General features: G+C 42.4%; 3 protein-coding genes across 4 annotated transcripts in view; all 3 read left to right on the top strand.

The window, feature by feature from the left end:
* The window catches only part of DPH6 (diphthamine biosynthesis 6), a 243,222-nt gene extending 213,737 nt beyond the window's left edge, over positions 1 to 29,485 (top strand). The window contains exon 15 of the mRNA XM_035110376.2: positions 19,347 to 29,485. Coding sequence (XP_034966267.1) covers positions 19,347 to 19,465 — 119 coding nt within the window. The 3' untranslated portion in view covers positions 19,466 to 29,485. The remainder of the gene's footprint in view (positions 1 to 19,346) is intronic.
* Positions 29,486 to 58,435: 28,950 nt separating this feature from the next.
* Positions 58,436 to 62,146, top strand: ZNF770 (zinc finger protein 770). The gene is given in 6 exon segments (XM_060283010.1): positions 58,436 to 58,553; positions 60,089 to 60,318; positions 60,320 to 60,359; positions 60,691 to 60,861; positions 61,811 to 61,903; positions 61,906 to 62,146. Coding segments are annotated over 6 exon segments (786 nt in total). The 3' UTR covers positions 62,040 to 62,146.
* Positions 62,147 to 68,930: 6,784 nt separating this feature from the next.
* Positions 68,931 to 129,393, top strand: AQR (aquarius intron-binding spliceosomal factor). Of its 2 annotated transcripts, none has more exons than XM_035110363.2 (35): positions 68,931 to 69,164; positions 71,920 to 71,976; positions 72,646 to 72,686; positions 73,572 to 73,607; positions 76,140 to 76,260; positions 77,815 to 77,955; positions 79,313 to 79,381; positions 79,687 to 79,787; positions 80,254 to 80,330; positions 81,754 to 81,818; positions 83,865 to 83,981; positions 85,408 to 85,521; positions 87,259 to 87,362; positions 88,390 to 88,492; positions 91,353 to 91,473; positions 91,971 to 92,112; positions 92,466 to 92,644; positions 94,285 to 94,452; positions 95,556 to 95,725; positions 100,763 to 101,004; positions 101,886 to 102,026; positions 103,089 to 103,158; positions 104,176 to 104,286; positions 105,753 to 105,862; positions 106,816 to 106,951; positions 108,059 to 108,268; positions 110,209 to 110,346; positions 111,265 to 111,336; positions 111,875 to 112,062; positions 113,168 to 113,339; positions 113,810 to 113,980; positions 115,480 to 115,565; positions 116,285 to 116,459; positions 117,126 to 117,239; positions 123,731 to 129,393. In XM_035110363.2, exons 1-35 carry the CDS (start codon positions 69,054 to 69,056, stop codon positions 123,992 to 123,994), a joined length of 4,437 nt encoding a protein of 1,478 aa, XP_034966254.1. In that variant the 5' UTR covers positions 68,931 to 69,053; the 3' UTR covers positions 123,995 to 129,393. The 2 variants fall into 2 exon arrangements, with proteins under 2 accessions (XP_034966254.1, XP_034966245.1); XM_035110354.2 differs by having other exon boundaries at positions 123,728 to 129,393.
* The last annotated feature ends 14,786 nt before the right edge of the window (positions 129,394 to 144,179 follow it).

The raw sequence follows: 144,179 nt of genomic DNA, 5'->3' as shown, positions 1-144,179 counted from the left end.
CCTTAGAATTTAAGGACATTGCAATTGAATCTAGGTCACTAGGTCAAAAGGTAGAAGGAACATTGGATATAATGAGAAAAAAAAATGTTTGCATGCAGCCCATGCAGTGAAACTGTGTGTTGTGTGAGAGAGGGAGGAGAGAAAAGGCTTGCAATCTAATCACTTTAGTGTATGGGTTATATTCAGCCCATAAACTGCTCATTATTCATACAAGAAGTACCGTATGTGTTTAATGATTAAGACCCCAAGGGTTTAGTTGATAGAATAATCTGCATTTCTAAAGAAAATGTAAGAAGTGGAACTAGAACACTGGCTTTTAGTTTTTTTAAAACAATATCCCCAATTTCCCTATCCATTGGCTGTCTCTGTTGGATATATGTATTGTGCGGTCTTGATCTAATAATGGCTAATTATGCAGTTGTTTATCAGCTCATTTGAAACATTTTGAAATTCAGTCTAGCTCAGCAAATTGCTTCTGCTTGAGGCATTTTCTACATTCTAGAAATTATAATATCCCCAGAAGGCGAAGAATTAATAATAAAAATCCTCTTTTGTAAAAGATTATCATTGCAGCGCAAATGGAGCATATCCTTTCCCTATCCTGGTGCATTTAGTATTCTCATTTTTTTTTCCCTGGAAAGTTTGATAGAAAGGCTATGTAAGGATCATGGTTTTTATTAAGCTGTTAAGAGATACGTTTACTAAACGAGGGCAGCATGTTGCCATTTCTGCAGTAGGTGTTGCCATCTAATGTCTTTCAATATTTCTAACATAGACAAAAATATAGCAGGCAACCTGATCCTGGGATGTGTACACACAAAGGACTTGGCCACTAGACTGTCAGTCGATTCTGTCAGATGCCAGTGTGAAGTGATGTTAAGTTGTGTGAATGCAGCTTTGAAGGTATGAAAACCGTGCACAGAAAATGCAGTCGTGCAAAGAACTACAGCTTAAGTATAGCCAATCATAGGTTTGTGGCAGGGAGATAAATTTCAAGGTGGTGAAGAATGTTAGACTAAGCCTAGACTTAAGAGTTTAACATACCATCTGGAACAGAAAGGAGGAGGCTGTGGCCCTCCAGGTGTTGCTGAACCACAACTCCCATCATCCCTGATCATTGGCTATGCTGGCAAAGGCTGATGGGAGCTAGAGTCAAGCAACATCTAGAATGCCATTGGTTCCCTATCCCTTCTCATTGAGGTGTCCTCATCTTACAATTAGAAGCAAAAAAGGGGAAAGAATTCCCACTACACCTTTGAAAATGAATTTTAAAGAGTGCAAAGAAATGTTTACTTTTCATCCGTGCTTAAACACCCACCCACCCTACTTACCATATTTTGGGGGGGGGGAGTCTCACGAGATAATGAGCCCATGAAGCTTTTTGCGAGGTTGACTCCTGACAAGACAGAAGTACTGTTTGTGGGAGACAAGAGGCGGGCAGGTGTGGAGGGCTCCCTGGTCCTGAATTGGGTAACTGTGTCCCTGAAGGACCAGGTGCGCAGCCTGGGCGTCATTTTGGACTCACAGCTGTCCATGGAGGTGCAGGTCAATTCTGTGTCCAGGGCAGCTGTCTATCAGCTGCATCCGGTATGCAGGCTGAGACCCTACCTGCCGGCGGACTGTCTCGCCAGAGTGGTGCATGCTCTGGTTATCTCCCGCTTGGATTACTGCAATGCACTCTACGTGGGGCTACCTTTGAAGGTGGCCTGGAAACTGCAACTAATCCAGAATGCGGCAGCTAGACTGGTGACTGGGAGCGGCCAACGGGACCACATAACACCGGTCCTGAGAGATCTACACTGGCTCCCATTACGTTTCCGAGCACAATTCAAAGTGTTGGTGTTGACCTTTAAAGCCCTAACGGTTGTATAACTGAAGGAGCGTCTCCACCCCCACCGTTCAGCCCGGACACTGAGATCCAGCGCCGAGGGCCTTCTGGCAGTTCCCTCGTTGCGAGAAGTGAGGTTCCAGGGAACCAGACAGAGGGCCTTCTCGGTAGCAGCACCCGCCCTGTGGAATGCCCTTCCATCAGATGTCAAGGAAATGAGCAGTAATCCTAATTTTAAAAGACATCTGAAGGCAGCCCTGTTTAGGGAAGCTTTTAATATTTAATGCTGTATTGTTTTCATATTCAATTGGGAGCCGCCCAGAGTGGCTGGGGAGACTCAGCCAGATGGCAGGGTATAAATAATATAAAGGTAAAGGTAAAGGGACCCCTGACCATTAGGTCCAGTCGTGACCGACTCTGGGGTTGCGCGCTCATCTCGCATTATTGGCCAAGGGAGCCGGCGTATAGCTTCCAGGTCATGTGGCCAGCATGACAAAGCCGCTTCTGGCAAACCAGAGCAGCACATGGAAACGCTGTTTACCTTCCCATTGTAGCGGTTCCTATTTATCTACTTGCATTTTTACGTGCTTTCGAACTGCTAGGTTGGCAGGAGCTGGGACCAAGCAACGGGAGCTCACCCCGTCACAGGGATTCGAACCGCCGACCTTCTGATCAGCAAGCCCTAGGCTCAGTAGTTTAACCACAGTGCCACCTGGGTCCCCCATAAATAATATATTATTATTATTATTATTATCATCATCATCATCAACAACAACAACAACCAAATTACACACTGATGTCATGCAGCACAGTCCTACATGTGCTTTCTTGAAAATGCAACAGAGCTTTTTCCCAGATAGATTGTAGGCTTGTCTTGAAAGGCCAAGCACTTCTATGTCCTCATCAGCTAGGACAGGTGTATTGCATTCCAAACGATGGAGGTGCATTTCACATCCTAAGGAGCATATAGAGAGGCTGCCCATCTTAGGGTTGCCAGACTCAACAGAGGACAGGACTTCTGTGCCTTTAATTGCCCTGCTCTCTTTTGAGTCTGGAAACCTTAAAGAGAAACCAGCAGACCCTTTGTTTAATTTCCAAGCAAAGGGTCTGCTGGTTTCTCTGTAAGGTTTCCAGACTCAAAAGAGAGCAGGACAATTAAAGGCACAGAAGTCCTGTCCTCTATTGAGTCTGGCAACCCTAGCCCATCTGCAATTGCTGGCTGTGGGCGTGAATAAGATTTGCATGAACTATTTGCCCCAGAGCAGCTTCCCTGTGTTTTAATAAGCCCTGCTCCAAGACAGTTTCCCATTAGATTGTGCCTGTGATTCCCTGACCAATCCTTTATTCTCGTTGACTAGAAGCAGTTTATTGTGCTACAATGTGCGTCGTCTGAAATGCGAACGCCTTTTTTGTTTATAATATATACACAAGGAAGTAATGGATGCAGAAAGATTGAATGCCAAGAGGCAGGCAGTTCATTTGAAAGACACATCTAGAGTGTGCAAGTGAAGTAAAAGCCATTTATAACGTCTTCAGAACTTCAAGCCTGAATTATAGGTTTAGTAATCAGTAGCTACCCGTCCACTCTGTCATTTTTTGGTTAATATATTGCATAGGAGAGACTTATAGCACAAGTTTTATAAGCCTGCAATAAAAATATAACAACTGTTGTATTAAATTATTTAAGTTGTAAACCATTGTAAAAAGGAGGGAAAGTTTTATCGACATGGAGGCAGAAAAAATTATTATGATAGAGTGTAAAATGTATTGTTGCTGATTACTAGAGAGTTTTTGCCCGGTTTAGCATATTGTAAATCTTTACCGTGCCTTCAGAATAAAACACTTTATGAGAGGGGTACCTTTAAATAAAATACTGGTCACTGGTTAAAGATGAAACCACAATAGGATTTATAATTTGCAAACAAATCTCTAGAATTTGACTGGCAAACAGAAACTATCTCAGAGGCCAAGAAGAAGGCAAATACTGAAAGTGTGGGGGATCAATGGATTTTAAACTTCCAGATTTCCCTGGAGAGAAATGGAATATAGGCGAATAAATAACCATGCACTGTATTTCCAAGGGAAAAAGTTTACTGCTTTAATATTTTGCTTTATGGCTCATGCTAGAAGTAGAAAGCAATAACTTGGAATCACGATACAGAGCTATGGATTGTTCGAAAATACAACATTTACCTAAATTAGTTGCTAAAACTTTAAATAACCCATTATAAAGATTGGTTTATCCCACAAAATAAGCAAACTTAGATGTCCATATTATATAGTAAAGTGATTTTCTTTTCTATATTTTTTCCTCTGCCTCCTTTTCTTATACGTACAGTAAAATACCAAAGTGTGTGGGGGGGGTATATTTTACTGTTTACCCTTGTAAATTCTTCAATAATACATACTGTTTCTCTAACACATTTCAGATGTTCAAATTGCACTATTGCACATTATCCCGAGAACCTTTATAACAACCCTGTATGGTGAAGCCAGGACTATTATCCCAGTATTGCATATGTGAGGGTTAGGGAAATGGTTGAGAAGTAGTGAACTTAGAACTTAGACAAGATGCTAATGGCACTTGGGAGTAAGTCCCGTTGAGATCAGAGGGCTTTATTCTCTGTTAAGTGTGCTCAGGATTATAGCATTATGAGAGCCAGTGTGGTGTGTCAGTGTGTCAGGCGGGACACCAAGGTTCAAATTCCTACTCAGCCATGAAGCTAATGGGATGACTAGGGGCCAAACTCTGCCTCGCAGCTTCATCTACCTTACAGGGTTGTTGTGGGCTCAATGCTATACATGGCTGCTTGGTGATAAATTAGTGAAGGTTATTCACAAGTATTCTGGCATGAGTTTGCCGCATTAAACACACTTATAAAGATAGTGAATCCTGTTAAATCCAGTGAGACTTGTTTCTCAGTAAGAATGTTTAGAATTGTGCTGCTGCTGTTGTTTATTTCATTTATGAATTTGCTTCTCAAAGCACTTTCACAAGACAATAAGAGCATATATAAAACAAGTTCATATACAAAAACAATTAAAGATGTGTTGATGAGCTTGTGGTCAGGTAAGCTTTGAACTGGTGAATGTATGTGTAATTTTATTTTTTTATTAATTTACTTAAATAAAAGCATATTTCTGAACTGTCAAACCATAAGAAAATTAATATCATAAGGGCATTAAAACATCACCAATTCATAAAATGCTGAACAAATATGCAGCACTCAATCAAATTATTATGTCACACTCTTGGGGCACTTCCAAACAGGTGTTGATTGTGGGAATGGTGCTACTCATGTAGGCATGTTTTTTGCAGCATCCACATGACATTATTTACATCAAAATGCCAGTCCATACTCCCCCATTTAATCTAGATATCTAATGTTAAAAGAAGAAAATGTTGCCCACAACCTGCTTGCGATATCTGAATGACTCTTTGCTATATTAAGCCGAAATCTGGAATCCCCATGAGTCACTGCTCAATACTTTCTGTAATAATAATAATAATAATAATAATAATAATAATAATTTGTTTTTTGTACCAAGCCCATATGAATGGGTTGCCCCAGCCACTCTGAGTGACTTCCAACAGTATATCAAAACACAAAAAAGAGACCCTTTAGAGACTGTTTAGAAACCAGAGAGAATTATATGGCAGAACCAAGTTTTGGTATTCCGGTCTTATTCTTAATGGGTTGTTGTTGACATCCATATTGTTAGTATTTTGTTGTTGGAAGTTTTGTCCTAGTTTCAAAGAGGATGGGATCCAATATTTTAAGCAAGTAAATTGATTTGCTTAAGTACAAAAGCATGCTGATATAAAATTGGCGTTACTGTGCTCTGGGGAAGTAATCCATCAAGACTTCCACCCCAGTGGAGGGTTTTCCCCACCCCCTTCCATGTACTTGTGTACAGGATCTGTTTCAATTGTTACACACCACCCTCAACCTCTGCCCAGCAGCACTAAGGTTTCAGCGGGTTCCAGACACTTGCCCAGAGTTGTGTTTCCGTTGCAAAATCAAGGAACATAGGAGTCTGCAGTGTCTTAGGAAATATGGTTTATTCACACCTGTTTACAGCTGAAGCCTTAAATGGAGAGGGTGCAGAACATTACCCCTGAATAATGTATCTTGTTGCTCCTGTCATAGCTTCAGCAAGCTTGGGTCGAAAGCAGCAGCCAGCCATGGCCCCCGGTCTCTACTAGCCAGTGCACATGGAGTTCTGCCATTTTTTTGTCCCCATTCCCAGAACACTTGTCAGAAACCCTCTGTATAAACGGACAAGTTTTTTTCTGTGTGACATCACACCCATGTTGCCCTGGCAGCCTCCCTCTTGGTTACCCGGTAGGGTCTTTTGTCTTGTTGGTGACTTTTGCTGTGGGTTAATTAGACAGAGCCATCATCTCCCTCTGCCTCTCTATCTGGCAGAAAAACAAGCTCAGCCTGTCAGCTCACCTTAATTATCAGGGCTCTGCTTAAACCCCAGCACCCAAAAATCTAGAGGAGGAAATCTGGCACCCTGGGATCTGGGGGGATCTCTGTTCCACCATAACACTATCGTAGTAGTTTTAAAACACCTTATTTATTTTAATCTAATTTTTATTAAAAATAACTGTTCTCATTATTGGACCACTAGAATTCATGACGTTACTGGGAGAGATTTTTGAGCCTCCATTAGACCCTGTCCTCTTCACTGACATGTACTTTAATGAAGAGGGTCTAATATTCACTGACAAGTTAGGGCCTATGGCATATATAGTACCAGTGATGACCACAGATTGGTTTAGAGAGTGGGCATCTTGCTTCATTTTACAACTGACACCTCTTATTGGATGTTTTATTTCCCTCTAGCAGTACTGTAAGATTATTAAAACTGGATGCTGTTGCCATGGGTCACAGTAGGGTTCCTCCTCCCTCCCTCCCCCCTTAAACAGGTACAAGAATAAATCACAACAGTGTTTCACAGCTTGGCCTTCTTTTTTATGGGGGTATCTTCCTTGCTGAGATAAAGGTCACCTCTCCATCACTAGCCCTTCATGTTTCTCAAAAGTGATTAGAACGTCACATCAGTTTCCGTTTTCAGCACCCTTCATTTAATAAACCCAATATCAGCTAGAGCCAACTTCTGCTTATAGCCTTCGTTGCAGATGTGGCTTAAGGCTTCAGAAATCAAAGTGCTGTTCTCCATAGTAAACACAAAGTAAACTAGCATGGTGCTGAATCATTACTGATTCATATGCACGTTGTGTGTCATAGATGCCAAAACCTCTGAGAGGTTGCCCTAAGCAAATTGCATTTGTATGGTTGCAAGTTTATTAGCAAAATAAATGTGATGGAGTCACTGCCACTCACTGTCCTACAAAAATGGCTCAAGGAACATTCTGATTTGGATATTACACCACTGTCTTTGACATGACTCACATTTCTTGTGAAGCCGTGCCCATGTTATGCCATCATGCACAGCTGTACTATTATGATCTATAAAATACAGTTCCCTAGCCTACTTTCCAGGGAACATAGTCATTTAAATGTGGGGGGGGTGTTGTTTTGCCCTAGCCTTTGACCTTCCAGGGGCTTCCAGAGCACCTTATATATCACTATAGACAGCCCCTTTCCTCAAGCTTACAATCTAAAAAGACGCAACAGAAAAGGAAAATAGATTGGGAAGAAGAAATAAGCAACAGGTAAGTTATCCTAATAATAAGATTCAAGCAGAGGAAAAGCCAAAAATTGCCAGACTCTCAGTTGCACAGATGGAATGGCCCTGCCTCTCTTCTCTTCTCTCTCTTCTCTTCCATCCTCTTCTGCCTCTCTTCTCTTCTCTCTCTCTTCTTCCATCCTTTGTTTCAGCCTACTGTAATGGCTGCTTCCAGGTGATGATTGAGAGAGGAGCCTGGTTTCTCAGCAAAGCAGATGGTGGCCCTGAGTCCTTCCTCTCCACTCCACCCCACCCCACCACCCAGCCACTGCCTGATGTAATGGAGGAGTCCAGCTTCTCAGGAGAGCTGCAACTATTCTCTTCCCTCTTCTAATCTGGCTATTCATTATCCTGTGGTGCCTTTTCCCCTGTTGCATGTGTGCTCTCTTAAAAGGTGGTCATAATTGCTTGACCAAGCAACCAGGCTTCTTCTTCCAGTTTTTGCCCAGATGGTGGTGGAGCTGTGCAATATGGTGCTTGGTCCACCTGGTGAGGACAATAGACATTGGCTCCTAGCTACCCATCTTTTGTTCACTCCAAAAAGATATTTTTTTTTTGCAGAATATACTTGAATGCAGCATTTCATCATGCCCTTGGTATTGATTATGATGTTTAGGAAGGGTGTGCAAGTGTGTATTTTTTCTCGAGAGTGACTCAAATGAAATTCCACTAGTTTATTTCACATAAGTCACCAGATACAGTAATAACGACTTCTGGTAATTGCCAAACTAGTTGTGGGATTGAACCAGTGACCTGAGAATGGCTTGCTGTGTATCCCGTAACCAATCCCCTAAGCCATCCATTACCCTCTTCCAGGCAGCTGTGATTAAACTGTTCTGAGAAGTCAAAGCTGGATCAATAGAAATGATCTACAATGAATGAATCATATTTAGCATGTTCAGTGTGGTGGTTGGTGCTTTTGTCACTGCATGTGGTTTACAGTCTTGGGGAAGACTTAATCCTACAACTTTATGGCTGCAGTCCTACCTTTAACCTTACTGTAATGTATTGACACAACCATGAACACGAAATGCAAATAACGAGTAAGACCCATTGCTTCTAACATTGTTCTCAGTAGCTTTTCCAACACAATTCTTTATTGTTCTCAACAATAGAGGCTTGAGAGATGTATGCCTTTAGGAATGGTTTAGCTTTAGATCCCAGCTTAGCCTTGAACTCAAGCCCAAACAGGGGTTCATAATGAGTATATTGGTCAGCATTCCATTGTTGTTGTTTTTATCTTCATTCGGCTATTTCCAGCTTTGAAACTATTTGGCATAGAGAGTACGATGATACCCAACAAATGTTGAATTTATTTATTTTTTAAATCATCCTAGGATGTCAGCTCACTTAACAGACACTGTTACAACAGAGTCCATGTGTATCCACTAAAGGACATATTTGCTTCAGTATGTCTCATGACAGCTTCTTAAGGGGGGGGGGAAATATTTAAGTGAATTTAACACTTGTGAAAGGTGCCAGATTGACGGCCCTGGAGAAAAGTCATTGATTTACAGAAGGCACAGGCAGAGCTTTCCAAACACTGCCCTAGCAAAGTTCCCAGCTCTCACCTGAAGGCTTTACTTACCACCTCTCAGATTTTGCAAATCACTGCCAGGTGATCTCAATACTAGCTAGTGCTTTGGGATTGTGTACCACGATAAGCAGTTGTAAATCAGTCAGAGGAAAGAAAAGGCAAAGGGTTGTGTCTCCTCCAAATGTGCCGCTCAAGCTGATACAATTTAGTATATGCAGGTTCACTGGGGGGGGGGGAATCTGCATTGCCAGCATGGCACAACTAATTACAGGCGCAAACCCACAGAAGGAAGCATTAGTGGCAATGTGTACAGGTCAGGTCAACAAAATGTGTGGGAATAGCAGGAGGGAGTATTTCTTTTTCATCTCGTTAATAACTTGGCTCTGGCTCGCTCATATCTATCCATATAATATTTCTCAACTTGTAACACATCAATACCACTCCTCCAAAATTCAGAATTGTAGCTTACATGCCAGTGGCCATATACCCTTGAGAGCCTCAAATATCACTCAGGCCCCATAGAACTAGTGTGTAGGGGAATTTGCATCAGTCATTTGATGAATAATGGATGTGGTGTTTTACTGCTGTTACTTTCTTAGTAATCATAGAGACTGGTCTTCGAAGTATCACTCATGAACACCATTCCACTGAAGTCTGTACTTTGTGTCAGTAAGTGTAATTTTATAGTCAAAGGGTTGGATTCAACTAAGGCTGCAGTGCTGACCCCACTTACCTAGGAGTAAGACCCATTCAGTTCCATGGGATGTTCTTCTGACTAGGGATGGTTAGAATTACACTGTAGGTTACATTCAGAGTAGACTCATTAAAGTCAATGGGAACAGCTAACTCAAATCCATTTATTTCAGTAGGTCTTTTCTGGGTGTGACTCAGACAACATCTCAAAAGCTAAAGCCTAGCCTTTGTTCTCTAATCATCGTTTATACACATCTTTCAGAGGAATTCTAGGTTAATGCAAGATTCATGCCATGAATATGAACTCTTCTCTCCCCTAGACACCCACCCAAGAAAAGCTTCTTAATTTTTCATTCAACTAGCCATATTTGATTGTCCTGAGCATGTGCACGCAAGTCCAAAATAACAGCACATACGGCTCTATCTTAATGGAGTCAGCAGTGCCTTCTTAGTGTTGGCACCCAGGTTTTGCAATTTCTCCCAGGCCCTTTTGCCAGGCCCTATCACTATTGTCTTTCAGGCACTGGCTGCAAACTTTTCCTTTTTAGAAAGACCATATTGGATTTATATTAACTGATTTATTAAGGATAGGAAGCATGATGAGTAGAATCCAAGACATTTGCCCCTTTACCTGAGGTGTGCTGGAAGGGCCCTGTGATGCCTCTTAAAGTGTATGTAATCCATTATGCTCTACACTTGAGGAGGGATTATGTAGTCCACATATGCCTCACACCATTTACAGGGGTTTTTTTTGTCTCCACCACAGTATATGAATCAGCCCTTTTGTCTCAGCAAGTATATCTGAAAGCTCTCTAAGTGAGGAGTGGATATATCAGACCAATCTGTTTCATGTGGATAATTTTGATGAGACTCAAGGCTGATTTTCTGTCCAAAGACACCAAACAACTAAGAAGAGATACTTCTCACAATAATCTTGAGGAGATAGCAACATTCTGTGACATCTGTATCAAAGACCACAGTGGTCCCTCGACTTATGAATGACTCGACTTCCATAGGTTTCGACTTACGAACGGGACAAATGGCTGCACGCTTACGAATTTTTCTACATCCGAACAGAAACCGTTGGCGGTTTTTAATGCGGTTTCCTCGACTTATGAATTTTTTAATGCGGTTTCCTCGATTAATGAATTTTTTCTTCCTATGGGAAGCCGCACTTTGACTTATGAACTTTTTGATCTACGAATGTGCATTCGGAACGTATTGTGATGGTAGAGCTTGGTTTTTTTTCCAGAAACTGCAGTCTGAAAAGAAGGGTTCTTTACTATCATTGTTTCTATGGGTATCCATGGGGGTATCCATAGAAAAGAGAAGGCGGTGGGGTTGTTGTTTCTTCGATTTGGTTTAGTCACCGTCAAGTCTTCATGGAAAGAGAAAGGGGGCTGGTGTGCTCCCACCTCTTTTGTCTTGAATTACAGGGTTTAGTGAGCACAAATCCTATAGAGTCCACAAAGCTCTAATTAACACCTACAGTGAAAAATCTATTGTTAAACTGGTCATTAAGCAAACTTTACTGTGGAAAAAAAACAAGTTAGCATGGTGGCCCGATAAAAGGATGTACTGTGTATGCTGACAGGCCCATAATTGAACCTTCTCTAAAAATAACATAAATGCTTTACAGGTTTTATTTATTTATTTCTTAGGCTCTTTTGGGGGGGGGCGGAATGGTAACCATCTACTTTAAAAGAAAGTCAAGAATTTTTCGTTTCCTCAGCAAATGACTCAGCTCTTAGAAAGCACAATTGCCGTAAATGTTAGTGCTCTCCCTACTCATGACAATACCCTTGGCCTCCAGTCCTTATGGGAGCTTGTTGTTGTTGTTTAGTCGTTTAGTCGTGTCCGACTCTTCGTGACCCCATGGACCATAGCACGCCAGGCACTCCTGTCCTCCACTGCCTCCCGCAGTTTGGTCAAACTCATGTTTGTAGCTTCGAGGACACTGTCCAACCATCTTGTCCTCTGTCGTCCCCTTCTCCTAGTGCCCTCAATCTTTCCCAATATCAGGGTCTTTTCCAGGGAGTCTTCTCGTGAGGTGGCCAAAGTATTGGAGCCTCAGCTTCAGGATCTGTCCTTCCAGGGAGCACTCAGGGCTGATTTCCTTCAGAATGGATAGGTTTGATCTTCTTGCAGTCCATGGGACTCTCAAGAGTCTCCTCCAGCACCATAATTATGGGAGCTAGTATCTGTCATTTACCTTACGGACTTGCATGCCAATTGAGATCCTCTTCTGAGGCCCTTCTCTGGGCGCCCCACTGCCTTGACTCTCTGAGACAGAGATCTGTGGTTTCTACTGTGGTGATTCCCCAGTTATGGAATTCACCTGACACTCAATAATCATTCTGTTCATGAAAGCTTATAAATATAAATTGGCTTTATCGCCTTTACTGTATTTTATCTATATTTATTGCTGCCTTTAACTGGAGGCTTTTTTTTAAAAAAAAGGAAAGGCAGGATTAAAAATATATTTAAAATGAAACAAATATTTATCTTTCTCATTTTTGAGAAGAGTATGGCCTCTCTGGCTTGTGTGAGATCTCTGACCTTACTGGCCTTGCTGCATTTCAATGGAAAGACTGTGACTCCAGTTCTTCTGCATTTTTGCTCCTTTAGTAACTTGGATGAGGCAGAAGAGCCTTGATTTTATTCTGGGACAAAAACCAGGTGTGCAGTTGAACTGCAAGACGCCATTCTGGGTCAGAGGACAGCAAGATAAGTCCTTTGCTGAGGCCTATTAAAGGGCATGAGGTAGTTCTGCTTGCACATCTTAGAGACTGAGGGAGGTCACAGAGGGTACCTTCAATGAAGACTGGCCTGCTGTCCGGACAAAGAAAGAAAAGAACTAAAGTTTACATTCCCCAACTGACTCCCTTGTGCTCAGAAGGTCTGCCTGGAAACCAAATTGTGTCTGGTTTCCAGGAAGAGGAATGCCACTTACATGTGCTAAAGAAGCTACTAGCAGTCAATACTGAAGGGGGGGCATGGTTCACTGGAGTTTCTCAAGTACTTCCAACAGCATGTCTTCTGGCTTCAGATCTATCAAATGGCCAGGGCTGGGAGTAGGACACAGTGTTGTCAGTAGCTGCCAGGACCCATTAATGTTGACCCGTTTGACCCATCTGCCCATCCTCCATTGAGGATCTATGAGGTGGCACTGAGTACATCTGGAAAACCACCCTCCCTTCTCAGTTTCTCACAGTGCCCTAAAGAGCCAATGAAGCATCAGTCTGGGGCATTGTGGGAAATGGAAAACGCTGGACATCTTTCCGGCCATTGCCACCAAGTTCATGACTGACTGGAGAAACGGAATGAGAGGCACCTTGTTAGGTAACCTTTCTTCTTCTTCTTCTTCTTCTTCTTCTTCTTCTTCTTCTTCTTCTTCTTCTTCTTCTTCTTCTTCTATTATTATTATTATCATCATCATCATCATCATCATCATCATCATCATCATCGTATTTATTCTCAAACCTAAGAAAAGCATTCGTTTCCCTTCTCTTTGTTGTAGAGGGCAGGCAGAGCTGTTGAACTCTCTGGCCAGTGGAGTCTATAGCGCTTTGGTCTTCCACTGGAAGAGCCTGGACAGTGTGGCTAACAGGTGTTAACTTCCTCAAAACCCACATAGTGAGTGTCTGTGGGCACAGAGTGTGGCCCTCTTGTGTGAGAGAGAAAGGGAAAGTGATTGGGCTGCCATAAGTGAAAAATTGGGTGAGAACTGTCACTAGGAGCATTGGTTGTTTAATCCGTTGGAATGACCTGCATTTGTTTTTTACCTGGGTATTTGGTAAAATTGGAAATTTACATTTTTGTCCCCATTGTGGTTTTGCTAGTTTGCCTTATGCTTAATTTGTTTCTTGTTGGGCCTGCTTATGTGATTTTTGTAAATTTTGTATATCCTGTTTAGGGCTACAGGGACAGCCTGCTATCTGAAACCACCCTGAGATGCTTGTCTAAAACCCATTCAGTTCCAATAATAATCAATAGATTTAAGAGTGTAAGTCAGGCATCCCCAAACTTCGGCCCTCCAGATGTTTTGGACTACAATTCCTATCATCCCTGACCAATGGTCCTGTTAGCTAGGGATCATGCGAGTTGTAGGCCGAAACATCTGGAGGGCCGTAGTTTGGGGGTGCCTGGTGTAAGTCTTTCCAACGTGACTTGGAAGTAAAATCAAAAATTGAATAGCCCTTTTTGACAGTCAGCTACCCCTCTGAGGGCAACCTGCCAGCATTGGGTGTGGCTAAGGTGTATATGTGTGTCCGCAGGTGCCTGCACCCCACATGCACAATCACCACATGTACAGCAGGTACTCTCAGCAGGCATGCCGGTACACAGCACCCACTCCCTCTCTCTTCTCAGACATGCACATACAGTACATGCAGACACAGGGACACACAGTCAGCATTTCTAGCACCAGGAGCAGAGAGGCTGAACTTGTGCTCTTAAAGAGCAGACAGACGGCTTTGTCTGCAGTCCTAGTACTGCGATGGGAGGATCTCTAAAGAGCAGGCAGAGTGCTTTGTCCTGATCAGATTGGGAGATAAAGCTTCCTGGGGCTGGCGGGCCATTTTCTGCAGGCTGGATCCCACCCACCCCCACCCCCATTTTAGGCTGTAATCCTGTACTGTACAGCCTTATCTAGGAGCAAATCCTATTGCACTCAGTGGGGCTTACTTCTGAATAGGCATGCTTAGGACGCACTGTTAGACCCTTTTATCAGGAAATAATTAACTTGCAAGTAAGCTTATTGGCTTCCAGAGAATTATTCGGGAGTAAAAAGCAATCCACCTTAAGAACAAACTTAAAAGGAAACAAGATTTGTTTTGTTTTTAAAACCATGTTCAGGAACCTGAGTTGCTGCGACAAAACAGTTAATTTGTGCAGAATATATAGGCACACACAGACACACACACACACACACACACACACACACACACACACTTCCTGCTACTGTTATTTTACCACAAAGTCAGTGAGGCTTTTTTAGAGGCCTCGAGCTTCCTCAAGTTTCACGTTTTCATTGCATAGCTGATCATTTAGGGGACAGGCTTGTTCCAGACAGCTTTAATTAAACTGTGCTGCAAAACCAGATATAGATCAATGGAAATGATCCATAACAAGAGGCTAATCATGTATTTAGCAGTGTTCAGTCCAGTTCAATCACCTTCTCCTGTTTCTGTGGCTTTACATTCATGTGGCAAGGGCTGAGTGTTTGCATGTATTTTTTTCTTCTTAATCCATCCCATTAGTGGCCATATGCTTGGGCTTCAAGGGAGACAAGACCTGTCTGCAATCTGCCAGGGATTTAGAGACATCAATAATTTGTGAACAGTCATGTTGGTACTGGTCGAAGGGTTAAGTGCTCAGCACGCCAGGGGCACCTCTATGGGGACTGAAACTCTTAGTCGACTGTTAGGAACCTGATCCCCTGTGAAGCTTTTCTTCAAAGCACATGCTGCATGTCAAATCCATACAGCTGAAGCAATGGAGCTTTATTAGCTCTGGGATTTAAAGACCTGCGCTAAGTGATATAACAGTGTATTTGGTTAAAACACAGAGAGGAAAGGTAGCAAAAGGAGCATGGCAGGGATAAATGGGGGGAAATCTAGTACTCTGGCCTACAATTGTGCTCTTTCTGAAAATGTCCCTCCTCCACTTTCATTTCAGTGGACAGTCCTCTGCTATAGCTGCCAATTTCAGGAGCCTTGTTGCTAATCTAAGGCATAGATTTGGCTTAAAGTTGCACCTAAGCAACAGTTTACTGCACTACAGCCTTTGTAGAATGTTAATAGAGCAATCTGCAGGAAAGCATATTGGCGCTCTCTGCCTGAATTAGCTTATATAAAAGCCATCAGGATGACATTATATGTGTGTATATTTTTTTCCTTTCTAGTGTGGAACACTTAAGTAGCTACTTTGTGATTAGCATGCACTTTAAATCTCAGAATTTCTCCCTCCCCCTCCCCCTTCTCCCTATCCTCATACGTGCTCTAAATAGGTTTTGGTTTCTAAAGGCTGCAGTGGTTTTGCCAAATATTCTGCCAGGAAATAAAATACTTTACTTTTTTGATGTGGTTTTAGTATTGGGCAATTGCTTGATTGAGTGATAAAAATTAAATTTAGTGGAACTCTGTTTCAACACATTTAAGGAAGAGCGAAGGGTAATGGGACCCCTGACCATTAGGTCCAGTCGCGGACGACTCTGGGGTTGCAGCGCTCATCTGCTTTACTAGCCGAGGGAGCCGGCGTACAGCTTCTGGGTCATGTGGCCACAGCATGACTAAGCCGCTTCTGGCAAACCAGAGCAGCGCACAGAAACGCCGTTTACCTTCCCACCTGAGCGGTACCTATTTATCTACTTGCACTTCATGCTTTCGAACTGCTAGCTTGGCAGGAGCAGGGACTGAGCAATGGGAGCTCACCCTGTTGCAGGGATTCAAACCGCCAACCTTCTGATCAACAAGCCCTAGACTCTATGGTTTAACCCTTTTAAGGAAGAGAAATGGATGCAAATAATGCATGGGTTGACTGCTTCAATCCCAGTCCAATCAAAGCCCACTGAAAGCAACGGAAATGCAAAATACAGTGGCAGGCTTATGTGCCAGTGATTTCATTGGGAGAAAGGCAAGGCCTTTGCTAGATTGTGCCTCTCATCCTCTTGACAAGTGTGTGCAAATGTAGCTGGCGTGTAAATTTCCAGTTGCTTCGTTGCAAGAGTGCTTAGCTGACCCTGAATGAGCGCATTGCTGGAAAACGTAAACCAAGTTGTTTTAAACATGGAACATGAAGTCCTTTTGACTTCTGAGGCAACTATTGATCTTGGGTTCAGCTCAGAAGAAGAAGAAGAAGAAGAAGAAGAAGAAGAAGAAGAAGAAGAATGTTCTATGCTCGTAAAGCTGTTAAGTAAAATAATAATAATAATCATTGGCAGCAACAGCAGCAACAACAACAACAACAACAACAACAACAACAACAACAACAACAACAACATATCGCCTCTGAATGGCATGGGTTGTTGACAGCTCTGAAGTCGTAGGGAAAGGATAACATTTTCTGTCTATGTAACTAAGCTTTGTAATGGTATGAAACATTGCATGACTACAATTGCAGTATTGTAGAATCTGACAATGGGAGGCCAGTTAAAAGGCGAATCTAGCATTTTCCCTCCTCCCCAGTGTCCTTCAGATTTGCGCTCTGCTGCACAGAAATAGAAAACATTTTTGGCCACAAAAGTGCTACATGGCTTAGTAACGACCACTTTCATTAAAAGGATGCATTATAACTTGATTACTTTTCTTTTCTTTTTATAATATATTTATGGATTTTATAAAACTGAAAAACATATAAAACACAAAAATACAAAAAAATCACATAAAACACAAAAAGAAAAAAGAAATGATATTTATCATTCATATGTTCGGACATTGTTGACTTCCTCATGTCCCTCCTAACTGTGTTTCATTGTATATCATCCTTAGTAATTTCTATATCATACTTCAACTCATCTTTTTTTTACCTTGACTAACATATTTCACCTCTTATTACTTCCTTAACAAACATTTCAATTCTTATTTAACACTTATATCTAAATCTTACTATACTATGATACCTCTACAAATCCTCCTCTACAACCTCCATGTACTTCCAAATCTTATATTAAGCATTTCCAATAACTTGATTAGTTTTCCATTCTTTTCTTAAATTATCCTCATGTATTATTTGAATGAGCTGGATTTGTGGTAAATCTAATGAGCCTGTGGATCTCAGCATCATGAATGCTTTGATGGTGTTTCCTGCTTGGCAGGGGGTTGGACTGGATGGCCCTTGTGGTCTCTTCCAACTCTATGATTCTATGAAACATTGGAGGAGCAGTCATATTTGCCAGCAAATAAATAAATTTGTTGAAAAACAGTGTTGAATTGAGTTCTTAAAAAAAGTTTATTAAACAAAACAAAAAAGAAGTGATACAATATAACAACCTAGTTAACTGTTCACAAAATGACATTTCAGATTTCTACACATTTAAGAAACATTCATATTAAAGCTGCAGTGCTATGTGCACTTACAATTAATTCCAATGAACATTGGGAGTTACTTCTAAACAGGCACATGTCTGCACTGTAAAAAAAAAAAAATCTAGGAGGAATTTTGGGGGGAACTCGTCTTATTTCTTTGGAGGTGAGTGTTAAAGATAAACCTGCATTATGGTACTGCCTTATTTGCTCCCTCTCCCTTATTAATTAATTGGATGATTAATTAATTGGATACACCACACCTTCATTACTAATCTGCATTCCTTGTATAACTGACAAGAAGAATAAAAATACAAAATTTGTCTCATTCTGCAAACAAACACAGCACATCTGAAAACAACGAAACTGCAGCATAGTGCAGAAGATAAAAACTGCAAACCAAAATCTGCTGAAAAGGGTTTAAGAGCCTAGCAAAATATTTGCCTGCCTCTGAAGTGATAGCACTTGGCCCCTGATGATGATGATGAGGGTACCCAGAGAAGAGCCTTGGAAGAAGATCTCAGTGCGTGACCGGATTGGTATAGGACAGGCATCCCCAAAATGCGGCCCTCCAGATGTTTTGGCCTACAACTCCCATGATCCCTAGCTAACAGGACCAGTGGTCAGGGATGATGGGGATTGTAGTCCAAAACATCTGGAGGGCCGAAGTCTGGGGGTGCCTGGTATAGGAGAACCAGCCTAATAATAAAAGACTTGCACACAAGTATTATCAACATAAACCTAAGCATACAGAAATGCAACATATTTCAAGAAACCAATAATAAACCAATAAATAAGAACAAAAGCACAGTACTAAAAATACACAGTACACAAATAGGAGAATATTCATAAATAAATGCTAGCTAGCATCAAAGCTAGTTGACTGCTTTTGTCTACTGCCAGAGCTCATGTCTCAGTCTCCTGTCCGTGCTTTAAAAAAATCAGATGACAAGAACTATAAAAGAGGATTGTTTACTTCTACATTAATTACATAAGCAGCTTGCATTTGGAACCAAGTTGCAGGTTCCAAGTTGTCTTTATTTTATTATTTATTAAATCACATTACCCTCACAGAGTATTTGTTGGGGAGGAAGGGAAAGGAGAATGTTAGCCGCTTTGAGACTCCTTCAGGTAGTGATAAAGCGGGATATCAAATCAAACTCCTCCTCATCCTCCCCCCCTTCTTCTTCTTCTTCTTCTTCTTCTTCTTCTTCTTCTTCTTCTTCTTCTTCTTCTTCGTGTGGTTGAGGCAGTTTCTATGTACAGCACATTATAGAAAAGAAGTACTGGAAATTATGATATTACCAAGTTCCTGGCTTTTCAACCAACAAACTAGGATGAAACTCTGGGGAAAGCTCTCCTGCATTAAGCCGCGATCTGAACTTCTGCATCAAAATGTCAAAGGAGCAGTGCTGAATCATACCAAAGGGATTTCTTTATTTTAATCAGGTTGTTTTTCGTTCTTTTTAGATAACTACACCTATTTTGCAGCATGTGATTATGTTGTTTTTGAATGCTTAAATGAGTTGAAAGGTATCAATGGATCTGTTGATTTATCTTGCAGGACTCCGAGGACATCTCAAAGAGCAAATGGGCAGGAAAGCACCAGCTCTAATTATGGTACCGGTGGTGGATTTACCCGGTAACAAAATTATTCACATAGTATGTTGGCTCAGCCAGTAGCTAAACACTGAGCATTGGCCTGTTCATTCTACTATAAAAGCAAGAAGACATCACGTGACTGTATTGAAAATGATGGTGGCGCATTAAGAAGCAGGCCTGTCTGTACCTGAAACCTTTGGCAAAAGATACCTTTTCCCCAACTTTTCACCATGGGAATTTTTGAATATCATCTAGTATCTGACAGGGAATTTAAATGTCACATCCATATCTCCACAATCTCTCCTGCCTTGTAGGAGATCTTTGGTATCTTTCCTAACCAGGATCAGATCATACTTCGTTGCTTTAACATAACCTTTATAGAAGACTGCTAAGTTTACGTGGAAAATCCCTTAATTACATTTATACATCCTTTGGTAGTTTTGGGGAAGATTCTCAACATGTTGTCCTTAATTGGTAATTTCCTCATACTGGTGTACCTTCTGTTGATCGGAGTCTTGCTTCAAGGGAATGCGCTATTTATGCTGACACAGCCCTCTTAAGCTTAATGTACTGTACTGTCATAAGTACAGTAAATGGCCCCATATTGCCTAAGATCCAGAGTCCTGTACACACATGAGGATCCCATCATTAGCTCTGAGAGGAAAACAGCTGCCAAAGCTCAAGGGGCTCATTCATGCCCCATAGCAGACTGCAGGAAAACCTAACTGAGTACTCAGAATGGATCCACTGCCAATTTGTTGTAAAAAATGAAGCTTCAGAGAGCGCCTCTTAGTATTCATAGCATGCAAATGCAAATCCATCACCGCAGCTCCAGCATTACTGGTACAGCCTTCCCTAAATAGACATTTCCGGGGAGGGGCATCTGCAGAAGGCCATCATCTCCTGCATTGCAGACAAGATGGGAGAGCTTTACTAGGCAGCAGCAGCAGCTTCAACTCAGCCTGCTGGCATGGTGGCAGATCTCTAGATTGGGATTACCAAATGGAGTCTCTTGACTCGGGGGCTTTTCCTCCTCCGCTGCACCCTTTGCCACATGTGGTGGTAGTGGCAGCACATGTCCAAGCATCAGTTTCTGCATGGGGGGAACATCATTAGCTAGATGTCTGCCATTGAAACTAGACCTTCCAGCAGCATGCCTTCAAACAGGGATTGACTTCTCAAAAGTCACCTGGACAATTCTGGACTGCAGTTGGTGCAAATGGAATTAAACTTGGTGCAGTTACAGAATATGGAAGCTGCTCTGTTCAGTAATTCCATGGAGAAACATTTTGCTAAACCAAGGTCCGTATTTTGCTCCCATTGTCTTAAATGTATTATTACATGGATCTGGCTGCCAGGATCTTCCTGCAGCCATGAGATGAAAGTTTTGCATTGTGCAAATTACTGATTAAATTTATCCAGCTTTGAACTGAGCTTCTGGCTGTGTTTTACAGCGTTTTACAAGCAACCCTTTCATAGAATCATAGAGTTGGAAGAGACCACAGGGGCCATCCAGTCCAACCCCCTGCCAAGCAGGAAATACCATCAAAGCATTCTTGACATAGCCTCTGCTTAAAGACCTCCAAAGAAGGAGACTCCACCACACTCCTTGGCAGCAAATTCCACTGCTGAACAGCTCTTACTGTCAGGAAGTTCTTCCTAATGTTTAGGTGGAATCTTCTTTCTTGTAGTTTGAATCCATTGCTCCATGTCTGCTTCTCTGGAGCAGCAGAAAACAACCTTTCTCCCTCCTCTATATGATATTCTTTTATATATTTGAACATGGCTATCATATCACCCCTTAACCTTCTCTTCTCCAGGCTAAACATACCCAGCTCCCTAAGCCGTTCCTCATAAGGCAGCGTTTTCAGGCCTTTCCTCACTCCCATCACTCCCAGCAGCCAACTGTTGAGGGCTGGATGCCCCTTAGAAACTTTCTTAGCCCAAAGTTATGTGAGTGAATTATACTCACAGGCTTAATTTGCCAGTATCTGCAACAAGCCCACAGCTGAAACTAGGGTTGCCAGACTCATTAGAGGACAGGACTTCTGTGCCTTTAATTGCCCTGCTCCCTTTTGAGTCTGGAAACCTTAAAGAGAAGCTTGGAAATTAAACAAAGGGTCTGCTGGTTTCTCTTTAAGGCACAGAAGTCCTGTCCTCTATTGAGTCTGGCAACCCTAGCTGAAACCCACTTTTCCAATTTTCTCCTAATGTTCAAACCAAATCTACTCTCCTGTAACTTAAGCCCATTCAAGCTAGACTTTGTCCTAGTCTATGTTGCAGAACATTATCTAGGGCAGAATACAACTAAACACTAGCAGTTTTGCCTGAACAGCGGAACTTTGCCTCCCTATTTACTCCCTCTGTGTCCCTGCTCCAGAAGGCTGGAGGGAAACCCAGAACTTACTTAGGGGGCTCAATAGAAGACGAGAGAGGGGGGGAAGTTCTGTTGCACAGCCCAAAGTGCTTGCATTAGTGGAGCTGTTAAGTATTTGAAGACCCACGATGAAAGCATTTTTAGGTAGGATAAGACAGGTCTCAATGGTTCCATTTCGATTATGGAATTACTTGCCCCACAAGGTATGGCTGCCCCCCGATCCCTCACTGTTTTCCATTGTTTACTAAAGACCATTTTATTCTAACAGACTTTTCTGGTATGTGACAGATAACATTTTATGCTTCATTTTGACTGCTGGGTTTGTCTCCTTGATCTATGTGTTTTCTATACTTGTTTTCACAAATTTGTAATATTTTAAGTTGTGAGCCTGCATGGTGCTGCTGCAATGGGATGACAGGACTTCAACATTTTAATAAAATAAATTGTTGTTGTTGTTGTTTAAATTTGTATACCACTATACCTACAGGTCTCAGGGCGGTTCACAAGATAAAATCACAATATAAAAACACAAAATAAATAATCAAAATAAAAGCAAGGGCAACCCAATAAAATCATGCACAGTCCCTTAAGCCTCTTGTATGCCTCGTTTTCTATTCCATAGCCCATCTTCGTTGTCCTCCTCATAATCAGTTCCAATATGCCTGTATCCTCCTGAAAGTGCAGCACTGGGTCCAGTACTCTGAATGAGGTCCTAGTAACACAGAACCAAGTGTGACTATTATTTCACAGGACTGGAAATTTTTTCATGTGATCATATGCTGATGGAAGGGTATCCATTAGCATAATGGAGAGGAAGGCAATTTCCAATTTACCCCTCCCTATAGTGCCCTACATCCCCCCTAAATCTGCTATTGGCATCCCCCAACACTGTGGAACAGATACAGAGGGAATCACACGGGGGAAGGGAAATTGGCAAAAATTGCCTCCGCACTTCCTCTGACAGATTCCAGCCATAATTGGATACTACTCTACGGTTTTATTAATGGATACCTAAATCGCATTAGACTTTTTTGCAGCCTCATCAGATAGCTGACTCATATTCAGCTTGTGATTGATTATAATCCCAATATCCTTTTCATGTGTACTACTGACAAGTCTTTTGGAAAGAGGAAAGCATAGGAGTGCTTAAAAATTGTCCCAGCACAGCCTGAATGAGGTCATATTTCATTTTCTTTCTTTTTTTACTGAACAACACTGTGCTGTCAACCAATGTACTGGCACATTGGTCATAAGCAATATTTATTTTAATCTGTACAACTTTCTCATAACTGGCAAATGACTGGGGTATGTTAGTTAAACTTTTTAACTTTAGCATCTCTCTGTGTGTGTTTATCCCCCCCCCCTTTCTTGTGGCACTGAAATAAGTTTGAAAATGATACAGGTTTTATATTTATCAAGACAGTTTTAATCTCATGTTGGGATCTTCTATTGCTTCAGAAACAAGAGTGAGCAGGCAATAAGTTAACAAACAGAAAATGGGATGAAGGCCAAAGCTTTGAAGGGTGTCAGAGCTGGCTCACAGGTACTCCCAAAAAACACAGAACTGTGATCTGTACTACGTCCACATTTAAAGCAGCATTGGTTAAGGGTGCCGAGAGTTGTTAGGAGACTCCTATTCCCTTCAGAGAGCTGCAGTTCCCAAAATTATCTGAGAAAAGAGATGGATTATTAACTCTTGGTACCTTTAACAAACCACTGCTACACCTGCTGAGAGTCTGACGGCCCTCCTCCTGCCTCTCTCCATCAGGCCTAGGACTGATGGACTACAAAAGGACTGCTGCTGCCCAGCAGAGAGTACTGTTTACATTCTTTTAAACTGCTTTTTAATTGTGTGCTTTTTAAATAACAATAATTGTTTTTAACTTTTTATATGTGTGGAGGGCTGTTTCTGTTTATATTTTGATTGTGTATGTTGTGTTTTTAAATTCTAATTTTATCCTGTGAACCGCCCTGAGAGTGCGGGTATAGGGCGGTATATAAATTTAAATAATAATAATAATAATAATAATAATAATAATAATAATACAGCTACCAGGATTCTTTGGAGGAAGCGATGGCAGAAGAAGAAGAAGAAGAAGAAGAAGAAGAAGAAGAAGAAGAAGAAGAAGAAGAAGAAGAAGAAGAAGAAGAAGAAGAAGAAGAAGAAGAAGAAGAAGAAGAAGAGGAGGAGGAGGAGGAGTAGGAGTAGTTTGGATTTGATATCCCGCTTTATCACTACCCGAAGGAGTCTCAAAGCGGCTAACATTCTCCTTTCTCCACAACAGACACCCTGTGAGGTGGGTGGGGCTGAGAGACTTCAGAGAAGTGTGACTAGCCCAAGGTCACCCAGCAGCTGCATGTGGAGGAGCGGAGACACGAACCCGGTTCCCCAGATTACGAGTTTGCCACTCTTAACCACTACACCACACTGGTTTAAGGTGGTATAATACTGCTTTGAATGTATGCTGCAGATGGGGCCTGATTTTTTTTGCACAAGCCAGCTTCATTTCCATCTTGGGGAGCCCCCTGCAGATGCCGAATGGCGTAACACCGAAAAGAACGGAACAGCAATTGCTATCAAAGAGCTCTAGGGCAGTGTTTCTCAACCTTTTTTGGGCCACGGCACACTTGTTCCGTGAAAAAAATCACGAGGCACACCACCATTAAAAAGGTTAAAAAATTTAACTCTGTGTCGCCCTATATTATAATTATGACTGTAAGAAACACTTGCCAAATATTGCTTTCCGGTGGGTCAGTGTTGTGTATTGGCGGCCGCCAGGCTCGTTTGCACTCAGCTTTGGGAAAGAGGAGGAGAAATATTGCTTTCCGGCGGGTTAGTGCATAGCATTGGCGGCCGCCAGGCACGTGACAATGCAAATCGCCCTTCTCGTCGCCGCACGTCGCGGCACACCAGCCAGCATCTCTCGGCACACTAGTGTGCCGCGGAACAGCGGTTGAGAAACGCTGCTCTAGGGTATCATCATAAAGGAACTGGGAGGAGTTCATGACATAGTTCCTTGCCACAGCAGCTTCAACTCTCCCAAATCTAGGGCATTGCTGATGTGGGAAGAAGCTGCATCATGGGCAACAATGCCCTATGGCCTGGGTGTTACCCCAGTGGTCCAGGAAGAAGTTGTGCTTCTGCATCTCCCACATCACTTGAGTAACATCTCTATGTTAGATTGTGCCCCATGTGTGTACCTGGATAGCTCAGTGGTTTCCCTCACATCCAAGGAGCCTGGAAAGTGTTTCAAGCATATTTCCTCCTCTTACTTGTAATATTGCTTTCATTTTAAGAGAAAGTTATCAACCTACTATTTATTTGTATTACCTGCACAAATGATGCCAGACTTTCAAATATATCAGTATGTGGTCCTCATGAGAAGACTCCCTGGAAAGGACCCTGATGTTGGGAAAGATTGAGCACACAATGAGAAGGGGACGACAGAGGATGAGATGGTTGGACAGTGTTCTCGAAGCTACCAACATGAGTTGGACTAAACTGTGGGAGGCAGTGGAAGACAGGAGTGCCTGGCGTGCTCTAGTCCATGGGGTAACAAAGAGTTGGGCATGACTAAACGACTAAACAACAACAACTGTTTGAGTTTCAACTCTTTTACAACCATTTTTAATGTCCACTTATAATTTTATATTGGGTGCAAAAGAAAACACACTAGTCTAGGCAGGGTTTGGAGGTTGACAATTGAATAAAAGGAAACTTATAAAGGAAACTTTATGTGAAGCCTTCTGGTAACACTGACTTTTTGTCTTTGGAATATTTCACATTTGTTCCCTGTTGTATATCAGCCAAGTTTGCTGAGTTTTTAAATAGGAACAAGGCAATTTGTTCAATATTGATATGCAAGTTTGGTGCTGCTTCACTTAGAGACCCGGGACTTACGCAATAAAATAAAGCATCTTAACACCTTTTAATCTTTTTTTAACTCTGAAATACTTTCATCATAACTACCTGGCCTGCTGGAAGAGAGAAATTTCAAACAGCACCCCTTTCTCTCTCTCCTGGTCTCTTTGTAACCAGATTGTGTGTTCTGACGCGGGAGGAGAAATGGAGTAAAGAGGTTTAATATTTGAAATTTATAAATACTAAAAAAACAAAAAGCTACACCAGATTGACAGTGCAATAGATTTTACCTAGGCAGGTTTTGATCTCAGGAGTGTAAATACGAATGCCACAGTAAGACATTAGTTTTCAGGGCTTAAAAAAATAGATATACAAACAAAAGAATTTTTTTTTCGGTTTCCTTGATTTGTATTAAACCCCCAGGAAAATTTACAATTTATTCATGTTATGACTCACAAGGTACGCCAATGCTGCAAATGCAAGCTTGAGAGAAAGAGCATTTCAATCCAAAAGGGAATCTGTGTTAACAGTATGCAGCCTGGAAATTCTTTCTTTCTTTCTTTCTTTCTTTCTTTCTTTCTCTCTCTCTCTCTCTCTCTCTCTCTCTCTCTCTCTCTCTCTCTCTTTTTCAGTGTATCTAAAGATGAATATCAAGACAATATATTAGTAGTAATAATAACAACCATTACATACAATCAATTTATGTAATAGCTGCAGTGCTATGTATACACACTTACCTGGGAGTAAGCCCCACTAATATAGACTTACTTCTGAGTAGACATGCATCAGCACGTGCTAGAAAGTCTTTAATTACAGAAAAGGAGATTAAACGGAATGATTAAGCAGGACGACAAGAGGAAAACTAGTGGAATATAACTTTCTGCTTCTCTCTTCCTGAAAGCTGTCGAAATGATAGCTTCGGTGCTAGCGAGCCTTTGCAGTACACATGGCTGAGCTGCCATAAAAGCACCAGAGCCGATCTTCCTAGATAGGTTAAAAGATGACACTGTGGTATTTTAAGCAGGGATTATTTGATTCACCCCTCCCCCAGTTTTATAGGGAGGTGAATCAAAATCTGATTTGTTGCACCAGGTATCACTGGTGCATCTTTCTGCCCAGGCTTTGGAATTTGTGCAGGTGTTGGAAGCGGAATGTCTCCTGAGGAAAAAAGAGGTGATCTGAAGCAAGCGGTTCTCCTTCAAGGATGCTCTGTTCAATCCATTGTCTCGCGTTGGTGTGCTATAGTCTATCAAAATACAGTGATTGAATAAAACATTTTATCTCAAATAAATGAATTCACTGATTTAATAAAGATTCTACTGTGTGGTATTATAGTTCCCCAGATGAACACTGAAATTTGAAATGTGCAAGGTTTTCAAGTGTCCAAGTTAAATCATGGCGGCCTCTCTAAAAACAAGATTACTTCTACAAACCCAGTTAAAATAAAAACTGCCCTCCGCTTTTTGATTAGACTCTGGCACTTATTTTTAGGTAACCTGCTTTTACTATTATAACTGTGTCTGGCACTGGAGATTCATATTAATAAGAGTTGACAATTTACTAATTTATGATCTCTTTCCGTGTATTTTAGTGTTTTTGGCAGGCTAGCCGGTGTTGATGTATTAGCTAAGCATTCAAACTACAGTACTGACTTGAGATCTTGAAAGCTTTTTTAAAAAATATATATATAACTTACTTTCATCAGAACACTGAAATTTTTAGACATATTTAAAATTTACAAAAAAAGACTGGATACCTGAGAAATGAATCCTTATGTTACATGCAAATCTCCACCCCCATTTTTTTTGTCGACACACTCCTTCATCTTTTATTCTTGTTTTGGGGTGTCTTTTTCTCAAATGTTGTTTTTCAAGTCATTCTTTCTCCGTTTCTTTGAATTGTGTACAACTGTTTATTGGCAATACCTAGAGCAGGGAATGTGATGCCTTCTCGTTGTTCTTGGCCTGCTCCATAAGCCCTGCTCATTGGTAATGCTGATTAGGGTTGATGGGAATTCTAGACCAAGAACATCTATAGGATGCCACATCAGCATACCCTCCAACATTTCTCTGATGAAAATAGGGACGTCCCATTCCATAATGATAATTTTACTATTTATACCCCACACATCTTGCTGGGTTGCCCCTGCCACTCTAGGCACCTTCCAACATATATAAAAACATATTTAGAATTTTCCTTATATAGGATTGTCTTCAGGTGGCTTGGGCGTTGGATAACTTCATACCTTCCAACATTTCTCCAGTTAAAATAGGGACATCCTAAGGAAAAGTGTCGGGGACGCAGGTGGCGCTGTGGGTTAAACCACAGAGCCTAGGGCTTGCTGATCAGAAGCTCAGCGGTTTGAATCCCTGTAGAAGAAGAGTTTGGACTCGATATCCCGCCTTTCACTCCCCTGAAGGAGTCTCAAAGCAGCTAAGGATCTCCTTTCCCTTCCTCCCCCCACAATAAACACTCTGTGAGGTGGGTGGGGCTGAGAGACTTCAGAGAAGTGTGACTAGAAGGTCACCCAGCAGCTGCATGTGGAGGAGCGAGGACCATAGCTGCCAAGTTATCCCTTATTTTAAGGGATTTTCCCTTATGCTGAATAGGCTTCCTCGCGAGAAAAGGGAAAACTTGGCAGCTATGGCGAGGACGCGAACCCGGTTTACCAGATTACAAGTCCACCACTCTTAACCACTACACCACGCTTGCTGTCATTGTGCTACCAGGCCCATTTAGGGTGTTAGTACTAGGACTTGGGTCCTAGCCACTCACTTTGTACTCAGGGACCCAAGTACTTAAAAGATTCCCAACCTCACTATCGCCTTATGATCACCAGGAGAGACCCCATTGGTGGTGCTGGTGCTGATCAGCTGGCATTGACCCATGGCTTTTAAAAATATATTTGTATTGTTTTTATTGTTCTGCTGTTGTGGCCTTGGACTCTTTGGGGAAGGGGAGGAGGATGCTTTCCCTAATAATTACTGAAATGTGTTTGAAGTTTCACATTTAAAGATAAGTTTTCGCACGGGTTGGGTTATTATTCAATTTGATATCATTGTTTGATATCATGGGCCACCCTGTGCTGTCATTTTGTGCCAACTTCCCCTGAAAGCAGCATGGACCTTCTGACTCCAGGAATACTGCTCCAGAAGAAGGACCTGGTGCTTTTTTTTTGGACTTTCTAGGTGTCACTTTTCGGAAAGCGAGAGAGAGGGAGAGAACTGCTTCTTGGATATATTTACCATGTACAATATGGCACAATAAAAAAATGCTAATATTGAAGTGGGACTTAAATTGCATTTTCACCTTCCTTTATTCCTCTTGAGTTCCTTCTCCATGTCTGATTAACTTGTGTCCTGCTGTTTACACTTCAAGAACGGGGCCTCCAAATCTGCTGTGTATAGTCACTCTTGAGTGGTTGGCAGGTAAGTCGCTGCCATTCCTTTCATTTAACACAATCTCAAGGAATACGTGGGAATATTTACCTTGCAGCCAAATATACTGATCATAATAAATGAAAGTAATCATGGACACCTCAAATGAGTCATTAGAGTGTTTCCTGCCTTTGAAAAGCTGCTTTAATACTGTTGATTGCCTTGCAAGGTAAAAGGCACAGTATAAATTAGCTCATTGATGACAGCATGGAAATCTCCACATGGTGGTCCTTGACAGCCTCTCTGTTCTTGGTGCAGGAATAAAAGATAGTGGCTTTCAGAGCCAGGCATTTAGCACTAGTCTGTTTTCAGGTGTGTGGGGGTAATTATCTACATAATATAACTATTTCAATAGCTAAACCAGTTACCCCTATTGGTGTTTGGTTTCCGCAGTGCAAGACACGACACTCTCTATAGCACAATCCCCAGTGTAGACAAAAAGCTTTCCTGGGGTTGAGATCCTGCCACTCACGTAATTATTTCGAGACAGACAGCTCCATTACTTCAGTGCCTGCACTTCAGAAGAGGAATGGAAACATTAGGAAAAGTTTTTTTCTTTGATGTAGAATATGCTGCCACTTTTTTGTTATTAAAATAGGAGCTAACGTTAAATAAATAAAATCTTGCCTGGAGGCTTCTGAAAACTAATGTTGTGTTTTGACAGTGTTGGGTCCCTCCCCCCCCCCATTCCTGAAAGCATTGTGCGAGTTAACTTAGGACTTCAGGATTTTTGCTTCTTGCTACATATACTAAACTCTCTTCTTTTCATCTTCCCCCTCCCCTTTGCATCCTCTCCCAAGCTCATGCACAAACCCTTGGAACTTTTATTTATCAACTCCATTATTAAATGCTTTCTCTCCCCTCCCTCCTGACGCATATATGTGCAGACTTTTCTTCTCCTAACCAGGGGTACAAACACTCATACCAAGGAAAGAAAGCAACGGCTCCTATCCTTTCTTAGATAAAGGACTCTTGAAAAGATATTGAAAAATGAACTAAGGTTGCAATCGTATACACTAGGAGCAAATCATACACCTGTGGGGAGTGTTAGAAACTCAGATATATAAGCTAGTTGCCAAAATGGAATGCCTAGTTGCCATTTTTGGGCCAGACTGCTCAAGAGTCATATTTTTCAATATGACTCTTTGGTTCCTCAAATTCATTCTGATTGTGCAGATAAAATATAGCGGATAGGATTCTACAGGATGTGTTGCTAGTGTGTGAAAACAGTCAAGATCCAAGGATCCCCAGGCACGTACTTCCAGATGGTGGAGACATCAAGCACCATCCTGGCACCCAGGCATCTTCACTTGGTCACAAGTGGTCAATAGCCAGGTGAAAAATGTGCCTGGCGGATTTCGAACGTAGCCCTCCAAATGTTGTTGGACTTCAACTCCCATCAGCCCTAGCCAGCATGACCAATGGAAAGGCATAATAAAATTGTCATCCCAAAACATCTGATTAGGGATGTTCCTGCTGTACACACTTGGAAGTAAATCCTGTTGCAGGCATAGAATTGTGCTGTACATGAAACAATCAAGAATTACCTTTGGGGGGGGGGCGGGGAGAAACCTACACAAAGAATTTCAATTGTATGTATAATGGATAAGCTGGAACTTTCAGGGTGGGGGACCTTAAAATTATCTCTTAATATGCACTGGGTTGAGATTGGAATTCCCTTTTACAATGGGGTATCTTGGCAAATGATGGGACCCAGGTGGTGCTGTGGGTTAAACCACTGAGCCTAGGGCTTGCTGATCAGAAGGTCAGCGGTTCGAATCCCTGTGACAGGGTGAGCTCCCATTGCTTGGTCCCAGCTCCTGCCCACCTAGCAGTTCGAAAGCACATCAAAATGCAAGTAGATAAATAGGAACCGCTACAGCGGGAAGGTAAACGGCGTTTCCATGTGCTGCTCTGGTTTGCCAGAAGCAGCTTTGTCATGCTGGCCACATGACCTGGAAGCTATACGCCGGCTCCCTCGGCCAATAATGCGAGATGAGCGCGCAACCCCAGAGTCGGTCACGACTGGACCTAATGGTCAGGGGTCCCTTTACCTTTACCTTATCTTGGCAAATGGCAGCCACGGTCCACAATAAGGCAGAAATTGAATTCCAAATATGGTATTCAAGCTAGGGTTGCCATATGCCCCATTAAGCAGTGTCTGGGCAGATATCACTGAAATGTCCAGGAAAATCAGTAGTGTAGATTTTTGTGATTTTCATTAAAAATAGCTCAAAAACTCATTTTTGTTGGTGAGATCAACAATTTTGGACAAAAAAGAAAAGAATAAAGCTCAACAACCATAATTCAAGCTTCCAATTCAACAAGAGTATGCAATCTTGTAGTCTAAAAACCGAAGAGGGGTCAGTTTGAGATAGGCTTGCCATACAGCAGGAAAATTCCTGACAGGTTTCGGGTATAAAAATGACAATCTGATGGAAAAAGGAGTGAAAACAGCTCAAAAAGCTTAAAATGTTAAAATAAAATAAGCTAAACAATTTTGGGGTCTTCCTAAAAAAAAAAAAGCTCAATAACTTTGTGGGTGTCAGGAATGTTACTTTTTGAAATACAGCAACCCTGGTTTGAGAGAGCAGGGCTGGCACAGGCCTAGGGGCAAGAGACAGGAGAAGGAAGCAAGGGAAATATAGCCGAATAAAGCCATACATAAATGAGGCAACGTAGCTTATTCCCTGTGGTGTTCTGGTAAAACATGGGTGGAGGTGGTGAAATAAGCTCCCACTTAGTGGGCCATTCAACCACATTTCATTTTGACTGTTTCAAGTATGTAACAATATGTGCTAATACACATACACAGGACCTCCATGTGTATATATATGAAAACATACATGCATTCAGAATCTGAAGAACCATAAAGTTTAATGCACTGTGAACAGTGCTAAGGCACATTGGCTACAATTCAGCTCCGATCTTCTGTAAGAACCAGGTGGGGGAATGCACATCCTGGTTTTTTCATCTAAATATGTATATTCAGACTGTTCAGTAGGGGCTGCTTCTGCATTGTGGTTCCTATGTGAAGCAGTGACAGTTGAAACCTGCTTCCAATACAGCTCTCCCTTTGCCTTACCGAACACACTTCTTTGCAAGTTTACTGGTTGGTAGCATGTATCCAAATGAGCCTTTGGGATTTTTTCCTTTTGGCCAAGTGTGGTGGTACGGATACATTCCAAATCATCACCAAAACCGAATAGTCCGAATAGCACCATTATTCTTCGTAAATTCTGATTGCATCCCTTTTTAACTGGAAATAATGAACCTGCAACTTAAGCCCAGGGGTGTACTCTGAACGCTTATGCTGCAGCGATTCTGTGGAAATTTGGGTCTGGCTGGTGGGAGATGGTCTGGGAATCCTATGTACAATCCACTGAGCTTGCTAGAGAAAAGACCGGGCATAAATATAAATAAATAAAAAACCCCATGAGTCCAGCTTACCCAAGGGGTGGGGTTCAGCTAAGTATTACTCAGAGTAGACCCACTGAAATTAATGAACGTGGCTAAGTTACATGTTTCCTAGAAGAAGCTCTAGGTGATGTGCACCTGTGAGGCAAGTTAGGCTAGAAGTCAGTGCTGCCCCCAAGGTCACCCAGTGTCATGGCCGAGTGGGGATCTCAACCCTGGTCTCCCAGGCCCTACTCCAACACTGTAACCCAAGGGTCCTCAAACTTTTTAAACCGGGGGCTGGTTCACTATCCCTCAGACACTGTTAGGGACCAGACTATATTTTGAAAAAAAAATATGAATAAATTCCTATGCAACCCAGCGCGGTGTTTCATTGGCAGAGCCGCCGCCACTTGAGGTGCTTCTTCCCATCAGCGCCTCAGTCAATCCCCGTGCACTGAGGTAAATCTGGCGCAGTGAGGCATTTCCGTTGAAAAGAACGCATAAGCCTCACCGTGCTGGGTTTACCTCAGCGGGCGGGGACTGACTGAGTGGGCAGCAATTTATGAGCCTGGCGGGCCGGATCCGGCCCGTGAACCATAGTTTGAGAACTCCTGCTCTAACCATTACGCCACACTGGGTCTCAAACTCTTTGAAATAGTTGGCCTTTATCGAGGTGTCAGACTTGGGAGCAAATAGGAGTTCTGCCTGTGGAGAAGGAGTCCTACACAACTTGACATGTCTGGCTAGGCAGTAGTTCATACTGGGAATTTGACTGAGCTGCCACACTTGATAGCAGAAAGGAATGAAATGCCCCCCCCCATCCCATCCCACCCCCATGGCTTCTTATTTCCCTTTCAGGAGAAAAATCACAAGCCCCGCTCTGAAGACACATAAAGGATGGAAAAGATCAGTCATAGAAATTGATCCTCACGATGTATTCTTTTTACTCAAATAGAGCTACTGAAATTTCCATAGGTTCCTGTGCGTCGTATGCCTCATAATCTTGGCTTTATTTCCAAATCCTGGGTGTTCTGGTCGCTTTCTGAAGCATTCACTGGGCAATGCTGCCTCCAAGTGTTCAAGGTGAAGATGGCCACATTTAACAGTTGCTCGGAAAACTTCGCTGCATGTCAGCATTATCTGCCGATTCGGAATGATTAAAATGCTTGTTTCTGGCACCCGTGTTATTAAAAGTGCACTTTGTTTTTGCCCTAATAATATGCCACTCGTGTGACCTAGAATAAACCCATTTATGATCAGAAAATTTGGATTTTGTGAGGTAATGCAATTCATATTCCATGTAAAAATATCAGCTATGAGTTACTTAATATACTCAGAAAAACAAGAGTTAAAAAACAACATTTACCGTCACAGGCACAACAAAATGAGGAAGACCACCATCTACAACCTAATTATTTTAAAGAATTTCCTTCAATTTTAAGACACTAGCTTAAACTGGATTATGGATTGCATTCTGAAAAAGGAACTAAGTCAGGGCTGGCTAACCTATGAACTTTCAGCTGTTGTTGAACTACAGCTTCCACCATCCCTAACAACTAACCATGATGCTTGGGGCTGATGGGAGTTGGAGACAAGCAAGATCTGAAGGGCCACCGGTTCCCCATTCCTCATCTAGGTCATTCTCTCATCCGTTGTTTCAATGCTTTGATGGTGTTTCGTGCTTGGCAGGGGGTTGGACTGGATGGCCCTTGTGGTCTCTTCCAACTCTATGATTCTATGTTTCCTTCATCCTGTAGCTTCTTTCTGTGTAGTTACATCAGCTGCACTAGCTTTTTCAACATGAGGTCAGATAGTTAGCTATTACTGCCTGTGGTGCTAACTGCATCACTTGGAAGTCTGTCAGTTTTCTGGCTTTTTTATAAAATAAATAAATAACAGATGCAGGGGCCTGATTTTCACTGTGACGGCAAATACATCACACCATGTGGTTTTTCTTACCTGACATAATCCCAAGAAAATGTATGATTTGGCACTGGGAACAATGGAAGGGCTGATAGGGGTTAAACATTATCTGTTCATACCCAGCATTCCAGTGAAAATGCTCCTCCATTTATTTTATTTATTTACTTACTTGCTTGCTTGCTTGTTTGCTTGTTAAATGTGCAGTCCATCTTTCTACCATAAATACATAGCCAACCAACCAATGGGCTATCACGTGATATGTGGTTTGGCTCTACCTTGCATGCTCTCTTTCAAATAAAACAAAAGAAGAGTTTGGTTTTGCTTTTACAAAACCAACAACAGTTTCTTACTTGGTAAGTATTAGAACTGAAACACCCTGCAGAAGTTCTAATCTCTTTTCTTTGCATCTTTGATTTAGTTAGTTTTAGCAAGACTCAGAACACCAGGAAAGGCTTATACATAAAATATAAAGAAATAAGTGCATGTTATACTGAATCTTTTAAAAAGAAATTCCTAGTAGATTGCTTGGGCAATGGGAAGTTGGGAAGTTACCACAATGCTTTATATGGATAAGAACACAGAATTCTTTGACAGCAACTTTTTTCCAAGTTCTCTAAACACTGCTCTGATCTTACTGTTTATGGCGAGAGCGCAACACACCAAACTGCAGTTATGAGAAGTGATGAAGGTGGAAGGAAACTTGGGGCTTAACTTCCAATGTGTGTGATTCTGGTAATTAAATTTAAGGAGAGAACAGATGAGAAAGACACGGACCAACTATTTGAAATCTATCTGAAAGCAATTAAACTGGATGTGCAAAAAGGGTAGACGTTTTAGAGCTGAGGTGGACTGCTTCCGAGGGCTGTTTCTAACTGAGAAATACTTCTACCTGCAATGTTTCTAATGGTCTGAATCGTCATTCAGGCACTGCGTAATGTTGTCTAGTAAGAGAACATTTCTGTCAGCCAGAACACTCTGCTACTGATTTTAAGGTGGTCACTGCTGAACAAAGGAATTTCAATAGGAGGTTCAGAAGTGGAACTGCTGGTTTACAGTTCACCAAGAGGTTTCATTCTTTTCATTTTGGCCTGAATAGAGACAAGGGGACTCAAGGGGACTCACAGGCGGGCATAAAGTTTGAAGTTCCCCTGGATTACATTTGTGTTTGAAATGATGAAAAAACAGCCACAGAACCACCTCTTTTGGATGTGAAAATGGGCAAGTGGTATTCCATGACGTATTCAATAGCCAAGCATGGTAAGAACCATCTGAAGGAAAACACACACACACACTCTCTCTCTCTCTGTGTGTGTGTGTGTGTGTAAACTCTTTTGTGGAAAAGTAGAGAGAGGTGAGTAACAAACGTGTGAACAAGGAAAACTCATTTTTGTACTTTCTGCTCAGAAACCACTGGAGAAATGCTGTTTGTGATCCAGGTTACTGAGGGGTAGCTTGTAAACAAGAGCTTCCCTGTCAGCTCACTCAAGGACAGAAAAGGGAAACCAGGCAGAGAAACAACCTGCCTTCTGGAACAATGAGAGGCCTGGTTTGGCAGCCCCAGGGGCTCTGGGCTCTGATAAGATGTGCTTCCTTCTAAATATTTTAATGAGCTAAGCAGCGGGCATTCCCCGTTGAACACTCTTCATGGCTGTTGCTAAGCAAAACCAGTGTAAACATTGTTTTTTTAAAAAACAAATTAAAGGTACTCAGGTAGCTTTTCAGAAACCACCTCAAGCAAGTGTGCAGCTGAGGTGAAGCCATTCTTCGGCAAACACAGGACCACCTCTTCACCCTGCATCCTTTCTCACCTTCCATCCATGAGGATTTTAAAAACCAACATGGAGGCATCACTATCCAGTCTGCTCCCTTCAGGGCAATCCTACCTTTTTCAAACAAGTCCATCCTGTTTGGGGCCTGATCCACACACGTTCAGCAAAACCCTGTGGTGAAATACTTCTGAGAGACCATCAATTCCAACTGCAGGCAGAAGCTCCAGGTCTGAATGTTTCCTCATAGGAACAAATCTCCATGCACACCGTAAAGGAGCACAGCAGGAAGAGGGCTAAACTGGAATCTTACTCTCCTAAATCTTTGTTTTCTACATGCAAGGACTTACTTTTCTCCATTTGTAGAAATGTTTTTATTGTTCAGAAGTTTTGTAGAAATTTTATTGTGTTGTATTTTATACTGGGTGGAATGCAACGCCATGCTCTTCCAGTTGTTCCGTCTGAGCATTGCTGCTTGCCACATGGAACAATGCCCCCCTCTCCAACCTCCATGTTCTGGAGCTTCTGCAAACTTGCCCCTCCCCATCCTGAGCCCATTTTGCACAGTGCAAGGGGCACATGTTGGAGGAGAGAGGGGCAAAACCTCATGTGCAAGGAGACGTCTTCATGCAGGGCTGCCACTGATGGGGCGGGTTAAGTGAGTCCCACCACTTGTTTTTCAGGCTGGGAAGCAGTTGACATCAAACATTGGTCTCTCCTCCTCTTGCTTCCTCTCCTCCTCTTGCCTCCCCTCCCCCCTTTTTATCCTCATAAAACAACCCTGCAAGGTATGTTGGGCTGAGAGAGCGACTGGCCCAAGGTCACCCAATAGCTGTCATGGCCACCTGGGATTTCCTGGCCTTAGCCTCTTAACACTCTCACCCTACACAACTCTGGCTCTTTAACATGCAGAAGGCATTTTACAATGAAGTGCCTCGCAGCAATCTGAACTGGGTTCAATCCTTTTCTCACAGACACAAATTCTGCAGAGGATGAGCTGAAAGAATACTACTGATGTGTGTCAATGTGGGCTTCAGGACACATGGTTAATAGGTTATGAAGTTCTCCCCTCACCCCCACCCCCACCCCAGTCCGGTCCCCGTTTTTTCTTAAGCCACTTTCACTCTCTGCTAGATTCCCATAGCATTTGGAGTGCAGTTAATCGCTTGCACAGGAAAGGGGCTTTCATAAATCACAGAGGCAAGCAGTCGAGGATTTTTCATGCATTCCTTTCCTATGTAAATGATCTGTAACTTTCTTGTGAATCAGGCCCATCGATTCTCACTCGCACACACGCTGCCCTTCCCCTCCTCCCCACCAACCTCCCTGCACGACTCCCCTCCTTCTCTCCCCACCCCCACTTGCCGGATTCTCAGAATTGCAATCTAAATGGCCCTGAAACATTTGAAGACGATTAAAGTTTAGCTTTGCATATCAGTGACCTACCAGCAATTCCCACTAAAGCTCTGATGTATATACTGCATTTGATCTACAGCTAGATGATTCAGAAAGAAGTGATTCCAGAAGTGCTTTCTTCCCCCACAGAGTACTGGAAAAATGCCCTCTGGAGACATAGCATAATAGCAGCTATTTCCTATGAGCATCCTACAGGCCAGGGACACTCCAGTAAGTTGCCAGCCATTGCCTTTTGGCTTCCTTCCTGTTTTGCACAACACATAAATCACCGGACTGATTTCTTCTGTCTTATTAGCAAGATTTAAGAAGCTTCATAAAATACATTTGGCAGGTTATACCGTTGCTCCTCTTATATCCAGCCACGACACTTTTTTTTTTGTTCTTTAAGAAAAAACATAACCCCTATTTCCTCTGGCAGAAAGCAAAGGTTTATAACAGGATCTTTTTTTCTTTTTTGCAAGTAATAATAATGTTATTTCCTTTGCTTTTTTTTTTAAAAAAAGGGAAGCAATACTGAAGGCAACGGAAACCAGCTTAAAATTTGTGGTGTCTCTAAGGGAGCCAAATCAGGGCAGGGGGAGGGAAGCTGTGTGTTTCATGGAGTTTCTCCGTGCTTGGACATGGTCAATCCTATTAGTGAAATGCTTGTGGTTGAAATAGCATGTGCATGTTGAATCCTGCATGTGAAATAAGAACATGGGAAGGACTTGCTGCATCAGGCTAGCACACCCTCCAATGTTTCTCTCATGAAAATAGGGACACCCTATTATTATTATTATTATTATTATTATTAGACCCCACCCTTCTGACAGGGTTGCCCCAGCCACTCTGGCAGTTTCCAACATATATGAAAACATAATAAAACATTATTATTATTATTAAATACTTCCCTATACAGTGGTACCTCAGTTGTCAAATGTAATCTGTTCCGGAAGACCGTTCGACTTCCGAAACATTCAACAACTGAGGCGCAATGGGGAGTCGGCAAATTCCATTGAGAAAAATGGAGAAACACACCTCGGAAGCCGTTTCGACTTCCGAGGTGTGTTCGAAAACGGAAGCATTCACTTCCGGGTTTTTGACATTCGGGTTCCGAATCGTTCGGCTTCTGAGACGCTCGAAAACCAAGGTTCCACTGTACAGGGCTGCCTTCAGAAGGCTCAGGGGTTGGATAACTCCATACTCTCCAATGTTTCCGTGATGAAAATAGGGACATCCTAAGGAAAAGCGGGACATTCTGGGATCAAATCATAAACCGGGACGGCTTCTGTAAATCCAGGACTGTCCCTGGAAAATAGGGACACTTGGAGGGTCTGGGCTAGTGAGTCATCAAGTCCAGCATCCTGTTATCACAGAGGTCAACCAGGTGCCTATGGAAAGCCCAAAAGCAGACCCAGAGCTCAGCAGCACTCTTCTGCCCTGCAGTTTCCAGCAACTGGTGTTCAAAAACATACTGCCTCTGACCAGACGCGGACTTTGGTCTTTCAGATTTCAGTGGTGCCTTGTGCAAAGCCAACAGTCAGTGCCTCCTTGCCTCTTGCCTTCTATTCTGCTCAATTCACTATGTCATTGTTGTGACGTCCTACGGCACCCCCTAGGTTCGGTGCCCTAGCTGGCTGTGCTGCCTTAAATCCGCCTCTGCTCTGGCACAAAAGGCAGAACATAACCTTCAGGATTTGTCTTTTCCTCCACAAATTGGCCTGTTCCTCTTTTAAGGCCATCCTAGTTGGTGGCCATCAGAGCATCTTGTGGGAGCAAATTCCATAGTGCATTCTATGAAGAATTACTTTCTTTTGTCTTTCCTGAATCAGCTTCATTGGAGACCAATATTATGAGAACGGGAGAAAAACTTTTCTCTATCCACTTTCTTCATGCCATGCATGGTCTGCTATGCCACCTTTTCTCTAAATTGAAAAGCACCCAGGGTGGTATTAAACTAAAGTTAAACTCAGATGAAACAAGGAGAGAATGGGATATTGCCCTTTCTTAGATTTGGGAACAGCTTTTTTTTCAATATTTGGGTGAGATCTTATTTCCTTTTCCTCTGTGGAGGTATTTTATTATTGTTATTATTTAATTGCTTTAAAAACATTTCTAGGCAGGTTTTCATTTAAAAAAAAACCCCAAAGCAGTTTGCTACTGTGGATGAACACAATCCTGGGGAAAATATATAAATACTATAAAGCAAAAATGGTAAGACATATCACTACAATAAAGCTTCACCAAGACAGAAGGCAGTTTAAAATGGTCAGGGGACCACCGGGGTCAAAAGGTATCTTTTTAAATGAACAACAGACACACAACAGGGCCACAGCAGTACCAACCTCTGTTTTGCCACAAGGTGGAATACTGCAAGTCGTACATCCTCTGAAGATCGTAGTGCTCTGACAGGTCTACATTTTTTACCTATTTTAGTCTCCAAGAGAGATTGCTGTGACCAAATATGGGTGCTCAACAGGACGAAACTGGTTTACACTACTGTATTTGATTTAAAATTTACTTTGGGACTGTCTGATGAAAGAACCACAAGGCCCAGTCCTGTTTTGGATGGAATTGTTCCAAACCAGTCATTTATAATGATAAAGGATGAATGGCAAACAGATTGCATTATATTCATTCCAAAGATAAAACCTCAGCACAAATTGATTCTGCATTACTCAGCAGTGTGTCCATTTGAAAACAGATGTAGGTGATGTAGCAATGGAATGTAGCAATGGGAGGGTGAATCCAGACCTGCCTGATGACCTTGTGGATGTGTTGTTGCTGCTGCTGCTGCTGCTGCTGCTGCTGCTGCTGCTGCTGCTGCTAGCATCCATTTGTCTTGATAGACAATGGAGTGTGCCTCTGGGGGTGAAGTCAAACTGCTGCACTAGCAGCACCAAAGTGACTTCCTTGGGGTGCAAGCCTGAGCCGTGTGTATGGAAGTCCTGGGCTTCCCAGTAGACAAGACCACCGCCCCCCTCTCGGCCTCACTGATGTGGTCCAAAGGAAAGCAGACCAAGAGGTTTGCTTGGAAATTAAACAAAGGGTCTGCTGGTTTCTCTTTAAGGTTTCCAGACTCAAAAGAGAGCAGGGCAATTAAAGGCACAGAAGTCCTGTCCTCTATTGAGTCTGGCAACCCTAGACGAGACCACAAAATCAAACATAAAAACAGACAGACAGGAATACCCTCCCCCCACCCATCAAAGGGGGGAGGGAGCACCTAAATCAGCCACTGCCATACTCACTCACAGAGAGAAACTCCTAAGTGAGAACGATTTGAGTGATAGTTTTTCTGCTTTTTGTTGATTTTTGTTCCTAACATAGATCCAATGTTATTGATTTGCATGTTGTGATTTCCCCTCCCCCTTATTTTATATCGTTTAGATCATTTCTTGTACTTTCATAGTATTTATAGTATTTTTGTTTTGTACTAGGAAGTGATTTTTTTAAAAAAAAAGTTTATTTTTTATTGTTGTTGTGAGCCGTTTTGAGCTCAGCTGGGTTGCTGGGAAAGTGACCCACCAAATCAAACCTTTCCCCTGCTCCTCTGTACAGTTTTGGATTCCAGTGAAATGTGGGCCTGTTTATGAGTAGGTGGTGTTCAATACAGGAGAGGCCAAGCCAGCGCAGAAGGGAACTGAGAAAGAAAAGCAAACAGTCTCTCGTGCACTGTGGATTTATGAGGGGACAGTGACCTTTTGTGGACACCATAGGAAGTCCTGGGGGGCACAGTGGCACCTGCAGTATCTTGATCCCTGACCCTGACACCCTGAGCAGTTCCTCAGCCGCTCAGGTAACTTTGAGCCACTTTGAGGCATGACTATCGGGGCTTGTCATACTGCTACTACTACTACTACTAATAGTAGCGGCTTGGGACCCTCGTACCTACGGGACCGCCTCTCCTGGTATGCCCCGCGGAGGACCTTAAGGTCCACAAACAACAATATTCTGGAGATCCCGAGCCATAAGGTGGCTAGATTGGCCTCTACTAGGGCCAGGGCCTTTTCAGTATTGGCACCAACTTGGTGGAACGCTCTTTCACAGGAGACCAGGGCCCTGCGTGATTTGTCATCTTTCCGCAGGGCCTGCAAGACAGAGCTGTTCCGCCTGGCCTTTGGGTTGGACTTAGTCTGACCCCTGTGTTTTCCTCCCTCATGGCTTGGATTTATGGACTACTTAAAATCAGGCTGCATTTTAAACTTAAATTTTAAATTTTAATACTGTATTTTAATCTGTATTTTAATTAATTGCTTTTTATGTTTTATTGTAATTTTATTGGTGTGAGCTGCCCTGAGCCCGGTTTTGACTGGGGAGGGTGGGGTATAAATAAAAATTAATAATAATAATAATAATAATAATAATTTATTATTTATACCCCACCCATCTGGCTGGGTTTCCCCAGCCACTCTGGGCGGCTTCCAACAAAATATTAAAATACAATGGTCTGTTAAACATTAAAAGCTTCCCTAAGGTGCCCATTAGAGGAAGGCAGCAAACAGGTGAGGGATACAGAATAGAGTGCTTGTATTTGTTATAATTCTCAGCTTCGATGCTTCACCTTGCACTCTTGTGAGTTCCTCCCCCCCCACCCCACCCAACCATCTCTGTTTGAGGGGGTATCAACATATAGTTGTCATTGGCCCTTTGGATTTTATTGCTTTGGACATTTTCCAACCCACAAGTTGCCGAAGCTTTCATGTCAGTCATGATTAACCATTCTTCCCCCTCCCGCTTTTCTTTTTTGCTTTCTTGCATGCTAGTAGGTGTAGACAAGGCTCTGCCTGTCAGGATACTGCTGTGTATGATAGGTGAAGAGCCACAGTAGCCTGACAAACAGAATTACCACAGAGTCATTTTCCACTCCTGAAGACTGGATTCCTCCTCTCTCCTCAGGAGATGGAAGGCACTTTGTGATCTTGGGATCAGTTGCTTGATTAAAATGACAGAGCTGGTGTGAGCAGGCGGCATTCTCACCTGATATAAAGAACTTCATATGCCCCTCAGTTATGGGACTCAGCAGCAGTAAGTGTGTTAACCTGGAGCTGCTCCATTTCATATGCTAGTATTTAGAAGAGGAAATTCTCCGGTGTAGTTTACCAATCAAGATAAAATGCTTTTGCCTCTTTATAACTCCATAAGGCATCATTGATACGGAAGACTCAGAAGGCTTGTCCACAACAGAGCAAAATGTGCGTTCTTGCCAGCCTGTCTCCTCGTTATTGAAGGGGCGTCCACAGTATGTATTCCCTATCCTGGTTTTGTCCCATACATTTCTCCCTTCTAATGAGGAGCTTTTCAAACCTAGGAAAGTCTGAATCGGGGGGGAGGGGGGAATTAAAGTGACAATGGAAAGAACCAGGTCAACAATGAGATGTGGGCAATCCCGGGGGTTTATCCAGCAAAGTCTTGCAGAATTCCAGTGGCAGCCAGTGATAGGACAGCTCAAAATAATAATAATAATAATAATAATAATAATAATAATAATAATAATAATAATAATGATAATTACCCCACCCATCTGGCTGGGTTTCCCCAGCCACTCTGAGTGGCTCCCAACTGAATATTAAAAATAGAATCAAACATTAAAAACTTCCCTAAACAGGGCTGTCATCAGATGTCTTCTAAAAGTCATATACTGTACAGTGGTACCTCTACCTACGAATTTAATGCATTAGGAGAAAAAATTCGTAAGTCGAAGCAACCCTATCTAAAAATTCGTAAGTAGAAAAAAATCCTATCTAAACCACATCCAAGATGGCAGACAGAGCGTCGTTCATAAGTAGAAACATTCGTAAGTAGAGTTATTCGTAAGTAGAGGTACCACTGTAGTTGCTTATCTCCCTGACATCTGATTGGAGGGCTTTCCACAGGGCGGGCACCACCACCGAGAAGGCCCTCTGCCTGGTTCCCTATAACCTCACTTCTCGCAGTGAGGGAACTATGGGGGTGGAGACGCTCCTTCAGGTATACCGGGCTGAGGCCATTTAGGGCTTTAAAGGTCAGCATCAACACTTTGAAATGTGCTCAGAAACATACTGGGAGCCAATGTAGGTCTTTCCGGACCGGTGTTATATGGTCTCGACAGCTGCTCCCAGTGGATTCCTTCATCGATACTGAAGACTCAGGGTTCTAACTTGCATCCAACAAAGGCATTGCCCTCTTGGAACATCTTCCACTCAAAAAATGGAACCTTCTGTCTGCAGGGTTTGGAACCTCCCAGAGTAGATTTAGGGGGAAGGGCACAGGAGAAAGAGAGTGAAGGAAACTTCCATTGCACAAACACAAGTCATTCTAGGATCGCAATGACTTTGTTGGATGCCCATATGATCATTGCAACCCATTTTCTCATTAGAGAAGAAGAAGTAGGAAAAAAAGACAAATGGGGTCCTTTTGGGGAGAGCCGCTCAACGAAAGTTCTTGCAGGCTCTACACACACACACACACACACACACACACACACACACACACCACACACCACACACTATTTTTACACCCTGCAGTCTGTCTGTACTGGTTAATATTGTCAAGGGAGTCCTTGCCTGACAGAATATAATTTAGGATCTATTAAATATGATTACTTGGCCTTGAAAATGATAGATATTGAACAGAATTAGAAGATCACTTTACAAAAGAAAGGTTCCTCTTGCAATCTTTCCTGCGGGCATAAAATAAAGCTTGGGGGAAATCCCAATGGAATTGTGGCACTTACGGGTTACATTTATGAATACAGGGATTGATCTTCATATTAAAAAAAAAAAATTGAGGGGAAACCCCCCCCCCCACCAAAAAAGGAGTAGGGTGATATAGCAAGTACCTGGACAGCTCTGAGATGCCTGAGACTTGAGTGGCATGTTTGCCATGTTTCACTTGCTTTAATTATAATGGGGATGGAGGAAAGTGCAATTAATTTAAAAGTGAAACTTCACATTCTGCAATGGGAAATTAATCCCTGATGGCATTCTCAAGTTTTCTCTGTTTCCAACTATATTAGATTCTGAGGTTGATTGTACCTCTGTGAGCCATTTGCCTCTTTCCCAGGTGCCCTAATAGTTGCCGCTTCTATCTATTATGGTCCTTGATTAGTACATAAATAATTTCATCTGGGCAGCCCAGGTGGCAATCACACACCGCTTGCAAAGTTATGCTGCCATGTGCCCTTTGTGGGGAAGGACCCATGCCAGCTTTGCCTTGGAGAGCATGGCTCTCAGCATCTGCTTACACTGAATAAACACCCAAAAACCTTCTTTAATCCATAGATTTTGCTGGGAGGAGGATTCGCTTTCTCATTGGCTGGCTTCAGTGACTAAGTGACTAAGAACAGGATGCAGTACTTGGCACATTGAACTCTGTACAGACATTCTGATTGCAGGTGAAATCTACACATTACTAGGCTCTGGCCACTCCTCCATCCCTCCTCATGAAGGCCAAAAGTCGGTTGTGGGGAATTTATTCTAGAGCTTGGAAAGGTCCTTTTTAAAAACATCTGTAGTTGTAGTCCATCATGTCCAAAAAGGAACTACCGTAATTGTAATTCATGTTCGTCCCTGTCAGGGATGGAGTGACTACTCTTGAGTAACGACCTTCCACATGCTTGTCTTTCAGACGTTTTTATTGGTGCACATTATTTACAGTGTAACAAACTACTGATTCCATGTCTACCCGCTCGAGTCAGATTCCTGCACTGCCCCCCTCCGCGTTCTGGACCAACATAAAAGCCTCTGAACTGAGAAGCGCCTCCCTTTCCTCCTCCTCCTCAATTCCGGGGGGGGGGGGGTCTTCTGTCTGACTCATTCCTGTCCTCTCTGTCCGCCTCCCTCTCTTCCTGCCTATGGAGTCGGGGCTCTTGGATGCTGCCAGAGCTCTGGCCCTCCCTCTCCGTTCCCTGACTCCCTCCATCAGACCCTTCGCTCTCATGACTGCTGGGAGACGGACTGCTTCGGATGACAGGGGGGGTTCTCTATAAGCCCTCCCCCTTACAGTCCCTTTAAAAAATGAACTACAGTCGTACCTCAGCTCCTGAACACCTTGGGAGCGTCTCCACCTCCATCGTTCTGCCTGGACACTGAGGTCCAGTGCCGAGGGACTTCTGGCAGTTCCCTTGCTGCAAGAAGCCAAGTTACAGGGAACCAGGCAGAGGGCCTTCTCGGTAGTGGCACCCGCCCTGTGGAACGCCCTCCCACCAGATGTCAAAGAGAAAAACAACTACAGTACCAGACTTTTAGAGGATATCTGAAGGCAGCCTTGTTTAGGGAAGCTTTTAATGTTTAATAAATTATTGTATTTTAATATTTCTGTTGGAAGTCGCCCAGAGTGGCTGGGGAAACCCAGCCAGATGGGCAGGGTATAAATAATAAATTATTATTATTATTATTATTATTATTATTATTATTATTAATATTATTGGAGTCGAACGTTCCAGCTCCCGAATGATCGAAAACCGGAAGTGAGTGTTCTGGTTGTCGAGCATTCTTTTGGAAGCCAAACATCTGGCAGGGCTTCCATAGCTTCCAATTGTCTGCAGGAGCTTCCTGCAGCCAATCAGAAGCCTCACTTTGGAAGTTGAACATTTAGGAAGTCGAACGGATTTCCGGAACAGATTCTGTTTGACTTCCGAGGTACGACTGTCGTTTGATTTATGTTTGAAGTTCATCCAAATGATGTTTGGCCAAAAAAAATGAAATCCAGCATTCAGAATACTACTAGCTGCTGTGCTGAAGTATGAAATACATACCTAAGACAAAGAAAACATCAATATACACATACAATTGAATGTGAATTGCTGGAATTGTTTCCCTCAGCAATTATGATTTTTAAACTTAAAGGCTCAAAGAGTCTGGAGAGAGAGAGAGAGAGAGAGAGAGAGAGAGAGAGAGAGAGAGTACAACATGGACACTGAAGATGAATAAGAAATCGTTGAAAATTTTACCACAAATAATTCAGCCTGCCCAACAATTGTGATAACTACTTTCAGATGTAGTTCAGAGACGTTTGAACTAATTCAGTGACCTTCTATATGTGGAAGCCCCACACACAGTTGAGGACCCTTCACAGTGATTACAGGAGCCTCCTGCTTCATCTCTTCCCCCCCCCCCCCATTATTTGGAGGGTGAGGACAACAGGGGAGACACCTAGCCCAATGGCCCCCACTCTACACTCTTGAATACTTCTGCAACTTTGTGTATGTGGGACCAAGACACCTCAGAGACTGTCTTCTCTCATATGAAACTTTCTACTCACTTAGATCAGGGGTTACCAAACCTTTTGGGCCCAGATGCAACATGGATTGGGCATTGCTGGAGCTGGACATACATATTTTTTTGCTACTGGTGTGGCTAGTTTATGTTAACACTATTTGGCTTTTGTTGCTGGATTTTTATGACGTTGAAGAAAACTCTGTGTGTGTGTTTTTAAAATGCAAGCATCCAAGTTATCTTATGCGAAAAGGCAGTGCAAAAACATTTAAGATAAGTAAGCCTTCTCAGTAGTGGCGCCCGCCTTGTGAAACGCCTTCCCATTAGATGTCAAAGAGAAAAACAGCTACCAGATTTTTAGAAGACATCTGAAGGCAGCCCTGGTTAGGGATGCTTTTAATGTTTAATCGATTATTTTATTTCATTTTTCTGTTGGAAGCCGCCCAGAGTGGCTGGGGAAACCCAGCCAGATGGGCGGGGTATAAATAATAAATTACCGTGTTTCTCATATTTTAAGGCATCCCTACAAAATAAGGCATGGCAGGATTTTCCTGAGGTGGAAAAATATAAGGCATACCTCGAAAATAAGCCGTACCGGGTGGTGGAAGAAGGTCTGTGGCAAAGAAGGGTTGCTGCTGCCGCGTTAACCCCCGAGACCTGGCTGCAGCCTCAGCGCGCAGCGCGTGCAGCCCCAGTACCCGGCTGCAGCCTCTGCCTGCCGCGCGTGCAGCCCCAGGACCCGGCTGCAGCCTCTGCCTGCCGCGCGCGCAGCCCCAGGACCCGGCTGCAGCCTCTGCCTGCCGCGCGCGCAGCCCCAGGACCCGGCTGCAGCCTCTGCCTGCCGCGCGCGCAGCCCCAGGACCCGGCTGCAGCCTCTGCCTGCCGCGCGCGCAGCCCCAGGACCCGGCTGCAGCCTCTGCCTGCCGCGCGCGCAGCCCCAGGACCCGGCTGCAGCCTCTGCCTGCCGCGCGCGCAGCCCCAGGACCCGGCTGCAGCCTCTGCCTGCCGCGCGCGCAGCCCCAGGACCCGGCTGCAGCCTCTGCCTGCCGCGCGCGAAGACCCGGTGGGAGCAGGTCTGTCGTCTGCACAGATACCGGTACCGGTACTTATTTTTTAATTAAGACATCCCTTGAAAATAAGCCATGCTGTGTTTTTTTCAGGAAAAAATTAATATAAGACATGACTTATAATGTGAGAAACACGGTATTATTATTATTATTATTATTATTATTATTATTATTAACACAATCATTGTCACTCTGTTGTAAAGTTTAAGGGGATCGATTTTACTTGCATTAAAAACTGTCTTTTAGTATCTATATTCCTATTTTTTAATAAACATTTTTATTAGATTTTCCAATTTAAACATCTAATTCATTCTCAAATTATACAAATTATGCAAATATCAATTAAACAATTAACCCAGATCTTCTGCCAAATTATACAAATTTAAAATTGACTTCCCATGCATCAGACTCAGAAAGCTCTGACCTCCTCCTGTCACTGCTTTCTAATCAATAATATCCATGTCTTACCCAATAATCTATTAAAATCTGTTCATCTTCTTTCAGGCCCCTGAGTTTTCTCAGGCAAGAGAATTTGACCAACATATAAGTTTCTGTGTGAATTTGTGCCTATGATTCCTCTGAAAGTTAACGCTGTCTCTTCGCACGCTGGTAGCTTGCCAGATCCGTGCAACAATCCAAAGATCCTTCTCTCTCAGCCAGCAGCAGCCATCTTTAAGCAGTCCCCATAAATCAGATCTTTATGCTCCTCCTATAATAATTCGCTCCAGATCACTTCTTGAGATAGCCTTTTCAGGGGGAGAATTGCCAAGTCAAACCTATAAACACATATCCAATGCTAGTATCTATATTCCCATTGATGCAGTTTCTATATTTTTCCAGGAACTGTTGTTTGGATGAGATGCAGCCCACCTGGATTTTCCTATCCTCCATCCTTGAGGCCTAGGTCAGCCAGGTAACCTGCATTCCTCTGAGCTGATGTCAATTTCAGGAATGTGTGCAGAGAAGATCTGGGCTCCCTACCTGTCTCCCAAAGCCGAGAGTTAGCTAGAAGGGGAGGGGGGGGAGGAATTGGATTCCACACCTGCCTTATTGAAGCTGATGCTCAGCTGGAAAACATGTTCTGTTTCATAGCTGAGTCTTTGAGTATGGGAAAGCCAGCAGGAATCCAGGTTGGTGGTATAATTATGCTCCCCACTGGTTTCCCTGAAAATTTCAGTAGCACTCAGCTGAGCATCAGTTGAAAGAGGGTTGCAGAAATCCAGATTTTGGTGAGAGCAACACACCCCTCTTTCTCCCCAAGCTACCAACCTGCCTTTGGTCTTAACTAAGCTGGAGGCATTATTTCAGTACAGAAGCAGATTTTTTCCACAAAGACAGCATCTTGTCACAGGGACCAACACTCCAATGCTCTTTCATTTGAATGAATCTTGCTTTGGAAAAGCTGATCTGAATATGGAGGAGTGGCGAGATGTTATAGTGAAGACAAAGCCTCTTTTATGATTACAGTCGCATTCCCAGTGCAAATCTGTCATGGGAATCTCCCATGCAGCCGTTGTTTCAGACAGCCTTCCTCTGATATACAAATATATATACTCAAACATAAGAAGCTTTATGGTAATGCAGACTGTGTCTAGCCAAGTTGGCAGCTTTGTAGGATATTTCTAACAGGAAACACAAGACCATGCCATTTAAAAATTAGGTACCATAAACGATACAGATCCTCAGTTTATGTAACCGCTGATATAAAGCTCAGCAAGTCTGATGAATGCTGCAACAGAAACAAGTAAAACTTCCTTGCCTATGTCACGAAGCTCACTAAAATATTTTTATATGCTAATGTTTTATATGAGCAATACAAAAGGGCATTCTGTTCATGCAAGAACCCATTGCACAAGCAACACTAGGTTGAGCGATATAACCACTACTAGAGAAATGGGCCTGTTGAGAAGGCCTCTCCATGTCTTGGCATGCCCAGCAAGAGGGCATTAGAAAAACAAAGGGATATCAGTGTCATGTGCTCCAGAGAAGTCAATGATTTTCCCCACACACATTCTCTGGATAAGAAACCCTGTTTTAGCCTATAGGCTACATCAGATTTTCATTGCTGACCTCAAAAAGTACTTTCCTCAACAACAGCACCTAACCTGAAGTGAAATATGAAGTCATGCAGCCAAGCACATGCGTAATATATATAATATATACTGAAAAACCTGAAGGCTGAGCATCGGCAGGATGAACCCACATCTGTGCAAAGATGGAGTTTCTTCAATATTTGATAGATTTTGAGTGCTCTCATATCAAATACAATCACACAAGTGGAATGAGTGTATAGTAATTGAAGTACAGCATCTCCTTAAAAAAAATACTTCCTTAGACAGTGACCTTCAATGCCAAGACCGAGTTTTACACGAGTGACATAAACCTCTTTCAGTAGGAGCTTGTAATGGAAATGCCAGCGTAACCTTAGCACTTTAGGTATGAAGGGAGTAATTGAATTTTGTAAGAATGTAACTCCTCCATTAAGTCATTAAGTAGATTGCTCCAGTCTGTCTGACACATTTGGTAAGTACTCCACAAGTGGTTAACCATGTCGTGAAAATAAAATCTTTTTTTCGCTGTGATTAGCAGGTTTTATATTGTTTGCCAAGCTGCATAAAATTATTAAAATTTCTTTCAATGTTGTGTCACTTTCTACATGCTTCTCTAAACATGAAGCTAAATTTCTCTTCTAAAATTTGATGGCCATTTACCAAACTTTGAAAGTGGTCCTAATTAAGAATCATAAACATAGTTTTTTAGGTAGGGGCAGGTAACAAAGTAAAACCCAGCCCTTTGTCCTTATGATTTGCTACCACGAAGGACCACATATATTTTTGCTGTTACCTATGTAACCTCAATTGTGTCAATATGACGCTCTTTCTTCTCACCCTGTAAATTTGGGGTCAGGGACCTGTCAAGGGTTGGATGCCAGCCATAGGTAGGGTCACATCCTGTATGGGGCAGGGCAGCCCTTCTTTCGCTCTTTCTCTGCTCCCCTTTTTCCTCCCTCCTCCCCTCTTCTCCTAGGAGAGGGTCAGATCACTGCTGAAATTCAGCCAAGGGCTGGGGTTGTGGCTCACTGTAGATGGACTAGTAGAGAAGAAAACATCTGAAAGTGACATTGGAATAAAGATTCACCATTTGAGCCAAATTCTACAGTGCCTTGATATGGCTAGCTAATGTGCAATGTGCAGATCTATGTGCATATTGAATACACAGGAAACTTTCTGGTGGAAGAGATTGTGAAGCATCACATACATTTTAAATTGGGGCAGCCAGCTTCCAACACTGCAAATAGGATTGCCTGTGCAATTTGCCATCCTTGCTGGGTTAGCTGTGCCCCAGCCCATAAACACATAGATGACCCCAACCCCCTTTTGCTGATGGTTCATCTCATGAGCGAATGGCAAGGACAGGCAGTAGAAGGAAAGCACAAAGCAGGAACCCTTGCTTAGAAAATAGTTCCATTCTCATAAGACATTTGCAGAGTCATCTCTGCAAGAGTTACTCTAATACAGAAGTGCTTGCCCCAAGTGGCCTCTTTAAATGGTCCCTGCCCCCTTGTACCAAGCTAATATTGGTCCATCTCATTCAGCAGTGTTGACACTGACTGACTGTGACTCTCTACTGTTTCAGAGAGGGGACATCCCTAGCCCATCCGGGAGCTACCAGGGTTTGAACCTGAATTCTTCTGCATGCCAAGCAGGTGCTCTGCCACTGACTTACATCCCCTTTAAACAACATGTGGGTTGGGGAGGAGGGATAGCTGTGTCAAAGAAAGCCTGGGGATGACTGCCCCAGAAAACTGAAACTAGGGTTCCCCCCCCCCATTGGAGCTCCTGAACAGTGGGTATAAAGTATACTTTTATTTAGTATTCATCAAGTACTAGGGACAAGTAGTGAGGGACTGCTGTCTCTATCATAAACCAATGTGTGAATTTCCCAGATGCTTGCCTGACCTGAGCACTGCCGGAAACAGAATGCTAGGCTAAATAAACTTTGGACCAATCCAAGAAGGCAGTTTTTGTATTTAGGTTCCAGTCATCTGTCCATATCTAATCCTGCCTTTGAAATTTAGTGAGTTGTTTGGACTGAAAGATGACATCACAAAACACAGAAGCGTTGTGTCACAGGGCAGGGACGGCATAAGGATCAGGCACCCCAAATTTCACAGCAGCACAGGACATAGGACCCCTTCATAGCCAGTAGTAGTTGCAGATCCATAGCCCTCTCGAATAGAAGAGTTTCTCCTCTTTACATACTACTTGAACAACCATGGGAAATGATTAAAGTACTGAAGCAAAGCAAATGAAAACATAGACTTATGCAGATTTCATGCAAATGATACACTTCAGTTAACAGAATGATGAAACCCCTCCTGACAAGTCAACTCAGGTATTGTGGTTATTGGGTATAGATCATACAAACAGTCCCGTATGTATTAAACACTGACAAATTGGTCTCATTATGAAGTAGGACTGGAACTGATGGCATGGACTAATTAAATTGCTAGAGCTAAAAAGTATTATGAGGAAAGAAAGGTAAAAATAGCTTATTTGATTCTCTAGTGCCAAATGTTGCCACAGGAATATTTCATATGGAATGTTCTTCAGCTGCTTATATGCTTTGCATTTTTCTGCCAAACTAATTTTGGGGCCATGAGCCCAGTTAACATAGTGATAACGATCAGTGCACACTTACATAAGTCATACATTCAATAATTTTTTATGATTGATTGGATTCCTATCCTGCCCTTCATCAGGAATTATCTCATGAAGTGTTGCAACAATTTAAAAAAAACAGACCAACAAAATACAACATATAATTAAAATTATCCAGCATAATAAGGTAAAAGGTAAGATAAAGCACCCCTGGACGGTTAAATCCAGTCAAAGGTGACTATGGGGTTGCGGCACTCATCTTGCTTTCAGGCCAAGGGAGCTGGCCTTTGTCCACAGACAGCTTTCTGGGTCATGTGGCCAGCATGACTATACCGCTTCTGGCTCAACGGAACACAGTGATGGAAACCAGAGTGCACAGAAATGCTGTTTACCTTCCCACCTCAGTGGTACTTATTTATCTGCATGCACTGGTGTGCTTTCAAACTGCTACGGTAGGTTGGCAGGAGCTGAGACCGAGCAACGGAAGCTCAGCCTGTCGTGGGGATTTGAACCGCTGACCTTCTGATCAGCAAGCCCAAGAGGCTCCATGGTTAGACCACAGTGCCATCCACATCCCTGATCCAGCATAATACAATCAATCCATTCAACTGTCCCACCCTAGATGCCTATGACTAGGAGGCACCTTAAAAGGCAGTGATAACCACCAACTTGTGTGGCTTCAAAAAAGGATTAGACAAATTCAGGGAGTATAAGCCTATCAGCGGCTGCTCACCATGATAGCTATGATTGGCCTCCATGGTTGGAGGTTGTAGCCGTCGAAATACCAGTTGCTGGGAACCACAGGAGGAGAGAGCGCCATTGTGCTGAGTGCCGTTGCACTCAGAGCCTCGTGTGAGCTTCCCATGGACATCCATTTGGCCACCCCTGATATACTCAGTTGTTGCTATACTTCCCCCCAACACGAGATGCTGATGTGTTATGCTGGACAAATGACTGCTGAAATAGGGGTGTGTTGTTCTGTGCTGAGTAACACAGAACCGTTCATCAGGCAGAATCTGTGCAGAAAATTCTTCAACAAGCAAAAAGTGTGGCCAGGCACCAGGCAGGAATATGAGATTTCCTCTCTTGGGGCAAAGGGCTCCCATTGGACCCCTTCCAGCTCAGTGATTCTAGGGCCACATAGTACTCTCTATTTGTTTTAAGCAGAAAACAATGGATGGAGGAGAAGAGCGATAGAGAAACTTTTCACATTTACTGCCAATGGGAGATTAATTAATACACTCATTACACTTGAAAGCCTGGATGTACCTGGGAACACTGAGATACCCACAGTGCCATCAGTGGTAATTTAAAAATCAATTTCTCTTCTGTAGTAATTAAATGTGTCCATTTAAACAGATATAATTGATAGTGCCTGCAACTAATTTCAAAGCAGGAACCCTTCAGGGATTCTAGCGATTAACGGATACGGCTTCTGCTTTTTCCTTCAATAACGGAACAGACATGGCAACTAAATTGTTGATTGTGGACTGTTAGTTGAACTGTCTGTGACAGATGCCACACATTAAAATGCATCAGGTACTATAGACCTCCTTCTGGAAATAGACTTCCATTAGAGCCAAATGCAACAGACTAAACAGGCTGCCCAGTGCTCCTATCCATCACAGGCAACGTGCTCCTCTTTCAGGCAGTATTTACTGCATTGATATCCTGCCTTTCCTCCAAGGACCTCAAAGCAGTAATCCATTTGGCATTCCTAACCTCCATTTGATCCTAGTGAGTGGGCCATGATTGAGTGGGGATTTGAACCTTGGTCTCCTCTGTCTCAGTGAATACAACTGTGTAACCAAGGTGTGGGGAACCTCCGGCCTGTGGGCTAAATCTGGTCCATGCAGGCTGTTCCCCCAGAAACAAATCCCCACCTGCCCAACCTGGTGCCAGATCTCATCTCAAGCAGTTGTGATTCCTGCATTGCAGCAGGTTGGACTAGAAGACCCTTGGGTCCCTTCCAACTCTACAATTCTATGACTCTATGATCCTTTTGTGGGATTTTAGCTTATGAAGTGAATAAATTATTGACTCTGTCTCTGTTTATTTCAAATGTTTATTTCTCACCTTTCCTATAGAGCACTCAGGGCGACTAATGACCAAAATAAAACCATAAATTAACAATTAAAAACTAAGCCTAGTTTGGCACAGCACAGCACGACCAAGACAAGGGATGAGTAAAGCAGGCATGATCTCCTTGAAGGGCCAATACTTTTATTTAAGACACACATAATTGATATGAAAATAGTTGCATAGTATTTAGGATTCAAATACACAGCACATTGTATAGAGGGTCATAAAGTGAGACAAAGGCAGGGGGCCCCATGGGCGTGTAGCTTGCAAACTGTTATCAAATGCCTGTCCTTCTCTACACGCCCAGTAAAGGAGGAGGGGAGTACAAGCTGGGTTCACAGGACCAGATAAGGGAGAAGGGCGTATGGCAGTTTGGAATACATGTGCTTTTGTAGTTAAGGAAATAAGGTGTTGCCTGTTTGCAACTGTATAAAAGTATTGTAAATCCACAATTCGGTGTGCAGGTTGCGAGCTGATTGCACTGCACCATTTGGTTAGCATATGCTGAGCAAATAAATCTTGTTGTATCCTGCCTGGCATGTTGCCTCTTTGTGTTGGTTCCATTGCTCCTAATACCCGGGTGGGACTTAGGTCCTCCTCTCTGGGAGCCTGCACGCTCATGCTAAGCCATGATTTGGCTTTGTGTGACATGTGAACTGGGTCAGCACCATCAATATATAATAGTGTAGAGATGTCAACTTGGCATTGCTAGCAACCAAAAGGCAAAAAAACTTAAGCATCTTCCTGAGCAGTATTTGTATTTACCCAGCAACTATTTTTTATAGTCTCATATTTGCTCCATACGTTCTCCTACTGACACCTGTTATCTCATAGTGAAGGGGGCGGCAAGGTTTACCTCACCTGGGCTGTTTCACTCCAGCAGAGATCCCTCCGTGGGCAAGATCAGGCACGTGCGTGAGCGCGGCCTCAATTTCCAGTGTCTGCATCTGCACAGACACGATTTCCAGTGTCCGCATCTGTGCAGAAGCGATTTCCGGTGTCTGAGCATGCGCAGACGCAATTTTCAGCACTGCGGAAGCAAGTCCCTGCGCCGTACTGGTTTAGCACAGCATGCGGGGACTCACCGAGTGGGTGGCTTGATTTGGTGGCAGCTTGTGGGCCGGTTAAACAACCCCTGTGGGCCGCTTGTGGCCCATGGGCCTTAGGTTGCCTACCCTTGTCATAGGGGCTTGAATTAATCCCCTAAACCTTGTTGAAAGATATCACCACAATGCATAGGTATGGTTTGTGCAAGAAGTTGGCATGATCACCATCTTTTGATCTAGCTGCCTCCATACTGCATGAAATAATCACTGCATCTTGTAGCATGGCCAAAACTATTTAGGTGCACTGTGCCATTCCACTGCTTCCATCAAACTCTCCATCAGAGGCTTATATCATTTGATCAGAGTGCTTAAATTTTCCCATGGTAAGCGGCATGGTAATTTATCAGTTCACTATTTGGATAGGGATTCTAGCTCTCATTGATTTTCCTCCCTCTAAATCCCTGTGCTTCTGGCAGCGGAATAAGGAAAAAAAAAGGAAAAAAGAAAAGAAAAAGCCAAACAAACAACACTCCCTATATTTAGTGCTCATAAATATTTTTTGGCTGTGTTTCTTGCTAATTTAAATTCTTCTGCAAATAAATTTGGGGTGGCAATGTTGTCGCTTGATGTATGTTCTGCTACCTTGCACTAGCCGTTATTTAGGATCTCTGCAAACAAGAGGATCTGACTTGATTTCCAGCACTGTCAAACTAAAGAATGGTGGATACGCACAGGCAATAAATTCTATGCTTCCCGAACACCTGCTAAGGACAGTCCTCGGGAGATGTGACTTCTGAATTTTTTTGAAGATGATTATCATATGCTTAGGCCTGTAAATTATGCCTGCAAGATTTCCTGTCCCCTTTCTTGCTGTGAATTTTCACACACAAGCTGCAAACAACACACTTGTGCCCTCTTAACAAAGGGCAGAGAATAACTGGGAGTACAGTTGCTATATTTTCAGCTATTTCTTTCTTGCAAGATATTTGAGCAAGCTCTCAAGTGGATAACCTGATTTCATGGGAATCAAACTATGTGTTGCTTCTGATTGATTAATCCTTTGCTGCCGGACAAGATGCTACTCCTCTTAATACTTCCTCTTGCAGATGGTTGGCATCAATAAAGGGTAAGTGATGCCGCACAGGTGAGACATACGCTATGGGTCAGACCGTGCAGTCCTTCTGTAGGAGAATCTTCACTGGATCAGCAAGGTATCTGCTTTTTAAGTAAGAGATTTAAGTTCAAGCCACAGTGTAATAAATAACAGTTGAAAGAGCTAACAGGGTTTCATAATCCACTTGTTAGAGCATATTTGTTCTGTCTTTCACAGCAATTTCAAAAAGGCATCAAAAGTGCACTTGTGTTGAGCTGTCACACATCTTAAGATTGGATTTTCCCCTCCCCCAGAAGGGCTCCTCTTATTTATTTCTTTAAAAGACATTTCAATCATAAGTTTTCAGGCATTGCAAATTATTTCACTGTCCCAACTAGCGGGGTGGGAGGCTTATTTTGGTCAGAACTGAGTATATGCTTCCAGAGTTAACACTAAATACATTACTTCTGGTAAATGAGCCACCATAGTGGCTAGAGCAGGCATCCCCAAACTGCGGCCCTCCAGATGTTTTGGCCTACAACTCCCATGATCCCTAGCTAAGAGGACCAGTGGTCAGGGAAGATGGGAATTGTAGTCCAAAACATCTGGAGGGCCGAAGGTTGGGGGTGCCTGGGCTAGAGGGCAGTGAAAATTATGATTCTTTAGATCAGGGGTCCCCAAACTACGGCCCCCGGGCCGGATGCGGCCCAATCGGCCTTCCAATCCGGCCCGCGACGACCCCCGCCGCCCGCTGCCGCCGCCCGCTCTCACGGCGCGCGGCGCAGCGGCGATCTGAAAAATCGGCAAAAAATCGCCGAAAATCCTTTGTGCGCATGCGTACGGGCCTCTCCCGACCCGGAAGAGGTCATTTCTGGTGCACTTCCGGGTCGGGGGAGGCCCATACGCATGCGCACAAGCGATTTTCGCCGATTTTTTTCCGCCCGTGTGCGTGTGCGCATGCGCACGGGCGCGCACTCCCCCGCCCTCCGGCCCGCTGCGCGCGCACTCCCCTGCAGTCCGGCCCACCGCGCGGTCGGCGCGGCGGGCACCGGCCCGCCGCTCGGTAAGTCTGGGGACCCCTGCTTTAGATTCATCTACCCATGTACTATCTGAAACCCAAGATTGGTTGCCAGATTGTTTATTATTATTATTATTATTATTATTATTATTACCCCGCCAATCTGGCTGGATTTCCCCAGCCACTCAGGGCGGTTCCCAACAGAATTTTAAAAACACAATAAAACATCAAATGTTAAAAACTTCCCTAAACAGGGCTGCCTTCAGATGTCTTCTAAAAGTCAGATAGTTGCTTATTTTCCTGACATCTGATGGGAGGGCGTTCCACAGGGCGTTCCACTACCGAGAAGGCCCTCTGCCTAGTTCCCTGTAAACTCACTTCTCGCTGGGAGGGAACAGCCAGAAGGCCCTCGGAGCTGGACCTCATCTGAGCGATGGGGTGGAGACGCTCTTTCAGGTATACCGGACCGAGGCCATTTAGGGCTTTAAAGGTCAGCACCAACACTTTGAATTGCGCTCAGAAACATACTGGGAGCCAATGTAGGTCTTTCAGGACCGGTGTTATATGGCCTCAGCGGCCGCTCCCACTCACCAATCTAACTGACACATTCTGGATTAATTGTAGTTCTGGATTAGATGTTCCTAGAGTACAACTTCCACAATCCCTGACCATTGTCCCCAGCTTGATGGGAGTCCAAGAACACCTGCATTAAGCTGCCTTTGAAAGCTGATATGGTAGTCAAGTGCGACCAACGCCGTCTGCCTTGGGAGCAAGCTGCACTGAAGCAGGACAGGGAGGACTTTCTCTCTGACGAAATATGCACCAAGCTCCACAAGACTCAGCCTCGCAGTAGGAAGTCCACATGGGCAGGCTTGTACTGCACAAGCACATAATGAAGCAGCGCCCTGGAAGAGACCTTGCTCTGCTTCCCACAGGGCCTCGGACCTTTTGTGCAGAAGTAAAGACTACAGTGGTACCTCGGCAGGGCCGGCCCTAAGGCAAGGCTGGGTGGTCCCGGCAGCCAGGGCGCCGGGGCGCCAGGGGGGGGGCTGCAGTGCTGCAGCGCCGGTGAAAGCCGCTTCGATCACCAGACAGCCGCGCGGTTGGAAACGGGGGGGGGGCACCGGAGGGATAGTTTGCACCACGGTGCCAGGGCGCCAGCTACGCTTAAGATGGCCCTGTACCTTGGTTTACAAACACAATTGGTACCGGAAGTCTGTACTTAACCTGAAGCGTACTTAACCTGAAGCGAACTTTCCCATTGAAAGAAATGGAAAGTGCATTTATCCGTTCCAGACGGGTCCGCGGAGTACTCAACCTGAAGCGTACTTAACCCAAAGTATGAGTGTAATTGGTTCTGGAAGTCCGTACTTAACCTGAAGCGTACTTAACCTGAAGCGAACTTTCCCATTGAAAGAAATGGAAAGTGGATTAATCCGTTCCAGACAGGTCCGTGGAGTTCTTAAACTGAAAATACTCAAACCGAGGCGTACTTAAACTGAGGTATGACTGTATTCTAGTAAGCATGCATGACCCGGGATACAGAGGCTGCTTGCATTTGGCCCCTGGCCCTGGAGATTCTGTCTTTTGCTTCCCCGTGTTATGCGTCTCACTTCAGAGCAGGGCTCCTCTTGGGCTTGTTCCTGGTGCTTCCTTCTCTTTCTAGGAGTGCAGAAGCTTTATGCGTTTCCTTGCTTTTCTGCATGCACACTAATTAATGGCACTGCTGCATGCGCATTCTAGAAATGGACACTTGGATATGTGGGTTTCACAAAGGGAAGAGAGCTGAAGGAGCCATTCATTGCCTTTTCCAGTTTTTGGGACTGGCGGGTTAAAAACACCACATATTTGGTAGCAGGTGCATCTGCTAAGGTGCATGAAACAATTTTGTTATTGTTGTTGTTGTTGTTGTTATTTATTGGACTTGTCAGTAGCTTGTTGCTTAAGAAGGTCTCCCAGCGACTTACATTTAAAAATATAAATATAACTGCATTATACTATAAAGGAAAAAGTCATACAAAACATTAATTAACATTGTTATAATTCAAAGCACCCATAACACTGGTAGCATCTCACAAAACCACAGGTCATTTTATTCATGGGTCCTGCCATAAGCTGTCTTATTTCTGCTCATGTTACAGCAAAGAGCAGGGAGAGGGGGCAGAAAAATGGCATTGTTTTTTCTGTCTTTCCACCCCTGTTGCAGATTAACATGTCACAATTTTAAAGAAAACAAAGCATATATTTAAAACATTTTCTTTGCACTGTTTAGAGAGACCCAGTGGAGTGTTGGTGCTTCCAGCTGAAAGGCTTTATTTTTGCCGAAGATTTTGACAAAATATGAATCGTATAGCTTGATGTACAAAATGCTAAAATTTCACCAGGGTGTAAAAACCAGCCAAATATATGGGGGAAGGCCATATATATGTGTGACATCTGCTACAAACAGTTTGAAACGTCATCCAAACTATCTAGGTGTTATCTTATAGACACTGGCCTGAAGCCATAGGAATGTCATGCTAGTTGCAAAACTTACAGGCAGTTTGTCCATCTGGAGAGACATTGGCTCACCCATAAGGCCCCTTTCAAGTGTAACATTTGTCACAAAAACTTCAAAAAATTTAATCGCACTCCAAAGACATCAACAGCTTCACAGTGAGAACATCTAGGGTGAGGCTGAGCAAGCTGAAAGATCAAAGAGTGCCAAGCAAAAGAGACAAAAGAGACTTGGGTCATAGGATGTTCTCTTTGCCCAAAACATTTTACAGCGAAAGAGAGGGGTGGGCAGCATCTGCGCACCAGATCTGATTATCTGCATGATGCCAGAAGGGGGACGAGCATGCATATGTGTGAGACTTGCAGCGAGATATTTCGTGCGCCATCTAAGCTGAATAGACATCCACACTATTGCACATCCACACTGCCCAAAAGCCATTTAAGTATGTGTTAAATCCTTTTGCCAGTTGACACACCAGAAAATATCAAGAGATGAAACCCAAAGAAGCGAATACTTCTGATTGTTCTCTTTGTCGTCAGGGTTTTAAACCCCAGAACAAACTTCTGGAGCACAAACAGTTTCATGCTCCGAACATTACTCTGGATACTGCACTAGAGAGAGAGTCTTCGGGGCCAAATGCTACAGACAGCATTGGAAAGTGCACAGAAATGTATTGAAACTGTTACCGCATATGGCATCCATTAGGGAGATCAGCACTGCATTTATGCTGTAGCAGTGCTCTGAGTGAGAACAATGTTTGGAAATGGTACAAGTGTGCAGTTTGCACAAATGTGAAGGAAGTGTAAGAACTCACAAGTATCAACAGCTGGTGAGTGGCTTTACCACTGCGAAGCCCACATTAAAAAAACAGCCTTTGAGGAAACTCAAACATGGTGGAGAAAATGTCTCTGAGTTTCTGAAATATACTCGGAGTCGAGAGTGAATTTCATGCTCTTTATTCAGCTCATAGTCATCAAGGAGGAGAAGAGAAGACGAATGGCTCTTTTCCCAAAACCATCTGCTTATATACATTATTTACACAATGGGCCTTGCGTGATTGGCTACTTCAGGGCTACACCTGTGGGCCAATTATATTGTGGATTGACTTCTGCCTGCAGCCTGATTGGCTGCTCCTACAAGCCAATCAGGTAGCAGATTCACTTCTGCCAGCCGCCTGATTGGCTGCTCCCGCAGGCCAATCAGGTTGCGGATTCACTTCCACCTGGAGTTGGATTGGGTAGCTCCCGCTGATTCTGAATCCTATTGTTCTAGGATTCAGCTCAGTACATAACAGTTTCCCTTTTCATTCATTCAAAAAAAAAGGGAGAAATATGGCACTTTAGAAGCCACAATTTGGCTCCATCAAGCAAGCAGAGTTCTGGACCCAGGAAGCTTGGACATTTGCAAGAACAATCCAAAGGAAAAGATATTCGCTCTGGCATTATCCTAGCAAGAGCCTCAAGAAACCCATTATTTAGAAATTAATCAGAAAGGTATGCTGTGAAAGTCCGCCATGGAGGATTCTGTGCATTATAAAGATGACTCACTTTATGGTTGATGAAATGATAGTTTCTTTGATAACCAGAAGCACTTCAATGCACTCTTTTAGCATTCGGGAAAAATATACATAATAGACATAAAGTATGCCAATGCGACAGATGTGGAAAAACCTTTCCCCCTTCTTCCAAGCTTCAAAGACATTATCTCACACAGGATGGAAGCCCTTTGGCTGTACTCGTTACAGAAAGGCAGAAAGACAGTCGGCCCATTTTAAAAGACATCAGCTCACCCATACTGAAAAGAGCATCTGTAGAAGCTGTGCAAATTTGAAAATTTGAATTTCCTTGCCTGGGAGATTGAATTTGAATCTTCAGCTTATTTTCAGACATCCTCCATGGTCCTCTAACTTTTGAGAGTCATAGTCAAACCATGTAACTGAAATCAACTTGGAGATAGAACTTTGTGAATGGACTCTAGTCTGATAGCAAAGATAACTTAATTCTATTTGCGGTATAAAGGGTTGGAAAGGAAGCAAAGTGCTAGTGATGATTTCTCCACCAGTGAAGGATGAAGCAGAAAAGTTAAAGAGGCTTTATAATACCTTTTAAGACATTTAAAGCACCTTTTAAACTTGAAATACGCCATTTAAAGTATGCCAAGCAGAATCATTTTGAATGTTGCTTCTGACAAAATATTCAGAAGAGTCTCTCACTTGAGAAGGCATCACTTTATCCAGAAGAAGAAGAAGAAGAAGAAGAAGAAGAAGAAGAAGAAGAAGAAGAAGAAGAAGAAGAAGAAGAAGAAGAAGAAGAAGAGATTCAGGTATGTCAGAGAGTCAAACGATTCTTGGAAATGTAATTGTTTGTACAAAATTAGTTGCTTATACAATTGTACAGTACATTCTTCAATGATGGGTGTAGCTGTGGCATAAACCAGGAGAGGAGACTGAATTGGCTTGATGGTTAGAGAAAAGTCAAGCTGTTCCATGGCTAGTGACTGGTACATAGGTAGGGACAAACAGATCGCTGGGCTAATTAGCAGCAGTGCTCATTTTGCATCAGGATCCTAAAGAGAACAATTGGATTCCAATGATGTTACTGCTAGCTTGCACAGTTTAGGTTTTCTCTGCATTCAAAATGAAGAAGGGCCTGCAAATCCTCAAACTCTGGTGAAATATCATATTCCAAAGGCTAAACTTGCTACCAGGAGAACACCTGTCATTAGCTCCCATTGATGAAACATCAGCCTATCATTCTGGATTATTAGTGAACCATCAATTTACAAATCATGGTCTTCCAGCATTTGTAGTTATGTTTCCTGCCTATCAATCAATTTATTATTCCTTCGGATTTACAGATTAGTGACAACCTTCCTACTGTTAACATCAAGAGATCATTTCTCGGTAGTGGCACCCACCCTGTGGAATGCCCTCCCACTAGAGGTCAAAGTGAACAATTACCAGACCTTTAGAAGGCATCTCAAGGCAGCCCTGTTAAGGGAAGCTTTTAATGTTTGATGGATTTCTGTATTTTAGAATTTCTGTTTTTTTGGAAGCCGCCCAGAGTGGCTGGGGGAACCCGGCCAGATGGGCGGGGTATAAATAATAAATTATTATTATTATTATTATTCCATCTTGAGTATAACAAAACTCTCAAAAGCATACCCCCAATTTACTTCTATGAGCCAGAGGTGAGTATGTTTTTATGGGTGTCAGAAAAATGCCTAGGTAATCCTGTTGAAAGTGTATTTACATGCATCACATATCTGCCTAATCTCAGATTATTAGTGAAGGTTTATATTTAAAAACAAACAAACTCAAAAATCACATTTTCTTCACTAGAGTTAAATATTTTACTGCTGAATGAAGCTTCAATATTTCCTTTCATAATGAACGTTCCTTTTATTGAGCTGTTTTTTGAACTTTGTGTGTATTTAGTTTCACTTTGAAAACTAAATCCAAGCCTTCGCTGATACCAGCCCAACCATGTTGAAAGATTGTGGTGCAGATACACTAGCGCATCTATCCTGACCTACATGTTACCACTGGATACGAGTCTTCCCCAAGCTCTTCCAATATGCTTTCAAGCTTAGCCAAACCACCCTAGTCCTTCAAAATCTCACCTCAAGTCTTCTCTGTTTATGCAGCTGCCATCTTTAACTGTTCCATGTCAGTCTGTTGACTTGCAACATGCTGGCAGACTAACCTGAGTTGGACATTTTAAATCCAAAATACAGCCCTCAGCCTATTAATCAGGCTTCCTCAAACTCGGCCCTCCAGGTGTTTTAAGACTACAATTCCCATCATCCCTGACCACTGGTCCTGCTAGCTGGGGATCATGGGAGTTGTTGGCCAAAAACATCTGGAGGGCCAAGTTTGAGGAAGCCTATTAATGGATGGCTCCCTCTAGGGATGGGGAACCTGGAGCCCTCAAGATGTTGCTTGGACTATGACCCTATCATCCCTGGGGGGTTGGTGGCTGATGGGAATTGGGAGACCGACAATGTCTGCGGAGCCACACATTTCCCCACCCATGAGGTAAAGAAAGGAGCAGGTGAAGTGCATGTAGAACTTTGCATTTTTATTCCCACAACATGGTAGCAGTCTTGCTCCTCTTGGCATCGTATTGGAGAATTCTCACATGCCAGATAGAGTGCTGGCTTGGTTGGCGGTAGGGTGTTGGCTTCCATGGGCGTACCCAGTGAGGGGCAGGGGGGCAGCTGCCCCCCCCGAAGCAAATTTTTTTTACCGTATTTTACGGACCATAACCTGCACTTTTTCCCTCCGAAAACTGAAGGGGAAAAGTCGCTGCGGGTTATGGAAATCGGGCTGTTTTCGCCCCCTCTACGGCTGCAGCCAGTGACAGGAACGTGGGAGTGGGGAGGAGCAGACTGAGCTGGGGGGGGGCGGATGGACGGGAGCTCCTTCCTTTCTCTCTCTCTCTCCCTCCCTCCCTCCTTCCCTTCTCTCTCTCTCTCTCTCTCTCTCACCCCTTCTTTCTTTCTTTCCTTCCTTCCTTCCCTCTCTCTCCCACCCACCCACCCCTCCTTCCCTCCCTCCCTCCCTTCTCTATCTTCCTCCCCCCCCTCTCTCTTCCCTCTCTTGCCCCCCCCCCCCAGTTTTGATCCTGGGTACGCCCCTGTTGGCTTCCCTTCTATGAATGTAGTTTGGACATTGGGCACATGTGCTGGGAAGTCCTTTGGATGGTGTGAAGAAAAATGGTGCGGGAACCACCTTTGACACCCAGCCCACCGTATAAGCATGGGCTCAAATGATGTAACTGGTTCACCTGAGAATATGGCCTGCAGAGTCCTACTTAGTCCAAGATAAATTGTCCACAAAGTTGACTGTGCATTTTACTTACAGACATAGACGGGAGAACATTTTTCAGAAGTTGTCCTGAATAAATATTTATACACAAACCAGAACAGCACAGAAGGCTCCTTTTAAAGTCCTGAATATTTCAGAAAGCATCTGTTACTAAACTGAGGCATCATGCACAGCCAATCATTACTGTTTAATGAGATAAACAAAGAAAGGAACTTCTGCTATGTAAAAAAAGAAAAAGAAAGAAATACACACCACTACATTTGACAAATCCAATTCATCTGAGGCGGCTGAATCCAAGAAATAGAGCCAACTAGCATAATAGTTTGCTCATGAAAACAAAACATACATATCCAGTCTTTACAATTAAGAAAAAGATCTGCTGGCGTTCTGGTTAGGTAGACAACTTCCACATAACTGGTCTAATTTACCTAAGGACCTTTTGGCTTGCAATGCCAACGTCATAAATGGGAAAGTATACTCAAGTTGGATTGGAAAGACTTGAATTACTGATTTGGTAGTGGCCTTCAATCCTTTAACACAAACATATGCAGCGTTGTGGATGCACTTGTGCATTTCCAACTCACTGGAGCATGACTATTGGCTGGTTTGATGCAACAATAAACAGATTATTTCCCATGGTTCTTGGCAGGACTAGATCCTGGCAGCTTCTGCAAAATTGGGATCAGAGTGGCTATGAAATTCTTCTTACCACTTATTTCCTGCTGGAAAATGAAGGAAAGGGAACCACAAAAGGTATGTCTGGATAACCAGAGCATCTTTAAACCCATTCTGATCAGAGTGGAAGTTACAGAACAGTTTGTAGAGCACATGCTCTAAATGCAAAAGATCCCAGCTTTGCTCCCAGGCATCTTTGGTTAAACAGGGACCAGGGACCTTCCAGATTGTGCTGGCCTCCAACTCCAAGCCAGCATTGGCCGGTGGTCTGGGGCAATGCAGGGGGAGAGGTTGTCCAATGATGGGTACTTCCAGACTGTGGCAATTTTCAGGAGGAATTCAATCACATGGCAGCAAATTCAACATGCATGGTTATAGCTGATTGGGAGGCATTGTGCAACAAACCCACTTCCCCAAAGGACTGGACTTTTTGCAATAAGGCAAGTTATGGGGAAAATGCACTGGCGTTACACTTGCTTTGATGCAATGCCACCAGACCTTCCTGCAAACAGATCAGAGTGAATGCTCAATAAGCGGCTTGTCTGGAAGCATCCAGCCTCTGGAGGGCCACAAGTCCGCTATCTCTGAAAAAGGATCGGACTAGCAGGTGACGAGGAAGACCTCTGCCTGACCAAGCCGAGCCAGTAGCAGGGGGCCAAATAAGGTCGTTTCCTATGTTCCCATCACATTCCAGGCAAGCAGAGAAAGTGTTTACCAATGCCGCAGAAGTTTGTGGAGTCAAGGAATGTCCCAGCCTGAGAAGAGAATACTAGCATACGATTTCTCTTGAACTTTTTTTTATCCACCAGGTGTTTTCTTAGTTCTCTGGTTCTTTGAACCTCAGCCTTAGCGTTGGCATAGGTTTTTTTTCTTAGTGGCACAGTTTCTATCTCTTTGCCAGATCTCAAAGGCCTTCCTTTTCTTGTCAATCATGTGTTCAATCTCACTGTCATTCTCATCAAACCAGTCCTAATGTTTCTTGGTTTGGTATCCAATAGTTTGTTCACAGGCTGCAATAGTGGATGTTTTTAGCTTAGTCCAGTGTTCCTTGATGTTATCAGGGAATTCTGAAAGCAGATGGTCCTTAAGAGTCGTTTGGAAGCAATCCCGCTTAATGGGATCTTGAAGGGCTTGAGTGTTCATATTGCACATTGGTTTCCTTCCTTGAAGCCTGTGTTGAGGTATAATCTTGATAGCCATTGCGGAGCATATTAGTGGGTGATCTGTCCAGCAGTCGTTGGTGCTAGTCATAGCTCTGGTAAGGAGCACATGTCTCAAGGCAAATCTTTAAAAATGTAGTATAAACACTGACAACTGGGAAATACTGGCCTGTGAGCACTCCAGTTGGAGAACAGCCTTTACCAAAGGTGTCATGGGCTTTGAAGACACTCGAACTGAGGACACAAGGGAGAAATGTGCTAAGAGGAAGGCACGCTTGGCAAATCCACACTGTTATCAACTCCCACACAGAAACCAATGTCCCCAACTGTGGAAGAACATGTGGATCAAGAATTGGCCTACACAGTCACTTACAGACTCATTGTTAAAATTGTGTTTACAGAAGACAATCTTACTCAGCTATGAGTGATCGCCAAAGAAGAAGAAGCATACAATTAAGTGCTGCCTAAAGGTGTCATGGTCAATAACAATTATGTAAAGATAATACTGTATTCCAGTTGGGCTCTTTTTGTATATTTTTAATTACATTTTAAATAAATAAATAAATAAATAAAGACTTATATCCCACACAATCCAGTTCCAGGGATAGCAGACATATATGGCCTGGTCCCAAAGATATCCTGCAAGCATTGCCGCAGGTTCATATAATTGGGGGAGGGAACTTCATTACAATATACAAGCACTAATAAATGCTGTGCTGCATGTAAAGTGGGAAATTATATACAGTACAGTAATGACCGAATAAAGCAGGCATCCAGATGTTTTGGCCTACAATTCCCATGATCCCTAGCTAACAGGACCAGTGGTTAGGGAAGATGGGAATTGTAGTCCAAAACATCTGGAGGGCCGAAGTTTGGGGATGCCTGGAATAAAGCAACAAAATAAAATCCGTACTTATATTGCTGTTACATCCAACGCCCAGCAGAGGGGAGCCGAGATCACTTGAAGCCATTGCACGCTTTGGCTCAAAGCTCCTATTGTGATGATCTCCACATTTTGGGGGGTGGGGGGTGGGACTGGGGTTGGTAGAGCGAGGCTCACAGGTAAGTAAGGGCATTGGGAGCTTCCGCCTACTCAGTTCCTATTAGTGAAATACAACGTCAAGCAAGGTTGTCCGGCACAATACCACACAGTTCACACGTTATGAAGATGCGTTTAAGTCACGCAGATGAAGAGAGCTACCTTACAGCGCAGTCTACTGTTTACATTAAGCAGTATAAAAACAAATCATAATATCAAGCGAGCTTTCTCATACCTAACTGTCATGCTTATAATTATTGAGATTTTCTGCCTATACTGTACAGTATTCTTGTGTGTGTCGTGCTAAGTTCAGGGAGAGAACAGGCACAAGCTTACTTTATTGCAGCGTGACTTAAACTATCCAGGAAAGCTATCCTAACAAAGCTGCAATCCTAACCCCACTTCCCTGGGAGTAAGCCCCACTGAATTCACTGGGACTTACTTCTGAGTAGAGAGGGTATGGATTGCGCTGTAACTCTTGTCATAGCAGAAACTTTCACCCTAACTTCACGGTAAAGGTGAGTTATTGTCAGGGAACCGCGCGCAGGATCGCTGCTGTCACTAAATTAAATAAAATAGGGTTTGCTTCCAGATCAGGGTTGCACTCTTCGTTGAAAACAAGCTTCTTCCTCGTTTTTGCCGCGGCCACTTCTCCTCTGAAAGCGGAAATCAAGACACAAAACAAAAGCTCCCGCCCCTCTGTTTGCAGCAAAAATAAAAAAATAAACCTGATAAATCCCCTCCCTTCTCAACTATTCGGTTGCACTTTCAACCTTTCCAAGTGTATAATGCAGATCCTAAACACAGGGCAGTAAACCCCGTTGAGTGTACAGTAATGGGACTTCCTCCTTGCTAAGTGTGCATGGAATGGAACCCTCAAGGAATCACTCGAGAGAGTGGACGTCATGCTAAAATTTCTATCTCTATGTGCCCCAGCGAGGGGAAAGGGAAGAGCCAAGGCGTAGAGGCGAGCGGAATCTGTAAAGGAAGCGGAAGTAGCGTGCGTGGCGGTGGCGGCTTCAGTCCGGGCGGGCGAAACCATACTAGGGGGGGGAGAGAGCGGGCGCGACCAAGCGTGGTTCTCAAGAGAGAGGGAGGAGAGACTGGCCTCGTGGAAGAGGCGTGGAACGGGCTTCTGCGCGGAAGCAACATGGCAGCAGCGCCGGCGATCTCCTCGGCGGGAGCCCAGCAGGAGCCGCCTGCGCCCAAGAAGATCGTGGCTCCCACCGTGTCGCAGATCAACGCGGAGTTCGTGACGCAGGTGAGCCCCCCCCCCCATCTCGGACCCGAAGGAAGATGCTGGGCTCAGGTGGAGAGAGAGGCGGAGGGGGGTGGCACAGACGCTCCTTCTGGGGCTCGTCCCCCTTTGAAGGGGCTCATGAGGGAAAACCCCACCCCCCACTTGGGGGGGGGATCCCTTTATCTATTGATTGCATTTGTATGCCACTTTCTTCTCCCTCCTCCAAGGAGGTTCTTCCCCCGCCTCTCATTTAAAAACCCACACAACAACCTTGGGAGGTAGGCTATGGTGGGAGGTCCAGGCTCGCCCAGTGAGCTTTTCATGCCCAGGAAAGTATTTGAACCCTGGTTTCCTAGGTTTTCGGTCTGTCACTAACCACTAGGCCACCGTTATGATTATAGAGGCACGGCGTCTCTGGGTAATCAGTGGCTAGGGGTGCTGCCCGTTTGGTGGTTTGTTTGATGGCTTTTGAGGTGTTTTCTTCTTGCAAACAACAAATTTCATTTATGAAAAGATTAAACCAGGAAAAGTTTACGGTGCGTTGAAATATACAGGAAGTTAAAACATTAAAATAGATTAGATTTTGCACCGGCATTTCTAAACATCTGGGTTGTTGTGGTTGCTGTTATATTTCGTTATTCCCCGCTTTTTCCCCTGGCAGGGACTCAAGGAGGCTTACAGCTAAAAAGAAGAACGAGAAACCATTAAAAGCAGTTAAAACACTGGTCAAATTAAAACTATGTCCTGTTCGTGGGTTTTCTATAGGCACCTACCCAGTTGATCACAGTGGAAACAGGATGTTGGGTTACATCGGCCTTTTTGGTCTGATATAGCAGCACTCCTTTTATGCTCTCATAGGAACAGTGCTGCTGAATCAGACCAACATTTCATATTCTAATCCAGCACCTGTTTTCTGCAAAAGTCACATAGATGCCTCTAGAAAAGCCTTGATAAAATATGGAATCAATAATATGGTTGGACTAGGTGCACTGCCCCTGAAATGGAGGTTTTCTTGATGATTACACTAAGGCAGGATATCTCAATCATGTTTCCTGCAAGCATCGTGCATCCAAAGGACTTTCTGTCTTCAGTGTCAAAAGTATTGTATTTGTGGGTGTATTGGCCATTAGGTACATATGACTTGTTTTTCCAACACTGAACTGTATTTAATAATATTGTAAAGGAATGCAATGGTTCTAAATACCCACAAACAATTAGCACCATGAAGAAAGTTCATTATTATGATCTGTTGATTGCGGTTGCATATACTTTAGTTGCAGTAAGCCCTTTGACAGGCACCGTCATTTTGCTGACTGATAAAATGAATGGCTGGACCACACAAAGAGGCTCTACTCTCTGTACTCACTGGGGGGAGATCAGGACTGTGCCCCCAAAGCAGCCTATTATGTTGTTGTTGTTTAGTCGTGTCCGACTCTTCGTGACCCCATGGACCATAGCACGCCAGGCACTCCTGTCTTCCACTGCCTCCCGCAGTTTGGTCAAACTCATGTTCGTAGCTTCGAGAACACTGTCCAACCATCTCGTCCTCTGTCGTCCCCTTCTCCTAGTGCCCTCCATCTTTCCCAACATCAGGGTCTTTTCCAGGGAGTCTTCTCATGAGGTGGCCAAAGTATTGGAGCCTCAGCTTCAGGATCTGTCCTTCCAGTGAGCACTCAGGGCTGATTTCCTTAAGAATGGATAGGTTTGATCTTCTTGCAGTCCATGGGACTCTCAAGAGTCTCCTCCAGCACTATAATTCAAAAGCATCAATTCTTCGGCGATCAGCCTTCTTTATGGTCCAGCTCTCACTTCCATACATCACTACTGGGAAAACCATAGCTTTAACTGTACGGACCTTTGTAGGCAAGGTGATGTCTCTGCTTTTTAAGATGTTGTCTAGGTTTGTCATTGCTTTTCTCCCAAGAAGCAGGCGTCTTTTAATTTCATGACTGCTGTCACCATCTGCAGTGATCAAGGAGCCCAAGAAAGTAAAATCTCTCACTGCCTCCATTTCTTCCCCTTCTATTTGCCAGGAGGTGATGGGACCAGTGGCCATGATCTTGGTTTTTTTGATGTTGAGCTTCAGACCATATTTTGCGCTCTCCTCTTTCACCCTCATTAAAAGGTTCTTTAATTCCTCCTCACTTTCTGCCATCAAGGTTGTGTCATCTGCATACCTGAGGTTGTTGATATTTCTTCCGGCAATCTTAATTCCGGTTTGGGATTCATCTAGTCCAGCCTTTCGCATGATGAATTCTGCATATAAGTTAAATAAGCAGGGAGACAATATACAACCTTGTATTATACTTGTAAGATATTTTGCCTTGTAAATCAGGGCTCAAAATAAGAATCTCTGCCAGCCCTCTTTCATTATTATTATTTTTTTAAATAGCTTTCAACAAAGTGGTGTGCATGGCACTTACCCAGAGGAAACAACTTGCTTACTGCAAGCTGGCGCTGTAATGAGTACCGTAGCTAGCTCAGCCTTTACCCACCTGGTGCCTTTGGCGTTGAACTGCAATGTCCATCAACCCCTGCTAGCACTGGCCAAAACATCTAGAGGGCAAAGGCTGAGCAATGTTTGAATATTCAAGTCATTAAACTATTATACATTCTTTATTTATTTTGATAATATAAAACCTTGCATCCTTACCCTTTTGTACACAGAGGGTAAGTTTGGAAATATTCTCATGTTGTCCTATAGAACAGAGGTTTGGTTATAGTAGGCTGTGGCTTCTGATTATATATTTTAATGAAATGACCTTTTATCTTACAGTTGGCAAACAAGTACTGGGCACCACATGTCAAGAAAAGGCTACCTTTTGAGTCAAAGGTAAATGCTTAATACATTGTCAGTTCTATCTTAAATTGGTAGTGCAGTAAATGCTAGAAATTCGTATCTAAAGTAAAATATTTTTACTTTGGGACTCTGGATTACAGAACAGGAAGAATGTTGATTTGATTTCAGCACTTTGTTTAAAACTGCACAAATAAGCCACTCTGACAGCAGCTTTTACATTCTGTTCTATATTTACCACTTATAAAATGGAATATTTGGTCAAACCTCCAACGATTCCTTGAAGTTTCTTTTAAAAACCAGTTTGATTTCCGTACATAGATTATTATTCCTTCCCTGCACAATCTTTGTAATGAAACATGATGCATTATTGTAGTTTTAAAACCATGCTACTGTGTTGATGGTATGAAAGAATTCATCTCTGAAAATGCATCTTACTGGAAAGAGGAGGTAAAGGGGAGCAGTGCCGTCTTAAGCATATCTGGCGCCGTGGTGCGAAGATCCCTCCGCCCCCCCGCCCCATTTCCCAGCGTGGCTGTCTGGCGGGTGGAACACGGCTGCCGCAGGCGCAGCAGCGTGGCGCCCCCCTGGCGGCCTGGCGCATTGCGCCACCCAGCCTTGCCGTAGGGCCGGCCCTGAAGGGGAGCAAGAATTGTGCTGCATATCTTTTTCTTTTTAAAAATCCTCTCTCTTCCTTTGTTGTAGGTTATTGAAGATGTGTATGGAAAAGAAATTGTTAGGTCCAAGTATGTATACTGCATTTTCTCTGTTATCCATATCAGTATCATAAAAGACACCTTTTTGACTTATCAAACAATGAAGTCTCCATAAAATAAGTGTCTGAATTCTGTGTATGTATGTTTTTCTTGTATAAATTGTCTTGCAAGGTCAATTTTTATTATTCCTTAGAAGAAATGCAGGCCACAGGCCAGTGCACCTCACCACTGATTATGGGCACCTGTCTAGAATTTTTATTTATTTAAAAGATTTATAGTCTTTTTCTGCCTTTATGAGTAAAACTTGTTCAAGGTGGCTTATACAACAAGAGAGAGAAATACAGTTTAAAACCATTATATAAGATTTGTAACATTCATATATCCCAGTGCCATCTGGACTGAATGAAAAAGAGAAATGCAGCTGATGGCATTTTCATGTTAACAGTGAAAGCTGGTGCCCATCACAACTTGTAGGGGAGAAGGTAAGGAGGCCACCAGCCATAGACAATGATATTCAGAACCAACTAATTCTGGTTTTGTCCCCATCCTTCTTCCTGTAACACTGAGACTAAGGAGGAGTAAGTTGATAGCCAACTATTTGTAAATGGAGACAGACAGGTGGGGGCTGGTTGAGGCAGACTGATATTGATGGAGCAGAGCTCCATTCATTCTAATAGACCAGCCTCTGCTGGATGTTACATAGCATGGGAGACAACAGAGAACCCAGGAGTGCTTTATATCACAAGTGATGTGGAGCAATCAAAAGTCCATTATCAGCACCATTTGGAATCTGCCATCTAGGTTAGTTTATAACCACCAAAGCATAGTACCCCTTGAGTTCAAATATGCAACATAAGGTAAACTAATTTAGGCAAGAGTTGAATTGTTAATTTTTTCCCCTGTCTGTGATTTCAGATTTGCAATTAGAAAGATCATGCTTCTGGAATTTAGGTAAGTGTTTCTGGAGAAAGAAATGCACTTTAAAATGATAATCTGACCCATTTGGGGTAGTGTCTTATTGGTTTAAAAATCTCATTTGCCGTAAATTTACTAATTGGCTATTAGCAATCCACTATATCCCAGCTTGATCTCCACACCCTCCATCTGCAAGATGGAGATGATAATTTTGTTTGTTTGATATATAGCCCACCTTTTCTCCAGTAAACTAAAGGCATTGCCACAACAACCCTGTAAGGTAGGATAGACCCGAGAGACAGTGACTGGTCGAAGATCACCCCTGAGCTCCATGGTTGAGTGGGGATTTGAACCTGGCTTTCTAGTCCAACACTAACCACTATGCAATGCTGGCTCTATCTCAGAACATATCTTACAGGATCGTTCTAAGGGTTGCTGACATAATTTGTATGAAATGCTTCAAACATTCTAATTTCTGTACAAATAATATTTGTATTTACTATTACTAAGGCAAGGATGAAATACCATAGCTGTTTGGAAAGATAATGTAGCTCATTCCTTCAGTAGGCCATATCCCAGTGTGTCATAAGCTGTATAGTTGAAACTACAGGAAATACAACGTTATGCCAGCTAAAGTATAGGTTTTGTTAGCACTTCCAAACATTTAGTGAAAACTAAGCTTCTTCCTGCTTCTTTTTATTGCTGAAAGCAGTGGTGACACTCTGGGTGTTTTATGCAACTCTCTTGAAACCTTTGTTTTTGCACTGAGCCTGTAATGTATAAACTTAATGGGTTGTGATCCTTGCCTGATTAATGTACCACAAATAAATAATGTACCACAAATAAATAATGTACCACAAATAAATTTTCATAATGGGGCTTGGAGGAGCCTTGGCATGGGCTTGATGTAGAAAGGGTTTGTTGTTTTCGCTAGGGCAGTGGTTCCCAAACTTAAACCCCCCCCCCCCATGGACTACTTGAAAATTGCTGATGGGGTTGGTGGACCACTTAAAGATTTTTTCTTTTTCTTTTTTCATCATAATTTTTATTGGAATTTTCAAATATACCAAAAAACAAAGCAAAAAGAAAAGAAAACATAGACCTTCATACATCCTTGTATACTATTAATCATTATATACAATACAATCTTTACATCAAGTACAACACATACCCCTACCCTCCACCCTACACCATCAGTATTCATTTCATCTCTATTTTCTAAAAGCTCTGCCGAGCTCCGCTTCCTCCTTTCACGTTTGGTTTTCTATCCTCCTATCTCTTCTCTGCTCTTTTTCTTTTATTTCTATATGTTTTCTCCTTTGTCCAGTTCTTCTCTATATCCCTTTTATATTTTAAACAATTGTAGGTATTATGTCAAGCCAGTTAGCGTTATTGTTGGACTACTTGAAAATTGCTGATGGGGTTGGTTTTTCTGCTCGTAGTGGCAAGTGTAATGCAATGGGATACAGGCAGTGTTATTGTTATTGCTTCTTCTATTTATTATACAGTCAAACCTCTGTTTTGGAAAAAATTTGGCTCCCAAACTCCGAAAACCCGGAATAATTGCTCCGGTTTTTAAATGTTTTTTGGAAGCCGAATTTCTGACGTGGCTTCCGCTTGAGTGCAGGAAGCTCTTGCAACTATTCGGAAGCTGCACCTCGGTTGTCGAACATTTTGGAAGCCGAACAGGCTTCTGGAACGGCTTACGTTCGACAATCGAGGTTTGACTGTATTATAATAATTCAATATATTACCGTTTGCATTCCAAAGAATTCAAATTGTAATGCAATAAGATACAATAAGATACAATATGATGCTTTTTAAAACCCCAATATGAATAAAAAAATTAAAAATCAGTATGAATATTTAAGGGGGACATGCTGCAGACCAGCTGAATGACACTTGCAGATCACTGGTGGTCCACAGACCACAGTTTAGGAAACCCTGGGCTAGGGAGAAGCAAGTTATAAGATGCTGCAGGAAGGAGGAGGAGTGCATGGAAGTTATTTGTGGCCACTCTAGGTTGAATATCCTCAACTCCCAAATAGGTTTTTGATTTAGCATATGCTTTTGAAACCAAGTTGTCCTGCTTTTTAGCACATTCGCAAGTGTCCATGCTGTCGATTCAATTTTTTCCACAATTCATGTTTTATTTGGTGCCTTTCTATGTTAGGCTGGTGGCTTTATTTCAAGAGACAGGAGGCATTTGCCTTTGAGTACTAAAGCAAGTGTCCGCTGAAGTGCATGTTGCAAGTAGGAGGGATGCTTATTCTTATTCTCCTTACAAAATCAGCATGAATTAGTGTTCAGACTAATGTAGTGCTTGTACCAAGTACATGTAAAACTTTTTTTTAATGAACAGAGTGTTCCAGAGGGCTAATTCATGTGCCACCCTTGCTCAGATGTAAGTTTTATTGCAGTGACCTGTGTTGGAGGCAACATTGGAAGCTACGTACAAATCATATAGATGACTTTTTTAGTTCTTAAAAAAGATCATTATGTTTCTTGCCCCCCGATGAATGACATATTAGATGGGTGGTAACTCTCTTGTCTTTTCACTTTTCACAGCCAGTACCTTGAAAATTACTTGTGGATGAATTATTCTCCCGAGGTGTCCAGCAAGGCTTATTTGATGTCAATCTGTTGTATGGTGAATGAAAAGTTCAGGGAGAACGTTCCCGCGTGGGAGGTAATAGACTTCAATTATAGCCTGCAGTAACTTTGATCCACAATTTGCAACTTTCACAGTGCCCACTTAAAGTGTCGTCGCATGTCAGAAAGCGCAATACCGGCTGTCACTGTGCCTCGTCTGAAGTCGTCTGCCACAGCCTTTTAAAACAACAGCAGGCTTCTGTTAGAGAATAGCGAGGGACAGTTGAAAGGTTTCACAGTGGAAGCAGGAGAAATGTGAAAAGAATTGTTTCAGTGATTGGAGGTGTTTTCTCTGCGTTGTGACTTGACAAAGTCTGGCACTTAATGGTGAAGTTTTTTATGCTGTCAAAAGATAATGGCAAGAAAAATGTTCATTTCTGTAGGACAGCTTTATTGGAAACTGGAGAACAAGTTCGCTTTGGGGCCATTTTACATTATCAATAGTTTCCAGTCTCCGTGGCTCCATTTTCCAGTAATGCTAAGAGAAATCCTTACACTAAGAGGCATGCCTGTGGTAACGCAAAGAAACGTTCTTTGGGCAGGGGAGGGGAGCATAGTGGGAGCATACAGGCAGAGGAAGGAAGCAGCAATACTACGATTTTAGGAATGGGGTCTTGATTTCCATTTGGAGCCAAAGAAGATGAAGTTGGATAATAGACATTTTCGTTGTGTAAGTAGCAGCCTTGAGAGTTCCAGAGGGGAAATCATGAGTTTTAACTAATTATTTCTCTGTCATATTCCTGATTTTTTTAAATTAAAAAATGCCTCCCTGAAGCTGCATTTCAAGGAAAGCTTCTGTCAGCACATCTTGTTTGGGGCTCAGATTATTTATTATAAGAAGCCTTCGATTTTCTGTACACGGTCTATTTCTTTTTTTACTTTTTGAGTTTTCACTGATAACTCAGTTTCTATCGTGTTGCAGGACACAGGTCTGTTGTGAGTGAATCACTTCTGTTATTTGCTAGTTTGCCCCCCTTGTCATCCTTTGTACATTCAGAAAAAGGATGTTGTGCTTACCCCTCAGTTGAGCAGAGAAGTGTGGGTACTGTATTTGGGTAAAAGGTAAAGGGACCCCTGACCATTAGGTCCAGTTGTGACCAACTCTGGGGTTGTGGCGCTCATCTCGAGTTTACTGGCCGAGGGAGCTGGCGTACAGCTTCCAGGTCATGTGGCCAGCATGACCAAGCCGCTTCTGGAGAACCAGAGCAGCACACGGAAACGCCGTTTACCTTCCCGCTTGGTGCGGTACCTATTTATCTACTTGCACTTTAAGGTGCTTTCGAACTGCTAGGTTGGCAGGAGCTGGGACCGAGCAACAGGAGCTTACCTCGTTGCAGGGTTTCGAACCGCTGACCTTCTGATCAGCAAGCCCTAGGCTCTGTGGTTTAACCCATAGTGCCACCTGCTACGATTCCTACTACATAGCTAGTTCCAGCAGTAAACCAACAAGCAAATGGCCAGTCTGTACCTGCCAACAGCTTTCAGTTGTCATGTCCAGTGAGTGAATTCCCCACTATGCATCCACTCAGCATAGAAATATGAAAAAAAGATGCTCCATGTGAACTCACTGCTGACTTTATGTTCCCCTTAGACATTCAAAAAGAAGCCAGAGCACTTTCCGTTCTTTTTCAAACGTGTGCTGGATGCTTCCTTGGCTGAGAATGACAGTGAATTCTCTCTGCAGGAGCAGACCATACTCCTGCTCTTCCTTGACCACTGCTTCAACAGTCTGGTAAGCTTTATTCTTCAGAGATTTACCATTGTTTTCATTTATGGTGTGTTTGGCAAATATGGCAGTAGTCCTGTCTACTCAGAGCAGCCTCCTCTGTGCCTCTCCACATTCAGTCGTCACAGTTTCCTTCTGAAGGAGCCCTCTTAAGTGGCATTTGTTATGCTGGGATTCCAAAGATCCATTTAGAGGCATTCCCAATGCCTGCTCCTCAACTAGAGATTGTATTTCTCTTAAGGACAAATCAGAGCCTGTGTTTGAGCAGGTTCTGCAGGTGTTCCAAGACCTCTTTCACTGGGCAAATATTCAGTAGCTAAGCCCTAGGACAGGGGCCAGCAACCTTTTTCAGCCATGGGCTGGTCCACCGTCCCTCAGACCATGTGGTGGGCCGGACTATATTTTTTTGGTGGGGAAATGAACAAATTCCTATGCCCCACAAATAACCCAGAGATGCATTTTAAATAAAAGGACACATTCTACTCATGTAAAAACATGCTGATTCCCGGACTGTCCACAGGCCGGATTGAGAAGGCGATTGGGCCACATCCGACCCACGGGCCTTAGGTTGCCTACCCCTGCCCTAGGATTTAGTAGTGGGACTTGCATGGAAGTGTCGTATTGCAGAGTAACTTTTGATCAATGTTCCTGCTAGTCCTGTGCTCTTTCAAGCTACTCCAGCCTCCCTCTTCCCCACCTTCCCCACAAATGTTTTCTTTCTCAGTAGCCTCATTGGGCTACATAGCCGTTGGAACTCTGCATCTTTGTTTGCTCTTAGTATATATGATACGTCAAATGGACGGTTAAGTTTTCCTTTTAGTTAGCATTTGGCTTTATAGAGGTGATATCCAGCCTGGGCCTCTCCAGAGTAGGAGGGTTATGACTCTGAAGCCACTCCATGCACAGAAAATTCTGTAGACCCAGATGATAACCCCTTAACATCAGATCTGCAAAATAAAAAATAAATAAAAAAATTGACCCACCAAACAAAGTACATTAGCAGGGATTTTTCCTGCTTTTGGAGAACTGACAAGCCATGATTCGTGGCTCATGGACTTTGTTTGGTTTGATGGAATACTAGCGATATTGGCTGGCTGCAGATTACTTATTCCCCTTTCCTCATGGAATAGAGCTTTCCTGACTTACCACTACACCCTTCCAAAAGCCATTCTGGAGGGTTTGGGGGGTCCTCCCAGTAAAGCATGGGAGGTGGCATGTTGAGGCTGTAGTGGGAAGGGAATTCCAAAGGTTGGGGACACCCCTTCCTCCTTGTGCAACTAGAAGTGCCTTCCATTTGTGCAACTGTAGTTTTGAATCCAAGCCTCATAACCATACTAATAGCCTGTTCTGTTTCTTGCAACAGGAAGTAGATTTGATCAGAGGGCAAGTCCAGCAGCTTATCTCCCTGCCCATGTGGATGGGGCTGCAGCCTGTAAGTGTTTCATAAAGAATGCAGGGAACCTTTGAAGCATCATGTGGACATGGATGTTCACTGGACCAATTCTGCTGCATTCTAATGAACCATTGCATGACAGCTTCTGCTGTCAGAGATTTATGGCTCTTTTAATCAGCGGTTTTGGAGACTTTTAAAATCTTCTGCCTTTACAATGGGGAAGCATACGTTCTTGTTCAGTTTGGGGTTTTGAAATTACCTTTGGGGCACCCAAATTAGATGGATGGAAATACTAGAGATCTAGCTCATCATACTATTAAGAATTCATTGTCTCACCCATTTAGGCTCGTCTGGCACTCGAATTGAAAAAGACATCAAAGCTTAGGAAATTTTGGAATTTGATCAAGAAGAATGATGAGAAAATGGATGAAAATACTCGGGCACAGTAAGTTTAATAGTATTGCTTTTTAAAAAATCATGTGTGGGGATTGTAATTTGCTGTCTGTGAAGAAAAGCTGTTTTGGCAAGGGCCCATTTGTACCTCATGCTGCCTGGGGAAAGCAGGAGTTGGGCTGCCTAAGACCCCACATCTGCTTGCCACCTGGGTATAGTGGATAGTGGATGTGATACAGTGCAGCTGTACCACAATATGTTCCTGCATATTATGCTGGCATATTTGGTTTATTCATCCAGTACTGACACATTAAATAGACCGACCAGGAACCTTTCCCAAGTAAGCCAGGTTGAAAGACATGCAGGAAGACAATTGCTTACGTGAGAACATAAGATGAGTCTTGCTGGGTCAGAACAGAAGCTTATCTAGGCCAACGTTCTGCTTCCCGCCATGGTCAACCAGATCCATCTAGGAAGTTCATAAGCAGGATGTGGAATCACGTTTTTGTTTTTTTTAGGGCATTTCAAGAAAGAAGATTCCTTTCGCAACTGATCCAGAAATTCATTACTGTATTAAAATCAATACCCATTTCAGGTATGTAATGCAAATTGTAAGTGTATGGGCTTATGCAAGAGACCCTCTTCTCTTTTACCTTTCCCTTTCCCCAAATTTAGGCATCCCAGATGAAAATGTGATTTGCCCTGATTCAGCCTATTGCAGCTTATAGTATCTTGGAGGGAGGGCCTGCAAGTACATTCCTGCCTTGAGCACTAGTTCCAGAATGGAAGCAAAATCACCATGCTATTAAATGCACAGGAGTTCTATTCTGTAGAACACATTATTTGAAAAATTATCCTCGTCACACGACTTTGTTTCTCTGATGCAAAACAAAAGGAGATTTCTCTGAACCCTTTTGTGGGGAGTTTTTGTTCTGGTTGCACTGTGTAGAATTTGCTAGACTGACGTAGTGACTTTACTTTTGAAAAGCAGTCAAACAGATTTGCTAAATATTGAAAGGGAGCTGTGTTTTTTTAAACTATCGGTAGCTTCAGTTCTTCAAATGAATAGGTCACTTGTAAATTCTCAAAAATTATGAGAATTGTAAATTCTCATAAAACTACTTTCAAATTCAGCGTCGCATTGTAAGTCTGAATTAATGGCAAGTCTTATTCATGCATAACTTAAGAGTCTGTGCTTGTCCAACTGCAAATTAGCTCTCTACATTAAACATACTTGGCTTCGCATTAAATATTATCTGGTGGTTATTTTTTAATATCCACCAGGATTTTTCTCCCTGCTGAAAGACCCAACACCTCAAGGATATCTCTCCACTGAGGGTTTTTTTTTAAGAATAGACACACTTGGCCTGAATATCTTCTACTTATACAGGGCATAATACTGTTTCTTTTTTGTGGCCGCTGCTACCTCCTAAGCTTTCGAGTTGGAAGTAAGGTTTGCCTGGCTCCTTCATTATACACCAGGGCTTTCCAAACTTGGGTCCCCAGCTGTTTTTGTACTACAATTTCCATCATCCCTGACCACTGGTCCTGCTAGCTAGGCATGATGGCAGTTGTAGTCCAGAAACAGCTGGAGACACCTTTAGGCACCAGGCAAAAACATTCCTTTTTAGCCAGGCCTTTGGCTGACCAACATCCTATATGCTTTTAAATGTGTTTGTGGGAGGGATGGTTTTTGCTTTCTTCTGTTTTTATTATGTATTTTGTGTTTTTATGTTTTATTTTTATGCTGTGAACCATCCTGAGATCTGCAGATGAAGATACAAATTAAATGAAAAAAGTAAAATAAAAAATAGTTGTGGCAGTCCCTGATGTGCCAGAAGAAGGGGGGAAAGGCATTTTCCTTGCCAAACTGGCCTGCAGTTGAGGCACAAAAATAGACATTGTTTGGGCATCTCTGCCTAGAACCAAGGGTCTTGAAAGCATCAGCAAAATTTGATTTGGATACATTATACATCAGTTCCAGTATTACTTTTTTAATTACCTGTATTTACTTCTAGGTCCTCTCTCAATGGATAAAGTGCATTACTGTGAAAGATTCATTGAGCTCATGATAGATCTAGAGGTATGCCAAATATGGGATAAATATAGTGATCTACTGTAGCATCTAAGCCTCTTGAATAACTAAAATATGTGTTGTGTTAGTCCTAGTGTTAAAGCAGCTGACTGAAGTATGTTTAACTCGCACATAGAGCATAGGAATCAAAACTGAATCAAATATACTGAATCGAATATACTGAATCAAAACTGAACTGAATCAGATCATTGGTCTGTATAGCTCAGGTTTGTCTACACGCTGACTGGAAGCAGCCTTCCTATGGTATCTCTAATGTGAGAAGGTCCTAGCAAGGCTTTCATAATTGTTGTTGTTGTTTTAAATGCCTAGCAGCATTCTCCTGGATTTTCTGAAAATCTCTGTTTTGAATAGTGATCTAGTTCATGCATCGGACAGGAATCATATCACATATGACTGCCTTTGTTTTATTTTAAGATGTGTAAAATTATTTCAGCAGGAGAGACTCTGTAAAAAAGTGTGGCTATGGCAGTCACTCTGGATGCAGTTAGCTACGGAGCTCCACAGCTTTAATCTTCGATAGAAATGTAATATGTTCTCATATTTGTTTGCTCTGCTAAAAACTCTGCGTTTCCAAGGAGGGACATGGTTGGTATCATTGAGCCTATCCACTCTGAACAGGATTCTGGCCCCAGAGAGGAGGGTATGCTAGATATTCAGCTGGGATGCTGCTGGATCGTAGCCAAAATGCCAAGCATCAGAACATTTCATGTAGGTTCATTCTGCGCTAAGGGCATTACAGGAGAGTTAAAGGAGCTCAGATAGTTTCTGAAGCCTGTTGTGCTGATTGGAACTGGCAAACCAGAAATCGGCTATAAAAAGCCATCACATTTGTTCTCCTGTAGCTTGTCCCATCTGAACAGAGTGTCTTTACCTATACTTAAGATCCTTTTTCTTCCCCCAGGGCGTTTCAGGGTTTTGTATTCAGTTACATCTATATTGTGATTGAGGCTAAACTACCGGAGCATTTCAGCGTTTAGCATGACTTTGGCGAAAGCGAGCCATATGCTCCAACCAGTTCATTTTTTCATTGGCAATAAATATGCCCCCCCCCCCCTAATCAGTTCAGGCTTCTCATTGCTGTTAACTGCGCTCTGTCTCTCTAAAACCTTTTGACAGTTATGGCCATATAAGGTATTTTGCATTTCTTATTTCATGTATTTCTGTGGTAAAGGTAAAGGTAAAGGGACTCCTGACCGTTAGGGTCCAGTTGTGAACCACTCTGGGGTTGTGGCGCTCATCTCGAGTTTACTGGCCGAGGGAGCTGGCGTACAGCTTCCAGGTCATGTGGCCAGCATGCCTAAGCCACTTCTGGCGGACCAGAGCAGCGCACAGAAACGCCATTTACCTTCCCGCTGGAGCGGTCCCTATTTATCTACTTGCACTTTGATGTGCTTTAGAACTGCTAGGTTGGCAGGACTAGGGACCGAGCAACTGGAGCTCACCCCATCGTAGTGATTTGAACCACCGACTTTCTGATCTGCAAGCCCTAGGCTCTGTGGTTTAAACCACAGCGCCACCCACGTAGTATGGAGCTGTAAAAGCAGCATGATCTAAATAGCTGTATTGATCCCCAGTTTCTGCTGGAGTTTATGACATCTGTCAAGGAAATATTTTAGGAGGATTTTTAAAGAAAAGAAACATTTTTGTAATGTTTTATTAATGAAGAATTTAGAAATTGTTGTTTACATGAGAAGGAAAGGGCTTAATTGTTCACATGGCTGCTCAGGAGTAAATCCCATTGAGTTCAATGGGACTTCTTTGCATTCTGTGTTTTGGGGTTTTTTTTTGTTACTGACCTTTGTTTAAATTACCGTAGCTAGCCCATTGGGCAAGACCTGTGGGCAACGCACAGATACTACTATCAAAATGGATATTGCAAGGACCTCATGATACCTAATCACTACCACCACCAACTTTTTTTTTAGAAAGCACTGAATTCTAACCAGTCTTCTAGTTACTAACAGCCTCCCAAATGTTGACATATATATGATAGTTTATTTATTATTATTATTATTATTATTATTATTATTATAGGCCCTACTTCCAACACGACGCTGGTTTAACACAATACTTGATGATTCCCACCTCGTTGTGCATTGTTACTTATCTAGCCTAGCGAAAAGAGGCAAGGAGGGTCATCTTTTCTGCCAGGTACGACTTGCTTTGATTTTGCAGAGCACTTCTTTCAGCACCTCAAAATCCTTGCTAGCCAATGCAACACTACATTATTGCCAAAAAATTTTACTGCACCACAGCTGGAAAGTGATGGTTGGTAACCATTGCTTGCTGTTGGCCCCTGCTGTGTTGCTTAATGAGAAGTATGTGATACAGGAAGGCAGCATAGTGCAACTACAGTGGCTAAACATTGCTGACTTTGGGGGGACACACTAGATGGAGAGCAACTATGCCTGAAGCAATTTTGTTAAGCCTGCTTATATTTGGGTTTTTCATGCTAAAGCCAATTTTAAAAGTATGAGTGAGCTGCACCTAGACTAGGGGGAAGTATTGGCACAGGCCTCAATATTACAGTGGTGCCTCGCTAGACGAATTTAATTCGTTCCACGGGTCTTTTCTTATAACGAAAAAATTCGTCTAGCGAATCCCATAGGAATGCATTGAATTTTTTTTTGCCCATGGGAACGCATTAATTGAATTTCAATGCATTCCTATGGGAAACCGCGATTCGCTAGACGAAAACGAATTCGTCTAGCGAGGCAACCTCCGCTAGAAAAAACCTTTCATTAAGCGAAAATTTCGTTAAGCAGGGCATTCGTTAAGCGAGGCACCACTGTACCTCAAACCATGGCCACCTGCCCACACCTGAGATCATAAGAAGCAGGTAGAGATGCAGCTGGATCAGCTGCGCAACCGAGTTCCCCCACTGCCCATCGGCTACGTCACTGAGTTCCTCTTGGGGAATTTGACTGTGCAGCTGATTCCTGCACAAGCTTTGCCAGCTCTATGAGCATTGGGCCGGCAAAGCCCCTCATGCTACGCTTTGCGTGCCTGACAACCAGCCTCCTTTTGAATACTTGGTGAGCACTATGTAAGGGACTTTGGCAGGGGCAACGGGCAACCCACCTGTCCATCTTCTGGCGCTGTAATGTTGTCAGGTCAGGGTTGCCCCGCAGGGGTGGGGACAGATAACAATCTGGCCTGCTGGGCCTCATCTAACACACACAGAAGTGTAATGTCAGAATACATTTAAACAAATGTTTACTGTATGTATGACTAATGTTGGATGTCGGTTCACTGTCATGAGGTGTGTGCACATTCTGGACATGATAATACATCCTTTACTTCCGCTTTGGTAGTGGGAGAGTAATAATGGAAGGGTGAGAGAAGACATGAGGAGCAAGGGTCCCGCTTCTCCTCACTACATTCTCTTACAGCTGGCTTGTAATGGACTGAAAAATGAAATTGCCTTCTCTAAGCAATGAAATGATACAACTTGTTTTGTTTGTTTTGCATTTTGGAAATAAAATGAAATATCCCTCAACTATATGGTATTGGGCCCCATGTGGTGGTTGAAGACCCTGCTTTTCTGTATATCTAATTTGTCATCATTTTGTTTCAGCTTTTAGACATGCTCAAATTCTACACTGGTTTTGAAATTAATGACCAGACTGGAAATGCATTGACAGAGAATGAGATGACTACTATTCACTATGACAGAATTACCTCCCTCCAGGTATTTAACGGCCTCCGGTGTAACTGAAGGCTTTGACATGGGTGTAAGATTGCTTGTCAGAAAAGGGGTGATGACAGACTTGGGGGAAAAACACCTCATTTGTAAGCCTGGAAATAGTGCCAGTTTCATGGGTGGATATGTCTGTTCTTAATATGAATAAAGTACTGTTGGTAAATAAGTGATCATTCGGGAAACTTTGATGTTTGGGGGCATGTCCTTGGTTTAGTAAGTGGATAGTACTGAAAGTCAGCTGCCAGAGCCCTGTGCAGATAGTCAGTCCATCCAGGCAGGGGGGAATTTGAATCATGCTGGCATTCCCCCAACTCCCACAGCGTGGTGTACTGTCCGTCTCCCGATGTTTGCATTAAGCTTCATGTTAACATAGCAGGCAGCCCCTACATACAGATACAGTAGGGTTTGAAATGTTTGGCCCTTCTCTTTTGTAATCTTTGCAGCTTCTGTTAGAATTAAAATACTGCATTTTTCGCTCCATAGGACGCACCTGACCATAGGACGCACCTAGTTTTTAGAGGAGGAAAACAAGAAATTTTTTTTTTGCTTTCTTGAATTGTCCTAGGCATAGCAGCCAACTCCTAGAGGCCTAGGTGCCTTTGCCCCCCCCCCAAATATTTGAGGAAGCTTCTTTTGCGGGGAAAGCTCCATTTTTTTAAGGATCAGCTCAAAGTTTGCAGCTTTTTTGCAAATGGGAAAAGCCCCGTTTTTTGGGGGGGTGTCAGCTGGGGAAAGCTCCATTTTTTAGCATCAGCTCAAAGTTGCTGAGTTTCCTTGCAAAGGGAAAAAATCCTGTTTTTATGGAGTTCAACTCACAGTTCTGCAGCATCTTCTATAGGAAAGGAAAGGGACCCATTTCTACAGTTCCCAGACAGATAATCTAATCAGCCAGTCACATGTCTCCCTCTGCAGACAATTGAGGCAAGGGGCTGGGAGGGGCTGGGAAGGGAGCTAGCTCTCTTATCTCCCTCCCCAATCTCTTGCAATCAGCTGCTCAGCGGTTTCCTTTCAGCTCATTCCCTCTTGTTAGCCTTTAGCTCTTTCTTTCTTTCTTTTTTTTAAAAAAGCACGATCTGCCTTTAGCCCCTGGGCAATTCGGCTCCAGGGACCACGCATTCACTCCATAAGATGCACAGACATTTCCTCGTTACTTTTTAGGAGGAAAAAAGTGTGTCTTATGGAACGAAAAAGAGGTAGCTGCCATGTCTTTTTTTGTTCGGACTGTTCTCTTATCAACCACCCTATCCTAACTAGTATTCAGAAAAAAATAAACATCATTGAGATGTATCCAACAAAGTTGCCCCATTCGTGTGATGACCTCTACCTATATATTGGGACACCTCTCCACTTCCCACATCCCTCTTCCCCCAGTCTGTTCTGGGGATTCCCTCAGCCCTCTAGAGCAGATTTGGGGGCCACACACAGAAAGGAGAGAGAGGGGGGGAAGAAGTCTCGTTGTGCAGGTGGAAGTCCTTGTGCTAATGGGACAGCTTTGTTGGTTACAGCCCATTATATGGAAGTGTGACATAGTTCTCATGTGTGAACTCAGATCCACTAACAATGCCCCCCCCCCAAAAAAAATCTGTTAGTCCTTGCTGTGAGCTAGCCTTATGCTGTTTGTAGGGGTTTGTACTCGGCCTGTTAAATTGCAGAGTGTTGCATAAGTCACGTTGCCGAGTAAAAATAGCATTTGATTTCTCATCCTGGTTCTTGGTTGGATTCTAGAGAGCCGCTTTCGCACATTTCCCAGAACTCTACAATTTTGCCCTCTCAAATGTATCTGCTGTAGACACACGTGACTCCCTCATAAAACTTTTTGGGCCTCTAAGGTAAGTTACATTTTAATTTATTTTATTCTCATCATTTGCTTCTTCTGGGTGTGAATGATTTGGTGCGGGGAGTAGGAAATCCCACAAGTTCACAGTGAGTTGCTGATTGTTTGAGCAACAGTTAAAATTGGAAGCCCCCTTTAATAACAACAACAACAACAACAACAACAACAACATACCACAGCTTGGTTATTCTAGTAAATGTTTTGCCTAAATAAACCCTGAAATGTTTAGGGGTAAATAGAAATTGTGGCCACCTGTAGATAAATTTAAAACTATGATTCAGTTTTACTTTATCCAAATAAAAAGGGGTGGAGGGAGGGAGAGCAAAGGCAGCTTCTCAAAGGCAATGGATCTTAGTAGACAGTGGTACCTCGACTCATGAACGACTTGACAACCGAATTTTTCGACCTACGAATGGGGCTAATGGCTGCGCGCTTATGAATGTCTCGACATCCGAAAGGAAACCGCGTCGGTTTTAGATAGGGATTTTTTTGGCTTACAAATTTTTAGATAGGGTTGCTTCGACTTAACGAATTTTTTCCGTTTCCAATGCATTCCTATGGGAAATCGCGTTTCCAGTGGCGTTTTTCGACTTGCGAATTTTTCGACCTACGAAGAAGGTGCCTTCGAATGGATTAAATTCATAAGTCGAGGCACCACTGTATGTGCAAAGGCTGTCTGTCTGGTTTGCAACCTTAACTCCACTGTTTGGGGGTTTCATATGTCAAAAGAAGTTGTTGAATTTGTCTGATTGTAGGGGTTTTTTGTGTGTTTTTTAAAGAATATGAATGATCTTCTCTGTCAAGAATCATTTCGATGTTAGGTTCCTTGCATAAGAGCAAAGAGTGTTAGCTAAAATGCAGAATGGCCTAGATCAAAATCTTGGTCAGTAGGCCACACAAATAGTTATAGTATTGTACTTTTTTTTTTTTTTTTGGAGGACACTGACAGAAATTCAAAGCAAACAGCTCCATTTATTAAGCTCAGGCGCTATGTGACTTTTGTTTAATTCTTTATTCTTCAGTCCAGAAACACTCCACCAGGTGGCATCGTATCTCTGCTTATTGCCAGCCCTACCTGAAGAGGAAGATACAAGCTATGACAAAGAGTTTCTGCTTGAGTTGCTGGTAAACAGTCTTGTGTCTGTGTTTGCTGGGCCAAGTTGTTTTCCTTGTGTACAATGATATCTGTGATGTTGAATAGGACACCATGATTCTTTATCAAGGCATTAGAGGGCCTTTTTCTTCTGCCTGCAGCTCCTTGTGTTACCTCAAATTCTGCACCAGAGACTCAACCATAATCTGGGCCGGGCTGCAAATCCCTAGGTTGCGCTCCAAACCCTATGCACTGTGTTTTCAATTGTCAAGAGTACATGAATTCATAGTTTATATTAGGATCTGAAAGGAGAAAGGTGACAATTTCTTTTTATCACGGTAGATTTCAAATGTGACTAAAAAGAATTAGTTAGCTGAAATAGGGTTGGGTATAAGCAGTGCTTTTTTCTGGGGGGACGCAGGGGTACGCATACCCCTAAACATTTTGTGAATCTACGTTTGGCCTCATTGAGGGACAGTATTTCAATATGAGTAGGAAAATGAGAGTACCCCTAAACATTTTTAAAGAAAAAAAGCACTGAGTGTAGGCATGCATAGGCCTCCTAGGTTAAGATTTATGCCTAACTTTGCTGTGTTGTGTTCACATTTATTAAAATGTAGTAATTAGGGGGAAAACATAAATGTAGAGCAGGGATATTTTTTTGGGGGGGAACTTAATTCCTATGGACCATTTTTCAATTTTAACTGACCCTGTTCCTTTGATTCCACCCCCTCCCCAGCTTTACCCCTCAAAAATTTCCCATTTATCTGACATTATTAAAGGAGTCATAACCTCATGGTCAAGAGTTGGGCACCTCTACCTCTGTTGGAGTGAATGGGGCTTCAGTTGACACATTAAGGCAGTGTTTCTCGAACTTGGGACTCTCGCTGTTTTTGTACCACAGTTCCCATCATCCCTGACCACTGGCCCTGCTAGCTGGGGATGATGGGAGTTGTAGTCCAAAAACAGTTGGAGACCCAAGTTTGAGAAACACTGCATGAAAGATTTATATTTGCAGCAGAGCATGGATATTTAAGCTATTTAATAAATTCTTCCTTCTAACTGAATGGTCATTAAGATCTTTTTCATATGAAGGGTATTAATTATTATATGATTTTACCCAAGCATCTTAAATATCAGTCCTGTGAGTTTTTAAAAATGTACTTGCTTGGGAAAAATTGTTCAATTCACTTGTGCTGATCACAATTCTTAATTTGTCAACATTATTCCAGCAATGCTTGTGTATTTTCAAGTCTTTGCATTCTGTTTTAGTTGCCCACTCAGCTAGCGCTGCTGAAGTTTAATTTGCAATTACATTTATTTATTCATTCATGTGCCTCTCTCTCAAGAGACTCCCAAACAGATGGAGGCAACATCCTAACATGTCTGGTTTGAACTTTGCATTTTGTGTCACAACGAGGTCACACTGCTAACTATTGTGTGATGCCCTGAAGATTTCCTTGTGTTGGGTGGTGGTTCAAGCTCTCTGCAATGTTGCTAATGCGTCGCTGGACATGTGCCATGTGCTCTGAGGCTCTGTTCAAAACAGTATTCAAAGCTGTGTAGTCTTTCAGCTGACCAGTGGACTGCTGGGGAAGAAATACATTTTAAAATTCTGATTCCTCTTCCCCTCCTCCAAATATGTAATATGCAGCCTAGATAGGCTTTTGTTAATTCTGTGAATGTCCCAAATACATCACAACTTTTTAGACATACATAACTGGGTGCTGGCAGTCACGTATAGCAATGTATCTGGGTTTTTAAAATATATTCCACAAGTTTTAGGACTTGCATTGTAGAATGTGTGTGTAGCCTGGTGTTGCAAATGTTGCATTGCCCAACTGCCTAACCATAATTTGACAACTGAGAATGCGTTGTAGACTTCCGTGCTGCTCACGCAGTCTCCTATCACATAGGCATCACTCTCCTTTCAGTTTCAAATCTCCCTAATCTGGGTTACATGTGTCCTGCCATTAACAACCTAATGCACATATAATGCTAACCATTGTTGGATCCAAAATTAAGAGAAAAGAGGGAATGCCTGCATCAAGGTAAAACAATTCATGAACCTACAGCAGAGAGGGGAAACTTTGTCCCTCCAGATGGTGCTGAACTACGACTTGTATCAGCCCCACAAGCGTGGCCAATGTCCAGGAATGATGGGAGTTGTAGTTCAGCAATATCTGGAGGGCCAAAGGTTCCTCACCCGCCAACAGGGTGTGTTTTTTATGAGTGTGGTGATCGGGCACGATTTTTAATTTTATTTTGTTGCATGTCCTGGCGAAAATGGAAAATAAACAAATAGGAGCGGCTTCAACAAACTTATAAAAATATATTCAGAGCTAAATATTGTCCATGTGGCCACATAATACTAAAACATGATTTGGTGCTGCATGGATGAAGCTGAGCAAACCCAAGCAAAGTGACGGGCTCATATGCTCTCCCCTTGTGCAGCGAGGAGGAGGGCGTCACTGGGGTTCCTAGTTTAAAACAAACTGGTTAGTTTAGCAAGCCTGCTTCATCATCCATGGTTTGAAGTTACAGAGTATGTTTTAAACCATGATCACTGGGTTGACTGTAAAGCTGAGCCAGGATCCTTTAAAAGTGAGACTAAACTCTGATGAAGAGTGTCTTCCTGGTTGCATCAGAGAGGAGGAGATGGGACAGGATTGCGCAAGCCCGATGCTAATTTCGGATTGTCCACATTTGTTCTTGTTTGGCTTATCATGCCATGTGAACCAAACTTGCATGTTCAGCATAAAATAAAAAGGTTAACTTTTTATTTGCAATTTATCTCTTAAACCAGTTGGTGAAAAATAGTCTTTTCAGTCTTTTTATAAATATTTGTAATTTTGATTAGGGCACATGACAAGATGTTTTTGTCTTTTCCAGGTGTCCCGGCATGAATGTCGAATTTCTCAAATTCAACAGCTCAATCAAATGCCTCTGTATCCCACCGAGAAGATTATCTGGGATGAAAATATAGTCCCAACTGAGTACTATTCTGGTGAAGGTATGTTTTCTGGAAAATGCTTAAATTTTAAATATTTCTGGTCTGCCACTGTGCCTAATCATGGATTGGTGCAGTTGACATGATTGCAGTAGTTGTGATGATGCACTCTAAAACCTCCCATGGGGGGGGGCAGCTGTCTTTATACAAATCCAGGATTGTGATGGGGTGCTAAAAAAACTCTCCAGTGGGGGCTGCACAGTGATGGACTAGTGCAAATATTGTATAGAGAGATGGCTTCCCCAAGCTCCCATACTGATGCGGAAGAACAGCATGGGGCTTAACCAACCAGCTCCTGCTAGCTATGTAATTTTTGATTGGGTGGGGCGGTCTGAAAAGGAAAGCTTGTGTAGAGTAGGTTCCCCTCTACACATGTGCCCTTTAATGAGGTGTGGCCCTGCTCCATGTGATTGCAATTGCATAAAGCTAATGGCTGAATAAGTCTGATGTGATAAACAAACAAACCAACCCTTCCTCCTCTCCCCTTTTTCTTTCCTTAGGCTGCCTTGCCCTCCCGAAATTGAATCTACAGTTTCTTACTCTCCATGACTACCTCCTGAGAAATTTCAACCTCTTCCGCCTAGAGTCTACTTATGAAATCAGGCAGGACATTGAGGATAGTGTCAGTAGGATGAAACCATGGTAATGGACGCAACTATAACCTTGAAGTTGTTGGATCAAGAAAAACTTTCTTCTGTGTGATTTATCTACTCCCCCCCCCCGTTTTTTCTGGGGTCATTGGAAAGGTGTTGGGTTTAATAGAGCATTCTCTAGGGTGAGTTATAATCTCAAACAGGGTCTGGACAGATTACTGGTATTTACTAACCGCAAACAATTTCCCTTGGGCTGAACTTCATGGATAGATTGCAGGAAGAGATGCCGTACCTTGGGTTGGTTATTCCCAGCTGTATATATATTTCGAAATGATGTCATTAGCTTTGGTGTGTGTTAGAGGTCTGAATGCAAAAATCTCTTGTTTTGATCTTGCTCTTCAGGCAATCTGAATATGGAGGTGTTGTCTTTGGTGGGTGGGCTCGAATGGCACAGCCCATCGTCTCTTTCACGGTCATAGAGGTGGCAAAGCCCAACATTGGAGAAAGCTGGCCCATGAGAGTCCGAGCAGATGTCACAATTAACTTGAATGTTAGAGACAACATTAAAGATGAATGGGAAGGTATGTATATGTGTGTAGCTACGGCAGTGTGACGTCGCATCCCCGGTTATTTGAGGTTAATGTTAGTGTTTGCATGCTTGTTGTGTTTAAAACACATCTTTTCCCTATTAAGTCTTGCTGCTTAAAGAAAGAACGCTAGTGCTCTCAGTAACTCATAGATTGGAATCATCAGTTCTCCCTGGTTCCACATTTTTGAAAGGGGGGAGAAAGTATTCTTTTATTGGTCTAGCCGCTGTATGACACAAGTGATTAAAGGTTGGTATGGGGATAGCTAATTCCTCTGAGAGATTTTTGGGCGTGAGCCCTATATTCTGACTCAGAAACCTATGACCGCTTTTGTGAGACTGATCTGGAACTGTTGAAACAATATGCAATATTCATTCTGTGTTACCATCCACCACATTTTCCTATATCTCCAAAATGCCAGCCATTTAAAATGGGAATATTACTTAGAGCTGCGGTTCTGTAAATCAATGGGCATCAGTAAATAGTCTGATCCTGCTAAGTCTACTTGGGTAGTAGATATGAAAGGTGAGAAATATTCTGACTTAATTTAAAGGAACATTCCTCTGACGGGGTTTCTGTGTGTTGTCAGGACTTGCATGCCACTACAGTCTTCTCTGTGTTCCCTAGTGATATTATCTCAAGGCAATGCTTTGCTGCTTGGGGGATTATACTTGGATTGACCTTTTTGGCAAGAGGAATAGGAACAACAATTCATGCTCTGGGGGGACACTGACGGCTAGTTCAGAAATTCAGCAACAAACGTGTTTAAAATATGATGGGATTGTATAATCCTTTTGGTTGCATGTCCTGATTCAAAATACAGAGCATGCACTAAAGTAAATTCAGTATTGTGAATTTTTATCTTTTTGAAACATTTGTTTGGAATGGGATCCTGGCTTCAAGCCTCAGATAAGCTTCTTGTGAGTTTTAATAGACGTTCCTACATTCCTAGTGGAGATCTTTGTCTTGGAAAAGGTCTACAAATATATATGAATAAGATAATCACATATTAATGATAGCACAGGGGACAGAGATAAAGCTGCTACTGGCTTGACTATATGCATGTCCTTTGATAACTATTTCTGTACAATCTCCCTTTTGCTTTTCATTGACCTATATTGTTCATTTATTCAAGACATTTATATACCACCTAATTATTTGCATTTCTAACCTATGTACATAAAAGGAATACACAGAAAATGGCACAATAAAACAGTAAAAATGTATCCTAAAACCAAACACTACCTTAAATGGCCTGCTGAAACAAGACAGTATTGATCATATCTCTGAACTTCAGCAAGGAGGGTGGCTGTCTAATCTCAATTGGTAGGGAGTTCCCCAGGCTTGGGCTCACTACACTGAATACACAGCTTCTAATTGTTACAAGCTCTGGATCTGAGCCACGTGGGGGACCAACTAATAATAATAATAATAATTTATTATTTATACCCCGCCCATCTGGCTGGGTTTCCCCAGCCACTCTGGGCGGCTTCCAACAGAAAAAATAAAACACAGTAATCTATTAAACATTAAAAGCCTCCCTGAACTTGATGAAGCTACAGCATAAAATAACCACTACACCTGCAAATGATCAGAACGCACTGACGTTTCTCCCCCCCTCCCCCCCCATTTAGGTCTGCGCAAGCACGATGTTTGCTTTTTAATAACTGTCCGACCCACACAGCTTTATGGTACGAAGTTTGACAGAAGGCAGCCATTCGTTGAGCAGACAGGCCTGGTATATGTGAGAGGATGCGAAATCCAGGGAATGCTGGATGATAAGGGGCGTGTCATTGAAGAAGGTATGTCGATAATATCTAAAAATCCGTCTCCTTCCCTGCAGACCCTCCTGGCTATTAAGATTAGCAGAGGGGGGTAGTTCCAGCTGCATCATAAGTTTGGGAGTAAGGCAATTTGCTGTGGCATATAATTTATTGAGCACCTTCTCCTCAGAGGTGCACTTGCCTTCTTCACTATGAAGCTTTTGGTGAGTGCTGAAGACACACCTCTCTGCCCCTGGCAAAGATGTCTGAGATATCTCTTTACAGAGCCCAGCCTGTTCTTGTGATTTGTAATCGGATTTAACTGCTTTAAAATTTGAATTTTAAATCATTGTAACTGACCAGCTGGTTAAAGGATGGGTAATAAATAAATAAAGAACAACTGAATATATTTAGTTGAAATAGGTAAAGGTAAAGAGGCCCCTGACCATCAGGTCCAGTCGTGTCCGACTCTGGGGTTGCGGCGCTCATCTCGCTCTATAGGCCGAGGGAGCCGGCGTTTGTCCGCAGACAGCTTCCAGGTCATGTGGCCAGCATGACAAAGCTGCTTCTGGCGAACCAGAGCAGCGCACGGAAACGCCGTTTACCTTCCCGCCGGAGCGGTCCCTATTTATTTACTTGCACTTTGCTGTGCTTTTATGAAGGTGAAATCTACATTGCACTTAACGGTAGGCATAATTTCCCCACTAACAGCATGTATGTGATTGCGGCTCTAAGATGGTAACTGTTTCCCTGCCTGTAGCAGCCTGGCTAGGATGGGCAAGCTCAGAAACCCTGAATATGCCAGTTCTAGCCAGGCTGTAGCAGTGCTTATTCTAGAGATGGTAAGAACAGAGCTGGTCGACCTGATCCATTCAGTGACACTGGCTGGTATGTAGAGCTGACCAAATAGTCCCAATGCCAGTCACCTGTTCTTGGCAGAATGGACACCAGATGTGAGCCAGGAAGGGACAGTCTTGTTAGGCAGGGGCAAGGAAAGTTGGAATCAGTTGGAGAGGACTGGTTGTGGTATGAACAGGTTACTCAAAAGTGTTTTTTGTTGTTGTTTGTTGTTTTGCAAGGCATTTTCTGTTTAGTTTATCTTTCAACAACGTTGAACTTTATTTGCTTTTCAATGCAAACAGGGCCAGAACCGAAACCAAGACTGAAAGGTGATTCTAGAACGTTTAGGGTGTTCTTGGATCCCAATCAGTATCAACAGGACATGACCAATACCATCCAAAGTGGAAGAGAAGATGTCTATGAGACATTTAACATAATAATGAGGAGAAAGCCAAAAGAAAACAACTTTAAAGTAAGTCACGGTGCAATTTTCTGTTTAAAAATAAATGTTGAAAATACACAACCAGAACTTTGTGTCAATGTGGGCCATATGCCCATTAAAAAAAAAGTGTGGTCCTCCTCCTCCTCTTTCCACTGTTTAGTAGTTTGTCTTAAATCTTAAACCCATTCATGGTGAAACTTCATGCACCTAAAGACCTAAATTCCCAAATGAATCTACAGTGGTACCTCAGGTTACAGATGCTTCAGATTACAGATGCTTCAAGTTACAGACTCCGCTAACCCAGAAATAGTACCTTGAGTTAAGAACTTTGCTTCAGGATGAGAACAATAATTGCGACGTGGCGGCAGCAGGAGGGCCCATTAGCTAAAGTGGTACCTCAGCTAGCAGTATAGTAGTAAAAGGAATCATGCTGGTATTTGGGGTCCCCCCCCCCTGAGTGAAACAGTTAAAATCTGTAACAAATGCTGAAAAGACTGCTCAGTGTTCTGCTGAAAACAAAAGTTTTGCCTTCAAAGTTTTTAAAAGGTTATTTGCAAGCAAAGGACAGTCAGACAACCAGATAATACAGAAATGATTTGGCAGTGTCTCTTTAATTTCACATTTTTCTCATGTTAAAAGTTAAACCAATTGATGAGGCTCAGCCTGCTTCTTGGGATTGCTCTATCCCGGAGGATAGGTTATCCCTATCTGCTCTATGCCTCCTTGCTCACATAACAGAAAATAAGGTAAGTCATTCTCACTAATGACAAATGTTGGTAGTGTGTCAAGCAGATAGCAGACAGCTTGATTTCTCTGCTGAGCCTGTAGGGAGAAAGATGCAAAAATCTTATGTAGTCTCCTAAATTAAGCAAACATGACAGCTGTAGAAGCACAAACATAAAGCGATAGCTAAATATGACAGTCGGCACTTCGCCATGGTAGGTCTGCCCTCTTGCCTTTTATTGCTTGTGGCCACTACATCAAAGAAATATTAGTATTTTGGAGTTTGTTTCCCTTTATACTAGTCATCTGTTGAATAAATACATTTTTAAAAGACGGAATGTTGCCATTTTTAACCGATCACCTCAAATAACCTTGTGTGTCATAAATACAGCTGCTGCTTCATCGATTGGCAAGATCAGGTATTATGCAAATCCATGCAAAACTCAACTCTTGCTGTCTGATCATGAGGTGATGTCCATCTGCTACGGCACTTAATAGACTTTTATCAGCTGAGCAGATAACCTGTTTTACTGTAGGAGTTGCCATTTGTCCTGAATTGGTGAAGCTAAGATGAATGCCTAGTGCTTTTTAAAAATGGATTGGACTTTCTAGAAAGAAGAAGGAGTCCTTTGCAACTATTGGTGCAATTTTTAGAATCCTGGTTGCTTTGGCTTACCTGTAATCTCCTTTTCTGCCGAGTACCTTTACATGTACTCGGCCAATATTAATTAGTTTATAATTGGCAGCACAGTTGCATTTAGCCCCGGAAAAGATAAGGTGATATATTTGGATCTGTACATGTAAGAGCCTGGAAGCTTTCAAATTTCACCGAGGTCTTTATGAGATAAAGGGCCTCTAAGTCTGAAATGATTTGGAGATCAAGGTTACTGGGAAGGACTTCTGTCCTAAACTCTGGAGAGCTGCTGTCTGCTAGTATACAATACTGAGTTAGATGGACAAGTGACCTGATGTGTTGTAAGACAGCTTCCTATGTTACTAATGCCCAGGACAATTTTTGTGTGTTACTACTTGCAAGGCTGTCATCCAGAGTTGAGCATTTCCCAATGGCCCAGGTCTTTAGGAACAGCCCATCACTGATCCAAAATGTTGGCTGGAGCCCAGACAGATGTGACTGATGCCCAACACTACTGCTAGCAGCTGCCGTTTTTATTCCCCCACAAGACCTCTTTAGCATTCCTTAGGAGTGATATGGCCTCGGGGCTCCAGAAGTATTGTGAGGAAATGGCAGGTGCCAGCAGTAATGCTGGCTGGCTAGACTGACTGCTTTTCTTTTTGCTGTTTTTGCTGCTACCCATGGCTGCCACTGTCACTGCTGTAGCAAAGGTGAAAATATCAACAAAGCTCTGCCAGGACATACATACTAGTCGCATCCATGGTAAAAAGAGAGAGGCCCACCCTGAAGGTGCCAAGTGCCCTGTATGTTGATCAGCAAGAGATCAGGTGGACATTATTTTTTATATCCTGCTCTTTGCTTACACATTAGAACTAGTAAATAGTCCATTAACTTCATATGCCATTCTTCTCTGGTAGGAACTCTATCTTCTTTCCATCTCTGGGCCAGTAACACACCATCATTAAAAGAGTATTCGTTATTTTTCTAGTATTTCATAACATGGTGATAATATCTCAGGCCATGTTTGTATATATTGCTCCACATGGAGCACTGAATGGCCTTGGGGCTGCTTTGACTGCCCTGGTATCTCCACCAATAAAGCCACTGTTTTCTGGTGGTGACTCATTTGATTGCACTGACACATTTTTCCCCCCAGCCATTGCACTCATGTATGTCTCTGCTAGGGACCCAGGCGGCGCTGTGGATTAAATCACAGAGTCTAGTGCTTGCTGATCAGAAGGTCGGCGGTTCGAATCCCTGCAACGGGGTGAGTTCCCGTTGCTTGGTCCCAGCTCCTGCCCACCTAGCAGTTCGAAAGCGCATCAAAGTGCAAGTAGATAAATAGGGACCACTCCGGCGGGAAGGTAAATGGCATTTCCATGTGCTGCTCTGGTTCGCCAGAAGCAGCTTTGTCATGCTGGCCACATGACCCGGAAGCTGTCTGCGGACCCCAGAGTCGCAACCCCAGAGTCGGACATGACTGGACCTGATGGTCAGGGGCACCTTTACCTTTATGTCTCTGCTAGGAAGCAGCTGCTGTATTTTACGAACATCCTGCTCAGACATTACTTCCTTTGCACAGCCGTGCCCTATAGCTGCTCTTTCTGAAGAAGTGTGCATGCACAGGAAAGCTCATACCTATGACAAACTTAGTTGGTCTCTAAGGTGCTACTGGAAGGATTTTTTTTTTTACTTTCTGGAATGGTTTCTCCATGAATCAGATCCTGGTGAAAGTGACAGTGAAGCAGTCTGTTTTGATTAGGATTTGAATTTTGCAACCTTTATTTTATTTTTGTAGATTTTATTTTATTAGTTTTCAATTATATTCCAATAATAACCATTATAACAATGCAAATTTATAATGCAATTATTAATACCAGTAATTCAAATACCAATTAATATAATTAAATTGAAGTGGCCCCCTGTGTGCTAGATTTGATGGCTTTCTGGTTTTCTTTATTTCTGCATTCCAAAATCTTATTAGTTTCAGTTACATTCCAGTCCCTTATACAACAACTGCAATATTGATAACTTATTTGTGTTGACACATTAAATGATTTATAAAACTTAAAATGAGGGACTCAAACATTATCAATGTTCTATCCTGTATGTAGCAATTATTCTGGCTGTGATGTTTCTTCCTGTCCTTGTAAGATGTTATGTCCGATAGTTGCTGTTATCCATCATGCCTTGGTCGGAGCTGATATCCCATTGTTCCAGAAGTTTCTCCATCACTCTGGCATGTGCTTTGCTGTATTGCACCAATAACTTTTAACAACAGCTGCAAAAGTCACTCTGTCCCAGTAAATAAACTCTTGTCACCATTTTCTCCCTCAGCCTGGGAAGAAGAGCTGTCTGTTGAACTACAGATGACTCAATAAGAAACCTTATCAGTTCCTTGGCAGCACACAGACTCCTTTCATCTTTCCAGCTGGATATATATAGCCAATTATCCTTCCAATTAAATTAAATTCCAAGTCCTTTAGCGTTATTCATTTCACTTCATGGATAATAAAGGATGGGGAAGAGTCAGCTCTTAAGTTTCCAGCGTAAACCTTTTGCAAAATAGTTTCCCTCCCTTTTTCTCTTTTTTACACACACAGTTCTGTTGGATGTTATAATCCATGTTTTTAATCCAATTTCTTCCATCCTCACTTGTACAAGTATAATTAAAACTAACAATCAGGAGAGAGTTGCCAAATCATGAATGTAGAGGAAACCAAACTGTTGGCTCCATTACCACCCACTGTCTTTTGCACTGAACAAAGTCTTCTCTGAAATTCAAACCTTAACAACCTTGCAGTTGGTTCTCTTCCACAATTTGTGATCTCAGCTCTTCTAGCACACACCTGTACTTTGGTCCAATTAAGCTCTAATTAACAGGAGAACCTCTGCTTATTAATGGCAGCGTAGGATGCTAAAGTGAGGTTAAGCAAACAACTTACTGCCTCCTCATGGAGCCACTGGAGGACAAGAGGGCATGGCCAGGCATGGGGCTCACCTAGGCTCATTCTCCTAACAATAAACCATAGTTTATTATTTATGTCTGACTCTGTGATTGAGGAGGGGCAGAATTGGTTTAATAGAACTATTTTATGTGGATTAACCTTGAAGTTAAATTGGGGCTTGATCGGTAACGGCACTTAAGCAATCCTAAATAAGTCCCCTCCTATGTCTTATTCCCCTCACCTTGTGTTTTCTCACGGTTTTTTACATTGTTACCTGGCACTTAATGCCCTGAAGAATTCAGCTATCAGTACTGTGCAGGATGAAGAAGATAGAATATAATCCATTTTGTCCACCTCTGTTACAGAATATTCACTCTGCAGTGAATAGCATGTTTGTTGTGATTCCATGTTTACAGCAATGCCCCTTTTCTGGCTAATGTCCCTGCAGATGATATAAAGAACAGCATCATAATTTTATTTTATTTTTTGTCAACTGCACTGAATTTGCTCATTCTAATGGGATAGTTTGGTAGTTAGAGGCTGCCCATAAATACTTCTTGTCTTGCTGAACTAGCTCTTTGTGGGCTGACGTCAGCTGAAAATCTAGTTACTGATTCAGTCAGACCAAACACCTGTCATTGGAAGAGAACTTATTTTCTCTGAAACACACAGAAAGGCTGAAATAGCACATGAAGTTGAGTGCAAATCTGTTTGAAACCAGAGTGCAAAACTGGCTTTAAATCATGTCCTGTTTTATTTTAGGCTGTTCTGGAGACTATAAGGAATTTGATGAACACCGACTGTGTGGTTCCTGATTGGTTACATGACATTATCCTCGGTTATGGAGACCCAAGTAGTGCTCACTATTCAAAAATGCCAAATCAGATCGCCTCCCTGGATTTTAATGATACTTTCCTCTCCATTGATCACTTAAGAGCCAGCTTTCCTGGATACAGCATTAAAGTTACAGTTGAAGACCCTGCAATGCAGATTCCTCCATTCAGGTGAATTAAGAAACACCAGCTCTCAAATACTGCTCATGTTCATTCCAAGTCAGGCCTGCTCCAATCTGATTCTCATTTTCCTATGCATGGGCCCAGGCCTGTCATAGAAAAGCGTGCTAATGGTGGACAGCTTACGTTTCTGTGGGATTTGCATGTGTTGCACTTTTGGGGAACCACACAGAATTTTCCAGAAGGGCTCTTTCACACTGCTAATTCATAAGGTGCCATCTTCTGTTTGACTGAATTCCTGACTTTGGTAGCTTTGCAACAGTGTTACCAAAACTTAGGTCTCTCGCTATTTTTGTACTGCAGTTCCCATCATCCCTGACCACTGATCCTGCTTGCTAGGGATGATGCGAGTTTTAGTCCAAAAACAGCTGGAGACCCAAGTTTGGGAAATGCTGTAAAGCAGTATTTCTTCCGTCTTCCACCTCTCCCCTCATGATTTTAAGAATGCTGTTTAACAGCCATTTCATTCTTTTCATTTTTTAATGTATTGTATGTAGTCTGTGTTCTTATTTTTTGCCTTTGTCTCATGGCTCTAGAAATCTACTTTATTGATATCTTGATGCCTGTCCTGCCACTGCCTGCAGCAACTGCTGTCCTGTATATCAAATGGTCTCTTTATCTTGTCTCTCTCCTAAAAAAAATAACTATTAAATTAAGAAAAGGAAAGCACACACACCATACTGTGTTCTCATGGGTTTCAGTCATCTCAGATTTAATCTTCCCTGCATCATGCTGTCATCTTCATTTTGTTATAAAGGTCAAGGTTTGAGGGTACCGGGGCTAGCTAGTCTGTGGCGGAAAATAGTTCATTGGAAGAACAGTCTCCTGTAAGAAATAATATGAAGCTGAAGAACAATGATTTCCCTCAATAGGATAGCATTTCCAGTCAGAAGTGAAGCAGGAAAGAAACGGAAAGAGTGTGATGAAGAAAAAGCTGATGGCTCAAAAACATTGATTGTTGAGCCCCACGTCATCCCCAACAGAGGACCTTACCCATATAATCAACCCAAACGGTAATATCTGTGTACATCTTTCTAAAGGGATCCGTGTTGAGCTCATTTCCATTACAAAATGTCTGTCAGTGAAACATATAAACATGAAATCACGTTTATAGGGTCTTTCCATGTGTTTCTTTCCATATGTTTCAGGTGTCATTATTTAGTTTAATATATATATATTCAAACAGGAAGAATCATTTTCCTGAGGTAATTGTCAAGTAGGTTATCACAATTTACTGCTTACAGAATATTAAAATGATCTTCAGAGGTGCAAATCATATTTCTACAGCTAAGTCGGTTTTGTGAGTAAAGAGTACATTCTTATCATTGTTGCATTGTTGAGTGAGCAGCTCCTCAACATATTGTTGGTGTATTTTTGTTTTGTATAGAGTCATGCATGTTAAAATGACATTTAGCAATAAATATCTAGTCCTTTCAAGCTCGGTGATAAAATATGACTTATGATGTTGATCAAATTAGCTGTTTTGGTCAATGGCTTTGCAATATCTAAATTACACGTGATGAATTTCAGAACGGTCATGTAATGACTTGGAGTACTGTAGTGTTATCTCAGCCCTAAAGGCAGAAATTGATTTCTCTTGATGTTTGTGAATTCCTTCATCTACCCAAATACAGTGGTGCCTTGCTTAACGAATGCCCTGCTTAACAAAATTTCCGCTTAACGAAACGATTTTTCAAGCGGAGGTTGCCTCGCTAGACGAATGCGTTTTATGAAAAATTCGTCTAGCGAATCGCGGTTTCCCATAGGAATGCATTGAAATTCAATTAATGCGTTCCTACGGGGGGAAAATTTTTTAAAAAATTCAGTGCATTCCTATGGGATTCGCTAGACGAATTTTTCGCTATAAGAAAAGACCCGTGGAACGAATCAATTTCGTCTAGAGAGCACCACTGTAATGTAAAAAGCATATTTTCTTTAAGCAAGTTCAGGTCTCCTTGGCTGAAAAACAGCATGAAGGAAAATATTCATGAAGACTATATTGAATAAATTCATATAACTTCAGTTTATTGTCTCATGCTCTGGATTAACTGAATTTACTTTAATTCAATTTTCAGCAATACAATTCACTTTACCCATACACAGATTGAAGCTATACGCGCAGGAATGCAACCTGGATTGACAATGGTAATGATGCCTATTATTACATGTTTCCTCTTTCATTAACAAATTATGTTTTTTAATATTGGCTAATCTCTGAAGTACATGCACTTCTTATTTCTTCTGCCCACTGTGTAAAATTAAATGGTGCCAAAAGCTTGGTGTGTTCCTTAACATTGAGTAGATTTGTATTTTTCACTAGACACTCAAAGTGGGGAAGGAGAGGGAGGAAATGGACTTTTCCTCATAAAAAAAATAAAGCTTTACCAGCTGACCAAAACATTTCCTTTGACTGGAGATTTTTGTTCCTTGTGGCGGAGCCAATATGAGTTTCAGTAATCAAAGTAGTAGCTTTATTAGATCAAAAGCATTTTTAATGGCTTTTATGGGTTTTTCTATGGGATTTTCCCTTTTTGGAGATTCAGGTTCACAACAGAGCCATTAAATCAGAAGTTGGGGACCTCCAGCCTACTGGCCAATTTTTTCCTGGCAGGCTGTTTTCCCTAAGCCATGCCCTGTCATATTATGCCAGCTTTGGGGCAGGTAAAAACAAATGTAGAATTGGTCTTAAAAGTGTACTCCTGATTGTTTTTGGCTATTGGGTACACTAGGGAGTTCTCAGTTGGGAACTCCCTGGTACTGCCAATGCCTGCTGAAAGCAGGACTTGCATGGCCCAGCCAACTGTCCAGATGGCCCATTGGGGATGCTCAGGATCCAGCCAGTGGGTCGTATGCTGTTTGCCACCCCTGCATTAAACTCTTTAAATGTGTCTTCAGCATGATAATGTATACAGCCCATGCCCAGATGGCCAGGATCTACTTAATTATCATCCAGGTCCTTGGGATTCTCTTGCCAATTATTTCTTCTCGCCTTCATGTGCATTCACATGTATGTATGTATGTTTGTATTTACCTTACTATGGGTAAGGATATTTTATTTCTAATTTTTATTTTTTTAAAAAACAACTTACAGCTCTGTTCTTGCCTGATATATACTTTCTCAGCAGTTTGTCCCCCAATGAGCAATTCCTTTTGTTTTTGTAGGTGGTGGGGCCTCCTGGCACAGGCAAAACTGACGTGGCAGTGCAGATAATCTCTAATCTCTATCACAACTTCCCTGAACAGAGGACCCTGATCGTTACACATTCCAATCAGGTAAATGAACGTTGTGCCCTGTTATTCCTATGACTGTTTCTCACTTCAGTTTCAGAACATGAAATGCAGCTTGCAGGCAGTCCTTTAAAGAAAGAAAGAGTTTTATCTAACTAAAAAAAAAAGGTAAAGGACCCCTGGGCGGTTAAGTCCGGTCAAAGGCGACTATGGGGTTGCGGCACTCATCTTGCTTTCAGGCCAAGGGGGCTGGCATTTGTCCACAGACAGCTTTCCGAGTCATGTGGCCACCATGACTAAACCGCTTCTGGCCCAACAGAACACTGTGACAGAAACCAGAGCGCACAGAAACACCATTTGCCTTCCTGAAGCAGCGGTGCCTATTTATCAACTTGCACTTTGACGTGCTTTCGAACTGCTAGGTTGGCAGGAGCTGGGACCGAGCAACGGGAGCTCACCCCGTCGCGGGGATTCGGACCGCCAACCTTCTGTTCGGCAAACCCAAGAGGCTCAGTGGTTTAGACCACAGCACCACCCTGCATTTACCTTTTTATCTGGCTATCCTGATGTGCTACTGTGGAATGGGAGGCTTTAGGCTCTGGTGAAGCTGAGCAGAGTCTCAGCAAGCTTCGTGCGGTACTGCATTTTAGACTCAAGATTTTAACCTTAAGACAGCATCTCCATGCCACATAGAGATGCTGCCATCATGTTGTATGGTGTCTTCAAATGTATTCTGCATCATTGACTTGAGGGAAACACACCATGGGCCCAGTTTGCATATCACTAAGCCTTTGTTTCTTTGTTTGTTTGTTTTTAAAAAGCAAAACATGAGTCAACCACAAACAAAACATGAGTCAACCACAAGTTGTCCGACCCCTGTGGTAAGGTGGTCAAAACAAACTGTGATAAAGAAAGTGTGCTGGTTTTACATTTAATCATTAAAACAAACCAAGGTTTGTAAGCCAACAACAAACCATGGCTTCAGCTCATGGTTTGTTGGCAGTAAATGAACCATAGTTAAGCCACTGAGCAGGGTTCATACATAATGCCAAACCATGGTTTAATAGACCGTTTCATTTTAGATGATACATAATAATTATCAGTAAATCACATATAAAATAAATAGCTAAATTATGTATCTGAGTAGACTTGCTGAAATAAATAAATAAAACAGCAGGTGTCTAAAAACAATATAGTGAGGGCACTGGCCTAATGTCAATAGGCATTAGACTAGATAGGAACCTTGCTTTTTTCTAGAAGGGCTTTTATCAGCAGGTTTAAATCTTATACATAGGTGTATGCTTGGCCCAGGTTGGATTGAAAGAGGGATTAGTTCCTTTGGAAGCAAAAGGCAAGCTTTCCTTATGGTCCCCAGTGCAAATACCCTCTTCATATTTGATTCGTTTCAATTTCTACCAAAATAGGAATGGTTTTTCTAACATCCAGGGTTTCCCCGTAATAGCGTCTGGATTCCTAAAATCTACTTTCCTGTTGCTCTTGTCAATCTCCAGGCCTTGAACCAGCTGTTTGAGAAAATCATGGCTCTCGACATTGATGAGCGCCACCTCCTGCGTCTTGGTCATGGGGAGGAAGCACTGGAGACAGAGAAAGATTTCAGCAGGTTAGCTGATAGCTCATAAGAAGCAGAACCATGTAAAATGTATGCACATAAGGAAGAAGGGCAGAGAAGACCTGCTAATCGTTTGTTTTTATGGTGGTGGTTTTCTGTTGGGTGGCTTGATTTCTCTGAACAGCTTACGGGTACTTTATTTCTGAGTCCTGCAACCTGTTTGAAAGCTCCAGGAGTAATGGAAGCAGACTGTTTCCCTTGGATATATAAGAAGGGAAGAAGAAACTTTTTCACACAGTGCTTAGTTAAACTACAGAATTTACTACCCCAAGAATGAGTGATGGTAATTGACTTGCATAGCTTTAAAAGATTAGACAAATTTATGGTGGAATTTCAGTGGCTACCAGTCACAATAGCTATATTGCCTCCACCATCAGAGGCAATGTGCTTCTAGAATACCAGTTGTTGGTGATCACAACAAGCAGGAATATGCTGTTGTACTCAAGTAGCTGGGGTAGCTCTGTTGGAAGAGCATGAGACTCTTAATCTCAGAGTCGTGAGTCTGAGCCCCATGTTAGGCAGAAAGATTCCTGCATTGCAGGGGGTTGGTCTAGATGACCCTCATGGTACTTTCCAACCCTACAGTTCTGGGATTCTAGGATTCATGTCCCCTTGTGGGCTTCCCATTGGCATCTGGTTAGCCACTATGAGAACAGGATGCTGACTTGATGGGCCTTTGGCTCTTCTTGTGTTCTTAAACTGCAATGCAACTTTGAAAACTATGAAGGAACTCCCTTGTTCAGAAGAGACTTGCCATTCAGTTTGGAAGGTGGTGGTTTGGGAAACAAAAGTTCAAAACTTCCTCAGGTGCTTAACACGAATTACATAATTCTTTGTGTGTTTGTGATCCATGCAGCTTTTTCACAGTCCAGAATCAAATGGGTAGTCAGCAAAACTGAATCAACCATGTACCTCATTCTTCACTGTATTAATCTGATTTGCAGGTATGGAAGAGTAAATTATGTTCTAGCACGGAGACTGGAGCTTCTGCGGGAAGTTGGCCGATTACAGGAGAGCTTGGGGGTCCCTGGTGATGTTTCCTATACTTGTGAAACAGCTGGCCACTTCTTCTTATATCAAGTAAGAAATTAAGTAAAGATCAGGCGTGAACATAGCATTCTAGGGAACTTAGGTGGGGAATTGGGATGAATTTCTCAGAACTTGGACTGAAGAACCAGTTGTTTCACTCTCAAATGCAAGTGGAAGCTAAGCTATAATTAAGCTGTTACTTCTTTTTGTTCCTATTGTTTCCACCCTGTGTGCAATGAGTTATAATTAGAAAGGCCAAGGTTCTTGCTTTGTGTGACTTTTGGCAAGGAGTTTGAACTGGTGTACCCTCTCTGCCTTGATTATATATTATATAAGCAGTAACCCACCTTGAATGTTGAGAGATGCATTCTAAAAAAAAGAAAAGAAAATACTTTTTATTATTTGCAGGGAATCTCGGTGAGATGTTTCATATTTCCTAATGAAAAAAGTTATTTCAGTATATTTGAATATATGTTACAATATGGACTTACAATGGTAACTTAAAATGTGGATGTTGTGTGTAAAATGTTGTGTTCATAGACTAGGGTCCAGGGATGCACAAGTGGAAAGTACTTTCACATGCCCATAGTGGGTTTGCTGATTTCTGCCTTCCAGCTACATCTCCTTGGATACCTTGAGTCCCACTCTGGAGAGGGGAGACTTTAGAGCAGGGGTCCCCAGACTTACCAGGCTTCAGGCCGGTGCCCGCCGGGGGGCGGGGGAGTGCGCGCCCGTGCGCATGCGCGCCCGTACGCACACGGTCGGGAAAAAATCGCCGAAAATCGCTTGTGCGCATGCGTATGGGCCTCCCCTGACCCGGAAGTGCACCGGAAATGACTTCTTCTGGGTCGGGAGAGGCCCATACGCATGCGCACAAAGGATTTTCGGTGATTTTTTTTCGATTTTGAAGATCGCCGCCGCGCGCCGTAAGAGCGGGCAGCGGGCGGCGGGGGTCGTCGCGGGCCGGATTGGGAGGCCAATTGGGCCGCATCCGGCCCGGGAGCCGTAGTCTGGGGACCCCTGCTTTAGAGGCTCCAGTAGAGTATGGAGAAAAAGGCCTAGTGGTCTCCTAGTGTTCTGTGCAATACGCTTTGGATTCTGGCCGTAGTAAATATGAGATTGCAAAATAGCAATGTTAATGTGATCACTTTTTTCCAGGTAATGTCTCGTTGGGAAGAGTATATGAGCAAAGTGAAAGTTAAAGGCAGCAAACCTTCAGATGTTGCTGATATCTGCAGCTTCTTTCCTTTCCATCAGTATTTTGCAAATGCCCCTCAGCCAATTTTTAAAGGCAGATCTTACAATGAAGATATGGAAATCGCCGAAGGATGTTTTAGACATATTAAAAAGATATTCACTCAGCTCGAGGTAAGGCTGCTGCTTTTTATGTTATAGAGAGGGAAAGAAAGTTCTGATAATGAAATAAGTAGCACTTCACATACTATACACACTATGTACAGTGGTACCTCGACTAACGAATAACCCTACTTATGAAAAATTCTACTTACGAACGATACAAATTGGGGCCTGACCTGATTACATTTTTTTTTTACATCCGAAGGCCGGATTGGGCCCCCGCCGCTGCCACTAGCGGCCTCCCGCTGCCTCGGGCGCTCGGCCCACGGCCGGATCGGGGCCCCCCTCTGCTAGCGGCTTCCTGCCGCCTCGGAGTCCTCGGCCCATGGCCGGATCGGGCCCCGCCCGCCTCTGCTAGCAGCCTCCCGCCGCCTCAGGGCGCTCGCCCCACGGCCGGATCGGGCCCCACCGCCTCCGCTAGCGGCCTCCTGCCGCCTTGGGCGCTCGGCCCATGGCCGGATTGGGGCCCGCCTCCACTGCTAGCGGCCTCCTGTCGCCTCCGGTGCTCAGCCCGCGGCCGGATCAGGCCCCGCCGCCGCCACTAGCCGGCCTCCCACCAGATCGCCACCTCCCCCACTTGGCCTATGGCCGGATCAGGCCGCCACCCGCCCGCACTCCCTGCACTGAAAGGTAATGTTTGCATGCCTTTAAAGTCTTTAAAGTCTCCTTTAAAGGGTCTTTTTCCTAGGCTCCGGAACGAATTAATCCATTCCCAATGCATTCTATGGGAAACATTGTTTCGACTTACGAATGTTTCTACTTACGAATGTGCATTCAGAACAGATTAAATTCGTAAGTAGAGGTTCCACTGTATACTGAATTTTCATAAGGTCCTGTAAATTGAAACTTGTCAAACAGTAAATAATGGAAATTTGGAAACTTTATTGGGGTTGCAATTCTTTGAAGAGAAATGGTTGTACAAAAGATCCAGTTGCATTTGTGTGTGCTAAAATTCTATTACTATAAAGTATCCTATCAGGAGGGTTTTAACACCTGAAATGATAAGAAAGATTTATTTTTAAAAATGTAAGTCATTGGAGATATAGCAGTTTTAAAGCTATATCTATTTTTTACTTTAATGAGATTGTCCTAAAAAATAGAGACTATTTGAAAAATAGGGTTGAACAAAGGGAAGATAGAGCCTAAAATAGTATTCTAGGAAATACTAAAAACCATATGCAAAATTAGAATCAACAATTGGTGGGGTGCTTGCTTCTAAAAGCAAATATCTTTTTTCATTAAATGATTATGCTATTCAGTTAAGTGAATGAAATTAGAAATATATATACAAAGTAGGTAGAGTTTAATAAGAGGCTATAACTTTTCTAAGATCCTTTTGAAGATGTAGATTAGTAAGCATATGTCAAGCAATATTTAAATCCATTTATGATGAAATGATACTGGAACATCCTGCATGTTTGTGTATTTTGTCTAATGTTATTATTTTCATAGGCATTCAGAAAAGCCTGTCCTGGTGGTATTGTGAATATGATGCTTGTTTTTAAAGTATCACAAAATTAATAATAAAACCTGAGGGGGGGGGAGAGAAAATTGATCTGCTCCTCCTTGTGCTTAGAGGTGTTTTTCTGTCGATCAGGGATCAATAGATCATTGCTGATTAGGGATTCTCCTAATTTTCCCAAATGTGCCAATTTTGAAAATCTGCATAAAGACAAATATACAGTAAGACAGATTGGTTGTTTATCCCCATCTGTGGAACCCTGCATTGATATTAAAGTGGGGAAGAACTTTATGCTCAAACATCTGTCTCTGGCATTCAAATGAATGGGAAAATATGTGTGTGTGAGTTCCATCGGCGCTTCAGAGCACCCAGAGACCCCTGGATTGCAGCTGTTTTGTTTGGTAGCAAGTTGAAAGTCACACAGTTTTATTGTAAGCGTGAGTATTCTGCATTGTTTCACGGAACTGTGGCTGTCGCCTATTTTCTGTAGGAATTCAGAGCTTTTGAACTGCTCCGCAGTGGACTGGACAGATCCAAATACCTACTTGTGAAGGAAGCAAAGATCATTGCCATGACCTGCACGCATGCTGCTTTGAAACGCCATGACTTGGTTGAGTTGGGTTTCAAGGTAACGCCACTGCGGACAAAATGCTAAGGCTTCCCTGTATTATATGTGTGTCATCTGCTGCTGTTAGAGGGTTATAAAGGCAGCAGATAGGATAAGGAATGCCTTGCAAATTGGCAAAAAGGGTGGATGCTGGATTCAATTGGCCACAGCTTTATTTAGTTACTTAGCTATGTCATACACATAGGAGCAGTGTGGCAGAAGATCAATACTATTCTACCCTGATATGGACTGAGGAACTGGTTTGCCTGTCCAGCCTCTTTTGTCCCTTTGGTACCATGGCTCAAGCCTCAGCCACATGACTGTCGTGAAGCCCTGTACTACACCATATGGATAGGTAAAGAGCTGGTCGTAGACCCAGAAGCCACCCAGATCTCCTGGATGACTCACATCTGCACCTTCCTGGAGGGAAACTAATTACCAGAGCAGCCCAACTCTGAAATGTTCTCTTGTGCCAAGATACCTTCTAATAGTCTCCAATCTGTGAGCCTGCTCCTCTTCCCTACCTACTTTCTTTCAGGATCTGTTAGTAGGTACCACATACATTGTGAAGTCTAATTGCAGGCATACCAAGCCAAGAACATACATGTCAAAGACATAGAAAACTCATTCAAATGTTAGTTGCATTCAGCATCCTGTCAGGTTTGAGCTTGGTGTAGCTTCACTATATCCTGATTAGACACATTCATTTCTTTCAGGTAGCTCTGAAAGAGAGAGAGAGAGAGAGAGAGAGAGAATTCCACTCCTCAGAAAGTCAAATTATACAAGTTTTACTATAAGCAAAAGACATTATGCACATACTATATTATTTAATGAATTACCAGATGCTGTGTCCACATCAGTAAGCAAATGGCTTCCGATATGAACTAATCATTCCCACATTAAAACAAAAACTTAACATGTTTCTCTTTAACCTCCTAGTATGATAACATCTTAATGGAAGAGTCTGCTCAGATACTGGAGATTGAAACTTTTATACCACTCCTCTTGCAGGTAAGAACACTAGCAGCACTTCAGTTTATGACCATTATTTCAATGTAATTATTTTACTATTTGTACTTCAGATTGTATTGGTTAATAACATCATTATTTTTGCCATGCGTAAAAAAAGAAACATTCCAATTGACACTTTTGTTATGAACACTGGAAAGCCTTACGAATAAGGAACAATAGCAGGAACCTAACAATGTAGCTGGGCACATCTGGATTTAAAATAAGATTTATTGTCAAGAATTTGCCTTATGTCGGCATGATTTGCACAGGGAAGAATACCACATTACTTGCTTCTTAACACACAGTGGCCATAGAAGAAAAGACTGCAAGTGACAGTGTTGTAGTACAGAAGAATCTATTCTTCCTAACAGGTGTTTTTTGCACCTCTTAATTTATGAATACAGAATAAAGATGAAGCTATACATTTTTCTAGCTTTGAAAGTAATGTTCACAACAGTACAGTAAACGTAGAGCTCAAAAATAGTGGTCACTAATAGTTCTAGCATTTCAACCCTAGCATCTTGCTTGTTTTTGATAGAATCCCCAAGATGGATTCAGTCGACTGAAGCGGTGGATTATGATTGGGGACCATCATCAGTTGCCACCAGTCATTAAAAACATGGCTTTTCAAAAATATTCGAACATGGAGCAGTCTCTTTTTACGCGCTTTGTCCGTGTGGGAGTGCCAACTGTTGACTTGGACGCTCAAGGAAGAGCAAGAGCAAGGTAAGGCAACAGGAAAATAAAGATTATAGGAGGTCTTATATGAAGGGAAACTATCCATACAGATATTGAAGCCTGCCTTGAAGGCTATGTATGCCTAATGATTACTATAACTAGTTTTTCTTAGAGGTGGACTTTTCTCTCTTGTCATTTTCATAACCGTAGCCACTCTACCTTTTTGTAATGCTAAGGTTATTGAACGAACTGAAGAGGGCAAATAAGCCTTTTCAGATCATGCATTACTTCTCTAGGCTGTAATGATGGAGGAGGAGCATGCTGTGAATTGTGCTCAGTGACTAACTCAGGTGATACACAGTGGTATCAGTAAATGCAACCTGAAGTGAACATTGTTTGTAGGTGAATAATGACTATCAGTTCTCTTCTTTAAAGCCCCCTGAAACATTGAAAGGAATTTTGTATTGGTATCCAGTGCACTCAACCCATTATTGCAAATATTTATGCTTGTGCAATGGAGCATTCTCTCACCCTGCAACCTTCCCGGTTTAGAGAGTCGGGTGAGTCTTTGGGGGAGGGGGGCATGGGGGAGGATAGAGTGAAAGTTCTGTTGGGCAAGCATAAATCCTTGCACTCACACAGGGGCCAGATTTTGACCATTGGGCAGGGTCACCCACCTATCAATCCCATGATGTCACAAATGAAACTGAGGGATTTGGTGCTTTGAAGTCCCAAAGTCAGGACTTCAAAGTACAAGCAGGCAGCAAGATGGTGCTAAAAGCAAGCCGCCCCCCCCCCGTTTCAGTTGTTTCACTGCAAACCCCTATAAGTGCTTTGAAACCTGCGTTGCATCTCATTCTGCTTATTGGTACAATTCGTAGTGCTTGCGATTACCTATAGCGATTGAAATATTTCAGATCATACAGCAGTCTGATTGTTCTAAATGTGTTCTCATTTTATTGTGATCCTCATTTTGCAGAACTGTTCTCCTTCCTTGCTCCTCACTGTGGTCCAATAAACATGTTTTATAATAATGCATTTGCTTTTCATGCATGAAATTAATTTTAAAGGCAACATGGAGAAATAGTAAAGGAATATATTTACTCATGTTGACAATTGACAATAATTGTCTTCAACTATATTTCCCATAAAGCTTATGCAATCTCTACAATTGGCGTTACAAGAACCTGGGTAACTTGCCACATGTGCAGCTCTTGCCAGAATTCAGAACAGCAAATGCTGGTTTCCTGTATGACTTCCAGCTCATAAATGTAGAAGATTTCCATGGCGTAGGAGAATCTGAACCCAATCCTTACTTCTATCAGGTAAGGGGAAAACAATTCATAATACTTTTGGTACTCACATCAGGGTGTGTACTTACTATGAAAACAGAATGCAAGTTTTAGTTTTGTAATATTAAGTTAAATTGCAAGCACTGGGCAATAGATATCTCCTCTCCATCACTACCACCCCAGTGTACAGAAAATATATCTCTTATGGGTTGTGGGTGATGGAGACCAGTTGAAGTTCATGCCACTTGGCTGGAAGTGGGAATGTTCCTTTCTGAGAGGTATCTGTAAATATGTGTGCATATACACCATAGTGTCTTTAAAAAATTGTCACTGTACAGATGCCAACAGCATTTAAATTTCCTTTTTTCGCTCTTAGGAAGTCATATCAAGGAAATGTCTTTAATAGGCAGGAGTCATGTTCTCCCAAGTTGTGGTTTTGCTCCATCCTAGCTGCATGAATATTATTTGACCAAGTGCATAAAACAAGTTCCTCTCCTTTGCAGAATCTTGGCGAGGCAGAATATGTTGTTGCACTGTTCATGTACATGTGCCTGCTAGGATACCCTGCAGAGAAGATAAGCATCTTGACAACCTATAATGGCCAGAAACACCTCATTCGGGATATTATTAATCAGCGTTGTGGAAATAACCCAATGATTGGAAGACCAAACAAGGTAACATTCCAGATACTATTCACTTGCATCGTCCTTCCTTCCTTCCTTCCATATATTTATAAACAAAGCTACTAGTCAGATTTTAAGTTTGTTCACTGGTTGAGCTGATTGCTGCTTGTGGATTGGATGCCACTGTGTCATTTGTTGTTTTTCCTGTCTAATGTTGAGCCTAAAAAGCAAATTAGGCACAGAGATTCTAGCTGGTGAATTGCAGGAGATAATATAGCAAATTATAATTAGATGTCAGATTTATATGCAAATAGATTTTTGAGTCATTAGTTCACAAAAGGCATAGCTTTGTATCTTGAGGAGAATATTTTAATTATTCAAGACTTGTTCAAAAGCAAAAATAAGCCCTGAAATAGAGCACAAGATGTTATAATGGCTAATTACATTGCATAGGCTTTTGCCAAGGCTTGCCCCATAGCGGTATTTATAAGCAACATCAATTAAGATTAGGAAAATTGTAACCATTAGTAGCTACATTTCAGGAATCACATTACTATGCAAGAACATGATATACGGCACCTCTTAAATTTTGCACAGATGTTTTTTGATGAAAACATTAAATTTTAAATAAGCGAAGTATGCATTTTCTTTGCATTCTGAAAACAGTGTCGTTAAGGCACACACCTCTGGTTTTAGAGCATATTTCATCATTTTTATTGCATAAATGGCCTTTGGTGCATATATTCCAGGAATAAAACAGTACCAGGTACTGCGATTGTCACCAACTAAAAGCTCCAGTTTTGCAGGCGTAGTTTTGGAAACATTGGATCTAACAGTGATGACAGTGTTCTCAAGCAACCCTTTGATCCCCAGGAAGGCCATCGATAGACTGTAGGATACTGTGGACCAACCTCTGCACATGCTTTCTGGTAATATGTTGTGGTTCGAGAATCCACAGGGACCACAGCCTCCTTGATTCCCAGACATTCCCCCGCACACTTGTTTATTCATCAATCTTTTACATCCCATTTTCTCATTAATATGCGGATTTTAAAAATAAATAAACAAAATTTGTATTGAAGTACATACTTAAATATGTATTTTGTCCCAGTGTACACATTTCTTGAGGAATCTATCCTAAAATAGACATTTTTGAAAAATTCAGAAAAGTAAGAAATCCAAAGGGTAATTACATTCTAATTTGTATCTTAGTCTTGGAGGTGTAAGTCAAGTCAGTTTGTTTAAAAACGCAGACGAACAAAACTTTCCCCCATCCCTAACTCAGAAGCTCTATTTGTGCATTCACAGTCATCTGGATTTCTCAGATTTTGTCTGGGAGTTTCCATTACGAAGAAGGGTGTTTCCCCTGTTGCCCTATTCCTGTTTGCAGTGGAGTAATTTTCCACCATCTTTTCAGAAAGAAACCTTTCAGCTTAGCACCAAAAGGCCAGCTTGCTTTCACTAGCTATACTTCATAGTTAATTTTCCAAATGCTCTTTGGAAATCTCAGTGAGATGCCAGTGAATTAACACTCTCCGCGTTTTTGCTAGGTGACAACTGTGGACCGGTTTCAAGGACAGCAAAATGATTATATCATCCTTTCACTTGTGCGAACTAAAGCAGTTGGCCACTTGAGGTAAGTAATAACGCATCTTCGCAAAGGGCAGAATCTAAGTAGTGTTGTGTAGTAGTCATAAAGTTGGCTCAGGCAGAGCTCAATAGATCCTTGCTTATCTCTCACCCAATCATTACTCAGAATGTATTTTCCTGCATTTAGAATCCTCCGAACTGCACCCACTACATTTGTGAGTTTTGTTAATAAGCCCACCTTGTGATAAATTTAATTGGGTATCATTGGTGCTAAACCACAACTGGAATTAACCCTTGCCAGGATGACTGATCAACCTACGCCTTAGTGAGATGTGGATTACGATAATCCCCATAATTATTCCTGTGGTATTTGAACATGCATACGGATACGCAAATAATAATTGGAGTTGTTGATATTGTATCAAAAAAGTGAGGTCATTGTGATCAATGGCATCTCCAGAGCTTCGTAGGAGAAAGCGTGCAGTGGTGGGGAGGCAAACCATTAAGTACCTTTAACAGTTGAAGAGGAAATAAAATGTTTTGCAGATTTTCCTATGTCAGATCAAACTGCAGCCTAATGGTGCCGAAAATATTATCCCCATGACCTCAGGTGTATCACTCCTTTTGGAAAAGGCTCAGGAGTAGAGCACAAGCCATGCATGCAGGAGATCCTAGCTTTAATTCTCAGCATTCAGGTAGATCTGCAAAGTTTGCAGCAATTGCCATTGATTCTAACAGTGTCAATTTCCTTCTTATTTCTTGAAGGGATGTTCGGCGTTTGGTGGTTGCTATGTCAAGAGCAAGACTTGGGCTTTATATTTTTGCCCGAGTATCGCTATTCCAGAACTGTTTTGAGCTGACTCCAGCTTTCAGCCAGCTCACTGCTCGTCCTCTTCAACTGCATATAATCCCTATGGAGTATTTTCCAGCAGTCCGGCAGGTATGGAGAGCTGTCTTGAATTACATAAATACAGTCTGATTGAAACATTGGGTTGTATCCAAGCAGAGTTACACTCGCACAACACGACTTCCCCTTCTTCTGCTCCCACCATGCGCCCACAAAATCTCCAATCCTTTGGAGCAGTTTTTGAGCATGCACCGGTGGCGGGAGGGGGAGGAGAAAAACATGAATTTTCATTGCACAAGTAGAAGTCTGGTTGTCTGAACAGCACAGTGGGTTGCATGGTACCCAAGGAGTATAGCTCAGTGGTAGAGCATGTGCTTTACATGCAGACCACGCTTCATTGTTCAGCTATCTTCATCTTTTGAATGTGTTTGAATACCTGTTCTTAACTTCTTCAAGAGTTTTAATAGTTAGTTTTATATTTTTGTGAACTGCTTAGAGGTTTTTTCTTACAGTTAAGTGGTATATATATATATTTATTAAGTAAGGTAGGACTAGGAATGCCTGTTGCCTAAACTCCTAGGGCTCCTATGAGCTAGATGGACCAGTGGTCTTCCTCAGTACAAAGGAGCTTTGCCTTTTCCTTCCTAAGGCATAACCTGTATTGGTAGGATTTTGAATATTTTATCTCATTACAAAAGTGCTCTTATGTTCATTTTTTTGCTTTAAATATCTCAATAGTACTTTTTTCTCCTCCTCTAGAATGGAGAACACCCATCTCACCAAGTCCATGTTATAAAGAATATGCCTCAGATGGCCAACTTCGTGTACAACATGTATATGCACATGATACAGAATACACGCCAGCACAGACAGGTAAATATTACTGAAAGATGAGAAAACGTACTTTTTAACATTGGGAATTTTTTGAGTGAACACACTCTTAATAAATCTTTGATAACAAGTAAATTAGTAAACGTCTGACCCAGGCACCCCCAAACTTTGGCCCTCCAGATGTTTTTGACTACAATTCCCATCTTCCCTAACCACTGGTCCTGTTAGCTAGGGATCATGGGAGTTGTAGGCCAAAACATCTGGAGGGCCGCAGTTTGGGGGTGCCTGGTCTGACATCTTCCTTTGAACTTGCAAAAGCAGTGTTTCTGAAATCTGTCATACGATTGGTTTCATACCTTCAGCATTAATTTGAGTCTTCATGAAGCATAACAATTTCAAACCTATTTTTATAAAACATGTTGATGAGGCCCTACCACTGCCTTGATGTCCTCGTGTTTAGCAAAAAAAAAAAAGCATTAAAGAATCTGGCTGATTCTTTTGATACAAATCTGGATAGGGTTTGGGGGGGGGCCTTAAAATATTCTCTTGGGAGAAAAATAAACCATTTGATGCCATTGATCATCCTGTGACATGAAAAACACCTTTTGCATATTGGCTCTGCTAGAACAGGCTTGTTGATATGAACAGGAGCTGCACTGACTACATTCTCTGAAGAACAGTCTGCATGCTCAGTTTATACTCAAACACTTACAGGCTATAGTGCAATGACTGGATAAGTCCATAACTCATGCAGACTTGCAGCAAATGCTCTGGTATGTATTCTCTGTAGCACTATTGAGATGTTATTTTTACCATCACATTAGTCCATACTTACAAAAAAGAATCGAATAACCGTTATCATGCATGGATACCAGCTGCATCGCAGAAGGAGTCTCGGTTTGTATCCGGCAGCATGAAATATATATTTTTCCAGGGACAAAGGAATCCCTTATTTGAGAGATTCAGCTTTCCTTAATCCCTATAATTAGTCTCCCCAAAATAGCATTTTGGCCACATATTAAGAGATCCAGATATAGTCATTTCAAAGTTTGAGTGCCGTTCTTGAAATCTCTCCATGACATGGCTGTCAGAAACATGAGTTAATAGCAGATGCAATTTCAGTTTAATGGTGTGCAGAAATGCTAGTGTGAAAGAGCTCATTGGAACAACGAAATGGAATCATGGAGGAAGGTGGGTGGAATTCTCTGCTATCTTTCCAGAGTTGACTGGTGTGACCCCCTCTTTTTCAGTAGAAGAGAAGGAGGAGCAAGTTGGGAGGTCTTTGTTTTATTTTATTTATTTAAAATATTTCTAGGCTGCCTTTCTGGGATATATGCATGAGATGGTTTAAAACAATAAAATATACATATTAGGGTTTTTTAAATACAGTGGTGCCTCACTTTACGAATGCCTCGCACAACGAAAAACTCGCTAGACGAAAGAGTTTTGCGTTGCGCGAGGCATTCGTAAGACAACAAAATTTTCTATGACCGCCGCTTCGTCTTACGAAGCGCGGCCATAGAAAGCAGCAAAGGAAGATCAGCTGTCAGCGAGGGAAGCTGACAGCTAATCTTCCTTTGCCAGGGGGGGCGGAGCCGATATGCGGGGGTGCAGCGGCTGCCCCTGCCTGTCTTCCCCGAGCCAAGGGGAAGACAGGCGGGGGCAAGCAGCGCCCGCTTCGATTCGGCTCCGTCCCCCACCGCCGCCTCTCGCCTGCCTCCCCCGACACAGAGCGCAACTTCGGAGGCATCCAAAGTTGCATTCTGTGTCGCGAGAGGCGGCGGCGGGAGAAGGCCTTCCCCCGCTGCCGCCTCTCGCCCTGCACCCCAGACACGTGTCGCGGGAAGCTGGCGAGAGGCGGCGGCGGCGGGAGAAGGTCTTCCCCTGCCGCCGCCTCTCGCCGCGCACAGCCGGCACGAAGCGCAACTTTGGAGACCTCTGAAGTTGCGCTCCGTGTTGGGGGAGGCAGGCAAGGCGGTGGCTGGGAGAAGAGAGCTTCTCCCCCAGCCGCCTTGCACACAGCCGACATCGGACGGGGCTTCGGAGACCTTCTCCGAAGCCCCGTCGCATGCCTCCGCCAGTCTCCCAGAGCCTATAGGAACGCATTGATTAAGTTTCAGTGCATTCCTATGGGAAACTGGGACTCGCTAGACGAAAAATTCGTTACACGAATTGACCCGTGGAAGGAATTAATTTCGTCTAGCGAGGCATCACTGTATAAATTAAGTTCCATTGTTATTTCCTAGATACATGCAACACATATACCACAATCCAGACAAACAACAATAACAGTGTTTTAATACTAGAATTCTACTGCATATGTCTGTTCTTAGTTGGCCAGAGCAATTCTAACTCAAATTCATACCAGGGTCAGGGGATGAGACCGTGGCGATCAGCCTACAGAATGAGTGCCACATCCACTGCCATGCTGTTTCATTGTGGCACCATTTTTCTTTTGACTACTATGAAAAGAAATTAGTTGTACCAACTCCAGAGCTAGCAGTTGTGGACATTTTTGTGAGGGTTTTGGGAAAATGAGCAGACTTTGGACGTGGGATATCCACACATGCACCTTCCTCCTCCCCTTCTGCCAGCAGAACAATCTCAGGCTCCGTAGGTCAACAAACCCAACAAACATTGACATTTTCTTCCCAGTGCTAGTAGAGCCTGTTCAAATGTTATTTTTCCTTGTACCTTGAGCAGCAACTCAGGGATGGATCAGCCACTGTGTTTTTCCCAACTGTCCTTTGTTCCCTGTATTGTCCTTAGAATGTAACATCTGAAGCAAGAGTCTCAAATGGAATTTCTTGGTTTGAATGCTACTTCCTACATACAATGAAAGGAGGTGGCAGGAATTGTGAACTCCAGGACCTTCCACCGGTCTTGGGGAGGGTGAACATCTCTGGAGTCTCACAGTGGTCTTGCATTCTCTTCACAAAAGTACCATAAGTAAAATAAAATAACATCATTCTTACACCATTCTCATCCCCCACACAAAGTCATTGATTTGTAGAGTTGGAAGGTACCCCAAGTGTCATCTAGTAGTCCACACCTCTCAACTAAAACATCCATGACAGATGGCCAGCCACCCAACCTCTGCTAAAAATCTACCAAGTAAGGAGAGTCCACAACCTCACAAGGGAGTCCGTTCCACCGTTGAACAACTCTTACTGTCCGAAAGTTATTCCTGATGTTTAGTCAGAATCTCCTTTCTTGTAAATTGAAGCCACTGGTTCAGGACCTACCCTCTAGAGCAGGAGAAAACAAGCATGCTGCCTCCTCCATGTGACAGCTCTTCAGATATTTGAATGTGGCTATCATATTTCCTCTCAGTCTCCTCTTTACCTGGCCAAACATTCCCAATTTCCTTATAAGATTTGATTTCCATTGCCCTCTGCACACATTCCAGCTTGTCAATATCCTTCTTCATTGTAGTACCCAGAAATGAACACAGTACTGTACTATGGGCATGGTTTGACCAAGGCAAAATAGAGCAGGAATATTAATAAAAACACTATACTTCTGTTGATACAGCCTAGAATAACATTCACTTGTTTTTGTTTTTTGCTGCTGCATCACACTATTGACTCATGTTAAGCTTGTGATCTACTAAGACCCCTGGATCCTGTGCAGCCGGTTCTTTCTGTCTAAATGTAGAACCTTACATTTGTCCCTATTGAAATTCATTTTGTTAGTTTTGACCTAGTTCTCAAATCTGTTAAACTAATAATAATAATAATAATAGATTATTATTATTTATACCCCGCCCATATGGCTGGGTTTCCCCAGCCAGTCTGGGCGGCTTCCAACCGAATATTAAAAACAATGCAGCATCAAACATTAAAAACTTCCCTAAACAGGGCCGCCTTCAGTTGTCTTTTAAAAGTAAAATAGTTGCTTATTGCCTTGACATCTGCTAGGAGGGCCTTCCACAGAGCAGGTGCCACTACCAAGAAGGCCCTCTGCCTGGTTCCCTGTAACCTCACTTCTCGCAATGAGGGAACCGCCAGAAGGCCCTCGGTGCTGGATCTCAGTGTCCGGGCTGAATGATGGGGGTGGAGACGCTCCTTCAGGTATATATATTGAATCCCGATTCTGTCTACTGCGGCATTAGCTACCCATCCCAGTTTGGCGTCATCTGAAAATCTGATGATTTCTTCATCAAAGTAATATATTAAAATGCTGAACAGCAATAGGCCCAGGACAGAACTTTGCAGCACCCCACTTGTCACTTCTTTCTAGTATGATGAGAAACCATTAGTGAATATGCTTTTGGTTTAGTCAGTCAACCAGCTACAAATCCATCTAACAGTTTCTTTTCCAGCCCACATTTTACCAGCTTCTTTGCAAGAATATCATGGGGGACTTTGTCAAAAGCCTTAAGGAAATCAAGAAATACTATGTCCACAGCATTTCCCTTATCCACCAAGCTTGTAACTCAATCAAAATAGAAATAAGTCTGACTGTATGTACTCGAGTATAAGCCTACTTTTTCAGCACAAAAAATGTGCTGAAAAAGCCGCCCTCAGCTTTTTTCGGCTTATTTCTCCCCCAACCCCGCCGCCGACAGCTGGGAAAGGCATAGGACGGTATTTATTTTTATTTTTGAAATTTACCAGTAGCTGCTGCATTTCCCACCCTCGGCTTATACTCGGGTCAATAAATTTTCCCAGTTTTTGAGGTAAAATTAGGTGCCTCGGCTTATATTCGGGTCAGCTTATACTCGAGTATATACGGTAGTTTTTTTAGAAACCCATGCTGAGTCTTCGCAATCACAGCATCCTTCCTTTCTAAGTGCTCACAAACCAACCATTTAAGTATCCATTCTAAGACCGGTCAGTAGTTACCTAGGTGTTCTTTCTTCCCCCCCTTTTTTAAAAAAGAAAAAACCGTGTTTCTCCTAAAATAAGACGTGCCTCTAAAATAAGCCATGGCACGATCTTTTAAAGCCAAAAAAAAATAAGACATCCCCCAAAAATAAGACGTGTTGGGGGTACCGGTACCTACCCGACCCTGACGTTCGCGGGACCCTCCTGGGCAGGAGGAAATAGCCGCCTCAACCTTGCTGTGAGGCCGTAGCAGGAGACCCGGGAACTCCCCTGCGGAAGAATCGAGCACGCGCGCAAAAAACAAGTAAGCGGCGGCTTATCCTTCTGGCCCCGATGCCGTCCGATGCCACGAGGAGCTGCAAGAAAGGAGCCTCAAATGAAAAGGGGAGCGTGAGCGCTCCAACGCAGCCATTGCTGGAGTTAGCCCCCAGGCGTCTCCAACCGAGAAGAAGCTCCGCAGAAAGCCCCCTAGGAGGTCAGAGAAAAGGCAGCTTCGTTGCTGAAGCCGCACACACCGCACACACCGCCGCTCTCCAGCTGATCGGCGGGGAAGCGCCCGCCCAGGCGATGTAGGGGCGGACTCCAAGCACAGCTTCCTGAGCGCTCACGGCTTCTCGAGCACTGGCGGGGTGGCCGTGCAGGCAGGGGACTCCCAGCAGCTCGGAGCTGCTGCTGAAGAGAGCGCACACGCCGCACAAAAACAGCACCCCACGTTTTTGTGCGGCGTGTGCGCTCTCTTCAGCAGCAGCTCCGAGCTGCTGGGAGTCCCCTGCCTGCGCGGCCACCCCGCCAGTGCTCGAGAAGCCGTGAGCACTCGCGGCACCGTGCTCTTGCTCCACGGATGCCTGTAAAAAAAAACGCTGCAAAAACAAAACAAATGGAAGAGAGGTGAAGGTAAGGGCTGGTGGAGGAAGGAGAGAGAGCTAAAAGGGGAGAGGGAATCGTCCAGTGACGCGGTCGACCAATGATCCGAATGATTCAGGTGCCGGGGCAAAGCCCCAGCCGCGCCGCGCCGCACTGTGTGAAGCCCAGGGACCCGGCAGCGCGCGGCGCGCGAAGCTGCAGGACCTGGCAGCAGCCTCAGCCGTGCCGCGTGAATCCCTGGGACCCAGCAGCAGGCTCAGCGGGCGGCGCAAGAAAGCCCCGTACTTAATAATGCTGTACCATGCTTACCGGTAATAAAAAAAGAGACATCCCCCGAAAATAAGCCGTGATGTGTTTTTTTAGAGGAAAAATAAATATAAGACGTGTCTTATTTTAGGAGAAACACGGAAGATGGGGAAAACGTTTTCCCGCCTCCAGACTACAAGGACATCACCTGTTCTCCAAGAATTCTTAAATATTCTTTTAATAAGTAGATTCCTTTATAAGACTTCTGTGAATCACCTCATTTGTAGCTAGCCTTTTTGAAATTGCATCTCTCACTTGTAGAATCTCACGTCAAAGAATTATTTTATTACATATCTTATAACCAATGACAGTACACTATTAAGTAAATTAATTGTAATTACAGTCAGCAAGCAGTACACATGGAATTCCTGAGCAGCAACACCTGTATTCACATGCTAGTACATTATTGAATTGTATTGAAGTCTTCTGATGTAGGACGCCTAGGTTGTCCTGAATTGCATTCAAACATGGGTCTGTTCATAAAACAAAAAGCAGGCATTTTCATAATGAATTGTTTAATTTTCTTACTAGCAGAACTTGCTGCCTCCTCCAACACTTGTTGAAGAAATCGAAACACTTCAATCTCAGGAAAGTGAAGAAGTTCAGAGCAAAGATCTTGAAATGGAAAAAGAAACTGAAATCAAACCCACACCAATGGAAACTGCAGAAGAGAAAGTTGTTAATGAGAAACAAAAGGTAGCAGAGGAAATTGAGGAGGAGCATCGGAAAATGCCTGAGCATCCTGGAAGAGACAGTGATAGTGAAGACAGTGAAACAGAAGATGGAACAGAGAAATGAACTTTTCTTTTTCAAGCGGGCACACAGAGATGACCAGTCATATGTATATTTACGAAACATGTTAGTCAGTAAAACAAGCAACTGTTAACCAAGAGTAAATTCTGACTAACATATCGTTAGCAAAGGAGTGTTTTTACTTGTATTGTGTATTTAGTAAAGTGGAGTTTTTTTAATTAATCCTTTGTGTAACTCCCCCTTTTTTGATACTATAAAGTTCAATTCAGAGAGATTTCCAGTCAGGTATTTTCTCTAATCAAATACAATGTAGATAGCTAGGGTGAGCATAGACCACAATATTTGGTCCTTATCCTGATTTGATGCTTTGGAAAAGAGAACACTCAGAGATTGTACAATTTAGCTCAGGGTTGCCCCATTTTTCTGCTAGTAAGGGTGAATTTTATTTGGAAAAGATTGCAGTCTTTTACTGTATTTGCATCTGAAGTGGTACACCCCAGGAAGTTTTATCACATGATCTGTTTATAACCGATGACATATTAATTGTGTCATTAGCTTGAGGGAGGGATAACAATATAAGAACATAAACCTTTCTGGATCAGGCTCTTGGCCAATCCAGTCCAGCATATTGTTTTCACAGGGGCCAGCCATAAGCTCATAGTTATATGCTTTATTGACTCAGAGCTATTTAAAAATATATATTTGCAGTTTTTTATTGGATTTTCTAGTTAAAAGGTTATAGTTCTGCTACATCAAAAGAAAACCAAACAAAATGAATAAATCCAAAATCTAATAATTACATTTGCCTTGCGAGGTTCATGACTCTGGTGAAAACATGGTGTCTTGCAACACTTTGGTTTGTTGCTATCGGGAGTAAGGGTAGAATAAATTTGAAAAAAAGCAAATATGCCTTTGATTTTGATTTCACAGGCAAAATGTTAAATAGATCAGTAAAATCCTACCAGAGTAGGTGTTCTAGAATCATTTTCAATTGAACATCCTTCTTTAATTTTCCAGATTTACAACTGAGAGAAATCATCTTGGCAGATCATTTTACATTTATAAATCCTCTGGACAAGCAGTATGTTCCAAAGTTAACTATCATCCAAATTTCACGTTCTTTGCTGCCAATGTTGTATATTTGCTTGTAAAGTTGCCAATAGGATTGCTTCACAAAAAGATCTAGATCATTAAAATAGCATTCAATCTTCAAGCTATATTAGATATATTCCATTAGCCTTGCCTCTGGTGCTGCAGTTTATCCGCATACAAAAATAAGAAGCATAATATTTTTTTCCTCACAGCATCAGATATAGGATAGCAGACATCCCCAAACTTCGGCCCTCCAGATATTTTGGACTACAATCCCCATCATCCCTGGCCACTGGTCCTGTTAGCTGGGGATCATGGGAGTTGTAGGCCAAAACATCTGGAGGGCCGCAGTTTGGGGATGCCTGGGATAGAGATATCTTCATCTAATGAGAATCAATTTGTTCTCAGTCTTTCTTGCACAGACATTGCACAGAATCTACACTTGTTAATTTAGAAACTTATTCATTTGCATTCTTGAATTGCCTTTCCAGAAGAAAATAAAATTGCTTTGGAAATATGTGGTTCCATAAGTTCCACTATGCATAAAAATAAACTGCAGCTTTTTAACCTGTCACTAATGGTGCACAGCTTAGAGACACTGTGATACAGTTTCATAAACTAACATTCATATGTTTAATCAGGGATGAATGGTACAAGGCCTTCAGGCAACATGTGACCAGCTCAGCTAAGGATCGTCTGCTTTCTAACCTATTTTCTAAAAATATTCTAGTATCTAACAACTTATTTCTGCTTGGTTTTTTTAATAAATCCCAACACTGGCAGGAACAGCTGCTGGTAGTTTGTATGTATTTAATGAAGCAACTTGAGATATTTTTGCTCATACTTTAACCTGGTGCCGGGATGAGAGTCTCAATAACAAGAGTACATGGCCCAAATGAGTGCAATAAGCAACTGGTGATATTTTGCAGATTCCTTTGGCAATTGGTGCCTCTTATAGTGTGGGGGCCAGCTCTTAGACATGCTTTGGGGACACTGAGCTGTGTGAAGGTGTCTGCACTGGCATTTGTCAAGCTGGTAAAGTGGGCACAACTTGTGAGGGATATGGGGGAAAGTGCCCAAAGACACTGCTTGGAAACAGGAAATTTTATTAAGTGTTTTATAGGCACATCATCAATACAGAATATCCAAAGATGGATCCTAAAATTGAAAACTGGCCTGGTCATCAATGTTCTATCAACCATGGTATTCTGATTATGGGGAACTATGCACCATCCAGGTGGGAAACTGATAATAAAAGTCTTGGCACATCAATCTTTACTGGAGATAAATGTGACAGGGCCCATTTATCAGCTATAAATTCCTGAATTACCAAGCAGCCGCGTTGGAACAGTCCTGTTATGCGTCGCAAGGCGCTTCAGCATCCTGCTGCTTAAATTTGACATCTCTGTTGTCAGGAGAGCTATTTTTAGATTGATAGTCTGGGGACATGGAATGTTTACTAATTACTGTACAGGGAAAGGAATGGACTGTGGGGAGGGAGTGCTCCTTTTTAGCATTTCTAAGAGTGTTCTGGTGGCAGGGCAAAATGTTTAAAAGGGACTTTCTTAAAGTGAAGCATTAACAGGAACAGATATCCTAACTGAAGGTGCCTTGTTGGTATGAGAGGTTAAGAAATCTTAAATAAAGCAAATATACCCAAGGACTGGTTCACTACATCGGTGATATATGTATTTTATTTTGGCCAAGTTTCCATTGTGAACAAGGAAGAAAGCCAAAGAGTGTACAGATGGCCACATCCTTGCTTCTTGGTGGATAAGAAGCAAATGTACTAGTTTTCACCCCAGAGGTGTCCCTTTTACTGCTGCTTTACTTTCTTCCATGTCAGTGAATGGCTGCTGTTTAAGAATGAAATGCTACCCTGAGGCTGTGCCTCATAGAGGTGATGCAACTTGCTGGATCTCTTGAAAGGCTTCCTTAAAACATGCACACTGCTCAGCATAATGCTAGATGTTTTGCTAGTCCACAATAGTGCTGACCTAAGTAATTGGCTTTTTGAGCTCCCTTTACTCCAGTTCTGAACATGCTTGGGTCTTGCGGGTTGCATTTAACTAGCTCCTGCTCAGAAGAGACCTGCTGAAATTAATGAACCTATGTTAGTCGTGTCCATTAACTTTAATGGGCCCACTCTGAGTAGGCCTAATGTTGACTGTCATGCTATATATTTTACTTTTCTATTTTAATAATAACAGTATGTGAACAGCAGCCTCCATCATCCCTAGCCAGCATGGGCAATGGTCAAGGATTCTGGAATTTGTAGTCCAACATGTGGGAGACCCAAGGCTGGGGAAGAATAACTTCTCCACTGTCCCATTGCAAGATAGAACGTCAATGGAGTGTGTCCTCTTCACATATATGGTGTATATAATACCAGTGGAGAGTGCCCAGTGCTGTCTGGGAATTTTTAGACACCAATAAAGTATTGTGATTTTTAAATGGATAGTGTAATTTTTGGGTTTGGACTCATCACTCCAAAAATCAGGTGAAGTCACAGCAAAGTCACACTTCGGTCCACCATCTTGATTCAAACTGGCACCTGGCTTCCAGTTGGCGACAAAGTCTGCCACCCCGACCTCAGGAACCCTCATGCTGAGTTTGACAATGATATCTGGAGAGGTGACCAAACCTATGCCCCAAAATGGGGAAAGTCATGCCAAAATGATTTTTTTTAGACTGCCATCTTGACACAAAATGGTGGAGAGTGTCCAAACATTGATGAAGGCTGCTGCCCCAACCTCACGAACCCTCATGCTGAGTTTGGCAATGCTATCTTGAGTGGGGTCCAAACACACAGAAGGCAGACAGACTATTTTCTAAAATATAAAATAGATAGATGGGTATGCATCCTTATGTGCACCACATATTAGCACCGGAGAGGTATTCTTAATAAGTATTTCTGGAGTGTCACAAGCAGTTTTTATCTGGGAATGTAATTAGCAGGTAGGCATTAGCATTACTAATAACTGAATTTGCATGGGGGGGGGGAATCTGTTAAGTGCTATGCATGCATGGGATAGATTGTAATTGTTTTGCCTGTTAGCCATGTTTTGCCAAAATTAATTCCTGTCAATATGGTGTATACCTCTATCTTTACCCCCATTGTTTTCATCATTCTAATGGCAGAAAGCTTAACTGAATTCTGCACAACCTTCAGCTAGAGCAGCAGCCTTCGTCTTTTGGTCCTGTTGCAGCCTGAAAATCAAGGGATTGGAAAAATGGTTTAATGACTGTTCACTCTCCCCTGACCCTTTAAAGAGAAGTCAAATTGTCACAGTGGGAGAACTTGCCCTTTTAACTGCTGCCATGTTGCATTATAACCTGAAAAAGTACAGCCAGGTTGACAATAATCTCTGCTGTTGCTATCTTTTTCTTTTTCTTTTTGTGGGACTCCTAACTGTAATATTCATCTTTGATAACTAATCACTGAACTATATTCAGTTATAGATACTAATGGACCTAAACAGATTAATTTGGGGGATATTCTGGTCTTCCCTGTTGTATCTCCACCTTAACTTTTAATATTTTTAGTAATGCGTATACTATGCCTTCATCTCGTCTCAATTATAAGTGCAGGTCAAATTTCATTGGTGAGCCATTTGTCCTAAATTACTCCCTACTCCTACAACATTCACCCACTGGCATCCTGTCAGCCTAAACTATGCAATAAAAGGAGGCGTTGACAACAGCTGCTCCTTCTGACTCATCTCTCTCCCAGCCTTACTATAAAGAATGTTACTATAATTCTTTAGAAGCGAGTAAGTTTGCTGATGTAGACTTATTAGTAAGAAAACTCGAGGAACAGTGGGTGGCTTCTTATGGGCATGCAAATGTGCTTACCCCCCACCCCCATTGCGTATGCCTACGTGTTTTAAAGAAGGTCTCATTTTGCTAGAGCTGATGCTGAAGCCTCTTGCACGCACAGTTTGGAATATATCCAGTTGTTACCTTAATACAGGCATCCCCAAACTTCGGCCCTCCAGATGTTTTGGACTACAATTCCCATCATCCCTGACCACTGGTCCTGTTACCTAGGGATTGTGGGAGTTGTAGGCCAAAACATCTGGAGGGCCGCAGTTTGGGGATGCCTGCCTTAATACCTGTTCCAATGGCACAACAGGTTATTTATCGGGGGGCAGATGATGAGGTTGGCATTGTTGAAGATTCATTCCCCATGTCTGCTGTCATGGGATTGTTGTCTATCACATGATGGTATATGTTTTCATTCCACAGAGTGGGAAGTGACGAAGACAGGATGTTTGTGTTACTGTGTTTCCTGAAGTGGGACTAATGTCATTTGTTCTTTCTCTTTGCTGTCTGATGCTAGAGAGAGAGGGAGCCATGTTGCAGTGCTCCGAGTGTATTATATGTAAATAAACGTAGATTGGCCAAAATGCTGAGTTGCTGAGGTCTGTTATGCAACTGCGCAAACTCTGCAGATCCCTAAGTGTGCTAATGCTTCCTGGCATTAGTCGCTGTGATGTTCGGGCTGGAGAAAGCTTTTAAAGCTCCCAACAATCGACCAACGAGGAGGGAGAGGACATCCCAGTCGGGCATGTGTCTCTGCCAGGGTCCCACTCGTGAGTAGGCGATCCTAACAGGCATGACATCAGGCCCAGCCAGCATGCTTTTAGATGACCTATTGAATCCATTCGCTTCTAAGAGAATGAGAAATCCAATTTTGTGGTCCCTTCAAATAGCTAACCAATGACACCCTCAAGATCCACCCCCTGATCCTTAGCAGCATCTCTGTCTTGCAGCTCCAGGGATGCGATTTTTGTTATTGCCTCCCTCATGCCTTCTCTTTGGTACAATTGGCTACCTGTTTCCTTTCAGGTTGGTCCTTAAAAAAACCAACAGTTCTTGCAGTTTGCTTTTAATTAGGAGTTAATGGTTCTGTTAATGTATGTTGTTTTTAATGGCTGTGAGTTAGGGCTTTATATTTTATAATTGCATTGCTGGCTTGAGATCAAATGGTTATACATAACTTTCTATTTTAGTACCTTAAAATGACATTATTTAATATTTGTACACCACTTTGGAATTTTGTGTGCTTTATAAGGTGGCTAAGAAGTTTCCAAAAGTAAATAAATCACATATTACCAAACTACACATTTAACATAACATGTAGCCCACTAATATACCAGTTTTTAAGCATTTTGTGAATACAAAACTATAGTAAAGTCTATTGAGAAGAAAAGCAGCAAATCTTCGTTTAATCCATCACTTAGACTCTGATAAGGCATATAGCTTCTTTTAAGAGTTATGGGAGCATCTATTGAATTTCCTGTTTCTACATGTATTTTATATATTTGTGCATTTATTCCATTTCCGGTGTTTCTTACCCACCCTTCACTCTCAGGTACCAGTATGGGTTAGATAAACTAAAATACAATCACAAAATAATGAATCATCAAAAACCCAAAAAATAATGATAAAAGCATAACACAGATACAGCTAATAATACATTTACTGGGGGGACAACCACAACATACTTGCTTCACTTCCAAAGGCCAGGGTAAACAGGTGCAATTTAAGTAGCTAATGGAAGATGTAAAGTGTTGTGGTTGGTGCACCTCTATGGGGATGGAGTTGCACAGTTTTGGAACCACAAAAGAGATGGCCCTGTCAAAAGCCTCTGAAGGTGACGGCGCTAACAGTAAGGCATCATCTGCAGATCTCAATACATGAACTGGTGCATATGGAAAGCAGCAACACGCCTCCAGATATTAGAGGCAATTAGGGCTTTATAGACTAACAATTTGGTAGAAACCTCAGAACAAGTGCAGTAAGAGTACTTGCAGTCATATTGTAGCAAGGGGTCAAACCCTATTAAAAAAAACTCCTCTAAGTCTTTGGCCAATGAGACTCAGGAGCCGGGAGAAGATATAGAGTCCAGCCAATATTTTATTACTTAGGAAGCAATAGGTTACAGTCGGATCGTTCCGCAAGAATTGTAATCCCCCAGCTAGGGGGTCTAGGGGGGTTATTTAGAAGTTTCTACACAAAGCCCTTTAATTTCATCCAATCATATGTATAGAAGTATTTCACATTACCCCATCCTAATTGTTGGATACATTTCAGGTTAGTAAGCATCAGGTTAGTAAGCATCAGCTGTTTATGCTGACTAGGCTTTGATTCCCGCCGTGTCTGTTATGGCCTTCATACAGGAATACATTGTGTTACACAGAGCTATTGTGCTTTGTAAACCTGTGTGTTTAGCTACGTGTGTTCTGTGATAAAAAATGTTAGCTTCTTCTCTTCCCATGGGAAAGGCCTTTTGCATTCTCAGCAGTTTCAAAGCTTTAGCATTCTTAACAGTTTTGTAGCTTTTTCTTAAAGCAATATAACATTTTCTTAAAGTGATATACAGTGGTACCTCGGGTTACAGAAACTTCAGGTTACAGACTCCGCTAACCCAGAAATAGTACCTCGGGTTAAGAACTTTGCTTCAGGATGAGAACAGAAATCGTGCAGCAGTGGTGCGGTGGCAGCAGCAGGAGGCCCCATTAGCTAAAGTGGTACGTCAGGTTAAGAACAGTTTCGGGTTAAGAACGGACCTCTGGAACGAATTCAGTTCTTAACCCGAGGTACCCCTATACTATCAATTTTTGTGGCCCTTGGGGTCCTCCCTCAATATCAGACATTATCCTGGCTTCCATATTCTGCACCTCTAAATAGTCTAATCCAGAGGTTAACAAAGCATGGGGTAAGTGTCCAAAACAGCTCTGAACAGGAGGCAACACAGTGGTGAACCAGTCATAGCTGGAAATTAGGTACTCTACTAAGGCCACATGGGGTCTTTCCAGTTAAGTGCAGCCCCATCCAGAACAGGCTGCCTCATCACATAGCAGACTTAGGAACTTGAAACACACAGGCAGTTCATTTCTAGCCCCAGGCATAAGTCTAGAACCTCATCTTCCTCCTAATTCAGATAGTATGGGGGCGACAGATAGTATATGTCTCCACAAGAAGCACAGAAGATGTAGACAAGCCACCCACATTTTAAACAGGACACTATCATTGCCATGTCAACATATTACGGTTAAAGTACTATGAAATTTAGAATTTGGAACCCCTTTGCTATTCAAATGGATTGTGATGTGCTCACTAGAATAAGGAGCACCTGGGAATTCTAGTGGGTGTGATAATCTGGGGAAATTTTCTTATTAATTGTATTTTGCTTTGCACTCTTGTTTTTAATAATAATAATAATAATAATAATAATAATAATAATAATAATAATTTATACCCCGCCCATCTGGCCGAGTTCCCCCAGCCACTCTGGGCGGCTTCCAATAAAATATTAAAATACAGAAATCCATCAAACATTAAAAGCTTCCCTAAACAGGGCTGCCTTGAGATGCCTTCTAAAGGTCTGGTAATTGTTGTTCTCTTTGACCTCTGGTGGGAGGGCATTCCACAGGGTGGGTGCCACTACCGAGAAGGCCCTCTGCCTCTGTTTATGCTCTGGAGCTACTTTACACAAACTCACCCTCCCAGTTTAGTATTTAAGGATACATTATTTCATCCAGGAGTGAAACAGAGTCATAGCTGCCAAGTTTTCCCTTTTCTCATGAGGAAGCCTATTCAGCATAAGGGAATTTCCCTTAAAAAAAGGGAGAACTTGGCAGCTATGAACAGAGTCAGGCACTTCATATGTTCAAAGTCTTGGTCTTTGCCATTCCCAATATGCACCTGACACAGGATATGTAACGAGTGGCGGACCAGAGTCTGTAAATTTCTGAGATGGAATTTGGTGGAAGCATCTCATGTGCGATAAAAGAGTTAATTAGCAGAAATGAATTCTTAATTTGGGGTCCCTACTGAGGCACAAATTGAGGATATATGAACACACTGCCAGATGTGAGGGTGCAATTTGCCTTTCAGAAACATTCTATTCTATTCTCTGTTCACACCACAATCCTTTTTAGGAGTGCTTTGGAAAAATATTTCCACACCTTTCACTTGCATGCCTTTATAAAGAACTTATGGAGTCAAGACTTTGTCAATGACATTGCAGCAAAACCTTCCTGGAACTCAGCCATGCTGACAAACACAAGCTGCGTTCTAGGATCTTTAAAGAGAAAGCACTAGAATAGCATTATACAGTACTTTTTCATTCCAGCTTCTCTGTGGTAGAACGAGAGCAGGTTTAAAACACTAAACTGGAATGTTACTGCCAAGGCGTGAATGCATTTTCTGACTGAAATGTGCAGTTATGCAACCTTCTTATGCTATTCTGTAATAGAAGGATAGTGAAGCTGCAAGTTTGAGCTTGCCCTGACTGCTGACAAATCTGTTGTCGGTATGGTTGCACTCCCTCTTGACTTTCTTCCCAGTGTAGGTGACCTCTGGCAGTTTAACAACTTCCTGGAAAGATACTGCAAATAAGCATAGAGTAAAGCAGTTTTTAACTTTCAGCTGCTGAAGGCTGTTCAAAGAGGGGGAAAGTCAATGTTAAACAGAAAATATCTTTTAGGAGGTGGAGTTCTCTCTCCCCTCTTGCAATAGAATATTATTTTAGCTATCACATTATTTTTCCCTCTCTGTTCTTTGATACTAATATCATCACCATCATCATCATCATCATTAGCAGCAGCAGCAGCAGCGTAGAAACACTAGGAATCGGAGAATGAAGTGGGTTTTAAAAAATGAAACAAGGAATTCATACTCCGTTTCATAATGTATAACATCCCAATCCTGATTATTAGCACCATACAATAGCCCAACAGCGCAATCCTATGCATAATTTCTCATAAGTGTATCCTATCCAACAGTTCTTACTCAAGTAAGTATGCAAAGGATTGCAGTGAATCAAATCACCGAGGGCCTGATTTGTACACGATTGATATAAATGATGTGGCCTGTTCCTGCATATATGTTTGTGAGCCTAAATTTCATTTTCCTTTCACTTTTGTAGAGGTATTATATATAGGGTTGCCAGACTCAATAGAGGACAGGACTTCTGTGCCTTTAATTGCCCTGCTCTCGTTTGAGTCTGGAAACCTTAAAGAGAAACCAGCAGACCCTGTGCTTAGAAATTAAACAAAGGGTCTGCTGGTTTCTCTTTAAGGTTTCCAGGCTCAAAAGAGAGCAGGGCAATTAAAGGCACAGAAGTCCTGTCCTTTATTGAGTCTGGCAACCCTAATTATATATACTCTATGGCATTGTGTGTGTGTGTGTGTGTGTGTGTGTGTGTGTTTACAAAGCTCTATTTTTTACAACCATTTCCCCTGAAAAAACTGAGCAAAACGGGGGGGGAGAGAGAGAGAGTTGTTGTTCTTAAAATTGCACCTGACCCAAAACTACGAGAAGACTGCAGAGAGGAAGAGAGAAATAAAAACCTAACTCAATTCTTGGTTCAAATTTTAGCCTTTTACCCAGGATCAGCCAAATGGTTAGAAATATTTCAGAAAACAAGGATATTTAACTGAGGCCTAAGGCAAGTGAGCGAGATAGGGCCTATGGCCTGCTTCAGTCTAGTCTGAGGGGAGGCCTCTTGTTTCTTCAGGGCAATGGCAGCAGCCTCTGTATTGACTCCAAATGACGACCTGTGTTTGATTTAGCAACACTTTGAGCCCGTTACAAATACTAATGTCCCCCTGCACCAGCTTAATAAGCTTTACTGTGGAGGATAGGCCACCCAATCTCCATTGTCCCTGCAGCCTTTCGCATTTATAGCCACAAACTTTTGAATTGGCAGATCCAAGAGAAATCTGTGGCTCTGTGAGGGGTAAATGACAGGGCCCAAAATCCTCTGAGGGAAGGGACGCCCTTCATAGCTGTAGCCTGTACACAGCCTGCCACGTGTTTTCTTTGAGGGCAGGAATTCTCTACAGAATCAGCTTCTTTGCGTGTTTACCTGAGGTAAATAATAATAATAATAAACAAATAAAGCAAAAGCTGTGTGCCTGTTACACACGGGCTCGTTACAAAAGCGCCTGACTTTAACACAAGCTTTGGACAGGTAAGGTGGAGGATGCCTTGACAGGTATGCTTTGTGAGAGACTCCTTGGTTGCCGGCAAGAAGTGAATTAAATGAAGGCCTGTCTTTGAGGTAATGGGATTTGAAGAGAAGGGAGATGGCGACACAAAATAATTGACTCGGGGATGAGAGCTGTTTGCAAAAATAGGATAGAAACTTAAATATAAGCAATTAACCAGGATGGCACAGAGACTCTTTATTATTCAGTGTACTTGCTCTTTACATTGTTAAGCACAGGAGTCCAGTAGTACTTTGTTTTCCTCTGGAACATCTTGATATCTCAACATACAGAGGCTCCTTCATGAGAGAAATAACAGGCCCTGCTTCTGTAACATACAAGCAAATAGTGCAAGTATCGGGGAATTAAGCCTTTAAACAGAGGAGGGGAGGGAAGTATTCCTCTTCTTTTCTTTTTTTATTAAATTTTTATTCCATTTTCTTTTTCAATTACAAACATCACATATCCATAACATTCATATTACATTCCCTCTTCCCACCACTCCTAGGCTTTCCCCAACTTCCACGTATGATTTATTTCCCCCCTATTACACACTGCTGTCTCTAAAATGTATACTATATTATTTCTTTATTTTCTACATATTTTTTGTTGCTAAAGGTGTGTTTATTTAAATCCTGCCATCAAGTCAATGGTCTTCCTTTGTTTCTGCAAGTATACAGTGTTTAAGTACACAATTGGTTCCGGAGGTCTCTACTTAACCTGAAGCGAACTTTCCCATTGAAAGTAATGGAAAGTGGATTAATCCGTTCCAGGCGGGTCTGCAGAGTACTTAAACTGAAAGTACTCAAACCAAAGCGTACTTAAACCGAGGTATGACTGTACTACCGTATAAAATTCAGGCATGTCAAACCTGCGGCCCTCCACATGTTTTGGACTACAATTCCCATCTTCCCCAACCACTGGTCCTGCTAGCTAGGGATCATGGGAGTTGTAGGCCAAAACATCTGGAGGGCCGCAGGTTTGACATGCCTGGTATAAATGGTTCCCATTCTCTTTCAAAATCACTGTTGTCGGGAAGTACTGTATTCCTTTTCTTCCTTTGCTTTTGCTTCTCATGTGAATATGATGGGGACTGAATTTGGGATTTGTCATGTGTTCAATTCAGCTGCAGCTACTAACTTCTAGAGCATGAAAATGACGGCAAGGGAGAATGAGATGGATATGGGGTGCTGCTGAGAAATAAGAGCAAGCTAACAAGACCCAAATGTGCTAAGAATGGAGAAAAGAGATGTGTATTTTTACATGAATATGGGAGACAAGCTCAAATAACTAAGAACAATGCTTGTGTGTGTGTGTGTGTGTACGTGTACCCAGGGGCATAGGAAAGGTGAACGGGGGGTCGCCCCAGATGCCATCATGGAAAGGGGGGGGCAAATTATCAAGGAACAATTACTGTCCCACTAGGGCGGTTCATTAAAAACTTCTTTTTAAAAAATGCCTGCTCCAAAGGTCTTATCTTACTACACTAGGGATTATCTAGCTACATATGAAATTTCATGCATATCAGTTAATATCTTGACCCTCCTCCACGAAAATAGCTGTTTACTTGGCTGTTTTCCTATGTCGTAAAGGCTGAAATTTCTACAAAGCATGTGCCTTTGCTAGACTCTTTTCAGGCACCTGCTAAAAGCATTCTTCTTTAGGCAAGCATACCTAGATGCTTAGGAAGTTGAAGTAATTTTAATCTTAATATTTTAGTTTTGTATGTTTTAAAGTAGAATTGTTAATATTTCTTGATTTTACTGCTGTGGTGTTTTTTTGGTTTTGGTAAACCACTTTGCAGGGTTTTTTTTTAATTATTAAATAAATAAACAATAAATATAAATAAAATAACACAAGCCAAAACACAATCCATCCTGTAGATTTAAGTATCTGTCCATAGTCGCCTACTTGTTATCAGAGGCTCAGAATCCACATTCCTTTGTAAGAAAATATGAAATAACATAAAACCATTTTTGCAGGCAAAAACAAACAAGCCATTGTGTGTGGGGGGGGGGGGCGGGCGGCGGTGTTTGTGTGACAAGATATTTTCCACACCGGGTACCACCTGATCTTCCTACGCTTCTGTCTGTACCTAATTCTTACATAGTTGCCAGCATTTCCCCAGACATTTCCACAACATTTCTTACAACTAGAAATGCTTGAAAACTAATGAATCTTATATTTCTTTTTGCTGCCACAGTATATGACCTCATTTTGCTTAGCATAGCCTTGCTGGTCAAATCAGGTGACTTGCATGAGGAGAAACAAACATATTTGTAAAAGACTTCTGGTATTTTGCTTGTGGGTGTTGCCTTAGCTTGCTTGTTAATACTACTACTACTACTACTACTACTAATAATAATTTTTTATTTATACCCTGCCCATCTCCCTGGGTTTCCCCAGCCACTCTGGGCGGCTTCCAACAGAAAAATAAAATATTACTTCTATTTTAGTAACTGCTTGGAAAAATAAGGCCGATCTTCAAAAGCCATTATTATCAACAATTCCATACAATGTAAAGGTAAGTTTGGGGTGATTATTATTATTATTATTATTATTATTATTATTATTATTATTATTATTATTAAACTTAACAGCTAAGCAGGATACTTTATTTTATTACTGGACCATTTAAATTTACCTGCTGGTTATCTTTTTTTCCTATTTTAATAACTGAATCACATTTTCCTTACTAAGTACATATTGCAATCATCACCAGCAGTGGTAGTAATTGTTTCTTTTTTGAGACAGTGTCATCTGTGCTGAATCAGATATTCTCAGAGCAAAGAAGTGAGTTGGTAGTGGGATTCATTAGGAAGAACACAGATCTTTAGATAATAAAAAAGTTGTTGAGAGCCCACTACAGTTTATGCCTTCTTGCAACAAATGTATTTTAAAATATGTTTGATCTTAAAAGGTAAAGGGACCCCTGACCATTGGGTCCAGTTGCAGACAACTGTGGGGTTGCGGTGGTCATCTCGCTTTACTGGCCGAGGGAACCGGCATACAGCTTCTGGGTCATGTGGCCAGTGTATTTCATAGAAATAAGTCTGCCTGTGTGTGTACCTTCTGGCCTCTATTCCCCCCCCCCCCGACCTTTCATATCTCCATAAGAGACAATCAGGTTAACATACTCAGACTTTCCAGAATGTATCTTTCATTGAAGTAAATACATTCTTACGAATATATCCTTGGATTTCTGGCTTAAGTTCATGATGATAAAGCTGCCTAAAGATTTCATTCATGTATATTATTCTTTAAAATAATTGTATCTAAACCTGGCCTTTTCATCCAGATTGGAATCTTCAAGTTAATTAATAATCTTGACACCACATCCACATTCACTGAGGTCTCAAATGAGGTGTACAGTGCAACATCTGTTGTAACACCATGGAATCTGTTTCCATAGATTTGGCTTGATGATATGGATGAGGTGCTTGCAACAGTGTGGCCAACCATTTGTTTCCTCAACCCTTGACTCTCTTATTAAAGTATGCCAAGGAGGTATGACCAGATGGATCTAGGGCAGGGGTCCCCAAACTTACCCAGCTTTGGATCATGCGGCGGGCCGGAGGGCGGGGGAGCACGCGGAAGCGCGCATACACATGTGCACACATTATTTCTGGCGTACTTCCGGGTCAGAAAGGCACTGAAAATAGCTTGTCCGAGTGCGCACGGGCCTCCTCCAACCCGGATGTGCACCAGAAATGATGTATGCACATGCGCACAAGCTATTTCCGCCACTTTTCCGACCCGGAAAAGTACCGCGTCGCTCCTGTAAGAGCGAGCGGCGGCAGCGGGTGGTGGGGGTCATCGCGGGCTGAATAAAAGGGGCCTTTGGGCCGTATCCGGTTCCTGGGCCGTAGTATGGGGACCCCTGATCTAGGGTGTGGTCAACACATCCTTCCAGTAGGGTGTGGTCCTGGCCACATTGAAAGTGGCAGTAACCCAACCATGCCTGAAAATACAAGCACACCTGAACCTATTAGTTTGTGACAAGTACCACAAAGTCACAAATACCCCCTTTTAAGGAAGGTGATTGAGAAGGTTTCAGTGCAGCAATTGCAAGTGCTCTTGACCTATTTCAGTTTGGGTTCCGGCCTGCATGTGGTACTAAATAAGCCTTGATTGCCCTGATGAAAAAACAGTGTGGATTATCAATTAACTTCCAGGTCCGATTCAAAGATAGCCAAACATTGGATATAATGTTCCATAGTTGCAAAAGTTAATGTTGTTCCTGGACTGAAGTAACACTTTTTGGCTTCTGTTATTAGATATCTGAGCTGGCATCAAGAAGAGTTTGTTAAATTGACTCCTTCTAAAAAAGTAACTCTAGGAAAAGGTACAGTTATATATGCTTGCTTTCGAAATGCTTTCATAATTATGGGTCTTACTATGCAGTAATCATTTCTAAATGTGGTCTTATGTATAATCACAAATGTACTAAGAAAATATAAATTTATGCACCACAATACTGAAGTATCATGATACCAGGGTTGCCATATATCCAGAAGTAAAAATCTGGACAGTGATTGCCTGCTCAACCCCCAGCCGTCTGCCAAGCCTGAGCAATTTGTGCCAGACCAAGAGCCACCCAAAACAGAGCCAGAGCCTGGGTTGCCTGCGCCAGGGTCCAAGACAGAGGCAGAGCCTAGGTTGCCAACACCCAAGCCCGAGCCTGAACCTGAGCTGCCAGCGCACACACAAAAAGTAACCCCCCCCAAACAAGGACATTTGCTTTAAATTGTAAAAAAAAAAAAAACCCAGATGGGTATGTAGGCCCCCCCCCAAGAGTACATGTTTGGGATTTCCTAGACGTATGGCAACCCTGCATGATACCAGACCCCCAAAGGCATAACCAATGGAATAATAACACAGCTATCTATAGAAGCCCATTTTAAACCGGAAGCCCACCCACACTGCATTTGAAACTTGTAGGAGGCAAGTTGTGTTGAGCTGTGGAGTAGAATGCTTTTATTTTCATCCCTTGGAAAGAGCTTGTATATGATTTCTTAGACAAGTTGCATTATGCCTAATATTATTGAAATGCAATCTTGTATTTTGAAAATAAAAGTAAAAATAAATATGAGGAGCAGTCTTTGTTCTCCTTTAACCAGCTAATAAACAGCATAAAAGTGGTTTAAGGTACTATTGTCTATTGGTGATGTATGCCCTCCTAATGTGAGTGTGTGTGTGTGTGTGTGTATGTATATGTGTGTATATATATATATATATATATATATATATATATATATATATATATATATACACCCTATTTTATAATATCCTAGCTTTATTAAAGTAGATGACTGTCTACATGCCAATTTCCATTCTGTCCGTATAAAAAAACTATATATTTACACAGGCAGTTTTCATGTTTTGATAATTGGATTTTATTTGAAACACATTCCTTTATAGTTCCATGTATTTTTGTAGGGATGCTGAAATATTAAAGGAAATTTAATCTGTAATCTGACAGTCTAGTAAATAAAATGCCTTTGTATCAAAACTTTCTGAATTAACTCAACTAATTATATTACTAGGGTGAAGATGGATTGTCTCTGTATCGTCTGGGGAATAGTTTGGTTAATCATACTGTACTTTATTGGATGGCCCATAAGCATATTCTTAGGAGGACTGTATGGATTTATAGTTCCTTTAACTACTTTGATAGGTCTAGATGACGTCGGTGAAGTTTTGCTGAAAGGGGTAAATATAGGGAAAGTGTGTGCTACTAATGTACGCAGTGGGAAACCTCTCTGTTAACAACGAGACTACCATAATTACCCAGCATGTATTGTTGTCCAGTGATGAGGTTTTATATGAATATCTGATTTTCCTCAGTAAAGTATAAAGTTCCCAAACTGTAGTTGAAACTGCAAATCCTATGTATGTTACATTTGTCTGTAATGCACTGCAACTGGAGAGATCTGAATCAGAACCTCAGTTTCTCAAACTCTGAATGTTCAGAAACTTGGATGTAAACAGCTCGTAAATATCTAATCAGAAAGAGAGAGAGTTATGAGATTTGTATTTCTCTGGTTTTGTGTTCTTTGTTTTGTGCCACAAATTATCTACGGTTTAAAACTGAGTCTCTCACTAAAGCAAATTTTGAATCTCTGTATACAGTTACTAATGTATAAATCAATCTGTATTAATTGTTGTTTATTATATTTGGTTGTGAATATGCTTTAGAAGCCATTGTTTTTGTTTCAGTTCTCTATAATGTAATTATTTAGGTATGTTAACACCATAATGCATAATAAAGCTACCTGAACTTTCTGTTTGTGCACACTGCATTTTAAATTTACAGTTAAACCTTTATTTACTAAATAATATGAAAAGCCTACATTCTATTTATCTAGGAGGAACATTTACACACAAGATGATCGGCTCAGAAGCCATTATCTACGTCAGATCATGGTTAATGTTATCAAATTGTCTCTTATATTTTCTGTTTCCCTTGCTAAGCTGCAGAGGAGAGTTTTTTCCTTATTTGTCACCCAGTCTGTTGAGCTCTTAGAACAAAAAATGATTATTCTAGCTTATGCTCCTGCTAAAGTAGGAATTGGGACATTTCATAACATATTCTATCTTATTTATAATATTATAATATTCCCATATAGCAAAATTGCAATGTTCAAGGTAGCACCCAACATAGTTTTTCCCCCCAAAAGTTTTTATTCATTTTATAATGAAACATACATATAATAAAAAGAAGAAGACAAGACACAAACAAGTACAAACAACAAACACTTATCAACTCTTTCTGTCCCGTATTATACTTAACATTGTCTTACGGACTTCCTCAGATCCCACCCTTCTGATTTTCATATTTTCATATTATTTATCCATAGCAGTTTTCATACAACCCAATTTCAACCCTTATCCTTTAAAGCATCCGTTAATTACAGCTATTTCATAATCCCTAAAACTTTATCTCTTTTTCTTCACATATTTCCATCTTTTTCTATCCCCCCCCCCAACAGGCCCCCTCCTGCCACAAGAAAGTCCCATTGCGGGCGGACAGTCAAAGATGGTCCATTTTATAATTAGGCTTTTCCCCACCTCCACCTCCCTCCCCCAGAACCTCCCCCTGCCACCAAGAGGCTCTAGAATGAAGCGGAGGGATAAATGCAGCGAGCCGCCCAACTAACTACTTAAACATAAAATTTCTATTTAGCTAACCTAAACATATTTCTCAAACCTCAAATTACAAATTAATTTTCACATAATTATATTTTCGTTCCCTAACCTAATCTTCACACACACAAAAAAAATCATACAATTATTCATTTTTCTAATTTCACATTTAACTTTTACCTAATTGTTTTCTCCATACCTCCTCCTTTCCCCCAGATTCTTTCCCCCATTCGATACAGCGATTCCATAGTTTAGCCCAAATTTCAAAGCCTTTTTTATCCTGCCCATTAAAAAATTACAATTTCCTTTTTCAACCCACTCCCACTCTCTCCCAATTTGCAACCCAAATTTTTATCCTCCCCTCCTTCTGCTCCCCCACCCCCAAAATCTCACTCCCTTGCCAATTCACATTTTCCCTAGTTTCCCATGAAATCGCTTCCAATTCTTGTTCTTCTATCTCCAAAGAATCAAAGTTCCAAAGTAGGTCTTGGCAGTTCTTCTCTTCTTGTTGGGCTGTTTCTTCTTCCTCTTCTTTAAATTCTTGCTCTCTGTCATCAGGAACTAGTTGTTGATTTTCTCTCTCATTCACAGTATTTTCTTTTAGTTCAGATTCCTGTTCCAAGACGCTTTCTAACTGTAAGCTAATCTGCTGCTGCCCAGTTATAAGATCTCCCAGTAATTTTAATACTGCATGCTGGAAAACAGATGTTCTGGATGTTGACATTCTTTCCAACTCAATGGCAGAGTAGAGATTAGAGGACAAAGAACAATGGGTTTTCAGTCTTGTAAGTCAACTTATATCCAACTTGGCTAAATAAAAAATCCGTAGTCCTTATTATCCACCACTTAAAACTCTTCCCATCCCATCAAAGAACAGTTGCACTTTTTATTGACACCTGCCAAGTGTTCTTCTTTAAAGCAACGGTTCACTTCCTCTTAACAAAAAACACCTTCAGTTCCTTTATGACTTCGCAATGCAACCTTGCAGATTCTCCTGGGGTGCCGAGTCCAGGATTGAGAAGGGGTATTCCCCTGTCAATTTCCTTTTGCAGAGATTTTTTTCCTTGAAAAGAAATTCTTCCCTCCTTCACCCTGCCTTGGGGGGGAGGGAATATAGGTTCATTCCTTGGAGGTTTAAAACCACTCCAACTTTCTTTCTGGCTTTGGGGCACATTACTGCTTCCTGGGCTGTCAGTGGGTAGAAATCGACTCCCATTTTTAAATCTCTCCCGTGGCCAATTTTTAATAATTAAAGTCCAAAAAATCCAATTACTCACAGCTTGTTCCTTAGGAGAATTGACCGCCGCTGTCTCCCAGTCTTGCAGCTTCATGCTATCAGAGTTAGCGATGTTAGTCCGTGTGCCACAGCTCTACCCCCTTGCTCTCAGTGGCTCAAAACAGAGCCGATCTGGGGAGGGGGGGCTCACGAATGGCGCCTGCCAGACGTCGGGTCCCCAAAACGCTTGATTTGGGGCTTTTTAGGGGTTCCCCCCACCTCTGAAGCACCGAGGTCTGCTCCGCTGAAGGGACCTCCGACTGAGAAGATGGTGCGGTTCAACTGGAAGTCTGAGCACCCAACATAGTTTAAAAGCAATTATATAAATTCTTATATAAAAACTATAATCACAAAAGGTGGGGGGGGGGACACCAGGGTTGAAGAATCTGTGGCTGTCCAGGTTTCACTGGACTCCAGCTCCCATTTTCCCTGATCATTGACGATGCTGGCTGGGGCTGATGGGAGTTGCATGTCAGGCACCAGCTGGAGGGCTCCCTATCACCAGAACAGCACAACAAAAAGAAGAACATGAAACAATATAACAACCAAACCTCCACAAGATTCTCTCTTTCCCCAAATATTTTTATTCGTTTTCAAAAAAAAATACAGAATAAAAAGACATAAAAAACAAAAACATAAAAAAGCAAAACTTATCAATTCTAACATCTTTTTTCTTGACATTGTGGACTTCCTCAAATCTCCCTCATTGGGTCCA

This window comes from Zootoca vivipara, chromosome 1 (genome assembly GCF_963506605.1).
Source record: "Zootoca vivipara chromosome 1, rZooViv1.1, whole genome shotgun sequence".
In the NCBI taxonomy this organism is placed as follows: Eukaryota; Metazoa; Chordata; class Lepidosauria; order Squamata; family Lacertidae; genus Zootoca; species Zootoca vivipara.
This window is presented reverse-complemented; position numbering and strand designations above follow the sequence as displayed.

Bases quoted from the DNA above. Each gene is read 5' to 3' on its own strand.
- AQR (XM_035110354.2), top strand. From the start codon at position 69,054: ATGGCAGCAGCGCCGGCGATCTCCTCGGCGGGAGCCCAGCAGGAGCCG. The intron at 71,977-72,645 runs GTAAATGCTTAA...CCTTTGTTGTAG, and splicing joins GGCTACCTTTTGAGTCAAAG to GTTATTGAAGATGTGTATGG. The intron at 85,522-87,258 runs GTATTTAACGGC...GTTGGATTCTAG, and splicing joins ACAGAATTACCTCCCTCCAG to AGAGCCGCTTTCGCACATTT.